Source organism: Lissotriton helveticus, chromosome 7 (genome assembly GCF_964261635.1).
Source record: "Lissotriton helveticus chromosome 7, aLisHel1.1, whole genome shotgun sequence".
Classification (NCBI taxonomy): domain Eukaryota; kingdom Metazoa; phylum Chordata; class Amphibia; order Caudata; family Salamandridae; genus Lissotriton; species Lissotriton helveticus.
In genome coordinates, this window is record NC_136068.1 from 1,314,729,139 (window position 1) to 1,314,873,317 (window position 144,179).

A 144,179-nucleotide genomic window follows, 5' to 3' on the forward strand; every position below is an offset into this window, starting at 1 on the left:
GAGCACCCCCCAACTTTTTGCTGACTGATACTGGTGGTAACTGACTCTGACTGACCCTGGGCTCTGCCTGACCAGGCACAGGGCCAGTGCTATGCTGAAAGAGACACATTAGAATACAGTTAAAACACTGACATACAATAGGGTACCCAATGGTATGGGGGTGTACCCCTGTGATTGGCATGACCTACCCTATAGGCCCCTAGTATATAATAGGTACAAAAGGGGGTGGTGATGGACGGAGCATCTGAGCCAATCAAACACTCACACCCAGTAAAAAGATCTGGGTTTGATCCATCACCGTTCTTTAGCCCACTCTGCCACCCCAGTTCAGACATGGCTATATGCAAATCAGTCTGACCTTGTGCCTCATGGGAACAGTCCAGCCCGAACTGCCAAGCCATGTCTTCCCTGGACCGGAAATAAGTTTCCGAGGACCGGTTTCTGGCATTCCAGCCGTCTTCAGCCCGGCTTGCTTGAATCCAGTGGCAAAGTGAGCAAGGGACTCACGTCTGAGCATACCCTGCCACACTTATGGCGGCCAAAGCGGTACAAAAGGGGGTGGTGATGGACGGAGCATCTGAGCCAATCAAACACTCACACCCAGTCAAAAGATCTGGGTTTGATCCATCACCGTTCTTTAGCCCACTCTGCCACCCCAGTTCAGACATGGCTATAGGCAAATCAGTCTGACCCTGTGCCTCATGGGAACAGTCCAGCCCAAACTGCCAAGCCATGTCTTCCCTGGACTGGAACCAAGCTTCCGAGGATCGGTTTCTGGCATTCCGGCCGTCTTCAGCCCGGCTTGCTTGAATCCAGTGGCAAAGTGAGCAAGGGACTCACGTCTGAGCATACCCTGCCACACTTATGGCGGCCAAAGCGGTACAAAAGGGGGTGGTGATGGACAGAGCATCTGAGCCAATCAAACACTTACACCCAGTCAAAAGATCTGGGTTTGATCCATCACCGTTCTTTAGCCCACTCTGCCACCCCAGTTCAGACATGGCTATAGGCAAATCAGTCTGACGATGTGCCTCATGGGAACAGTCCAGCCCGAACAGCCAAGCCATGTCTTCCCTGGACCGGAAACAAGCTTCCGAGGTCCGGTTTCTGGCAATCCAGCCGTCTTCAGCCCGGCTTGCTTGAATCCAGTGGCAAAGTGAGCAAGGGCCTCACGTCTGAGCATACCCTGCCACACTTATGGCGGCCAAAGCGGTACAAAAGGGGGTGGTGATGGACGGAGCATCTGAGCCAATCAAACACTCACACCCAGTCAAAAGATCTGGGTTTGATCCATCACCGTTCTTTAGCCCACTTTGCCACCCCAGTTCAGACATGGCTATATGCAAATCAGTCTGACCCTGTGCCTCATGGGAACAGTCCAGCCCAAACTGCCAAGCCATGTCTTCCCTGGACCGGAAACAAGCTTCCGAGGACCGGTTTCTGGCATTCCAGCCGTCTTCAGCCCGGCTTGCTTGAATCCAGTGGCAAAGTGAGCAAGGGACTCATGTCTGAGCATACCCTGCCACACTTATGGCGGCCAAAGCGGTACAAAAGGGGGTGGTGATGGACGGAGCATCTGAGCCAATCAAACACTCACACCCAGTCAAAAGATCTGGGTTTGATCCATCACTGTTCTTTAGCCCACTCTGCCACCCCAGTTCAGACATGGCTATATGCAAATCAGACTGACCCTGTGCCTCATGGGAACAGTCCAGTCCGAACTGCCAAGCCATGTCTTCCCTGGACCGGAAACAAGCTTCCGAGGTCCGGTTTCTAGCATTCCAGCCGTCTTCAGCCCGGCTTGCTTGAATCCAGTGGCAAAGTGAGCAAGGGACTCACGTCTGAGCATACCCTGCCACACTTATGGCGGCCAAAGCGGTACAAAAGGGGGTGGTGATAGACGGAGCATCTGAGCCAATCAAACACTCACACCCAGTCAAAAGATCTGGGTTTGATCCATCACCGTTCTTTAGCCCACTCTGCCACCCCAGTTCAGACATGGCTATATGCAAATCAGTCTGAACCTGTGCCTCATGGGAACAGTCCAGCCCGAACTGCCAAGCCATGTCTTCCCTGGACCGGAAACAAGCTTCCGAGGACTGGTTTCTGGCATTCCATCCACCTTCAGCCCGGCTTGCTTGAATCCAGTGGCAAAGTGAGCAAGGGACTCACGTCTGAGCATACCCTGCCACACTTATGGCGGCCAAAGCGGTACAAAAGGGAGTGGTGATGGACGGAGCATCTGAGCCAATCAAACACTCACACCCAGTCAAAAGATCTGGGTTTGATCCATCACCGTTCTTTAGCCCACTCTGCCACCCCAGTTCAGACATGGCTATATGCAAATCAGTCTGACCCTGTGCCTCATGGGAACAGTCCAGCCCGAACTGCCAAGCCATGTCTTCCCTGGACCGGAAACAAGCTTCCGAGGACCGGTTTCTGGCATTCCATCCACCTTCAGCCCGGCTTGCTTGAATCCAGTGGCAAAGTGAGCAAGGGACTCACGTCTGAGCATACCCTGCCACACTTATGGCGGCCAAAGCGGTCCAAAAGTGAGTGGTGATGGACGGAGCATCTGAGCCAATCAAACACTCACACCCAGTCAAAAGATCTGGGTTTGATCCATCACCGTTCTTTAGCCCACTCTGCCACCCCAGTTCAGACACGGCTATATGCAAATCAGTTTGACCCTTGCCTCATGGGAACAGTCCAGCCCGAACTGCCAAGCCATGTCTTCCCTGGACCGGAAACAAGCTTCCGAGGACCGGTTTCTGGCATTCCAGCCGTCTTCAGCCCGTCTTGCTTGAATCCAGTGGCAAAGTGAGCAAGGGACTCACGTCTGAGCATACCCTGCCACACTTATGGCGGCCAAAGCGGTACAAAATGGGGTGGTGATGGACGGAGCATCTGAGCCAATCAAACACTCACACCCAGTCAAAAGATCTGGGTTTGATCCATCACCGTTCTTTAGCCCACTCTGCCACCCCAGTTCAGACATGGCTATATGCAAATCAGTCTGACCCTGTGCCTCATGGGAACAGTCCAGCCTGAACTGCCAAGCCATGCCTTCCCTGGACCAGAAACAAGCTTCCGAGGACCGGTTTCTGGCATTCCAGCCGTCTTCAGCCCGGCTTGCTTGAAACCAGTGGCAAAGTGAGCAGGGGACTCACGTCTGAGCATACCCTGCCACACTTATGGCGGCCAAAAGCGGTACAAAAAAGGGTGGTGATGGACGGAGCATCAGAACCAATCAAACACTCACACCCAGTCAAAAGATCTGGGTTTGATCCATCACCGTTCTTTAGCCCACTCTGCCACCCCAGTTCAGACATGGCTATATGCAAATCAGTCTGACCCTGTACCTCATGGGAACAGTCCAGCCCGAACTGCCAAGCCATGCCTTCCCTGGACCAGAAACAAGCTTCCGAGGACCGGTTTCTGGCATTCCGGCCGTCTTCAGCCCGGCTTGCTTGAATCCAGTGGCAAAGTGAGCAAGGGACTCACGTCTGAGCATACCCTGTCACACTTATGGCGGCCAAAGCGGTACAAAAGGGGGTGGTGATGGACGGAGCATCTGAGCCAATCAAACACTCACACCCAGTCAAAATATCTGGGTTTGATCCACCACCGTTCTTTAGCCCACTCTGCCACCCCAGTTCAGACATGGCTATAGGCAAATCAGTCTGACCCTGTGCCTCATGGGAACAGTCCAGCCCGAACTGAAAAGCCATGTCTTCCCTGGACCGGAAACAAGCTTCCGAAGACCGGTTTCTGGCATTCCAGCCGTCTTCAGCCCAGCTTGCTTAAATCCAGTGGCAAAGTGAGCAAGGGACTCACGTCTGAGCACACCCTGCCACACTTATGGCGGCCAAAGCAGTACAAAAGGGGGTGGTGATGGACGGAGCATCTGAGCCAATCAAACACTCACACCCAGTCAAAAGATCTGGGTTTGATCCATCACCGTTCTTTAGCCCACTCTGCTACCCCAGTTCAGACATGGCTATATGCAAATCAGTCTGACCCTGTGCCTCATGGGAACAGTCCAGCCCGAACTGCCAAGCCATGTCTTCCCTGGACGGGAAACAAACTTCCGAGGACCGGTTTCTGGCATTCCAGCCGTCTTCAGCCCGGCTTGCTTGAATCCAGTGGCAAAGTGAGCAAGGGACTCACGTCTGAGCATACCCTGCCACACTTATGGCGGCCAAAGCGGTACAAAAGGGGGTGGTGATGGACGGAGCATCTGAGCCAATCAAACACTCACACCCAGTCAAAAGATCTGGGTTTGATCCATCACTGTTCTTTAGCCCACTCTGCCACCCCAGTTCAGACATGGCTATATGCAAATCAGACTGACCCTGTGCCTCATGGGAACAGTCCAGTCCGAACTGCCAAGCCATGTCTTCCCTGGACCGGAAACAAGCTTCCGAGGTCCGGTTTCTAGCATTCCAGCCGTCTTCAGCCCGGCTTGCTTGAATCCAGTGGCAAAGTGAGCAAGGGACTCACGTCTGAGCATTTCCTGCCACACTTATGGCGGCCAAAGTGGTACAAAAGGGGGTGGTGATGGACGGAGCATCTGAGCCAATCAAACACTCACACCCAGTCAAAAGATCTGGGTTTGATCCATCACCGTTCTTTAGCCCACTCTGCCACCCCAGTTCAGACATGGCTATATGCAAATCAGTCTGACCCTGTGCCTCATGGGAACAGTCCAGCCCGAACTGCCAAGCCATGTCTTCCCTGGACCGGAAACAAGCTTCCGAGGACTGGTTTCTGGCATTCCATCCACCTTCAGCCCGGCTTGCTTGAATCCAGTGGCAAAGTGAGCAAGGGACCCACGTCTGAGCATACCCTGCCACACTTATGGCGGCCAAAGCGGTACAAAAGGGAGTGGTGATGGACGGAGCATCTGAGCCAATCAAACACTCACACCCAGTCAAAAGATCTGGGTTTGATCCATCACCGTTCTTTAGCCCACTCTGCCACCCCAGTTCAGACATGGCTATATGCAAATCAGTCTGACCCTGTGCCTCATGGGAACAGTCCAGCCCGAACTGCCAAGCCATGTCTTCCCTGGACCGGAAACAAGCTTCCGAGGACCGGTTTCTGGCATTCCATCCACCTTCAGCCCGGCTTGCTTGAATCCAGTGGCAAAATGAGCAAGGGACTCACGTCTGAGCATACCCTGCCACACTTATGGCGGCCAAAGCGGTCCAAAAGTGAGTGGTGATGGACGGAGCATCTGAGCCAATCAAACTCTCACACCCAGTCAAAAGATCTGGGTTTGATCCATCACCGTTCTTTAGCCCACTCTGCCACCCCAGTTCAGACACGGCTATATGCAAATCAGTTTGACCCTTGCCTCATGGGAACAGTCCAGCCCGAACTGCCAAGCCATGTCTTCCCTGGACCGGAAACAAGCTTCCGAGGACCGGTTTCTGGCATTCCAGCCGTCTTCAGCCCGGCTTGCTTGAATCCAGTGGCAAAGTGAGCAAGGGACTCACGTCTGAGCATACCCTGCCACACTTATGGCGGCCAAAGCGGTACAAAATGGGGTGGTGATGGACGGAGCATCTGAGCCAATCAAACACTCAAACCCAGTCAAAAGATCTGGGTTTGATCCATCACCGTTCTTTAGCCCACTCTGCCACCCCAGTTCAGACATGGCTATATGCAAATCAGTCTGACCCTGTGCCTCATGGGAACAGTCACGCCCGAACTGCCAAGCCATGCCTTCCCTGGACCAGAAACAAGCTTCTGAGGACCGGTTTCTGGCATTCCAGCGGTCTTCAGCCCGGCTTGCTTGAATCCAGTGGCAAAGTGAGCAAGGGACTCACGTCTGAGCATACCCTGCCACACTTATGGCGGCCAAAAGCGGTACAAAAAAGGGTGGAGATGGACGGAGCATCAGAACCAATCAAACACTCACACCCAGTCAAAAGATCTGGGTTTGATCCATCACCGTTTTTTAGTCCACTCTGCCACCCCAGTTCAGACATGGCTATATGCAAATCAGTCTGACCTTGTACCTCACGGGAACAGTCCAGCCCGAACTGCCAAGCCATGCCTTCCCTGGACCAGAAACAAGCTTCCGAGGACCGGTTTCTGGCATTCCAGCCGTCTTCAGCCCGGCTTGCTTGAATCCAGTGGCAAAGTGAGCAAGGGACTCACGTCTGAGCATACCCTGCCACACTTATGGCGGCCAAACCGGTACAAAAGGGGGTGGTGATGGACGGAGCATCTGAGCCAATCAAACACTCACACCCAGTCAAAAGATCTGGGTTTGATCCATCACCGTTCTTTAGCCCACTCTGCCATCCCAGTTCAGACATGGCTATATGCAAATCAGTCTGACCCTGTGCCTCATGGGAACAGTCCAGCCCGAACTGCCAAGCCATGTCTTCCCTGGACCGGAAACAAGCTTCCGAGGACCGGTTTCTAGCATTCCAGCCGTCTTCAGGCCGGCTTGCTTGAATCCAGTGGCAAAGTGAGCAAGGGACTCACGTCTGAGCATACCCTGCCACACTTATGGCGGCCAAAGCGGTACAAAAGGGGGTGGTGATGGACGGAGCATCTGAGCCAATCAAACACTCACACCCAGTCAAAAGATCTGGGTTTGATCCATCACCGTTCTTTAGCCCACTCTGCCACCCCAGTTCAGACATGGCTATATGCAAATGAGTCTGACCCTGTGCCTCATGGGAACAGTCCAGCCCGAACTGCCAAGCCATGTCTTCCCTGGACCGGAAACAAACTTCCGAGGACCGGTTTCTGGCATTCTAGCCGTCATCAGCCCGGCTTGCTTGAATCCAGTGGCAAAGTGAGCAAGGGACTCACGTCTGAGCATACCCTGCCACACTTATGGCGGCCAAAGCAGTACAAAAGGCGGTGGTGATGGACGGAGCATCTGAGCAAATCAAACACTCACACCCAGTCAAAAGATCTGGGTTTGATCCATCACCGTTCTTTAGCCCACTCTGCCACCCCAGTTCAGACATGGCTATATGCAAATCAGTCTGACCCTGTGCCTCATGGGAACAGTCCAGCCTGAACTGCCAAGCCATGCCTTCCCTGGACCAGAAACAAGCTTCCGAGGCCCGGTTTCTGGCATTCCAGCCGTCTTCAGCCCGGCTTGCTTGAAACCAGTGGCAAAGTGAGCAGGGGACTCACGTCTGAGCATACCCTGCCACACTTATGGCGGCCAAAAGCAGTACAAAAGGGGGTGGTGATGGACGGAGCATCAGAACCAATCAAACACTCACACCCAGTCAAAAGATCTGGGTTTGATCCATCACCGTTCTTTAGCCCACTCTGCCACCCCAGTTCAGACATGGCTATATGCAAATCAGTCTGACCCTGTGCCTCATGGGAACAGTCCAGCCCGAACTGCCAAGCCATGCCTTCCCTGGAACAGAAACAAGCTTCCGAGGACCGGTTTCTGGCATTCCGGCGGTCTTCAGCCCGGCTTGCTTGAATCCAGTGGCAAAGTGAGCAAGGGACTCACGTCTGAGCATACCCTGCCACATTTATCGCGGCCAAAGCGGTACAAAAGGGGGTGTTGATGGACGGAGCATCTGAGCCAATCAAACACTCACACCCAGTCAAAAGATCTGGGTTTGATCCATCACCGTTCTTTAGCCTACTCTGCCACCCCAGTTCAGACATGGCTATATGCAAATCAGTCTGACCCTGTGCCTCATGGGAACAGTCCAGCCCGAACTGCCAAGCCATGACTTCCCTGGACCGGAAACAAGCTTCCGAGGACCGGTTTCTGGCATTCCAGCTGTCTTCAGCCCGACTTGCTTGAATCCAGTGGCAAAGTGAGCAAGGGACTCACGTCTGAGCATACCCTGTCACACTTATGGCAGCCAAAGCGGTACAAAAGGGGGTGGTGATGGACGGAGCATCTGAGCCAATCAAACACTCACACCCAGTCAAAAGATCTGGGTTTGATCCACCACCGTTCTTTAGCCCACTCTGCCACCCCAGTTCAGACATGGCTATAGGCAAATCAGTCTGACCCTGTGCCTCATGGGAACAGTCCAGCCCGAACTGAAAAGCCATGTCTTCCCTGGACCGGAAACAAGCTTCCGAAGACCGGTTTCTGGCATTCCAGCCGTCTTCAGCCCAGCTTGCTTAAATCCAGTGGCAAAGTGAGCAAGGGACTCATGTCTGAGCACACCCTGCCACACTTATGGCGGCCAAAGCGGTACAAAAGGGGGTGGTGATGGACGGAGCATCTGAGCCAATCAAACACTCACACCCAGTCAAAAGATCTGGGTTTGATCCATCACCGTTCTTTAGCCCACTCTGCCACCCCAGTTCAGACATGGCTATATGCAAATCAGTCTGACCCTGTGCCTCATGGGAACAGTCCGGCCCGAACTGCTAAGCCATGTCTTCCCTAAACCGGAAACAAGCTTCCGAGGACTGGTTTCAGGCATTCCACCCACCTTCAGCCCGGCTTGCTTGAATCCAGTGGCAAAGTGAGCAAGGGACTCACGTCTGAGCATACCCTGCCACACTTATGGCGGCCAAAGCGGTACAAAAGGGAGTGGTGATGGACGGAGCATCTGAGCCAATCAAACACTCACACCCAGTAAAAAGATCTGGGTTTGATCCATCACCGTTCTTTAGCCCACTCTGCCACCCCAGTTCAGACATGGCTATATGCAAATCAGTCTGACCCTGTGCCTCATGGGAACAGTCCAGCCCGAACTGCCAAGCCATGTCTTCCCTGGACCGGAAACAAGCTTCCGAGGACCGGTTTCTGGCATTCCATCCACCTTCAGCCCGGCTTGCTTGAATCCAGTGGCAAAGTGAGCAAGGGACTCACGTCTGAGCATACCCTGCCACATTTATGGCGGCCAAAGCGTTCCAAAAGTGAGTGGTGATGGACGGAGCATCTGAGCCAATCAAACACTCACACCCAGTCAAAAGATCTGGGTTTGATCCATCACCGTTCTTTAGCCCACTCTGCCACCCCAGTTCAGACATGGCTATATGCAAATCAGTTTGACCCTTGCCTCATGGGAACAGTCCAGCCCGAACTGCCAAGCCATGTCTTCCCTGGACCGGAAACAAGCTTCCGAGGACCGGTTTCTGGCATTCTAGCCGTCTTCAGCCCGGCTTGCTTGAATCCAGTGGCAAAGTTAGCAAGGGACTCACGTCTGAGCATACCCTGCCACACTTATGGCGGCCAAAGCGGTACAAAAGGGGGTGGTGATGGACAGAGCATCTGAGCCAATCAAACACTCACAACCAGTCAAAAGATCTGGGTTTGATCCATCACCGTTCTTTAGCCCACTCTGCCACCCCAGTTCAGACATGGCTATATGCAAATCAGTCTGACCCTGTGCCTCATGGGAACAGTCCAGCCCGAACTGCCAAGCCATGTCTTCCCTGGACCGGAAACAAGCTTCCGAGGACTGGTTTCTGGCATTCCATCCACCTTCAGCCCGGCTTGCTTGAATCCAGTGGCAAAGTGAGCAAGGGACTCACGTCTGAGCATACCCTGCCACACTTATGGCGGCCAAAGCGGTACAAAAGGGAGTGGTGATGGACGGAGCATCTGAGCCAATCAAACACTCACACCCAGTCAAAAGATCTGGGTTTGATCCATCACCGTTCTTTAGCCCACTCTGCCACCCCAGTTCAGACATGGCTATATGCAAATCAGTCTGACCCTGTGCCTCATGGGAACAGTCCAGCCCGAACTGCCAAGCCATGTCTTCCCTGGACCGGAAACAAGCTTCCGAGGACCGGTTTCTGGCATTCCATCCACCTTCAGCCCGGCTTGCTTGAATCCAGTGGCAAAGTGAGCAAGGGACTCACGTCTGAGCATACCCTGCCACACTTATGGCGGCCAAAGCGGTCCAAAAGTGAGTGGTGATGGACGGAGCATCTGAGCCAATCAAACACTCACACCCAGTCAAAAGATCTGGGTTTGATCCATCACCGTTCTTTAGCCCACTCTGCCACCCGAGTTCAGACACGGCTATATGCAAATCAGTTTGACCCTTGCCTCATGGGAACAGTCCAGCCCGAACTGCCAAGCCATGTCTTCCCTGGACCGGAAACAAGCTTCCGAGGACCGGTTTCTGGCATTCCAGCCGTCTTCAGCCCGGCTTGCTTGAATACAGTGGCAAAGTGAGCAAGGGACTCACGTCTGAGCATACCCTGCCACACTTATGGCGGCCAAAGCGGTACAAAATGGGGTGGTGATGGACGGAGCATCTGAGCCAATCAAACACTCAAACCCAGTCAAAAGATCTGGGTTTGATCCATCACCGTTCTTTAGCCCACTCTGCCACCCCAGTTCAGACATGGCTATATGCAAATCAGTCTGACCCTGTGCCTCATGGGAACAGTCACGCCCGAACTGCCAAGCCATGGCTTCCCTGGACCAGAAACAAGCTTCTGAGGACCGGTTTCTGGCATTCCAGCGGTCTTCAGCCCGGCTTGCTTGAATCCAGTGGCAAAGTGAGCAAGGGACTCACGTCTGAGCATACCCTGCCACACTTATGGCGGCCAAAAGCGGTACAAAAAAGGGTGGAGATGGACGGAGCATCAGAACCAATCAAACACTCACACCCAGTCAAAAGATCTGGGTTTGATCCATCACCGTTCTTTAGTCCACTCTGCCACCCCAGTTCAGACATGGCTATATGCAAATCAGTCTGACCTTGTACCTCACGGGAACAGTCCAGCCCGAACTGCCAAGCCATGCCTTCCCTGGACCAGAAACAAGCTTCCGAGGACCGGTTTCTGGCATTCCAGCCGTCTTCAGCCCGGCTTGCTTGAATCCAGTGGCAAAGTGAGCAAGGGACTCACGTCTGAGCATACCCTGCCACACTTATGGCGGCCAAACCGGTACAAAAGGGGGTGGTGATGGACGGAGCATCTGAGCCAATCAAACACTCACACCAAGTCAAAAGATCTGGGTTTGATCCATCACCGTTCTTTAGCCCACTCTGCCATCCCAGTTCAGACATGGCTATATGCAAATCAGTCTGACCCTGTGCCTCATGGGAACAGTCCAGCCCGAACTGCCAAGCCATGTCTTCCCTGGACCGGAAACAAGCTTCCGAGGACCGGTTTCTAGCATTCCAGCCGTCTTCAGGCCGGCTTGCTTGAATCCAGTGGCAAAGTGAGCAAGGGACTCACGTCTGAGCATACCCTGCCACACTTATGGCGGCCAAAACGGTACAAAAGGGGGTGGTGATGGACGGAGCATCTGAGCCAATCAAACACTCACACCCAGTCAAAAGATCTGGGTTTGATCCATCACCGTTCTTTAGCCCACTCTGCCACCCCAGTTCAGACATGGCTATATGCAAATCAGTCTGACCCTGTGCCTCATGGGAACAGTCCAGCCTGAACTGCCAAGCCATGCCTTCCCTGGACCAGAAACAAGCTTCCGAGGACCGGTTTCTGGCATTCCAGCCGTCTTCAGCCCGGCTTGCTTGAAACCAGTGGCAAAGTGAGCAGGGGACTCAGGTCTGAGCATACCCTGCCACACTTATGGCGGCCAAAAGCAGTACAAAAGGGGGTGGTGATGGACGGAGCATCAGAACCAATCAAACACACCCAGTCAAAAGATCTGGGTTTGATCCATCACCGTTCTTTAGCCCACTCTGCCACCCCAGTTCAGACATGGCTATATGCAAATCAGTCTGACCCTGTGCCTCATGGGAACAGTCCAGCCCGAACTGCCAAGCCATGCCTTCCCTGGAACAGAAACAAGCTTCCGAGGACCGGTTTCTGGCATTCCGGCGGTCTTCAGCCCGGCTTGCTTGAATCCAGTGGCAAAGTGAGCAAGGGACTCACGTCTGAGCATACCCTGCCACATTTATCGCGGCCAAAGCGGTACAAAAGGGGGTGTTGATGGACGGAGCATCTGAGCCAATCAAACACTCACACCCAGTCAAAAGATCTGGGTTTGATCCATCACCGTTCTTTAGCCTACTCTGCCACCCCAGTTCAGACATGGCTATATGCAAATCAGTCTGACCCTGTGCCTCATGGGAACAGTCCAGCCCGAACTGCCAAGCCATGACTTCCCTGGACCGGAAACAAGCTTCCGAGGACCGGTTTCTGGCATTCCAGCTGTCTTCAGCCCGACTTGCTTGAATCCAGTGGCAAAGTGAGCAAGGGACTCACGTCTGAGCATACCCTGTCACACTTATGGCGGCCAAAGCGGTACAAAAGGGGGTGGTGATGGACGGAGCATCTGAGCCAATCAAACACTCACACCCAGTCAAAAGATCTGGGTTTGATCCACCACCGTTCTTTAGCCCACTCTGCCACCCCAGTTCAGACATGGCTATAGGCAAATCAGTCTGACCCTGTGCCTCATGGGAACAGTCCAGCCCGAACTGAAAAGCCATGTCTTCCCTGGACCGGAAACAAGCTTCCGAAGACCGGTTTCTGGCATTCCAGCCGTCTTCAGCCCAGCTTGCTTAAATCCAGTGGCAAAGTGAGCAAGGGACTCACGTCTGAGCACACCCTGCCACACTTATGGCGGCCAAAGCGGTACAAAAGGGGGTGGTGATGGACGGAGCATCTGAGCCAATCAAACACTCACACCCAGTCAAAAGATCTGGGTTTGATCCATCACCGTTCTTTAGCCCACTCTGCCACCCCAGTTCAGACATGGCTATATGCAAATCAGTCTGACCCTGTGCCTCATGGGAACAGTCCAGCCCGAACTGCCAAGCCATGTCTTCCCTGGACGGGAAACAAACTTCCGAGGACCGGTTCTTGCATTCCAGCCGTCTTCAGCCCGGCTTGCTTGAATCCAGTGGCAAAGTGAGCAAGGGACTCACGTCTGAGCATACCCTGCCACACTTATGGCGGCCAAAGCGGTACAAAAGGAGGTGGTGATGGACGGAGCATCTGAGCCAATCAAACACTCACACCCAGTCAAAAGATCTGGGTTTGATCCATCACTGTTCTTTAGCCCACTCTGCCACCCCAGTTCAGACATGGCTATATGCAAATCAGACTGACCCTGTGCCTCATGGGAACAGTCCAGTCCGAACTGCCAAGCCATGTCTTCCCTGGACCGGAAACAAGCTTCCGAGGTCCGGTTTCTAGCATTCCAGCCGTCTTCAGCCCGGCTTGCTTGAATCCAGTGGCAAAGTGAGCAAGGGACTCACGTCTGAGCATACCCTGCCACACTTATGGCGGCCAAAGCGGTACAAAAGGGGGTGGTGATGGACAGAGCATCTGAGCCAATCAAACACTCACAACCAGTCAAAAGATCTGGGTTTGATCCATCACCGTTCTTTAGCCCACTCTGCCACCCCAGTTCAGACATGGCTATATGCAAATCAGTCTGACCCTGTGCCTCATGGGAACAGTCCAGCCCGAACTGCCAAGCCATGTCTTCCCTGGACCGGAAACAAGCTTCCGAGGACTGGTTTCTGGCATTCCATCCACCTTCAGCCCGGCTTGCTTGAATCCAGTGGCAAAGTGAGCAAGGGACTCACGTCTGAGCATACCCTGCCACACTTATGGCGGCCAAAGCGGTACAAAAGGGAGTGGTGATGGACGGAGCATCTGAGCCAATCAAACACTCACACCCAGTCAAAAGATCTGGGTTTGATCCATCACCGTTCTTTAGCCCACTCTGCCATCCCAGTTCAGACATGGCTATATGCAAATCAGTCTGACCCTGTGCCTCATGGGAACAGTCCAGCCCGAACTGCCAAGCCATGTCTTCCCTGGACCGGAAACAAGCTTCCGAGGACCGGTTTCTGGCATTCCATCCACCTTCAGCCCGGCTTGCTTGAATCCAGTGGCAAAGTGAGCAAGGGACTCACGTCTGAGCATACCCTGCCACACTTATGGCGGCCAAAGCGGTCCAAAAGTGAGTGGTGATGGACGGAGCATCTGAGCCAATCAAACACTCACACCCAGTCAAAAGATCTGGGTTTGATCCATCACCGTTCTTTAGCCCACTCTGCCACCCGAGTTCAGACACGGCTATATGCAAATCAGTTTGACCCTTGCCTCATGGGAACAGTCCAGCCCGAACTGCCAAGCCATGTCTTCCCTGGACCGGAAACAAGCTTCCGAGGACCGGTTTCTGGCATTCCAGCCGTCTTCAGCCCGGCTTGCTTGAATACAGTGGCAAAGTGAGCAAGGGACTCACGTCTGAGCATACCCTGCCACACTTATGGCGGCCAAAGCGGTACAAAATGGGGTGGTGATGGACGGAGCATCTGAGCCAATCAAACACTCAAACCCAGTCAAAAGATCTGGGTTTGATCCATCACCGTTCTTTAGCCCACTCTGCCACCCCAGTTCAGACATGGCTATATGCAAATCAGTCTGACCCTGTGCCTCATGGGAACAGTCACGCCCGAACTGCCAAGCCATGCCTTCCCTGGACCAGAAACAAGCTTCTGAGGACCGGTTTCTGGCATTCCAGCGGTCTTCAGCCCGGCTTGCTTGAATCCAGTGGCAAAGTGAGCAAGGGACTCACGTCTGAGCATACCCTGCCACACTTATGGCGGCCAAAAGCGGTACAAAAAAGGGTGGAGATGGACGGAGCATCAGAACCAATCAAACACTCACACCCAGTCAAAAGATCTGGGTTTGATCCATCACCGTTCTTTAGTCCACTCTGCCACCCCAGTTCAGACATGGCTATATGCAAATCAGTCTGACCTTGTACCTCACGGGAACAGTCCAGCCCGAACTGCCAAGCCATGCCTTCCCTGGACCAGAAACAAGCTTCCGAGGACCGGTTTCTGGCATTCCAGCCGTCTTCAGCCCGGCTTGCTTGAATCCAGTGGCAAAGTGAGCAAGGGACTCACGTCTGAGCATACCCTGCCACACTTATGGCGGCCAAAGCGGTACAAAAGGGGGTGGTGATGGACGGAGCATCTGAGCCAATCAAACACTCACACCCAGTCAAAAGATCTGGATTTGATCCATCACCGTTCTTTAGCCCACTCTGCCATCCCAGTTCAGACATGGCTATATGCAAATCAGTCTGACCCTGTGCCTCATGGGAACAGTCCAGCCCGAACTGCCAAGCCATGTCTTCCCTGGACCGGAAACAAACTTCCGAGGACCGGTTTCTGGCATTCTAGCCGTCATCAGCCCGGCTTGCTTGAATCCAGTGGCAAAGTGAGCAAGGGACTCACGTCTGAGCATACCCTGCCACACTTATGGCGGCCAAAGCAGTACAAAAGGCGGTGGTGATGGACGGAGCATCTGAGCAAATCAAACACTCACACCCAGTCAAAAGATCTGGGTTTGATCCATCACCGTTCTTTAGCCCACTCTGCCACCCCAGTTCAGACATGGCTATATGCAAATCAGTCTGACCCTGTGCCTCATGGGAACAGTCCAGCCTGAACTGCCAAGCCATGCCTTCCCTGGACCAGAAACAAGCTTCCGAGGACCGGTTTCTGGCATTCCAGCCGTCTTCAGCCCGGCTTGCTTGAAACCAGTGGCAAAGTGAGCAGGGGACTCACGTCTGAGCATACCCTGCCACACTTATGGTGGCCAAAAGCAGTACAAAAGGGGGTGGTGATGGACGGAGCATCAGAACCAATCAAACACTCACACCCAGTCAAAAGATCTGGGTTTGATCCATCACCGTTCTTTAGCCCACTCTGCCACCCCAGTTCAGACATGGCTATATGCAAATCAGTCTGACCCTGTGCCTCATGGGAACAGTCCAGCCCGAACTGCCAAGCCATGCCTTCCCTGGAACAGAAACAAGCTTCCGAGGACCGGTTTCTGGCATTCCGGCGGTCTTCAGCCCGGCTTGCTTGAATCCAGTGGCAAAGTGAGCAAGGGACTCACGTCTGAGCATACCCTGCCACATTTATCGCGGCCAAAGCGGTACAAAAGGGGGTGTTTTTGGACGGAGCATCTGAGCCAATCAAACACTCACACCCAGTCAAAAGATCTGGGTTTGATCCATCACCGTTCTTTAGCCTACTCTGCCACCCCAGTTCAGACATGGCTATATGCAAATCAGTCTGACCCTGTGCCTCATGGGAACAGTCCAGCCCGAACTGCCAAGCCATGACTTCCCTGGACCGGAAACAAGCTTCCGAGGACCGGTTTCTGGCATTCCAGCTGTCTTCAGCCCGACTTGCTTGAATCCAGTGGCAAAGTGAGCAAGGGACTCACGTCTGAGCATACCCTGTCACACTTATGGCGGCCAAAGCGGTACAAAAGGGGGTGGTGATGGACGGAGCATCTGAGCCAATCAAACACTCACACCCAGTCAAAAGATCTGGGTTTGATCCACCACCGTTCTTTAGCCCACTCTGCCACCCCAGTTCAGACATGGCTATAGGCAAATCAGTCTGACCCTGTGCCTCATGGGAACAGTCCAGCCCGAACTGAAAAGCCATGTCTTCCCTGGACCGGAAACAAGCTTCCGAAGACCGGTTTCTGGCATTCCAGCCGTCTTCAGCCCAGCTTGCTTAAATCCAGTGGCAAAGTGAGCAAGGGACTCACGTCTGAGCACACCCTGCCACACTTATGGCGGCCAAAGCGGTACAAAAGGGGGTGGTGATGGACGGAGCATCTGAGCCAATCAAACACTCACACCCAGTCAAAAGATCTGGGTTTGATCCATCACCGTTCTTTAGCCCACTCTGCCACCCCAGTTCAGACATGGCTATATGCAAATCAGTCTGACCCTGTGCCTCATGGGAACAGTCCAGTCCGAACTGCCAAGCCATGTCTTCCCTGGACCGGAAACAAGCTTCCGAGGTCCGGTTTCTAGCATTCCAGCCGTCTTCAGCCCGGCTTGCTTGAATCCAGGGGCAAAGTGAGCAAGGGACTCACGTCTGAGCATACCCTGCCACACTTATGGCGGCCAAAGCGGTACAAAAGGGGGTGGTGATGGACGGAGCATCTGAGCCAATCAAACACTCACACCCAGTCAAAAGATCTGGGTTTGATCCATCACCGTTCTTTAGCCCACTCTGCCATCCCAGTTCAGACATGGCTATATGCAAATCAGTCTGACCCTGTGCCTCATGGGAACAGTCCAGCCCGAACTGCCAAGCCATGTCTTCCCTGGACCGGAAACAAGCTTCCGAGGACCGGTTTCTAGCATTCCAGCCGTCTTCAGGCCGGCTTGCTTGAATCCAGTGGCAAAGTGAGCAAGGGACTCACGTCTGAGCATACCCTGCCACACTTATGGCGGCCAAAGCGGTACAAAAGGGGGTGGTGATGGACGGAGCATCTGAGCCAATCAAACACTCACACCCAGTCAAAAGATCTGGGTTTGATCCATCACCGTTCTTTAGCCCACTCTGCCACCCCAGTTCAGACATGGCTATATGCAAATGAGTCTGACCCTGTGCCTCATGGGAACAGTCCAGCCCGAACTGCCAAGCCATGTCTTCCCTGGACCGGAAACAAACTTCCGAGGACCGGTTTCTGGCATTCTAGCCGTCATCAGCCCGGCTTGCTTGAATCCAGTGGCAAAGTGAGCAAGGGACTCACGTCTGAGCATACCCTGCCACACTTATGGCGGCCAAAGCAGTACAAAAGGCGGTGGTGATGGACGGAGCATCTGAGCAAATCAAACACTCACACCCAGTCAAAAGATCTGGGTTTGATCCATCACCGTTCTTTAGCCCACTCTGCCACCCCAGTTCAGACATGGCTATATGCAAATCAGTCTGACCCTGTGCCTCATGGGAACAGTCCAGCCTGAACTGCCAAGCCATGCCTTCCCTGGACCAGAAACAAGCTTCCGAGGCCCGGTTTCTGGCATTCCAGCCGTCTTCAGCCCGGCTTGCTTGAAACCAGTGGCAAAGTGAGCAGGGGACTCACGTCTGAGCATACCCTGCCACACTTATGGCGGCCAAAAGCAGTACAAAAGGGGGTGGTGATGGACGGAGCATCAGAACCAATCAAACACTCACACCCAGTCAAAAGATCTGGGTTTGATCCATCACCGTTCTTTAGCCCACTCTGCCACCCCAGTTCAGACATGGCTATATGCAAATCAGTCTGACCCTGTGCCTCATGGGAACAGTCCAGCCCGAACTGCCAAGCCATGCCTTCCCTGGAACAGAAACAAGCTTCCGAGGACCGGTTTCTGGCATTCCGGCGGTCTTCAGCCCGGCTTGCTTGAATCCAGTGGCAAAGTGAGCAAGGGACTCACGTCTGAGCATACCCTGCCACATTTATCGCGGCCAAAGCGGTACAAAAGGGGGTGTTGATGGACGGAGCATCTGAGCCAATCAAACACTCACACCCAGTCAAAAGATCTGGGTTTGATCCATCACCGTTCTTTAGCCTACTCTGCCACCCCAGTTCAGACATGGCTATATGCAAATCAGTCTGACCCTGTGCCTCATGGGAACAGTCCAGCCCGAACTGCCAAGCCATGACTTCCCTGGACCGGAAACAAGCTTCCGAGGACCGGTTTCTGGCATTCCAGCTGTCTTCAGCCCGACTTGCTTGAATCCAGTGGCAAAGTGAGCAAGGGACTCACGTCTGAGCATACCCTGTCACACTTATGGCAGCCAAAGCGGTACAAAAGGGGGTGGTGATGGACGGAGCATCTGAGCCAATCAAACACTCACACCCAGTCAAAAGATCTGGGTTTGATCCACCACCGTTCTTTAGCCCACTCTGCCACCCCAGTTCAGACATGGCTATAGGCAAATCAGTCTGACCCTGTGCCTCATGGGAACAGTCCAGCCCGAACTGAAAAGCCATGTCTTCCCTGGACCGGAAACAAGCTTCCGAAGACCGGTTTCTGGCATTCCAGCCGTCTTCAGCCCAGCTTGCTTAAATCCAGTGGCAAAGTGAGCAAGGGACTCATGTCTGAGCACACCCTGCCACACTTATGGCGGCCAAAGCGGTACAAAAGGGGGTGGTGATGGACGGAGCATCTGAGCCAATCAAACACTCACACCCAGTCAAAAGATCTGGGTTTGATCCATCACCGTTCTTTAGCCCACTCTGCCACCCCAGTTCAGACATGGCTATATGCAAATCAGTCTGACCCTGTGCCTCATGGGAACAGTCCGGCCCGAACTGCTAAGCCATGTCTTCCCTAAACCGGAAACAAGCTTCCGAGGACTGGTTTCAGGCATTCCACCCACCTTCAGCCCGGCTTGCTTGAATCCAGTGGCAAAGTGAGCAAGGGACTCACGTCTGAGCATACCCTGCCACACTTATGGCGGCCAAAGCGGTACAAAAGGGAGTGGTGATGGACGGAGCATCTGAGCCAATCAAACACTCACACCCAGTAAAAAGATCTGGGTTTGATCCATCACCGTTCTTTAGCCCACTCTGCCACCCCAGTTCAGACATGGCTATATGCAAATCAGTCTGACCCTGTGCCTCATGGGAACAGTCCAGCCCGAACTGCCAAGCCATGTCTTCCCTGGACCGGAAACAAGCTTCCGAGGACCGGTTTCTGGCATTCCATCCACCTTCAGCCCGGCTTGCTTGAATCCAGTGGCAAAGTGAGCAAGGGACTCACGTCTGAGCATACCCTGCCACATTTATGGCGGCCAAAGCGTTCCAAAAGTGAGTGGTGATGGACGGAGCATCTGAGCCAATCAAACACTCACACCCAGTCAAAAGATCTGGGTTTGATCCATCACCGTTCTTTAGCCCACTCTGCCACCCCAGTTCAGACATGGCTATATGCAAATCAGTTTGACCCTTGCCTCATGGGAACAGTCCAGCCCGAACTGCCAAGCCATGTCTTCCCTGGACCGGAAACAAGCTTCCGAGGACCGGTTTCTGGCATTCTAGCCGTCTTCAGCCCGGCTTGCTTGAATCCAGTGGCAAAGTTAGCAAGGGACTCACGTCTGAGCATACCCTGCCACACTTATGGCGGCCAAAGCGGTACAAAAGGGGGTGGTGATGGACAGAGCATCTGAGCCAATCAAACACTCACAACCAGTCAAAAGATCTGGGTTTGATCCATCACCGTTCTTTAGCCCACTCTGCCACCCCAGTTCAGACATGGCTATATGCAAATCAGTCTGACCCTGTGCCTCATGGGAACAGTCCAGCCCGAACTGCCAAGCCATGTCTTCCCTGGACCGGAAACAAGCTTCCGAGGACTGGTTTCTGGCATTCCATCCACCTTCAGCCCGGCTTGCTTGAATCCAGTGGCAAAGTGAGCAAGGGACTCACGTCTGAGCATACCCTGCCACACTTATGGCGGCCAAAGCGGTACAAAAGGGAGTGGTGATGGACGGAGCATCTGAGCCAATCAAACACTCACACCCAGTCAAAAGATCTGGGTTTGATCCATCACCGTTCTTTAGCCCACTCTGCCACCCCAGTTCAGACATGGCTATATGCAAATCAGTCTGACCCTGTGCCTCATGGGAACAGTCCAGCCCGAACTGCCAAGCCATGTCTTCCCTGGACCGGAAACAAGCTTCCGAGGACCGGTTTCTGGCATTCCATCCACCTTCAGCCCGGCTTGCTTGAATCCAGTGGCAAAGTGAGCAAGGGACTCACGTCTGAGCATACCCTGCCACACTTATGGCGGCCAAAGCGGTCCAAAAGTGAGTGGTGATGGACGGAGCATCTGAGCCAATCAAACACTCACACCCAGTCAAAAGATCTGGGTTTGATCCATCACCGTTCTTTAGCCCACTCTGCCACCCGAGTTCAGACACGGCTATATGCAAATCAGTTTGACCCTTGCCTCATGGGAACAGTCCAGCCCGAACTGCCAAGCCATGTCTTCCCTGGACCGGAAACAAGCTTCCGAGGACCGGTTTCTGGCATTCCAGCCGTCTTCAGCCCGGCTTGCTTGAATACAGTGGCAAAGTGAGCAAGGGACTCACGTCTGAGCATACCCTGCCACACTTATGGCGGCCAAAGCGGTACAAAATGGGGTGGTGATGGACGGAGCATCTGAGCCAATCAAACACTCAAACCCAGTCAAAAGATCTGGGTTTGATCCATCACCGTTCTTTAGCCCACTCTGCCACCCCAGTTCAGACATGGCTATATGCAAATCAGTCTGACCCTGTGCCTCATGGGAACAGTCACGCCCGAACTGCCAAGCCATGGCTTCCCTGGACCAGAAACAAGCTTCTGAGGACCGGTTTCTGGCATTCCAGCGGTCTTCAGCCCGGCTTGCTTGAATCCAGTGGCAAAGTGAGCAAGGGACTCACGTCTGAGCATACCCTGCCACACTTATGGCGGCCAAAAGCGGTACAAAAAAGGGTGGAGATGGACGGAGCATCAGAACCAATCAAACACTCACACCCAGTCAAAAGATCTGGGTTTGATCCATCACCGTTCTTTAGTCCACTCTGCCACCCCAGTTCAGACATGGCTATATGCAAATCAGTCTGACCTTGTACCTCACGGGAACAGTCCAGCCCGAACTGCCAAGCCATGCCTTCCCTGGACCAGAAACAAGCTTCCGAGGACCGGTTTCTGGCATTCCAGCCGTCTTCAGCCCGGCTTGCTTGAATCCAGTGGCAAAGTGAGCAAGGGACTCACGTCTGAGCATACCCTGCCACACTTATGGCGGCCAAACCGGTACAAAAGGGGGTGGTGATGGACGGAGCATCTGAGCCAATCAAACACTCACACCAAGTCAAAAGATCTGGGTTTGATCCATCACCGTTCTTTAGCCCACTCTGCCATCCCAGTTCAGACATGGCTATATGCAAATCAGTCTGACCCTGTGCCTCATGGGAACAGTCCAGCCCGAACTGCCAAGCCATGTCTTCCCTGGACCGGAAACAAGCTTCCGAGGACCGGTTTCTAGCATTCCAGCCGTCTTCAGGCCGGCTTGCTTGAATCCAGTGGCAAAGTGAGCAAGGGACTCACGTCTGAGCATACCCTGCCACACTTATGGCGGCCAAAACGGTACAAAAGGGGGTGGTGATGGACGGAGCATCTGAGCCAATCAAACACTCACACCCAGTCAAAAGATCTGGGTTTGATCCATCACCGTTCTTTAGCCCACTCTGCCACCCCAGTTCAGACATGGCTATATGCAAATCAGTCTGACCCTGTGCCTCATGGGAACAGTCCAGCCTGAACTGCCAAGCCATGCCTTCCCTGGACCAGAAACAAGCTTCCGAGGACCGGTTTCTGGCATTCCAGCCGTCTTCAGCCCGGCTTGCTTGAAACCAGTGGCAAAGTGAGCAGGGGACTCAGGTCTGAGCATACCCTGCCACACTTATGGCGGCCAAAAGCAGTACAAAAGGGGGTGGTGATGGACGGAGCATCAGAACCAATCAAACACACCCAGTCAAAAGATCTGGGTTTGATCCATCACCGTTCTTTAGCCCACTCTGCCACCCCAGTTCAGACATGGCTATATGCAAATCAGTCTGACCCTGTGCCTCATGGGAACAGTCCAGCCCGAACTGCCAAGCCATGCCTTCCCTGGAACAGAAACAAGCTTCCGAGGACCGGTTTCTGGCATTCCGGCGGTCTTCAGCCCGGCTTGCTTGAATCCAGTGGCAAAGTGAGCAAGGGACTCACGTCTGAGCATACCCTGCCACATTTATCGCGGCCAAAGCGGTACAAAAGGGGGTGTTGATGGACGGAGCATCTGAGCCAATCAAACACTCACACCCAGTCAAAAGATCTGGGTTTGATCCATCACCGTTCTTTAGCCTACTCTGCCACCCCAGTTCAGACATGGCTATATGCAAATCAGTCTGACCCTGTGCCTCATGGGAACAGTCCAGCCCGAACTGCCAAGCCATGACTTCCCTGGACCGGAAACAAGCTTCCGAGGACCGGTTTCTGGCATTCCAGCTGTCTTCAGCCCGACTTGCTTGAATCCAGTGGCAAAGTGAGCAAGGGACTCACGTCTGAGCATACCCTGTCACACTTATGGCGGCCAAAGCGGTACAAAAGGGGGTGGTGATGGACGGAGCATCTGAGCCAATCAAACACTCACACCCAGTCAAAAGATCTGGGTTTGATCCACCACCGTTCTTTAGCCCACTCTGCCACCCCAGTTCAGACATGGCTATAGGCAAATCAGTCTGACCCTGTGCCTCATGGGAACAGTCCAGCCCGAACTGAAAAGCCATGTCTTCCCTGGACCGGAAACAAGCTTCCGAAGACCGGTTTCTGGCATTCCAGCCGTCTTCAGCCCAGCTTGCTTAAATCCAGTGGCAAAGTGAGCAAGGGACTCACGTCTGAGCACACCCTGCCACACTTATGGCGGCCAAAGCGGTACAAAAGGGGGTGGTGATGGACGGAGCATCTGAGCCAATCAAACACTCACACCCAGTCAAAAGATCTGGGTTTGATCCATCACCGTTCTTTAGCCCACTCTGCCACCCCAGTTCAGACATGGCTATATGCAAATCAGTCTGACCCTGTGCCTCATGGGAACAGTCCAGCCCGAACTGCCAAGCCATGTCTTCCCTGGACGGGAAACAAACTTCCGAGGACCGGTTCTTGCATTCCAGCCGTCTTCAGCCCGGCTTGCTTGAATCCAGTGGCAAAGTGAGCAAGGGACTCACGTCTGAGCATACCCTGCCACACTTATGGCGGCCAAAGCGGTACAAAAGGAGGTGGTGATGGACGGAGCATCTGAGCCAATCAAACACTCACACCCAGTCAAAAGATCTGGGTTTGATCCATCACTGTTCTTTAGCCCACTCTGCCACCCCAGTTCAGACATGGCTATATGCAAATCAGACTGACCCTGTGCCTCATGGGAACAGTCCAGTCCGAACTGCCAAGCCATGTCTTCCCTGGACCGGAAACAAGCTTCCGAGGTCCGGTTTCTAGCATTCCAGCCGTCTTCAGCCCGGCTTGCTTGAATCCAGTGGCAAAGTGAGCAAGGGACTCACGTCTGAGCATACCCTGCCACACTTATGGCGGCCAAAGCGGTACAAAAGGGGGTGGTGATGGACAGAGCATCTGAGCCAATCAAACACTCACAACCAGTCAAAAGATCTGGGTTTGATCCATCACCGTTCTTTAGCCCACTCTGCCACCCCAGTTCAGACATGGCTATATGCAAATCAGTCTGACCCTGTGCCTCATGGGAACAGTCCAGCCCGAACTGCCAAGCCATGTCTTCCCTGGACCGGAAACAGCTTCCGAGGACTGGTTTCTGGCATTCCATCCACCTTCAGCCCGGCTTGCTTGAATCCAGTGGCAAAGTGAGCAAGGGACTCACGTCTGAGCATACCCTGCCACACTTATGGCGGCCAAAGCGGTACAAAAGGGAGTGGTGATGGACGGAGCATCTGAGCCAATCAAACACTCACACCCAGTCAAAAGATCTGGGTTTGATCCATCACCGTTCTTTAGCCCACTCTGCCATCCCAGTTCAGACATGGCTTATATGCAAATCAGTCTGACCCTGTGCCTCATGGGAACAGTCCAGCCCGAACTGCCAAGCCATGTCTTCCCTGGACCGGAAACAAGCTTCCGAGGACCGGTTTCTGGCATTCCATCCACCTTCAGCCGGCTTGCTTGAATCCAGTGGCAAAGTGAGCAAGGGACTCACGTCTGAGCATACCCTGCCACACTTATGGCGGCCAAAGCGGTCCAAAAGTGAGTGGTGATGGACGGAGCATCTGAGGCCAATCAAACACTCACACCCAGTCAAAAGATCTGGGTTTGATCCATCACCGTTCTTTAGCCCACTCTGCCACCCGAGTTCAGACACGGCTATATGCAAATCAGTTTGACCCTTGCCTCATGGGAACAGTCCAGCCGAACTGCCAAGCCATGTCTTCCCTGGACCGGAAACAAGCTTCCGAGGACCGGTTTCTGGCATTCCAGCCGTCTTCAGCCCGGCTTGCTTGAATACAGTGGCAAAGTGAGCAAGGGACTCACGTCTGAGCATACCCTGCCACACTTATGGCGGCCAAAGCGGTACAAAATGGGGTGGTGATGGACGGAGCAATCTGAGCCAATCAAACACTCAAACCCAGTCAAAAGATCTGGGTTTGATCCATCACCGTTCTTTAGCCCACTCTGCCACCCCAGTTCAGACATGGCTATATGCAAATCAGTCTGACCCTGTGCCTCATGGGAACAGTCACGCCCGAACTGCCAAGCCATGCCTTCCCTGGACCAGAAACAAGCTTCTGAGGACCGGTTTCTGGCATTCCAGCGGTCTTCAGCCCGGCTTGCTTGAATCCAGTGGCAAAGTGAGCAAGGGACTCACGTCTGAGCATACCCTGCCACACTTATGGCGGCCAAAAGCGGTACAAAAAAGGGTGGAGATGGACGGAGCATCAGAACCAATCAAACACTCACACCCAGTCAAAAGATCTGGGTTTGATCCATCACCGTTCTTTAGTCCACTCTGCCACCCCAGTTCAGACATGGCTATATGCAAATCAGTCTGACCTTGTACCTCACGGGAACAGTCCAGCCCGAACTGCCAAGCCATGCCTTCCCTGGACCAGAAACAAGCTTCCGAGGACCGGTTTCTGGCATTCCAGCCGTCTTCAGCCCGGCTTGCTTGAATCCAGTGGCAAAGTGAGCAAGGGACTCACGTCTGAGCATACCCTGCCACACTTATGGCGGCCAAAGCGGTACAAAAGGGGGTGGTGATGGACGGAGCATCTGAGCCAATCAAACACTCACACCCAGTCAAAAGATCTGGATTTGATCCATCACCGTTCTTTAGCCCACTCTGCCATCCCAGTTCAGACATGGCTATATGCAAATCAGTCTGACCCTGTGCCTCATGGGAACAGTCCAGCCCGAACTGCCAAGCCATGTCTTCCCTGGACCGGAAACAAACTTCCGAGGACCGGTTTCTGGCATTCTAGCCGTCATCAGCCCGGCTTGCTTGAATCCAGTGGCAAAGTGAGCAAGGGACTCACGTCTGAGCATACCCTGCCACACTTATGGCGGCCAAAGCAGTACAAAAGGCGGTGGTGATGGACGGAGCATCTGAGCAAATCAAACACTCACACCCAGTCAAAAGATCTGGGTTTGATCCATCACCGTTCTTTAGCCCACTCTGCCACCCCAGTTCAGACATGGCTATATGCAAATCAGTCTGACCCTGTGCCTCATGGGAACAGTCCAGCCTGAACTGCCAAGCCATGCCTTCCCTGGACCAGAAACAAGCTTCCGAGGACCGGTTTCTGGCATTCCAGCCGTCTTCAGCCCGGCTTGCTTGAAACCAGTGGCAAAGTGAGCAGGGGACTCACGTCTGAGCATACCCTGCCACACTTATGGTGGCCAAAAGCAGTACAAAAGGGGGTGGTGATGGACGGAGCATCAGAACCAATCAAACACTCACACCCAGTCAAAAGATCTGGGTTTGATCCATCACCGTTCTTTAGCCCACTCTGCCACCCCAGTTCAGACATGGCTATATGCAAATCAGTCTGACCCTGTGCCTCATGGGAACAGTCCAGCCCGAACTGCCAAGCCATGCCTTCCCTGGAACAGAAACAAGCTTCCGAGGACCGGTTTCTGGCATTCCGGCGGTCTTCAGCCCGGCTTGCTTGAATCCAGTGGCAAAGTGAGCAAGGGACTCACGTCTGAGCATACCCTGCCACATTTATCGCGGCCAAAGCGGTACAAAAGGGGGTGTTTTTGGACGGAGCATCTGAGCCAATCAAACACTCACACCCAGTCAAAAGATCTGGGTTTGATCCATCACCGTTCTTTAGCCTACTCTGCCACCCCAGTTCAGACATGGCTATATGCAAATCAGTCTGACCCTGTGCCTCATGGGAACAGTCCAGCCCGAACTGCCAAGCCATGACTTCCCTGGACCGGAAACAAGCTTCCGAGGACCGGTTTCTGGCATTCCAGCTGTCTTCAGCCCGACTTGCTTGAATCCAGTGGCAAAGTGAGCAAGGGACTCACGTCTGAGCATACCCTGTCACACTTATGGCGGCCAAAGCGGTACAAAAGGGGGTGGTGATGGACGGAGCATCTGAGCCAATCAAACACTCACACCCAGTCAAAAGATCTGGGTTTGATCCACCACCGTTCTTTAGCCCACTCTGCCACCCCAGTTCAGACATGGCTATAGGCAAATCAGTCTGACCCTGTGCCTCATGGGAACAGTCCAGCCCGAACTGAAAAGCCATGTCTTCCCTGGACCGGAAACAAGCTTCCGAAGACCGGTTTCTGGCATTCCAGCCGTCTTCAGCCCAGCTTGCTTAAATCCAGTGGCAAAGTGAGCAAGGGACTCACGTCTGAGCACACCCTGCCACACTTATGGCGGCCAAAGCGGTACAAAAGGGGGTGGTGATGGACGGAGCATCTGAGCCAATCAAACACTCACACCCAGTCAAAAGATCTGGGTTTGATCCATCACCGTTCTTTAGCCCACTCTGCCACCCCAGTTCAGACATGGCTATATGCAAATCAGTCTGACCCTGTGCCTCATGGGAACAGTCCAGTCCGAACTGCCAAGCCATGTCTTCCCTGGACCGGAAACAAGCTTCCGAGGTCCGGTTTCTAGCATTCCAGCCGTCTTCAGCCCGGCTTGCTTGAATCCAGGGGCAAAGTGAGCAAGGGACTCACGTCTGAGCATACCCTGCCACACTTATGGCGGCCAAAGCGGTACAAAAGGGGGTGGTGATGGACGGAGCATCTGAGCCAATCAAACACTCACACCCAGTCAAAAGATCTGGGTTTGATCCATCACCGTTCTTTAGCCCACTCTGCCACCCCAGTTCAGACATGGCTATATGCAAATCAGTCTGACCCTGTGCCTCATGGGAACAGTCCAGCCCGAACTGCCAAGCCATGTCTTCCCTGGACCGGAAACAAGCTTCCGAGGACTGGTTTCTGGCATTCCATCCACCTTCAGCCCGGCTTGCTTGAATCCAGTGGCAAAGTGAGCAAGGGACTCACGTCTGAGCATACCCTGCCACACTTATGGCGGCCAAAGCGGTACAAAAGGGAGTGGTGATGGACGGAGCATCTGAGCCAATCAAACACTCACACCCAGTCAAAAGATCTGGGTTTGATCCATCACCGTTCTTTAGCCCACTCTGCCACCCCAGTTCAGACATGGCTATATGCAAATCAGTCTGACCCTGTGCCTCATGGGAACAGTCCAGCCCGAACTGCCAAGCCATGTCTTCCCTGGACCGGAAACAAGCTTCCGAGGACCGGTTTCTGGCATTCCATCCACCTTCAGCCCGGCTTGCTTGAATCCAGTGGCAAAGTGAGCAAGGGACTCACGTCTGAGCATACCCTGCCACACTTATGGCGGCCAAAGCGGTCCAAAAGTGAGTGGTGATGGACGGAGCATCTGAGCCAATCAAACACTCACACCCAGTCAAAAGATCTGGGTTTGATCCATCACCGTTCTTTAGCCCACTCTGCCACCCGAGTTCAGACACGGCTATATGCAAATCAGTTTGACCCTTGCCTCATGGGAACAGTCCAGCCCGAACTGCCAAGCCATGTCTTCCCTGGACCGGAAACAAGCTTCCGAGGACCGGTTTCTGGCATTCCAGCCGTCTTCAGCCCGGCTTGCTTGAATACAGTGGCAAAGTGAGCAAGGGACTCACGTTTGAGCATACCCTGCCACACTTATGGCGGCCAAAGCGGTACAAAATGGGGTGGTGATGGACGGAGCATCTGAGCCAATCAAACACTCAAACCCAGTCAAAAGATCTGGGTTTGATCCATCACCGTTCTTTAGCCCACTCTGCCACCCCAGTTCAGACATGGCTATATGCAAATCAGTCTGACCCTGTGCCTCATGGGAACAGTCACGCCCGAACTGCCAAGCCATGGCTTCCCTGGACCAGAAACAAGCTTCTGAGGACCGGTTTCTGGCATTCCAGCGGTCTTCAGCCCGGCTTGCTTGAATCCAGTGGCAAAGTGAGCAAGGGACTCACGTCTGAGCATACCCTGCCACACTTATGGCGGCCAAAAGCGGTACAAAAAAGGGTGGAGATGGACGGAGCATCAGAACCAATCAAACACTCACACCCAGTCAAAAGATCTGGGTTTGATCCATCACCGTTCTTTAGTCCACTCTGCCACCCCAGTTCAGACATGGCTATATGCAAATCAGTCTGACCTTGTACCTCACGGGAACAGTCCAGCCCGAACTGCCAAGCCATGCCTTCCCTGGACCAGAAACAAGCTTCCGAGGACCGGTTTCTGGCATTCCAGCCGTCTTCAGCCCGGCTTGCTTGAATCCAGTGGCAAAGTGAGCAAGGGACTCACGTCTGAGCATACCCTGCCACACTTATGGCGGCCAAACCGGTACAAAAGGGGGTGGTGATGGACGGAGCATCTGAGCCAATCAAACACTCACACCAAGTCAAAAGATCTGGGTTTGATCCATCACCGTTCTTTAGCCCACTCTGCCATCCCAGTTCAGACATGGCTATATGCAAATCAGTCTGACCCTGTGCCTCATGGGAACAGTCCAGCCCGAACTGCCAAGCCATGTCTTCCCTGGACCGGAAACAAGCTTCCGAGGACCGGTTTCTAGCATTCCAGCCGTCTTCAGGCCGGCTTGCTTGAATCCAGTGGCAAAGTGAGCAAGGGACTCACGTCTGAGCATACCCTGCCACACTTATGGCGGCAAAAACGGTACAAAAGGGGGTGGTGATGGACGGAGCATCTGAGCCAATCAAACACTCACACCCAGTCAAAAGATCTGGGTTTGATCCATCACCGTTCTTTAGCCCACTCTGCCACCCCAGTTCAGACATGGCTATATGCAAATGAGTCTGACCCTGTGCCTCATGGGAACAGTCCAGCCCGAACTGCCAAGCCATGTCTTCCCTGGACCGGAAACAAACTTCCGAGGACCGGTTTCTGGCATTCTAGCCGTCATCAGCCCGGCTTGCTTGAATCCAGTGGCAAAGTGAGCAAGGGACTCACGTCTGAGCATACCCTGCCACACTTATGGCGGCCAAAGCAGTACAAAAGGCGGTGGTGATGGACGGAGCATCTGAGCAAATCAAACACTCACACCCATTCAAAAGATCTGGGTTTGATCCATCACCGTTCTTTAGCCCACTCTGCCACCCCAGTTCAGACATGGCTATATGCAAATCAGTCTGACCCTGTGCCTCATGGGAACAGTCCAGCCTGAACTGCCAAGCCATGCCTTCCCTGGACCAGAAACAAGCTTCCGAGGACCGGTTTCTGGCATTCCAGCCGTCTTCAGCCCGGCTTGCTTGAAACCAGTGGCAAAGTGAGCAGGGGACTCAGGTCTGAGCATACCCTGCCACACTTATGGCGGCCAAAAGCAGTACAAAAGGGGGTGGTGATGGACGGAGCATCAGAACCAATCAAACACTCACACCCAGTCAAAAGATCTGGGTTTGATCCATCACCGTTCTTTAGCCCACTCTGCCACCCCAGTTCAGACATGGCTATATGCAAATCAGTCTGACCCTGTGCCTCATGGGAACAGTCCAGCCCGAACTGCCAAGCCATGCCTTCCCTGGAACAGAAACAAGCTTCCGAGGACCGGTTTCTGGCATTCCGGCGGTCTTCAGCCCGGCTTGCTTGAATCCAGTGGCAAAGTGAGCAAGGGACTCACGTCTGAGCATACCCTGCCACATTTATCGCGGCCAAAGCGGTACAAAAGGGGGTGTTGATGGACGGAGCATCTGAGCCAATCAAACACTCACACCCAGTCAAAAGATCTGGGTTTGATCCATCACCGTTCTTTAGCCTACTCTGCCACCCCAGTTCAGACATGGCTATATGCAAATCAGTCTGACCCTGTGCCTCATGGGAACAGTCCAGCCCGAACTGCCAAGCCATGACTTCCCTGGACCGGAAACAAGCTTCCGAGGACCGGTTTCTGGCATTCCAGCTGTCTTCAGCCCGACTTGCTTGAATCCAGTGGCAAAGTGAGCAAGGGACTCACGTCTGAGCATACCCTGTCACACTTATGGCGGCCAAAGCGGTACAAAAGGGGGTGGTGATGGACGGAGCATCTGAGCCAATCAAACACTCACACCCAGTCAAAAGATCTGGGTTTGATCCATCACCGTTCTTTAGCCCACTCTGCCACCCCAGTTCAAACATGGCTATATGCAAATCAGTCTGACCCTGTGCCTCATGGGAACAGTCCAGCCCGAACTGCCAAGCCATGTCTTCCCTGGACCGGAAACAAGCTTCCGAGGACTGGTTTCTGGCATTCCATCCACCTTCAGCCCGGCTTGCTTGAATCCAGTGGCAAAGTGAGCAAGGGACTCACGTCTGAGCATACCCTGCCACACTTATGGCGGCCAAAGCGGTACAAAAGGGAGTGGTGATGGACGGAGCATCTGAGCCAATCAAACACTCACACCCAGTCAAAAGATCTGGGTTTGATCCATCACCGTTCTTTAGCCCACTCTGCCACCCCAGTTCAGACATGGCTATATGCAAATCAGTCTGACCCTGTGCCTCATGGGAACAGTCCAGCCCGAACTGCCAAGCCATGTCTTCCCTGGACCGGAAACAAGCTTCCGAGGACCGGTTTCTGGCATTCCATCCACCTTCAGCCCGGCTTGCTTGAATCCAGTGGCAAAGTGAGCAAGGGACTCACGTCTGAGCATACCCTGCCACACTTATGGCGGCCAAAGCGGTCCAAAAGTGAGTGGTGATGGACGGAGCATCTGAGCCAATCAAACACTCACACCCAGTCAAAAGATCTGGGTTTGATCCATCACCGTTCTTTAGCCCACTCTGCCACCCGAGTTCAGACACGGCTATATGCAAATCAGTTTGACCCTTGCCTCATGGGAACAGTCCAGCCCGAACTGCCAAGCCATGTCTTCCCTGGACCGGAAACGAGCTTCCGAGGACCGGTTTCTGGCATTCCAGCCGTCTTCAGCCCGGCTTGCTTGAATACAGTGGCAAAGTGAGCAAGGGACTCACGTCTGAGCATACCCTGCCACACTTATGGCGGCCAAAGCGGTACAAAATGGGGTGGTGATGGACGGAGCATCTGAGCCAATCAAACACTCAAACCCAGTCAAAAGATCTGGGTTTGATCCATCACCGTTCTTTAGCCCACTCTGCCACCCCAGTTCAGACATGGCTATATGCAAATCAGTCTGACCCTGTGCCTCATGGGAACAGTCACGCCCGAACTGCCAAGCCATGCCTTCCCTGGACCAGAAACAAGCTTCTGAGGACCGGTTTCTGGCATTCCAGCGGTCTTCAGCCCGGCTTGCTTGAATCCAGTGGCAAAGTGAGCAAGGGACTCACGTCTGAGCATACCCTGCCACACTTATGGCGGCCAAAAGCGGTACAAAAAAGGGTGGAGATGGACGGAGCATCAGAACCAATCAAACACTCACACCCAGTCAAAAGATCTGGGTTTGATCCATCACCGTTCTTTAGTCCACTCTGCCACCCCAGTTCAGACATGGCTATATGCAAATCAGTCTGACCTTGTACCTCACGGGAACAGTCCAGCCCGAACTGCCAAGCCATGCCTTCCCTGGACCAGAAACAAGCTTCCGAGGACCGGTTTCTGGCATTCCAGCCGTCTTCAGCCCGGCTTGCTTGAATCCAGTGGCAAAGTGAGCAAGGGACTCACGTCTGAGCATACCCTGCCACACTTATGGCGGCCAAACCGGTACAAAAGGGGGTGGTGATGGACGGAGCATCTGAGCCAATCAAACACTCACACCAAGTCAAAAGATCTGGGTTTGATCCATCACCGTTCTTTAGCCCACTCTGCCATCCCAGTTCAGACATGGCTATATGCAAATCAGTCTGACCCTGTGCCTCATGGGAACAGTCCAGCCCGAACTGCCAAGCCATGTCTTCCCTGGACCGGAAACAAGCTTCCGAGGACCGGTTTCTAGCATTCCAGCCGTCTTCAGGCCGGCTTGCTTGAATCCAGTGGCAAAGTGAGCAAGGGACTCACGTCTGAGCATACCCTGCCACACTTATGGCGGCAAAAACGGTACAAAAGGGGGTGGTGATGGACGGAGCATCTGAGCCAATCAAACACTCACACCCAGTCAAAAGATCTGGGTTTGATCCATCACCGTTCTTTAGCCCACTCTGCCACCCCAGTTCAGACATGGCTATATGCAAATGAGTCTGACCCTGTGCCTCATGGGAACAGTCCAGCCCGAACTGCCAAGCCATGTCTTCCCTGGACCGGAAACAAACTTCCGAGGACCGGTTTCTGGCATTCTAGCCGTCATCAGCCCGGCTTGCTTGAATCCAGTGGCAAAGTGAGCAAGGGACTCACGTCTGAGCATACCCTGCCACACTTATGGCGGCCAAAGCAGTACAAAAGGCGGTGGTGATGGACGGAGCATCTGAGCAAATCAAACACTCACACCCATTCAAAAGATCTGGGTTTGATCCATCACCGTTCTTTAGCCCACTCTGCCACCCCAGTTCAGACATGGCTATATGCAAATCAGTCTGACCCTGTGCCTCATGGGAACAGTCCAGCCTGAACTGCCAAGCCATGCCTTCCCTGGACCAGAAACAAGCTTCCGAGGACCGGTTTCTGGCATTCCAGCCGTCTTCAGCCCGGCTTGCTTGAAACCAGTGGCAAAGTGAGCAGGGGACTCAGGTCTGAGCATACCCTGCCACACTTATGGCGGCCAAAAGCAGTACAAAAGGGGGTGGTGATGGACGGAGCATCAGAACCAATCAAACACTCACACCCAGTCAAAAGATCTGGGTTTGATCCATCACCGTTCTTTAGCCCACTCTGCCACCCCAGTTCAGACATGGCTATATGCAAATCAGTCTGACCCTGTGCCTCATGGGAACAGTCCAGCCCGAACTGCCAAGCCATGCCTTCCCTGGAACAGAAACAAGCTTCCGAGGACCGGTTTCTGGCATTCCGGCGGTCTTCAGCCCGGCTTGCTTGAATCCAGTGGCAAAGTGAGCAAGGGACTCACGTCTGAGCATACCCTGCCACATTTATCGCGGCCAAAGCGGTACAAAAGGGGGTGTTGATGGACGGAGCATCTGAGCCAATCAAACACTCACACCCAGTCAAAAGATCTGGGTTTGATCCATCACCGTTCTTTAGCCTACTCTGCCACCCCAGTTCAGACATGGCTATATGCAAATCAGTCTGACCCTGTGCCTCATGGGAACAGTCCAGCCCGAACTGCCAAGCCATGACTTCCCTGGACCGGAAACAAGCTTCCGAGGACCGGTTTCTGGCATTCCAGCTGTCTTCAGCCCGACTTGCTTGAATCCAGTGGCAAAGTGAGCAAGGGACTCACGTCTGAGCATACCCTGTCACACTTATGGCGGCCAAAGCGGTACAAAAGGGGGTGGTGATGGACGGAGCATCTGAGCCAATCAAACACTCACACCCAGTCAAAAGATCTGGGTTTGATCCATCACCGTTCTTTAGCCCACTCTGCCACCCCAGTTCAAACATGGCTATATGCAAATCAGTCTGACCCTGTGCCTCATGGGAACAGTCCAGCCCGAACTGCCAAGCCATGTCTTCCCTGGACCGGAAACAAGCTTCCGAGGACTGGTTTCTGGCATTCCATCCACCTTCAGCCCGGCTTGCTTGAATCCAGTGGCAAAGTGAGCAAGGGACTCACGTCTGAGCATACCCTGCCACACTTATGGCGGCCAAAGCGGTACAAAAGGGAGTGGTGATGGACGGAGCATCTGAGCCAATCAAACACTCACACCCAGTCAAAAGATCTGGGTTTGATCCATCACCGTTCTTTAGCCCACTCTGCCACCCCAGTTCAGACATGGCTATATGCAAATCAGTCTGACCCTGTGCCTCATGGGAACAGTCCAGCCCGAAAAGCCAAGCCATGTCTTCCCTGGACCGGAAACAAGCTTCCGAGGACCGGTTTCTGGCATTCCATCCACCTTCAGCCCGGCTTGCTTGAATCCAGTGGCAAAGTGAGCAAGGGACTCACGTCTGAGCATACCCTGCCACACTTATGGCGGCCAAAGCGGTCCAAAAGTGAGTGGTGATGGACGGAGCATCTGAGCCAATCAAACACTCACACCCAGTCAAAAGATCTGGGTTTGATCCATCACCGTTCTTTAGCCCACTCTGCCACCCGAGTTCAGACACGGCTATATGCAAATCAGTTTGACCCTTGCCTCATGGGAACAGTCCAGCCCGAACTGCCAAGCCATGTCTTCCCTGGACCGGAAACGAGCTTCCGAGGACCGGTTTCTGGCATTCCAGCCGTCTTCAGCCCGGCTTGCTTGAATACAGTGGCAAAGTGAGCAAGGGACTCACGTCTGAGCATACCCTGCCACACTTATGGCGGCCAAAGCGGTACAAAATGGGGTGGTGATGGACGGAGCATCTGAGCCAATCAAACACTCAAACCCAGTCAAAAGATCTGGGTTTGATCCATCACCGTTCTTTAGCCCACTCTGCCACCCCAGTTCAGACATGGCTATATGCAAATCAGTCTGACCCTGTGCCTCATGGGAACAGTCACGCCCGAACTGCCAAGCCATGCCTTCCCTGGACCAGAAACAAGCTTCTGAGGACCGGTTTCTGGCATTCCAGCGGTCTTCAGCCCGGCTTGCTTGAATCCAGTGGCAAAGTGAGCAAGGGACTCACGTCTGAGCATACCCTGCCACACTTATGGCGGCCAAAAGCGGTACAAAAAAGGGTGGAGATGGACGGAGCATCAGAACCAATCAAACACTCACACCCAGTCAAAAGATCTGGGTTTGATCCATCACCGTTCTTTAGTCCACTCTGCCACCCCAGTTCAGACATGGCTATATGCAAATCAGTCTGACCTTGTACCTCACGGGAACAGTCCAGCCCGAACTGCCAAGCCATGCCTTCCCTGGACCAGAAACAAGCTTCCGAGGACCGGTTTCTGGCATTCCAGCCGTCTTCAGCCCGGCTTGCTTGAATCCAGTGGCAAAGTGAGCAAGGGACTCACGTCTGAGCATACCCTGCCACACTTATGGCGGCCAAAGCGGTACAAAAGGGGGTGGTGATGGACGGAGCATCTGAGCCAATCAAACACTCACACCCAGTCAAAAGATCTGGATTTGATCCATCACCGTTCTTTAGCCCACTCTGCCATCCCAGTTCAGACATGGCTATATGCAAATCAGTCTGACCCTGTGCCTCATGGGAACAGTCCAGCCCGAACTGCCAAGCCATGTCTTCCCTGGACCGGAAACAAACTTCCGAGGACCGGTTTCTGGCATTCTAGCCGTCATCAGCCCGGCTTGCTTGAATCCAGTGGCAAAGTGAGCAAGGGACTCACGTCTGAGCATACCCTGCCACACTTATGGCGGCCAAAGCAGTACAAAAGGCGGTGGTGATGGACGGAGCATCTGAGCAAATCAAACACTCACACCCAGTCAAAAGATCTGGGTTTGATCCATCACCGTTCTTTAGCCCACTCTGCCACCCCAGTTCAGACATGGCTATATGCAAATCAGTCTGACCCTGTGCCTCATGGGAACAGTCCAGCCTGAACTGCCAAGCCATGCCTTCCCTGGACCAGAAACAAGCTTCCGAGGACCGGTTTCTGGCATTCCAGCCGTCTTCAGCCCGGCTTGCTTGAAACCAGTGGCAAAGTGAGCAGGGGACTCACGTCTGAGCATACCCTGCCACACTTATGGCGGCCAAAAGCAGTACAAAAGGGGGTGGTGATGGACGGAGCATCAGAACCAATCAAACACTCACACCCAGTCAAAAGATCTGGGTTTGATCCATCACCGTTCTTTAGCCCACTCTGCCACCCCAGTTCAGACATGGCTATATGCAAATCAGTCTGACCCTGTGCCTCATGGGAACAGTCCAGCCCGAACTGCCAAGCCATGCCTTCCCTGGAACAGAAACAAGCTTCCGAGGACCGGTTTCTGGCATTCCGGCGGTCTTCAGCCCGGCTTGCTTGAATCCAGTGGCAAAGTGAGCAAGGGACTCACGTCTGAGCATACCCTGCCACATTTATCGCGGCCAAAGCGGTACAAAAGGGGGTGTTTTTGGACGGAGCATCTGAGCCAATCAAACACTCACACCCAGTCAAAAGATCTGGGTTTGATCCATCACCGTTCTTTAGCCTACTCTGCCACCCCAGTTCAGACATGGCTATATGCAAATCAGTCTGACCCTGTGCCTCATGGGAACAGTCCAGCCCGAACTGCCAAGCCATGACTTCCCTGGACCGGAAACAAGCTTCCGAGGACCGGTTTCTGGCATTCCAGCTGTCTTCAGCCCGACTTGCTTGAATCCAGTGGCAAAGTGAGCAAGGGACTCACGTCTGAGCATACCCTGTCACACTTATGGCGGCCAAAGCGGTACAAAAGGGGGTGGCGATGGACGGAGCATCTGAGCCAATCAAACACTCACACCCAGTCAAAAGATCTGGGTTTGATCCACCACCGTTCTTTAGCCCACTCTGCCACCCCAGTTCAGACATGGCTATAGGCAAATCAGTCTGACCCTGTGCCTCATGGGAACAGTCCAGCCCGAACTGAAAAGCCATGTCTTCCCTGGACCGGAAACAAGCTTCCGAGGACCGGTTTCTGGCATTCCAGCCGTCTTCAGCCCAGCTTGCTTAAATCCAGTGGCAAAGTGAGCAAGGGACTCACGTCTGAGCACACCCTGCCACACTTCTGGCGGCCAAAGCGGTACAAAAGGGGGTGGTGATGGACGGAGCATCTGAGCCAATCAAACACTCACACCCAGTCAAAAGATCTGGGTTTGATCCATCACCGTTCTTTAGCCCACTCTGCCACCCCAGTTCAGACATGGCTATATGCAAATCAGTCTGACCCTGTGCCTCATGGGAACAGTCCAGTCCGAACTGCCAAGCCATGTCTTCCCTGGACCGGAAACAAGCTTCCTAGGTCCGGTTTCTAGCATTCCAGCCGTCTTCAGCCCGGCTTGCTTGAATCCAGGGGCAAAGTGAGCAAGGGACTCACGTCTGAGCATACCCTGCCACACTTATGGCAGCCAAAGCGGTACAAAAGGGGGTGGTGATGGACGGAGCATCTGAGCCAATCAAACACTCACACCCAGTCAAAAGATCTGGGTTTGATCCATCACCGTTCTTTAGCCCACTCTGCCACCCCAGTTCAGACATGGCTATATGCAAATCAGTCTGACCCTGTGCCTCATGGGAACAGTCCAGCCCGAACTGCCAAGCCATGTCTTCCCTGGACCGGAAACAAGCTTCCGAGGACCGGTTTCTGGCATTCCATCCACCTTCAGCCCGGCTTGCTTGAATCCAGTGGCAAAGTGAGCAAGGGACTCACGTCTGAGCATACCCTGCCACACTTATGGCGGCCAAAGCGGTCCAAAAGTGAGTGGTGATGGACGGAGCATCTGAGCCAATCAAACACTCACACCCAGTCAAAAGATCTTGGTTTGATCCATCACCGTTCTTTAGCCCACTCTGCCACCCCAGTTCAGACACGGCTATATGCAAATCAGTTTGACCCTTGCCTCATGGGAACAGTCCAGCCCGAACTGCCAAGCCATGTCTTCCCTGGACCGGAAACAAGCTTCCGAGGACCGGTTTCTGGCATTCCAGCCGTCTTCAGCCCGGCTTGCTTGAATCCAGTGGCAAAGTGAGCAAGGGACTCACGTCTGAGCATACCCTGCCACACTTATGGCGGCCAAAGCGGTACAAAAGGGAGTGGTGATGGACGGAGCATCTGAGCCAATCAAACACTCACACCCAGTCAAAAGATCTGGGTTTGATCCATCACCGTTCTTTAGCCCACTCTGCCACCCCAGTTCAGACATGGCTATATGCAAATCAGTCTGACCCTGTGCCTCATGGGAACAGTCCAGCCCGAACTGCCAAGCCATGTCTTCCCTGGACCGGAAACAAGCTTCCGAGGACCGGTTTCTGGCATTCCATCCACCTTCAGCCCGGCTTGCTTGAATCCAGTGGCAAAGTGAGCAAGGGACTCACGTCTGAGCATACCCTGCCACACTTATGGCGGCCAAAGCAGTACAAAAGGCGGTGGTGATGGACGGAGCATCTGAGCAAATCAAACACTCACACCCAGTCAAAAGATCTGGGTTTGATCCATCACCGTTCTTTAGCCCACTCTGCCACCCCAGTTCAGACATGGCTATATGCAAATCAGTCTGACCCTGTGCCTCATGGGAACAGTCCAGCCTGAACTGCCAAGCCATGCCTTCCCTGGACCAGAAACAAGCTTCCGAGGACCGGTTTCTGGCATTCCAGCCGTCTTCAGCCCAGCTTGCTTGAATCCAGTGGCAAAGTGAGCAAGGGACTCACGTCTGAGCATACCCTGCCACACTTATGGCGGCCAAAGCGGTACAAAATGGGGTGGTGATGGACGGAGCATCTGAGCCAATCAAACACTCAAACCCAGTCAAAAGATCTGGGTTTGATCCATCACCGTTCTTTAGCCCACTCTGCCACCCCAGTTCAGACATGGCTATATGCAAATCAGTCTGACCCTGTGCCTCATGGGAACAGTCACGCCCGAACTGCCAAGCCATGCCTTCCCTGGACCAGAAACAAGCTTCTGAGGACCGGTTTCTGGCATTCCAGCGGTCTTCAGCCCGGCTTGCTTGAATCCAGTGGCAAAGTGAGCAAGGGACTCACGTCTGAGCATACCCTGCCACACTTATGGCGGCCAAAAGCGGCACAAAAAAGGGTGGAGATGGACGGAGCATCAGAACCAATCAAACACTCACACCCAGTCAAAAGATCTGGGTTTGATCCATCACCGTTCTTTAGTCCACTCTGCCACCCCAGTTCAGACATGGCTATATGCAAATCAGTCTGACCTTGTACCTCACGGGAACAGTCCAGCCCGAACTGCCAAGCCATGCCTTCCCTGGACCAGAAACAAGCTTCCGAGGACCGGTTTCTGGCATTCCAGCCGTCTTCAGCCCGGCTTGCTTGAATCCAGTGGCAAAGTGAGCAAGGGACTCACGTCTGAGCATACCCTGCCACACTTATGGCGGCCAAAGCGGTACAAAAGGGGGTGGTGATGGACGGAGCATCTGAGCCAATCAAACACTCACACCCAGTCAAAAGATCTGGATTTGATCCATCACCGTTCTTTAGCCCACTCTGCCAACCCAGTTCAGACATGGCTATATGCAAATCAGTCTGACCCTGTGCCTCATGGGAACAGTCCAGCCCGAACTGCCAAGCCATGTCTTCCCTGGACCGGAAACAAACTTCCGAGGACCGGTTTCTGGCATTCTAGCCGTCATCAGCCCGGCTTGCTTGAATCCAGTGGCAAAGTGAGCAAGGGACTCACGTCTGAGCATACCCTGCCACACTTATGGCGGCCAAAGCAGTACAAAAGGCGGTGGTGATGGACGGAGCATCTGAGCAAATCAAACACTCACACCCAGTCAAAAGATCTGGGTTTGATCCATCACCGTTCTTTAGCCCACTCTGCCACCCCAGTTCAGACATGGCTATATGCAAATCAGTCTGACCCTGTGCCTCATGGGAACAGTCCAGCCTGAACTGCCAAGCCATGCCTTCCCTGGACCAGAAACAAGCTTCCGAGGACCGGTTTCTGGCATTCCAGCCGTCTTCAGCCCGGCTTGCTTGAAACCAGTGGCAAAGTGAGCAGGGGACTCACGTCTGAGCATACCCTGCCACACTTATGGCGGCCAAAAGCAGTACAAAAGGGGGTGGTGATGGACGGAGCATCAGAACCAATCAAACACTCACACCCAGTCAAAAGATCTGGGTTTGATCCATCACCGTTCTTTAGCCCACTCTGCCACCCCAGTTCAGACATGGCTATATGCAAATCAGTCTGACCCTGTGCCTCATGGGAACAGTCCAGCCCGAACTGCCAAGCCATGCCTTCCCTGGAACAGAAACAAGCTTCCGAGGACCGGTTTCTGGCATTCCGGCGGTCTTCAGCCCGGCTTGCTTGAATCCAGTGGCAAAGTGAGCAAGGGACTCACGTCTGAGCATACCCTGCCACATTTATCGCGGCCAAAGCGGTACAAAAGGGGGTGTTTTTGGACGGAGCATCTGAGCCAATCAAACACTCACACCCAGTCAAAAGATCTGGGTTTGATCCATCACCGTTCTTTAGCCTACTCTGCCACCCCAGTTCAGACATGGCTATATGCAAATCAGTCTGACCCTGTGCCTCATGGGAACAGTCCAGCCCGAACTGCCAAGCCATGACTTCCCTGGACCGGAAACAAGCTTCCGAGGACCGGTTTCTGGCATTCCAGCTGTCTTCAGCCCGACTTGCTTGAATCCAGTGGCAAAGTGAGCAAGGGACTCACGTCTGAGCATACCCTGTCACACTTATGGCGGCCAAAGCGGTACAAAAGGGGGTGGCGATGGACGGAGCATCTGAGCCAATCAAACACTCACACCCAGTCAAAAGATCTGGGTTTGATCCACCACCGTTCTTTAGCCCACTCTGCCACCCCAGTTCAGACATGGCTATAGGCAAATCAGTCTGACCCTGTGCCTCATGGGAACAGTCCAGCCCGAACTGAAAAGCCATGTCTTCCCTGGACCGGAAACAAGCTTCCGAGGACCGGTTTCTGGCATTCCAGCCGTCTTCAGCCCAGCTTGCTTAAATCCAGTGGCAAAGTGAGCAAGGGACTCACGTCTGAGCACACCCTGCCACACTTCTGGCGGCCAAAGCGGTACAAAAGGGGGTGGTGATGGACGGAGCATCTGAGCCAATCAAACACTCACACCCAGTCAAAAGATCTGGGTTTGATCCATCACCGTTCTTTAGCCCACTCTGCCACCCCAGTTCAGACATGGCTATATGCAAATCAGTCTGACCCTGTGCCTCATGGGAACAGTCCAGTCCGAACTGCCAAGCCATGTCTTCCCTGGACCGGAAACAAGCTTCCTAGGTCCGGTTTCTAGCATTCCAGCCGTCTTCAGCCCGGCTTGCTTGAATCCAGGGGCAAAGTGAGCAAGGGACTCACGTCTGAGCATACCCTGCCACACTTATGGCAGCCAAAGCGGTACAAAAGGGGGTGGTGATGGACGGAGCATCTGAGCCAATCAAACACTCACACCCAGTCAAAAGATCTGGGTTTGATCCATCACCGTTCTTTAGCCCACTCTGCCACCCCAGTTCAGACATGGCTATATGCAAATCAGTCTGACCCTGTGCCTCATGGGAACAGTCCAGCCCGAACTGCCAAGCCATGTCTTCCCTGGACCGGAAACAAGCTTCCGAGGACCGGTTTCTGGCATTCCATCCACCTTCAGCCCGGCTTGCTTGAATCCAGTGGCAAAGTGAGCAAGGGACTCACGTCTGAGCATACCCTGCCACACTTATGGCGGCCAAAGCGGTCCAAAAGTGAGTGGTGATGGACGGAGCATCTGAGCCAATCAAACACTCACACCCAGTCAAAAGATCTTGGTTTGATCCATCACCGTTCTTTAGCCCACTCTGCCACCCCAGTTCAGACACGGCTATATGCAAATCAGTTTGACCCTTGCCTCATGGGAACAGTCCAGCCCGAACTGCCAAGCCATGTCTTCCCTGGACCGGAAACAAGCTTCCGAGGACCGGTTTCTGGCATTCCAGCCGTCTTCAGCCCGGCTTGCTTGAATCCAGTGGCAAAGTGAGCAAGGGACTCACGTCTGAGCATACCCTGCCACACTTATGGCGGCCAAAGCGGTACAAAAGGGAGTGGTGATGGACGGAGCATCTGAGCCAATCAAACACTCACACCCAGTCAAAAGATCTGGGTTTGATCCATCACCGTTCTTTAGCCCACTCTGCCACCCCAGTTCAGACATGGCTATATGCAAATCAGTCTGACCCTGTGCCTCATGGGAACAGTCCAGCCCGAACTGCCAAGCCATGTCTTCCCTGGACCGGAAACAAGCTTCCGAGGACCGGTTTCTGGCATTCCATCCACCTTCAGCCCGGCTTGCTTGAATCCAGTGGCAAAGTGAGCAAGGGACTCACGTCTGAGCATACCCTGCCACACTTATGGCGGCCAAAGCAGTACAAAAGGCGGTGGTGATGGACGGAGCATCTGAGCAAATCAAACACTCACACCCAGTCAAAAGATCTGGGTTTGATCCACCACCGTTCTTTAGCCCACTCTGCCACCCCAGTTCAGACATGGCTATAGGCAAATCAGTCTGACCCTGTGCCTCATGGGAACAGTCCAGCCCGAACTGAAAAGCCATGTCTTCCCTGGACCGGAAACAAGCTTCCGAGGACCGGTTTCTGGCATTCCAGCCGTCTTCAGCCCAGCTTGCTTAAATCCAGTGGCAAAGTGAGCAAGGGACTCACGTCTGAGCACACCCTGCCACACTTCTGGCGGCCAAAGCGGTACAAAAGGGGGTGGTGATGGACGGAGCATCTGAGCCAATCAAACACTCACACCCAGTCAAAAGATCTGGGTTTGATCCATCACCGTTCTTTAGCCCACTCTGCCACCCCAGTTCAGACATGGCTATATGCAAATCAGTCTGACCCTGTGCCTCATGGGAACAGTCCAGTCCGAACTGCCAAGCCATGTCTTCCCTGGACCGGAAACAAGCTTCCTAGGTCCGGTTTCTAGCATTCCAGCCGTCTTCAGCCCGGCTTGCTTGAATCCAGGGGCAAAGTGAGCAAGGGACTCACGTCTGAGCATACCCTGCCACACTTATGGCAGCCAAAGCGGTACAAAAGGGGGTGGTGATGGACGGAGCATCTGAGCCAATCAAACACTCACACCCAGTCAAAAGATCTGGGTTTGATCCATCACCGTTCTTTAGCCCACTCTGCCACCCCAGTTCAGACATGGCTATATGCAAATCAGTCTGACCCTGTGCCTCATGGGAACAGTCCAGCCCGAACTGCCAAGCCATGTCTTCCCTGGACCGGAAACAAGCTTCCGAGGACCGGTTTCTGGCATTCCATCCACCTTCAGCCCGGCTTGCTTGAATCCAGTGGCAAAGTGAGCAAGGGACTCACGTCTGAGCATACCCTGCCACACTTATGGCGGCCAAAGCGGTCCAAAAGTGAGTGGTGATGGACGGAGCATCTGAGCCAATCAAACACTCACACCCAGTCAAAAGATCTTGGTTTGATCCATCACCGTTCTTTAGCCCACTCTGCCACCCCAGTTCAGACACGGCTATATGCAAATCAGTTTGACCCTTGCCTCATGGGAACAGTCCAGCCCGAACTGCCAAGCCATGTCTTCCCTGGACCGGAAACAAGCTTCCGAGGACCGGTTTCTGGCATTCCAGCCGTCTTCAGCCCGGCTTGCTTGAATCCAGTGGCAAAGTGAGCAAGGGACTCACGTCTGAGCATACCCTGCCACACTTATGGCGGCCAAAGCGGTACAAAAGGGAGTGGTGATGGACGGAGCATCTGAGCCAATCAAACACTCACACCCAGTCAAAAGATCTGGGTTTGATCCATCACCGTTCTTTAGCCCACTCTGCCACCCCAGTTCAGACATGGCTATATGCAAATCAGTCTGACCCTGTGCCTCATGGGAACAGTCCAGCCCGAACTGCCAAGCCATGTCTTCCCTGGACCGGAAACAAGCTTCCGAGGACCGGTTTCTGGCATTCCATCCACCTTCAGCCCGGCTTGCTTGAATCCAGTGGCAAAGTGAGCAAGGGACTCACGTCTGAGCATACCCTGCCACACTTATGGCGGCCAAAGCAGTACAAAAGGCGGTGGTGATGGACGGAGCATCTGAGCAAATCAAACACTCACACCCAGTCAAAAGATCTGGGTTTGATCCATCACCGTTCTTTAGCCCACTCTGCCACCCCAGTTCAGACATGGCTATATGCAAATCAGTCTGACCCTGTGCCTCATGGGAACAGTCCAGCCTGAACTGCCAAGCCATGCCTTCCCTGGACCAGAAACAAGCTTCCGAGGACCGGTTTCTGGCATTCCAGCCGTCTTCAGCCCAGCTTGCTTGAAACCAGTGGCAAAGTGAGCAGGGGACTCACGTCTGAGCATACCCTGCCACACTTATGGCGGCCAAAAGCAGTACAAAAGGGGGTGGTGATGGACGGAGCATCAGAACCAATCAAACACTCACACCCAGTCAAAAGATCTGGGTTTGATCCATCACCGTTCTTTAGCCCACTCTGCCACCCCAGTTCAGACATGGCTATATGCAAATCAGTCTGACCCTGTGCCTCATGGGAACAGTCCAGCCCGAACTGCCAAGCCATGCCTTCCCTGGAACAGAAACAAGCTTCCGAGGACCGGTTTCTGGCATTCCGGCGGTCTTCAGCCCGGCTTGCTTGAATCCAGTGGCAAAGTGAGCAAGGGACTCACGTCTGAGCATACCCTGCCACATTTATCGCGGCCAAAGCGGTACAAAAGGGGGTGTTTTTGGACGGAGCATCTGAGCCAATCAAACACTCACACCCAGTCAAAAGATCTGGGTTTGATCCATCACCGTTCTTTAGCCTACTCTGCCACCCCAGTTCAGACATGGCTATATGCAAATCAGTCTGACCCTGTGCCTCATGGGAACAGTCCAGCCCGAACTGCCAAGCCATGACTTCCCTGGACCGGAAACAAGCTTCCGAGGACCGGTTTCTGGCATTCCAGCTGTCTTCAGCCCGACTTGCTTGAATCCAGTGGCAAAGTGAGCAAGGGACTCACGTCTGAGCATACCCTGTCACACTTATGGCGGCCAAAGCGGTACAAAAGGGGGTGGCGATGGACGGAGCATCTGAGCCAATCAAACACTCACACCCAGTCAAAAGATCTGGGTTTGATCCACCACCGTTCTTTAGCCCACTCTGCCACCCCAGTTCAGACATGGCTATAGGCAAATCAGTCTGACCCTGTGCCTCATGGGAACAGTCCAGCCCGAACTGAAAAGCCATGTCTTCCCTGGACCGGAAACAAGCTTCCGAGGACCGGTTTCTGGCATTCCAGCCGTCTTCAGCCCAGCTTGCTTAAATCCAGTGGCAAAGTGAGCAAGGGACTCACGTCTGAGCACACCCTGCCACACTTATGGCGGCCAAAGCGGTACAAAAGGGGGTGGTGATGGACGGAGCATCTGAGCCAATCAAACACTCACACCCAGTCAAAAGATCTGGGTTTTATCCATCACCGTTCTTTAGCCCACTCTGCCACCCCAGTTCAGACATGGCTATATGCAAATCAGTCTGACCCTGTGCCTCATGGGAACAGTCCAGTCCGAACTGCCAAGCCATGTCTTCCCTGGACCGGAAACAAGCTTCCTAGGTCCGGTTTCTAGCATTCCAGCCGTCTTCAGCCCGGCTTGCTTGAATCCAGGGGCAAAGTGAGCAAGGGACTCACGTCTGAGCATACCCTGCCACACTTATGGCAGCCAAAGCGGTACAAAAGGGGGTGGTGATGGACGGAGCATCTGAGCCAATCAAACACTCACACCCAGTCAAAAGATCTGGGTTTGATCCATCACCGTTCTTTAGCCCACTCTGCCACCCCAGTTCAGACATGGCTATATGCAAATCAGTCTGACCCTGTGCCTCATGGGAACAGTCCAGCCCGAACTGCCAAGCCATGTCTTCCCTGGACCGGAAACAAGCTTCCGAGGACCGGTTTCTGGCATTCCATCCACCTTCAGCCCGGCTTGCTTGAATCCAGTGGCAAAGTGAGCAAGGGACTCACGTCTGAGCATACCCTGCCACACTTATGGCGGCCAAAGCGGTCCAAAAGTGAGTGGTGATGGACGGAGCATCTGAGCCAATCAAACACTCACACCCAGTCAAAAGATCTTGGTTTGATCCATCACCGTTCTTTAGCCCACTCTGCCACCCCAGTTCAGACACGGCTATATGCAAATCAGTTTGACCCTTGCCTCATGGGAACAGTCCAGCCCGAACTGCCAAGCCATGTCTTCCCTGGACCGGAAACAAGCTTCCGAGGACCGGTTTCTGGCATTCCAGCCGTCTTCAGCCCGGCTTGCTTGAATCCAGTGGCAAAGTGAGCAAGGGACTCACGTCTGAGCATACCCTGCCACACTTATGGCGGCCAAAGCAGTACAAAAGGGAGTGGTGATGGACGGAGCATCTGAGCCAATCAAACACTCACACCCAGTCAAAAGATCTGGGTTTGATCCATCACCGTTCTTTAGCCCACTCTGCCACCCCAGTTCAGACATGGCTATATGCAAATCAGTCTGACCCTGTGCCTCATGGGAACAGTCCAGCCCGAACTGCCAAGCCATGTCTTCCCTGGACCGGAAACAAGCTTCCGAGGACCGGTTTCTGGCATTCCATCCACCTTCAGCCCGGCTTGCTTGAATCCAGTGGCAAAGTGAGCAAGGGACTCACGTCTGAGCATACCCTGCCACACTTATGGCGGCCAAAGCGGTCCAAAAGTGAGTGGTGATGGACGGAGCATCTGAGCCAATCAAACACTCACACCCAGTCAAAAGATCTGGGTTTGATCCATCACCGTTCTTTAGCCCACTCTGCCACCCCAGTTCAGACACGGCTATATGCAAATCAGTTTGACCCTTGCCTCATGGGAACAGTCCAGCCCGAACTGCCAAGCCATGTCTTCCCTGGACCGGAAACAAGCTTCCGAGGACCGGTTTCTGGCATTCCAGCCGTCTTCAGCCCGGCTTGCTTGAATCCAGTGGCAAAGTGAGCAAGGGACTCACGTCTGAGCATACCCTGCCACACTTATGGCGGCCAAAGCGGTACAAAATGGGGTGGTGATGGACGGAGCATCTGAGCCAATCAAACACTCAAACCCAGTCAAAAGATCTGGGTTTGATCCATCACCGTTCTTTAGCCAACTCTGCCACCCCAGTTCAGACATGGCTATATGCAAATCAGTCTGACCCTGTGCCTCATGGGAACAGTCACGCCCGAACTGCCAAGCCATGCCTTCCCTGGACCAGAAACAAGCTTCTGAGGACCGGTTTCTGGCATTCCAGCGGTCTTCAGCCCGGCTTGCTTGAATCCAGTGGCAAAGTGAGCAAGGGACTCACGTCTGAGCATACCCTGCCACACTTATGGCGGCCAAAAGCGGTACAAAAAAGGGTGGAGATGGACGGAGCATCAGAACCAATCAAACACTCACACCCAGTCAAAAGATCTGGGTTTGATCCATCACCGTTCTTTAGTCCACTCTGCCACCCCAGTTCAGACATGGCTATATGCAAATCAGTCTGACCTTGTACCTCACGGGAACAGTCCAGCCCGAACTGCCAAGCCATGCCTTCCCTGGACCAGAAACAAGCTTCTGAGGACCGGTTTCTGGCATTCCAGCCGTCTTCAGCCCGGCTTGCTTGAATCCAGTGGCAAAGTGAGCAAGGGACTCACGTCTGAGCATACCCTGCAACACTTATGGCGGCCAAACCGGTACAAAAGGGGGTGGTGATGGACGGAGCATCTGAGCCAATCAAACACTCACACCCAGTCAAAAGATCTGGGTTTGATCCATCACCGTTCTTTAGCCCACTCTGCCACCCCAGTTCAGACACGGCTATATGCAAATCAGACTGACCCTGTGCCTCATGGGAACAGTCCAGTCCGAACTGCCAAGCCATGTCTTCCCTGGACCAGAAACAAGCTTCCGAGGACCGGTTTCTGGCATTCCAGCCGTCTTCAGCCCGGCTTGCTTGAATCCAGTGGCAAAGTGAGCAAGGGACTCACGTCTGAGCATACCCTGCCACACTTATGGCGGCCAAAGCGGTACAAAAGGGGGTGGTGATGGACGGAGCATCTGAGCCAATCAAACACTCACACCCAGTCAAAAGATCTGGATTTGATCCATCACCGTTCTTTAGCCCACTCTGCCATCCCAGTTCAGACATGGCTATATGCAAATCAGTCTGACCCTGTGCCTCATGGGAACAGTCCAGCCCGAACTGCCAAGCCATGTCTTCCCTGGACCGGAAACAAACTTCCGAGGACCGGTTTCTGGCATTCTAGCCGTCATCAGCCCGGCTTGCTTGAATCCAGTGGCAAAGTGAGCAAGGGACTCACGTCTGAGCATACCCTGCCACACTTATGGCGGCCAAAGCAGTACAAAAGGCGGTGGTGATGGACGGAGCATCTGAGCAAATCAAACACTCACACCCAGTCAAAAGATCTGGGTTTGATCCATCACCGTTCTTTAGCCCACTCTGCTACCCCAGTTCAGACATGGCTATATGCAAATCAGTCTGACCCTGTGCCTCATGGGAACAGTCCAGCCTGAACTGCCAAGCCATGCCTTCCCTGGACCAGAAACAAGCTTCCGAGGACCGGTTTCTGGCATTCCAGCCGTCTTCAGCCCGGCTTGCTTGAAACCAGTGGCAAAGTGAGCAGGGGACTCACGTCTGAGCATACCCTGCCACACTTATGGCGGCCAAAAGCAGTACAAAAGGGGGTGGTGATGGACGGAGCATCAGAACCAATCAAACACTTACACCCAGTCAAAAGATCTGGGTTTGATCCATCACCGTTCTTTAGCCCACTCTGCCACCCCAGTTCAGACATGGCTATATGCAAATCAGTCTGACCCTGTGCCTCATGGGAACAGTCCAGCCCGAACTGCCAAGCCATGCCTTCCCTGGAACAGAAACAAGCTTCCGAGGACCGGTTTCTGGCATTCCGGCGGTCTTCAGCCCGGCTTGCTTGAATCCAGTGGCAAAGTGAGCAAGGGACTCACGTCTGAGCATACCCTGCCACATTTATCGCGGCCAAAGCGGTACAAAAGGGGGTGTTTTTGGACGGAGCATCTGAGCCAATCAAACACTCACACCCAGTCAAAAGATCTGGGTTTGATCCATCACCGTTCTTTAGCCTACTCTGCCACCCCAGTTCAGACATGGCTATATGCAAATCAGTCTGACCCTGTGCCTCATGGGAACAGTCCAGCCCGAACTGAAAAGCCATGTCTTCCCTGGACCGGAAACAAGCTTCCGAGGACCGGTTTCTGGCATTCCAGCCGTCTTCAGCCCAGCTTGCTTAAATCCAGTGGCAAAGTGAGCAAGGGACTCACGTCTGAGCACACCCTGCCACACTTATGGCGGCCAAAGCGGTACAAAAGGGGGTGGTGATGGACGGAGCATCTGAGCCAATCAAACACTCACACCCAGTCAAAAGATCTGGGTTTGATCCATCACCGTTCTTTAGCCCACTCTGCCACCCCAGTTCAGACATGGCTATATGCAAATCAGTCTGACCCTGTGCCTCATGGGAACAGTCCAGTCCGAACTGCCAAGCCATGTCTTCCCTGGACCGGAAACAAGCTTCCTAGGTCCGGTTTCTAGCATTCCAGCCGTCTTCAGCCCGGCTTGCTTGAATCCAGGGGCAAAGTGAGCAAGGGACTCACGTCTGAGCATACCCTGCCACACTTATGGCAGCCAAAGCGGTACAAAAGGGGGTGGTGATGGACGGAGCATCTGAGCCAATCAAACACTCACACCCAGTCAAAAGATCTGGGTTTGATCCATCACCGTTCTTTAGCCCACTCTGCCACCCCAGTTCAGACATGGCTATATGCAAATCAGTCTGACCCTGTGCCTCATGGGAACAGTCCAGCCCGAACTGCCAAGCCATGTCTTCCCTGGACCGGAAACAAGCTTCCGAGGACCGGTTTCTGGCATTCCATCCACCTTCAGCCCGGCTTGCTTGAATCCAGTGGCAAAGTGAGCAAGGGACTCACGTCTGAGCATACCCTGCCACACTTATGGCGGCCAAAGCGGTCCAAAAGTGAGTGGTGATGGACGGAGCATCTGAGCCAATCAAACACTCACACCCAGTCAAAAGATCTTGGTTTGATCCATCACCGTTCTTTAGCCCACTCTGCCACCCCAGTTCAGACACGGCTATATGCAAATCAGTTTGACCCTTGCCTCATGGGAACAGTCCAGCCCGAACTGCCAAGCCATGTCTTCCCTGGACCGGAAACAAGCTTCCGAGGACCGGTTTCTGGCATTCCAGCCGTCTTCAGCCCGGCTTGCTTGAATCCAGTGGCAAAGTGAGCAAGGGACTCACGTCTGAGCATACCCTGCCACACTTATGGCGGCCAAAGCGGTACAAAAGGGAGTGGTGATGGACGGAGCATCTGAGCCAATCAAACACTCACACCCAGTCAAAAGATCTGGGTTTGATCCATCACCGTTCTTTAGCCCACTCTGCCACCCCAGTTCAGACATGGCTATATGCAAATCAGTCTGACCCTGTGCCTCATGGGAACAGTCCAGCCCGAACTGCCAAGCCATGTCTTCCCTGGACCGGAAACAAGCTTCCGAGGACCGGTTTCTGGCATTCCATCCACCTTCAGCCCGGCTTGCTTGAATCCAGTGGCAAAGTGAGCAAGGGACTCACGTCTGAGCATACCCTGCCACACTTATGGCGGCCAAAGCGGTCCAAAAGTGAGTGGTGATGGACGGAGCATCTGAGCCAATCAAACACTCACACCCAGTCAAAAGATCTGGGTTTGATCCATCACCGTTCTTTAGCCCACTCTGCCACCCCAGTTCAGACACGGCTATATGCAAATCAGTTTGACCCTTGCCTCATGGGAACAGTCCAGCCCGAACTGCCAAGCCATGTCTTCCCTGGACCGGAAACAAGCTTCCGAGGACCGGTTTCTGGCATTCCAGCCGTCTTCAGCCCGGCTTGCTTGAATCCAGTGGCAAAGTGAGCAAGGGACTCACGTCTGAGCATACCCTGCCACACTTATGGCGGCCAAAGCGGTACAAAATGGGGTGGTGATGGACGGAGCATCTGAGCCAATCAAACACTCAAACCCAGTCAAAAGATCTGGGTTTGATCCATCACCGTTCTTTAGCCAACTCTGCCACCCCAGTTCAGACATGGCTATATGCAAATCAGTCTGACCCTGTGCCTCATGGGAACAGTCACGCCCGAACTGCCAAGCCATGCCTTCCCTGGACCAGAAACAAGCTTCTGAGGACCGGTTTCTGGCATTCCAGCGGTCTTCAGCCCGGCTTGCTTGAATCCAGTGGCAAAGTGAGCAAGGGACTCACGTCTGAGCATACCCTGCCACACTTATGGCGGCCAAAAGCGGTACAAAAAAGGGTGGAGATGGACGGAGCATCAGAACCAATCAAACACTCACACCCAGTCAAAAGATCTGGGTTTGATCCATCACCGTTCTTTAGTCCACTCTGCCACCCCAGTTCAGACATGGCTATATGCAAATCAGTCTGACCTTGTACCTCACGGGAACAGTCCAGCCCGAACTGCCAAGCCATGCCTTCCCTGGACCAGAAACAAGCTTCTGAGGACCGGTTTCTGGCATTCCAGCCGTCTTCAGCCCGGCTTGCTTGAATCCAGTGGCAAAGTGAGCAAGGGACTCACGTCTGAGCATACCCTGCCACACTTATGGCGGCCAAACCGGTACAAAAGGGGGTGGTGATGGACGGAGCATCTGAGCCAATCAAACACTCACACCCAGTCAAAAGATCTGGGTTTGATCCATCACCGTTCTTTAGCCCACTCTGCCACCCCAGTTCAGACACGGCTATATGCAAATCAGACTGACCCTGTGCCTCATGGGAACAGTCCAGTCCGAACTGCCAAGCCATGTCTTCCCTGGACCAGAAACAAGCTTCCGAGGACCGGTTTCTGGCATTCCAGCCGTCTTCAGCCCGGCTTGCTTGAATCCAGTGGCAAAGTGAGCAAGGGACTCACGTCTGAGCATACCCTGCCACACTTATGGCGGCCAAAGCGGTACAAAAGGGGGTGGTGATGGACGGAGCATCTGAGCCAATCAAACACTCACACCCAGTCAAAAGATCTGGATTTGATCCATCACCGTTCTTTAGCCCACTCTGCCATCCCAGTTCAGACATGGCTATATGCAAATCAGTCTGACCCTGTGCCTCATGGGAACAGTCCAGCCCGAACTGCCAAGCCATGTCTTCCCTGGACCGGAAACAAACTTCCGAGGACCGGTTTCTGGCATTCTAGCCGTCATCAGCCCGGCTTGCTTGAATCCAGTGGCAAAGTGAGCAAGGGACTCACGTCTGAGCATACCCTGCCACACTTATGGCGGCCAAAGCAGTACAAAAGGCGGTGGTGATGGACGGAGCATCTGAGCAAATCAAACACTCACACCCAGTCAAAAGATCTGGGTTTGATCCATCACCGTTCTTTAGCCCACTCTGCTACCCCAGTTCAGACATGGCTATATGCAAATCAGTCTGACCCTGTGCCTCATGGGAACAGTCCAGCCTGAACTGCCAAGCCATGCCTTCCCTGGACCAGAAACAAGCTTCCGAGGACCGGTTTCTGGCATTCCAGCCGTCTTCAGCCCGGCTTGCTTGAAACCAGTGGCAAAGTGAGCAGGGGACTCACGTCTGAGCATACCCTGCCACACTTATGGCGGCCAAAAGCAGTACAAAAGGGGGTGGTGATGGACGGAGCATCAGAACCAATCAAACACTTACACCCAGTCAAAAGATCTGGGTTTGATCCATCACCGTTCTTTAGCCCACTCTGCCACCCCAGTTCAGACATGGCTATATGCAAATCAGTCTGACCCTGTGCCTCATGGGAACAGTCCAGCCCGAACTGCCAAGCCATGCCTTCCCTGGAACAGAAACAAGCTTCCGAGGACCGGTTTCTGGCATTCCGGCGGTCTTCAGCCCGGCTTGCTTGAATCCAGTGGCAAAGTGAGCAAGGGACTCACGTCTGAGCATACCCTGCCACATTTATCGCGGCCAAAGCGGTACAAAAGGGGGTGTTTTTGGACGGAGCATCTGAGCCAATCAAACACTCACACCCAGTCAAAAGATCTGGGTTTGATCCATCACCGTTCTTTAGCCTACTCTGCCACCCCAGTTCAGACATGGCTATATGCAAATCAGTCTGACCCTGTGCCTCATGGGAACAGTCCAGCCCGAACTGAAAAGCCATGTCTTCCCTGGACCGGAAACAAGCTTCCGAGGACCGGTTTCTGGCATTCCAGCCGTCTTCAGCCCAGCTTGCTTAAATCCAGTGGCAAAGTGAGCAAGGGACTCACGTCTGAGCACACCCTGCCACACTTATGGCGGCCAAAGCGGTACAAAAGGGGGTGGTGATGGACGGAGCATCTGAGCCAATCAAACACTCACACCCAGTCAAAAGATCTGGGTTTGATCCATCACCGTTCTTTAGCCCACTCTGCCACCCCAGTTCAGACATGGCTATATGCAAATCAGTCTGACCCTGTGCCTCATGGGAACAGTCCAGTCCGAACTGCCAAGCCATGTCTTCCCTGGACCGGAAACAAGCTTCCTAGGTCCGGTTTCTAGCATTCCAGCCGTCTTCAGCCCGGCTTGCTTGAATCCAGGGGCAAAGTGAGCAAGGGACTCACGTCTGAGCATACCCTGCCACACTTATGGCAGCCAAAGCGGTACAAAAGGGGGTGGTGATGGACGGAGCATCTGAGCCAATCAAACACTCACACCCAGTCAAAAGATCTGGGTTTGATCCATCACCGTTCTTTAGCCCACTCTGCCACCCCAGTTCAGACATGGCTATATGCAAATCAGTCTGACCCTGTGCCTCATGGGAACAGTCCAGCCCGAACTGCCAAGCCATGTCTTCCCTGGACCGGAAACAAGCTTCCGAGGACCGGTTTCTGGCATTCCATCCACCTTCAGCCCGGCTTGCTTGAATCCAGTGGCAAAGTGAGCAAGGGACTCACGTCTGAGCATACCCTGCCACACTTATGGCGGCCAAAGCGGTCCAAAAGTGAGTGGTGATGGACGGAGCATCTGAGCCAATCAAACACTCACACCCAGTCAAAAGATCTTGGTTTGATCCATCACCGTTCTTTAGCCCACTCTGCCACCCCAGTTCAGACACGGCTATATGCAAATCAGTTTGACCCTTGCCTCATGGGAACAGTCCAGCCCGAACTGCCAAGCCATGTCTTCCCTGGACCGGAAACAAGCTTCCGAGGACCGGTTTCTGGCATTCCAGCCGTCTTCAGCCCGGCTTGCTTGAATCCAGTGGCAAAGTGAGCAAGGGACTCACGTCTGAGCATACCCTGCCACACTTATGGCGGCCAAAGCGGTCCAAAAGTGAGTGGTGATGGACGGAGCATCTGAGCCAATCAAACACTCACACCCAGTCAAAAGATCTGGGTTTGATCCATCACCGTTCTTTAGCCCACTCTGCCACCCCAGTTCAGACACGGCTATATGCAAATCAGTTTGACCCTTGCCTCATGGGAACAGTCCAGCCCGAACTGCCAAGCCATGTCTTCCCTGGACCGGAAACAAGCTTCCGAGGACCGGTTTCTGGCATTCCAGCCGTCTTCAGCCCGGCTTGCTTGAATCCAGTGGCAAAGTGAGCAAGGGACTCACGTCTGAGCATACCCTGCCACACTTATGGCGGCCAAAGCGGTACAAAATGGGGTGGTGATGGACGGAGCATCTGAGCCAATCAAACACTCAAACCCAGTCAAAAGATCTGGGTTTGATCCATCACCGTTCTTTAGCCAACTCTGCCACCCCAGTTCAGACATGGCTATATGCAAATCAGTCTGACCCTGTGCCTCATGGGAACAGTCACGCCCGAACTGCCAAGCCATGCCTTCCCTGGACCAGAAACAAGCTTCTGAGGACCGGTTTCTGGCATTCCAGCGGTCTTCAGCCCGGCTTGCTTGAATCCAGTGGCAAAGTGAGCAAGGGACTCACGTCTGAGCATACCCTGCCACACTTATGGCGGCCAAAAGCGGTACAAAAAAGGGTGGAGATGGACGGAGCATCAGAACCAATCAAACACTCACACCCAGTCAAAAGATCTGGGTTTGATCCATCACCGTTCTTTAGTCCACTCTGCCACCCCAGTTCAGACATGGCTATATGCAAATCAGTCTGACCTTGTACCTCACGGGAACAGTCCAGCCCGAACTGCCAAGCCATGCCTTCCCTGGACCAGAAACAAGCTTCTGAGGACCGGTTTCTGGCATTCCAGCCGTCTTCAGCCCGGCTTGCTTGAATCCAGTGGCAAAGTGAGCAAGGGACTCACGTCTGAGCATACCCTGCCACACTTATGGCGGCCAAACCGGTACAAAAGGGGGTGGTGATGGACGGAGCATCTGAGCCAATCAAACACTCACACCCAGTCAAAAGATCTGGGTTTGATCCATCACCGTTCTTTAGCCCACTCTGCCATCCCAGTTCAGACATGGCTATATGCAAATCAGTCTGACCCTGTGCCTCATGGGAACAGTCCAGCCCGAACTGCCAAGCCATGTCTTCCCTGGACCGGAAACAAGCTTCCGAGGACCGGTTTCTAGCATTCCAGCCGTCTTCAGGCCGGCTTGCTTGAATCCAGTGGCAAAGTGAGCAAGGGACTCACGTCTGAGCATACCCTGCCACACTTATGGCGGCCAAAGCGGTACAAAAGGGGGTGGTGATGGACGGAGCATCTGAGCCAATCAAACACTCACACCCAGTCAAAAGATCTGGGTTTGATCCATCACCGTTCTTTAGCCCACTCTGCCACCCCAGTTCAGACATGGCTATATGCAAATGAGTCTGACCCTGTGCCTCATGGGAACAGTCCAGCCCGAACTGCCAAGCCATGTCTTCCCTGGACCGGAAACAAACTTCCGAGGACCGGTTTCTGGCATTCTAGCCGTCATCAGCCCGGCTTGCTTGAATCCAGTGGCAAAGTGAGCAAGGGACTCACGTCTGAGCATACCCTGCCACACTTATGGCGGCCAAAGCAGTACAAAAGGCGGTGGTGATGGACGGAGCATCTGAGCAAATCAAACACTCACACCCAGTCAAAAGATCTGGGTTTGATCCATCACCGTTCTTTAGCCCACTCTGCCACCCCAGGTCAGACATGGCTATATGCAAATCAGTCTGACCCTGTGCCTCATGGGAACAGTCCAGCCTGAACTGCCAAGCCATGCCTTCCCTGGACCAGAAACAAGCTTCCGAGGACCGGTTTCTGGCATTCCAGCCGTCTTCAGCCCGGCTTGCTTGAAACCAGTGGCAAAGTGAGCAGGGGACTCACGTCTGAGCATACCCTGCCACACTTATGGCGGCCAAAAGCAGTACAAAAGGGGGTGGTGATGGACGGAGCATCAGAACCAATCAAACACTCACACCCAGTCAAAAGATCTGGGTTTGATCCATCACCGTTCTTTAGCCCACTCTGCCACCCCAGTTCAGACATGGCTATATGCAAATCAGTCTGACCCTGTGCCTCATGGGAACAGTCCAGCCCGAACTGCCAAGCCATGCCTTCCCTGGAACAGAAACAAGCTTCCGAGGACCGGTTTCTGGCATTCCGGCAGTCTTCAGCCCGGCTTGCTTGAATCCAGTGGCAAAGTGAGCAAGGGACTCACGTCTGAGCATACCCTGCCACACTTATGGCGGCCAAAGCGGTACAAAAGGGGGTGGTGATGGACGGAGCATCTGAGCCAATCAAACACTCACACCCAGTCAAAAGATCTGGGTTTGATCCATCACCATTCTTTAGCCCACTCTGCCACCCCAGTTCAGACATGGCTATATGCAAATCAGTCTGACCCTGTGCCTCATGGGAACAGTCCAGCCCGAACTGCCAAGCCATGTCTTCCCTGGACTGGAAACAAGCTTCCGAGGACCGGTTTCTGGCATTCCATCCACCTTCAGCCCGGCTTGCTTGAATCCAGTGGCAAAGTGAGCAAGGGACTCACGTCTGAGCACACCCTGCCACACTTATGGCGGCCAAAGCGGTACAAAAGGGGGTGGTGATGGACGGAGCATCTGAGCCAATCAAACACTCACACCCAGTCAAATGATCTGGGTTTTATCCACCACCGTTCTTTAGCCCACTCTGCCACCCCAGTTCAGACATGGCTATAGGCAAATCAATCTGACCCTGTGCCTCATGGGAACAGTCCAGCCCGAACTGCCAAGCCATGCCTTCCCTGGACCAGAAACAAGCTTCCGAGGACCGGTTTCTGGCATTCCAGCCGTCTTCAGCCCGGCTTGCTTGAAACCAGTGGCAAAGTGAGCAGGGGACTCACGTCTGAGCATACCCTGCCACACTTATGGCGGCCAAAAGCAGTACAAAAGGGGGTGGTGATGGACGGAGCATCAGAACCAATCAAACACTCACACCCAGTCAAAAGATCTGGGTTTGATCCATCACCGTTCTTTAGCCCACTCTGCCACCCCAGTTCAGACATGGCTACATGCAAATCAGTCTGACCCTGTGCCTCATGGGAACAGTCCAGCCCGAACTGCCAAGCCATGCCTTCCCTGGAACAGAAACAAGCTTCCGAGGACCGGTTTCTGGCATTCCGGCGGTCTTCAGCCCGGCTTGCTTGAATCCAGTGGCAAAGTGAGCAAGGGACTCACGTCTGAGCATACCCTGCCACATTTATCGCGGCCAAAGCGGTACAAAAGGGGGTGTTGATGGACGGAGCATCTGAGCCAATCAAACACTCACACCCAGTCAAAAGATCTGGGTTTGATCCATCACCGTTCTTTAGCCTACTCTGCCACCCCAGTTCAGACATGGCTATATGCAAATCAGTCTGACCCTGTGCCTCATGGGAACAGTCCAGCCCAAACTGCCAAGCCATGACTTCCCTGGACCGGAAACAAGCTTCCGAGGACCGGTTTCTGGCATTCCAGCCGTCTTCAGCCCGACTTGCTTGAATCCAGTGGCAAAGTGAGCAAGGGACTCACGTCTAAGCATACCCTGCCACACTTATGGCGGCCAAAGCGGTACAAAAGGGGGTGGTGATGGACGGAGCATCTGAGCCAATCAAACACTCACACCCAGTCAAAAGATCTGGGTTTGATCCATCACTGTTCTTTAGCCCACTCTGCCTCCCCAGTTCAGACATGGCTATATGCAAATCAGACTGACCCTGTGCCTCATGGGAACAGTCCAGTCCGAACTGCCAAGCCATGTCTTCCCTGGACCGGAAACAAGCTTCCGAGGTCCAGTTTCTAGCATTCCAGCCGTCTTCAGCCCGGCTTGCTTGAATCCAGTGGCAAAGTGAGCAAGGGACTCACGTCTGAGCATACCCTGCCACACTTATGGCGGCCAAAGCGGTACAAAAGGGGGTGGTGATGGACGGAGCATCTGAGCCAATCAAACACTCACACCCAGTCAAAAGATCTGGGTTTGATCCATCACCGTTCTTTAGCCCACTCTGCCACCCCAGTTCAGACATGGCTATATGCAAATCAGTCTGACCCTGTGCCTCATGGGAACAGTCCAGCCCGAACTGCCAAGCCATGTCTTCCCTGGACCGGAAACAAGCTTCCGAGGACCGGTTTCTGGCATTCCATCCACCTTCAGCCCGGCTTGCTTGAATCCAGTGGCAAAGTGAGCAAGGGACTCACGTCTGAGCATACCCTGCCACACTTATGGCGGCCAAAGCGGTACAAAAGGGAGTGGTGATGGACGGAGCATCTGAGCCAATCAAACACTCACACCCAGTCAAAAGATCTGGGTTTGCTCCATCACCGTTCTTTAGCCCACTCTGCCACCCCAGTTCAGACATGGCTATATGCAAATCAGTCTGACCCTGTGCCTCATGGGAACAGTCCAGCCCGAACTGCCAAGCCATGTCTTCCCTGGACGGGAAACAAACTTCCCAGGACCGGTTTCTGGCATTCAAGCCGTCTTCAGCCCGGCTTGCTTGAATCCAGTGGCAAAGTGAGCAAGGGACTCACGTCTGAGCATACCCTGCCACACTTATGGCGGCCAAAAGCGGTACAAAAAAGGGTGGTGATGGACGGAGCATCAGAACCAATCAAACACTCACACCCAGTCAAAAGATCTGGGTTTGATCCATCACCGTTCTTTAGTCCACTCTGCCACCCCAGTTCAGACATGGCTATATGCAAATCAGTCTGACCTTGTACCTCACGGGAACAGTCCAGCCCGAACTGCCAAGCCATGCCTTCCCTGGACCAGAAACAAGCTTCCGAGGACCGGTTTCTGGCATTCCAGCTGTCTTCAGCCCGGCTTGCTTGAATCCAGTGGCAAAGTGAGCAAGGGACTCACGTCTGAGCATACCCTGCCACACTTATGGCGGCCAAAGCGGTACAAAAGGGGGTGGTGATGGACGGAGCATCTGAGCCAATCAAACACTCACACCCAGTCAAAAGATCTGGGTTTGATACATCACTGTTCTTTAGCCCACTCTGCCACCCCAGTTCAGACATGGCTATATGCAAATCAGACTGACCCTGTGCCTCATGGGAACAGTCCAGTCCGAACTGCCAAGCCATGTCTTCCCTGGACCGGAAACAAGCTTCCGAGGTCCGGTTTCTAGCATCCCAGCCGTCTTCAGCCCGGCTTGCTTGAATCCAGTGGCAAAGTGAGCAAGGGACTCACGTCTGAGCATACCCTGCCACACTTATGGCTGCCAAAGCGGTACAAAAGGGGGTGGTGATGGACGGAGCATCTGAGCCAATCAAACACTCACACCCAGTCAAAAGATCTGGGTTTGATCCATCACCGTTCTTTAGCCCACTCTGCCACCCCAGTTCAGACATGGCTATATGCAAATCAGTCTGACCCTGTGCCTCATGGGAACAGTCCAGCCCGAACTGCCAAGCCATGTCTTCCCTGGACCGGAAACAAGCTTCCGAGGACCGGTTTCTGGCATTCCATCCACCTTCAGCCCGGCTTGCTTGAATCCAGTGGCAAAGTGAGCAAGGGACTCACGTCTGAGCATACCCTGCCACACTTATGGCGGCCAAAGCGGTACAAAAGGGAGTGGTGATGGACGGAGCATCTGAGCCAATCAAACACTCACACCCAGTCAAAAGATCTGGGTTTGATCCATCACCGTTCTTTAGCCCACTCTGCCACCCCAGCTCAGACATGGCTATATGCAAATCAGTCTGACCCTGTGCCTCATGGGAACAGTCCAGCCCGAACTGCCAAGCCATGTCTTCCCTGGACGGGAAACAAACTTCCCAGGACCGGTTTCTGGCATTCCAGCCGTCTTCAGCCCGGCTTGCTTGAATCCAGTGGCAAAGTGAGCAAGGGACTCATGTCTGAGCATACCCTGCCACACTTATGGCGGCCAAAGCGGTACAAAAGGGGGTGGTGATGGACAGAGCATCTGAGCCAATCAAACACTCACACCCAGTCAAAAGATCTGGGTTTGATCCTTCACCGTTCTGTAGCCCACTCTGCCACCCCAGTTCAGACATTTCTATATGCAAATCAGTCTGACCCTGTGCCTCATGGGAACAGTCCAGCCCGAACTGCCGAGCCATGTCTTCCCTGGACCGGAAACAAGCTTCCGAGGACCGGTTTCCGGCATTCCAGCCGTCTTCAGCCCGGCTTGCTTGAATCCAGAGGCAAAGTGAGCAAGGGACTCACGTCTGAGCATACCCTGCCACACTTATGGCGGCCAAAGCGGTCCAAAAGTGAGTGGTGATGGACGGAGCATCTGAGCCAATCAAAAACTCACACCGAGTCAAAAGATCTGGGTTTGATCCATCACCGTTCTTTAGCCCACTCTGCCACCCCAGTTCAGACACGGCTATATGCAAATCAGTTTGACCCTTGCCTCATGGGAACAGTCCAGCCTGAACTGCCAAGCCATGTCTTCCTGGACGGGAAACAAACTTCCCAGGACCGGTTTCTGGCATTCCAGCCGTCTTCAGCCCGGCTTGCTTGAATCCAGTGACAAAGTGAGCAGGGGACTCACTTCTGAGCATACCCTGCCACACTTATGGCGGCCAAAGCGGTACTAAAGGGGGTGGTGATGGACGGAGCATCTGAGCCAATCAAACACTCAAACCCAGTCAAAAGATCCGGGTTTGAGCCATCACCGTTCTTTAGCCCACTCTGCCACCCCAGTTCAGACATGGCTATATGCAAATCAGTCTGACCCTGTGCCTCATGGGAACAGTCACGCCCGAACTGCCAAGCCATGCCTTCCCTGGACCAGAAACAAGCTTCTGAGGACCGGTTTCTGGCATTCCAGCCGTCTTCAGCCCGGCTTGCTTGAATCCAGTGGCAAAGTGAGCAAGGGACTCACGTCTGAGCATACCCTGCCACACTTATGGCGGCCAAACCGGTACAAAAGGGGGTGGTGATGGACGGAGCATCTGAGCCAATCAAACACTCACACCCAGTCAAAAGATCTGGGTTTGATCCATCACCGTTCTTTAGCCCACTCTGCCATCCCAGTTCAGACATGGCTATATGCAAATCAGTCTGACCCTGTGCCTCATGGGAACAGTCCAGCCCGAACTGCCAAGCCATGTCTTCCCTGGACCGGAAACAAGCTTCCGAGGACCGGTTTCTAGCATTCCAGCCGTCTTCAGCCCGGCTTGCTTGAATCCAGTGGCAAAGTGAGCAAGGGACTCACGTCTGAGCATACCCTGCCACACTTATGGCGGCCAAAGCGGTACAAAAGGGGGTGGTGATGGACGGAGCATCTGAGCCAATCAAACACTCACACCCAGTCAAAAGATCTGGGTTTGATCCATCACCGTTCTTTAGCCCACTCTGCCACCCCAGTTCAGACATGGCTATATGCAAATCAGTCTGACCCTGTGCCTCATGAGAACAGTCCAGCCCGAACTGCCAAGCCATGTCTTCCCTGGACCGGAAACAAACTTCCGAGGACCGGTTTCTGGCATTCCAGCCGTCATCAGCCCGGCTTGCTTGAATCCAGTGGCAAAGTGAGCAAGGGACTCACGTCTGAGCATACCCTGCCACACTTATGGCGGCCAAAAGCAGTACAAAAGGGGGTGGTGATGGACGGAGCATCTGAGCCAATCAAACACTCACACCCAGTCAAAAGATCTGGGTTTGATCCATCACCGTTCTTTAGCCCACTCTGCTACCCCAGTTCAGACATGGCTATATGCAAATCAGACTGACCCTGTGCCTCATGGGAACAGTCCAGTCCGAACTGCCAAGCCATGTTTTCCCTGGACCAGAAACAAGCTTCAGAGGTCCGGTTTCTAGCATTCCAGCCGTCTTCAGCCCGGCTTGCTTGAATCCAGTGGCAAAGTGAGCAAGGGACTCACGTCTGAGCATACCCTGCCACACTTATTCGCGGCCAAAGCGGTACAAAAGGGGGTGGTGATGGACGGAGCATCTGAGCCAATCAAACACTCACACCCAGTCAAAAGATCTGGGTTTGATCCATCACCATTCTTTAGCCCACTCTGCCACCCCAGTTCAGACATGGCTATATGCAAATCAGTCTGACCCTGTGCCTCATGGGAACAGTCCAGCCCGAACTGCCAAGCCATGTCTTCCCTGGACCGGAAACAAGCTTCCCAGGACCGGTTTCTGGCATTCCAGCCGTCTTCAGCCCGGCTTGCTTGAATCCAGTGGCAAAGTGAGCAAGGGACTCATGTCTGAGCATACCCTGCCACACTTATGGCGGCCAAAGCGGTACAAAAGGGGGTGGTGATGGACAGAGCATCTGAGCCAATCAAACACTCACACCCAGTCAAAAGATCTGGGTTTGATCCTTCACCGTTCTGTAGCCCACTCTGCCACCCCAGTTCAGACATTTCTATATGCAAATCAGTCTGACCCTGTGCCTCATGGGAACAGTCCAGCCCGAACTGCCGAGCCATGTCTTCCCTGGACCGGAAACAAGCTTCCGAGGACCGGTTTCCGGCATTCCAGCCGTCTTCAGCCCGGCTTGCTTGAATCCAGAGGCAAAGTGAGCAAGGGACTCACGTCTGAGCATACCCTGCCACACTTATGGCGGCCAAAGCGGTCCAAAAGTGAGTGGTGATGGACGGAGCATCTGAGCCAATCAAACACTCACACCGAGTCAAAAGATCTGGGTTTGATCCATCACCGTTCTTTAGCCCACTCTGCCACCCCAGTTCAGACACGGCTATATGCAAATCAGTTTGACCCTTGCCTCATGGGAACAGTCCAGCCTGAACTGCCAAGCCATGTCTTCCCTGGACCGGAAACAAGCTTCCGAGGACCGGTTTCTGGCATTCCAGCCGTCTTCAGCCCGGCTTGCTTGAATCCAGTGACAAAGTGAGCAGGGGACTCACTTCTGAGCATACCCTGCCACACTTATGGCGGCCAAAGCGGTACTAAAGGGGGTGGTGATGGACGGAGCATCTGAGCCAATCAAACACTCAAACCCAGTGAAAAGATCCGGGTTTGAGCCATCACCGTTCTTTAGCCCACTCTGCCACCCCAGTTCAGACATGGCTATATGCAAATCAGTCTGACCCTGTGCCTCATGGGAACAGTCACGCCCGAACTGCCAAGCCATGCCTTCCCTGGACCAGAAACAAGCTTCTGAGGACCGGTTTCTGGCATTCCAGCCGTCTTCAGCCCGGCTTGCTTGAATCCAGTGGCAAAGTGAGCAAGGGACTCACGTCTGAGCATACCCTGCCACACTTATGGCGGCCAAACCGGTACAAAAGGGGGTGGTGATGGACGGAGCATCTGAGCCAATCAAACACTCACACCCAGTCAAAAGATCTGGGTTTGATCCATCACCGTTCTTTAGCCCACTCTGCCATCCCAGTTCAGACATGGCTATATGCAAATCAGTCTGACCCTGTGCCTCATGGGAACAGTCCAGCCCGAACTGCCAAGCCATGTCTTCCCTGGACCGGAAACAAGCTTCCGAGGACCGGTTTCTAGCATTCCAGCCGTCTTCAGCCCGGCTTGCTTGAATCCAGTGGCAAAGTGAGCAAGGGACTCACGTCTGAGCATACCCTGCCACACTTATGGCGGCCAAAGCGGTACAAAAGGGGGTGGTGATGGACGGAGCATCTGAGCCAATCAAACACTCACACCCAGTCAAAAGATCTGGGTTTGATCCATCACCGTTCTTTAGCCCACTCTGCCACCCCAGTTCAGACATGGCTATATGCAAATCAGTCTGACCCTGTGCCTCATGAGAACAGTCCAGCCCGAACTGCCAAGCCATGTCTTCCCTGGACCGGAAACAAACTTCCGAGGACCGGTTTCTGGCATTCCAGCCGTCATCAGCCCGGCTTGCTTGAATCCAGTGGCAAAGTGAGCAAGGGACTCACGTCTGAGCATACCCTGCCACACTTATGGCGGCCAAAAGCAGTACAAAAGGGGGTGGTGATGGACGGAGCATCTGAGCCAATCAAACACTCACACCCAGTCAAAAGATCTGGGTTTGATCCATCACCGTTCTTTAGCCCACTCTGCTACCCCAGTTCAGACATGGCTATATGCAAATCAGACTGACCCTGTGCCTCATGGGAACAGTCCAGTCCGAACTGCCAAGCCATGTTTTCCCTGGACCAGAAACAAGCTTCAGAGGTCCGGTTTCTAGCATTCCAGCCGTCTTCAGCCCGGCTTGCTTGAATCCAGTGGCAAAGTGAGCAAGGGACTCACGTCTGAGCATACCCTGCCACACTTATGGCGGCCAAAGCGGTACAAAAGGGGGTGGTGATGGACGGAGCATCTGAGCCAATCAAACACTCACACCCAGTCAAAAGATCTGGGTTTGATCCATCACCATTCTTTAGCCCACTCTGCCACCCCAGTTCAGACATGGCTATATGCAAATCAGTCTGACCCTGTGCCTCATGGGAACAGTCCAGCCCGAACTGCCAAGCCATGTCTTCCCTGGACCGGAAACAAGCTTCCGAGGACCGGTTTCTGGCATTCCATCCACCTTCAGCTCGGCTTGCTTGAATCCAGTGGCAAAGTGAGCAAGGGACTCACGTCTGAGCACACCCTGCCACACTTATGGCGGCCAAAGCGGAACAAAAGGGGGTGGTGATGGACGGAGCATCTGAGCCAATCAAACACTCACACCCAGTCAAATGATCTGGGTTTGATCCACCACCGTTCTTTAGCCCACTCTGCCACCCCAGTTCAGACATGGCTATAGGCAAATCAGTCTGACCCTGTGCCTCATGGGAACAGTCCAGCCCGAACTGCCAAGCCATGTCTTCCCTGGACCGGAAACAAGCTTCCGAAGACCGGTTTCTGGCATTCCAGCCATCTTCAGCCCAGCTTGCTTGAATCCAGTGGAAAAGTGAGCAAGGGACTCACGTCTGAGCACACCCTGCCACACTTATGGCGGCCAAAGCGGTACAAAAGGGGGTGGTGATGGACGGAGCATCTGAGCCAATCAAACACTCACACCCAGTCAAAAGATCTGGGTTTGATCCATCACCGTTCTTTAGCCCACTCTGCCACCCCAGTTCAGACATGGCTATAGGCAAATCAATCTGACCCTGTGCCTCATGGGAACAGTCCAGCCCGACCTGCCAAGCCATGCCTTCCCTGGACCAGAAACAAGCTTCCGAGGACCGGTTTCTGGCATTCCAGCCGTCTTCAGCCCGGCTTGCTTGAAACCAGTGGCAAAGTGAGCAGGGGACTCACGTCTGAGCATACCCTGCCACACTTATGGCGGCCAAAAGCAGTACAAAAGGGGGTGGTGATGGACGGAGCATCTGAGCCAATCAAACACTCACACCCAGTCAAAAGATCTGGGTTTGATCCATCACCGTTCTTTAGCCCACTCTGCTACCCCAGTTCAGACATGGCTATATGCAAATCAGACTGACCCTGTGCCTCATGGGAACAGTCCAGTCCGAACTGCCAAGCCATGTTTTCCCTGGACCAGAAACAAGCTTCAGAGGTCCGGTTTCTAGCATTCCAGCCGTCTTCAGCCCGGCTTGCTTGAATACAGTGGCAAAGTGAGCAAGGGACTCACGTCTGAGCATACCCTGCCACACTTATGGCGGCCAAAGCGGTACAAAAGGGGGTGGTGATGGACGGAGCATCTGAGCCAATCAAACACTCACACCCAGTCAAAAGATCTGGGTTTGATCCATCACCATTCTTTAGCCCACTCTGCCACCCCAGTTCAGACATGGCTATATGCAAATCAGTCTGACCCTGTGCCTCATGGGAACAGTCCAGCCCGAACTGCCAAGCCATGTCTTCCCTGGACCGGAAACAAGCTTCCGAGGACCGGTTTCTGGCATTCCATCCACCTTCAGCTCGGCTTGCTTGAATCCAGTGGCAAAGTGAGCATGGGACTCACGTCTGAGCACACCCTGCCACACTTATGGCGGCCAAAGCGGTACAAAAGGGGGTGGTGATGGACGGAGCATCTGAGCCAATCAAACCCTCACACCCAGTCAAATGATCTGGGTTTGATCCACCACCGTTCTTTAGCCCACTCTGCCACCCCAGTTCAGACATGGCTATAGGCAAATCAGTCTGACCCTGTGCCTCATGGGAACAGTCCAGCCCGAACTGCCAAGCCATGTCTTCCCTGGACCGGAAACAAGCTTCCGAAGACCGGTTTCTGGCATTCCAGCCATCTTCAGCCCAGCTTGCTTGAATCCAGTGGCAAAGTGAGCAAGGGACTCACGTCTGAGCACACCCTGCCACACTTATGGCGGCCAAAGCGGTACAAAAGGGGGTGGTGATGGACGGAGCATCTGAGCCAATCAAACACTCACACCCAGTCAAAAGATCTGGGTTTGATCCATCACCGTTCTTTAGCCCACTCTGCCACCCCAGTTCAGACATGGCTATAGGCAAATCAATCTGACCCTGTGCCTCATGGGAACAGTCCAGCCAGACCTGCCAAGCCATGCCTTCCCTGGACCAGAAACAAGCTTCCGAGGACCGGTTTCTGGCATTCCAGCCGTCTTCAGCCCGGCTTGCTTGAAACCAGTGGCAAAGTGAGCAGGGGACTCACGTCTGAGCATACCCTGCCACACTTATGGCGGCCAAAAGCAGTACAGAAGGGGGTGGTGATGGACGGAGCATCAGAGCCAATCAAACACTCACACCCAGTCAAAAGATCTGGGTTTGATCCATCACCGTTCTTTAGCTCACTCTGCCACCCCAGTTCAGACATGGCTATATGCAAATCAGTCTGACCCTGTGCCTCATGGGAACAGTCCAGCTCGAACTGCCAAGCCATGCCTTCCCTGGAACAGAAACAAGCTTCCGAGGACCGGTTTCTGGCATACCGGCGGTCTTCAGCCCGGCTTGCTTGAATCCAGTGGCAAAGTGAGCAAGGGACTCACGTCTGAGCATACCCTGCCACATTTATCGCGGCCAAAGCGGTACAAAAGGGGGTGTTGATGGACGGAGCATCTGAGCCAATCAAACACTCACACCCAGTCAAAAGATCTGGGTTTGATCCATCACCGTTCTTTAGCCTACTCTGCCACCCCAGTTCAGACATGGCTATATGCAAATCAGTCTGACCCTGTGCCTCATGGGAACAGTCCAGCCCGAACTGCCAAGCCATGACTTCCCTGGACCGGAAACAAGCTTCCGAGGACCGGTTTCTGGCATTCCAGCCGTCTTCAGCCCGACTTGCTTGAATCCAGTGGCAAAGTGAGCAAGGGACTCACGTCTGAGCATACCCTGCCACACTTATGGCGGCCAAAGCGGTACAAAAGGGGGTGGTGATGGGCGGAGCATCTGAGCCAATCCAACACTCACACCCAGTCAAAAGATCTGGGTTTGATCCATCACCGTTCTTTAGCCCACTCTGCCACCCCAGTTCAGACATGGCTATATGCAAATCAGACTGACCCTGTGCCTCATGGGAACAGTCCAGTCCGAACTGCCAAGCCATGTCTTCCCTGGACCGGAAACAAGCTTCTGAGGTCCGGTTTCTAGCATTCCAGCCGTCTTCAGCCCGGCTTGCTTGAATCCAGTGGCAAAGTGAGCAAGGGGCTCACGTCTGAGCATACCCTGCCACACTTATGGCGGCCAAAGCGGTACAAAAGGGGGTGGTGATGGACAGAGCATCTGAGCCAATCAAACACTCACACCCAGTCAAAAGATCTGGGTTTGATCCATCACCGTTCTTTAGCCCACTCTGCCACCCCAGTTCAGACATGGCTATATGCAAATCAGACTGACCCTGTGCCTCATGGGAACAGTCCAGTCCGAACTGCCAAGCCATGTCTTCCCTGGACCGGAAACAAGCTTCCGAGGTCCAGTTTCTAGCATTCCAGCCGTCTTCAGCCCGGCTTGCTTGAATCCAGTGGCAAAGTGAGCAAGGGACTCACGTCTGAGCATACCCTGCCACACTTATGGCGGCCAAAGCGGTACAAAAGGGGGTGGTGATGGACGGAGCATCTGAACCAATCAAACACTCACACCCAGTCAAAAGATCGGGGTTTGATCCATCACCGTTCTTTAGCCCACTCTGCCACCCCAGTTCAGACATGGCTATATGCAAATCAGTCTGACCCTGTGCCTCATGGGAACAGTCCAGCCCGAACTGCCAAGCCATGTCTTCCCTGGACTGGAAACAAGCTTCCGAGGACCGGTTTCTGGCATTCCATCCACCTTCAGCCCGGCTTGCTTGAATCCAGTGGCAAAGTGAGCAAGGGACTCACGTCTGAGCATACCCTGCCACACTTATGGCGGCCAAAGCGGTACAAAAGGGAGTGGTGATGGACGGAGCATCTGAGCCAATCAAACACTCACACCCAGTCAAAAGATCTGGGTTTGCTCCATCACCGTTCTTTAGCCCACTCTGCCACCCCAGTTCAGACATGGCTATATGCAAATCAGTCTGACCCTGTGCCTCATGGGAACAGTCCAGCCCGAACTGCCAAGCCATGTCTTCCCTGGACGGGAAACAAACTTCCCAGGACCGGTTTCTGGCATTCAAGCCGTCTTCAGCCCGGCTTGCTTGAATCCAGTGGCAAAGTGAGCAAGGGACTCACGTCTGAGCATACCCTGCCACACTTATGGCGGCCAAAAGCGGTACAAAAAAGGGTGGTGATGGACGGAGCATCAGAACCAATCAAACACTCACACCCAGTCAAAAGATCTGGGTTTGATCCATCACCGTTCTTTAGTCCACTCTGCCACCCCAGTTCAGACATGGCTATATGCAAATCAGTCTGACCTTGTACCTCACGGGAACAGTCCAGCCCGAACTGCCAAGCCATGCCTTCCCTGGACCAGAAACAAGCTTCCGAGGACCGGTTTCTGGCATTCAAGCCGTCTTCAGCCCGGCTTGCTTGAATCCAGTGGCAAAGTGAGCAAGGGACTCACGTCTGAGCATACCCTGCCACACTTATGGCGGCCAAAAGCGGTACAAAAAAGGGTGGTGATGGACGGAGCATCAGAACCAATCAAACACTCACACCCAGTCAAAAGATCTGGGTTTGATCCATCACCGTTCTTTAGTCCACTCTGCCACCCCAGTTCAGACATGGCTATATGCAAATCAGTCTGACCTTGTACCTCACGGGAACAGTCCAGCCCGAACTGCCAAGCCATGCCTTCCCTGGACCAGAAACAAGCTTCCGAGGACCGGTTTCTGGCATTCCAGCCGTCTTTAGCCCGGCTTGCTTGAATCCAGTGGCAAAGTGAGCAAGGGACTCACGTCTGAGCATACCCTGCCACACTTATGGCGGCCAAAGCGGTACAAAAGGGGGTGGTGATGGACGGAGCATCTGAGCCAATCAAACACTCACACCCAGTCAAAAGATCTGGGTTTGATACATCACTGTTCTTTAGCCCACTCTGCCACCCCAGTTCAGACATGGCTATATGCAAATCAGACTGACCCTGTGCCTCATGGGAACAGTCCAGTCCGAACTGCCAAGCCATGTCTTCCCTGGACCGTAAACAAGCTTCCGAGGTCCGGTTTCTAGCATTCCAGCCGTCTTCAGCCCGGCTTGCTTGAATCCAGTGGCAAAGTGAGCAAGGGACTCACGTCTGAGCATACCCTGCCACACTTATGGCTGCCAAAGCGGTACAAAAGGGGGTGGTGATGGACGGAGCATCTGAGCCAATCAAACACTCACACCCAGTCAAAAGATCTGGGTTTGATCCATCACCGTTCTTTAGCCCACTCTGCCACCCCAGTTCAGACATGGCTATATGCAAATCAGTCTGACCCTGTGCCTCATGGGAACAGTCCAGCCCGAACTGCCAAGCCATGTCTTCCCTGGACGGGAAACAAACTTCCCAGGACCGGTTTCTGGCATTCAAGCCGTCTTCAGCCCGGCTTGCTTGAATCCAGGGGCAAAGTGAGCAAGGGACTCACGTCTGAGCATACCCTGCCACACTTATGGCGGCCAAAAGCAGTACAAAAAAGGGTGGTGATGGACGGAGCATCAGAACCAATCAAACACTCACACCCAGTCAAAAGATCTGGGTTTGATCCATCACCGTTCTTTAGTCCACTCTGCCACCCCAGTTCAGACATGGCTATATGCAAATCAGTCTGACCTTGTACCTCACGGGAACAGTCCAGCCCGAACTGCCAAGCCATGCCTTCCCTGGACCAGAAACAAGCTTCCGAGGACCGGTTTCTGGCATTCCAGCCGTCTTCAGCCCGGCTTGCTTGAATCCAGTGGCAAAGTGAGCAAGGGACTCACGTCTGAGCATACCCTGCCACACTTATGGCGGCCAAAGCGGTACAAAAGGGGGTGGTGATGGACGGAGCATCTGAGCCAATCAAACACTCACACCCAGTCAAAAGATCTGGGTTTGATCCATCACTGTTCTTTAGCCCACTCTGCCACCCCAGTTCAGACATGGCTATATGCAAATCAGACTGACCCTGTGCCTCATGGGAACAGTCCAGTCCGAACTGCCAAGCCATGTCTTCCCTGGACCGGAAACAAGCTTCCGAGGTCCGGTTTCTAGCATTCCAGCCGTCTTCAGCCCTGCTTGCTTGAATCCAGTGGCAAAGTGAGCAAGGGACTCACGTCTGAGCATACCCTGCCACACTTATGGCTGCCAAAGCGGTACAAAAGGGGGTGGTGATGGACGGAGCATCTGAGCCAATCAAACACTCACACCCAGTCAAAAGATCTGGGTTTGATCCATCACCGTTCTTTAGCCCACTCTGCCACCCCAGTTCAGACATGGCTATATGCAAATCAGTCTGACCCTGTGCCTCATGGGAACAGTCCAGCCCGAACTGCCAAGCCATGTCTTCCCTGGACCGGAAACAAGCTTCCGAGGACCGGTTTCTGGCATTCCATCCACCTTCAGCCCGGCTTGCTTGAATCCAGTGGCAAAGTGAGCAAGGGACTCACGTCTGAGCATACCCTGCCACACTTATGGCGGCCAAAGCGGTACAAAAGGGAGTGGTGATGGACGGAGCATCTGAGCCAATCAAACACTCACACCCAGTCAAAAGATCTGGGTTTGATCCATCACCGTTCTTTAGCCCACTCTGCCACCCCAGCTCAGACATGGCTATATGCAAATCAGTCTGACCCTGTGCCTCATGGGAACAGTCCAGCCCGAACTGCCAAGCCATGTCTTCCCTGGACGGGAAACAAACTTCCCAGGACCGGTTTCTGGCATTCCAGCCGTCTTCAGCCCGGCTTGCTTGAATCCAGTGGCAAAGTGAGCAAGGGACTCATGTCTGAGCATACCCTGCCACACTTATGGCGGCCAAAGCGGTACAAAAGGGGGTGGTGATGGACAGAGCATCTGAGCCAATCAAACACTCACACCCAGTCAAAAGATCTGGGTTTGATCCTTCACCGTTCTGTAGCCCACTCTGCCACCCCAGTTCAGACATTTCTATATGCAAATCAGTCTGACCCTGTGCCTCATGGGAACAGTCCAGCCCGAACTGCCGAGCCATGTCTTCCCTGGACCGGAAACAAGCTTCCGAGGACCGGTTTCCGGCATTCCAGCCGTCTTCAGCCCGGCTTGCTTGAATCCAGAGGCAAAGTGAGCAAGGGACTCACGTCTGAGCATACCCTGCCACACTTATGGCGGCCAAAGCGGTCCAAAAGTGAGTGGTGATGGACGGAGCATCTGAGCCAATCAAACACTCACACCGAGTCAAAAGATCTGGGTTTGATCCATCACCGTTCTTTAGCCCACTCTGCCACCCCAGTTCAGACACGGCTATATGCAAATCAGTTTGACCCTTGCCTCATGGGAACAGTCCAGCCTGAACTGCCAAGCCATGTCTTCCCTGGACCGGAAACAAGCTTCCGAGGACCGGTTTCTGGCATTCCAGCCGTCTTCAGCCCGGCTTGCTTGAATCCAGTGGCAAAGTGAGCAGGGGACTCACTTCTGAGCATACCCTGCCACACTTATGGCGGCCAAAGCGGTACTAAAGGGGGTGGTGATGGACGGAGCATCTGAGCCAATCAAACACTCAAACCCAGTCAAAAGATCCGGGTTTGAGCCATCACCGTTCTTTAGCCCACTCTGCCACCCCAGTTCAGACATGGCTATATGCAAATCAGTCTGACCCTGTGCCTCATGGGAACAGTCACGCCCGAACTGCCAAGCCATGCCTTCCCTGGACCAGAAACAAGCTTCTGAGGACCGGTTTCTGGCATTCCAGCCGTCTTCAGCCCGGCTTGCTTGAATCCAGTGGCAAAGTGAGCAAGGGACTCACGTCTGAGCATACCCTGCCACACTTATGGCGGCCAAACCGGTACAAAAGGGGGTGGTGATGGACGGAGCATCTGAGCCAATCAAACACTCACACCCAGTCAAAAGATCTGGGTTTGATCCATCACCGTTCTTTAGCCCACTCTGCCATCCCAGTTCAGACATGGCTATATGCAAATCAGTCTGACCCTGTGCCTCATGGGAACAGTCCAGCCCGAACTGCCAAGCCATGTCTTCCCTGGACCGGAAACAAGCTTCCGAGGACCGGTTTCTAGCATTCCAGCCGTCTTCAGCCCGGCTTGCTTGAATCCAGTGGCAAAGTGAGCAAGGGACTCACGTCTGAGCATACCCTGCCACACTTATGGGGCCAAAGCGGTACAAAAGGGGGTGGTGATGGACGGAGCATCTGAGCCAATCAAACACTCACACCCAGTCAAAAGATCTGGGTTTGATCCATCACCGTTCTTTAGCCCACTCTGCCACCCCAGTTCAGACATGGCTATATGCAAATCAGTCTGACCCTGTGCCTCATGAGAACAGTCCAGCCCGAACTGCCAAGCCATGTCTTCCCTGGACCGGAAACAAACTTCCGAGGACCGGTTTCTGGCATTCCAGCCGTCATCAGCCCGGCTTGCTTGAATCCAGTGGCAAAGTGAGCAAGGGACTCACGTCTGAGCATACCCTGCCACACTTATGGCGGCCAAAAGCAGTACAAAAGGGGGTGGTGATGGACGGAGCATCTGAGCCAATCAAACACTCACACCCAGTCAAAAGATCTGGGTTTGATCCATCACCGTTCTTTAGCCCACTCTGCTACCCCAGTTCAGACATGGCTATATGCAAATCAGACTGACCCTGTGCCTCATGGGAACAGTCCAGTCCGAACTGCCAAGCCATGTTTTCCCTGGACCAGAAACAAGCTTCAGAGGTCCGGTTTCTAGCATTCCAGCCGTCTTCAGCCCGGCTTGCTTGAATCCAGTGGCAAAGTGAGCAAGGGACTCACGTCTGAGCATACCCTGCCACCCTTATGGCGGCCAAAGCGGTACAAAAGGGGGTGGTGATGGACGGAGCATCTGAGCCAATCAAACACTCACACCCAGTCAAAAGATCTGGGTTTGATCCATCACCATTCTTTAGCCCACTCTGCCACCCCAGTTCAGACATGGCTATATGCAAATCAGTCTGACCCTGTGCCTCATGGGAACAGTCCAGCCCGAACTGCCAAGCCATGTCTTCCCTGGACCGGAAACAAGCTTCCGAGGACCGGTTTCTGGCATTCCATCCACCTTCAGCTCGGCTTGCTTGAATCCAGTGGCAAAGTGAGCAAGGGACTCACGTCTGAGCACACCCTGCCACACTTATGGCGGCCAAAGCGGTACAAAAGGGGGTGGTGATGGACGGAGCATCTGAGCCAATCAAACACTCACACCCAGTCAAATGATCTGGGTTTGATCCACCACCGTTCTTTAGCCCACTCTGCCACCCCAGTTCAGACATGGCTATAGGCAAATCAGTCTGACCCTGTGCCTCATGGGAACAGTCCAGCCCGAACTGCCAAGCCATGTCTTCCCTGGACCGGAAACAAGCTTCCGAAGACCGGTTTCTGGCATTCCAGCCATCTTCAGCCCAGCTTGCTTGAATCCAGTGGCAAAGTGAGCAAGGGACTCACGTCTGAGCACACCCTGCCACACTTATGGCGGCCAAAGCGGTACAAAAGGGGGTGGTGATGGACGGAGCATCTGAGCCAATCATACACTCACACCCAGTCAAAAGATCTGGGTTTGATCCATCACCGTTCTTTAGCCCACTCTGCCACCCCAGTTCAGACATGGCTATAGGCAAATCAATCTGACCCTGTGCCTCATGGGAACAGTCCAGCCCGACCTGCCAAGCCATGCCTTCCCTGGACCAGAAACAAGCTTCCGAGGACCGGTTTCTGGCATTCCAGCCGTCTTCAGCCCGGCTTGCTTGAAACCAGTGGCAAAGTGAGCAGGGGACTCACGTCTGAGCATACCCTGCCACACTTATGGCGGCCAAAAGCAGTACAAAAGGGGGTGGTGATGGACGGAGCATCTGAGCCAATCAAACACTCACACCCAGTCAAAAGATCTGGGTTTGATCCATCACCGTTCTTTAGCCCACTCTGCTACCCCAGTTCAGACATGGCTATATGCAAATCAGACTGACCCTGTGCCTCATGGGAACAGTCCAGTCCGAACTGCCAAGCCATGTTTTCCCTGGACCAGAAACAAGCTTCAGAGGTCCGGTTTCTAGCATTCCAGCCGTCTTCAGCCCGGCTTGCTTGAATCCAGTGGCAAAGTGAGCAAGGGACTCACGTCTGAGCATACCCTGCCACACTTATGGCGGCCAAAGCGGTACAAAAGGGGGTGGTGATGGACGGAGCATCTGAGCCAATCAAACACTCACACCCAGTCAAAAGATCTGGGTTTGATCCATCACCATTCTTTAGCCCACTCTGCCACCCCAGTTCAGACATGGCTATATGCAAATCAGTCTGACCCTGTGCCTCATGGGAACAGTCCAGCCCGAACTGCCAAGCCATGTCTTCCCTGGACCGGAAACAAGCTTCCGAGGACCGGTTTCTGGCATTCCATCCACCTTCAGCTCGGCTTGCTTGAATCCAGTGGCAAAGTGAGCATGGGACTCACGTCTGAGCACACCCTGCCACACTTATGGCGGCCAAAGCGGTACAAAAGGGGGTGGTGATGGACGGAGCATCTGAGCCAATCAAACCCTCACACCCAGTCAAATGATCTGGGTTTGATCCACCACCGTTCTTTAGCCCACTCTGCCACCCCAGTTCAGACATGGCTATAGGCAAATCAGTCTGACCCTGTGCCTCATGGGAACAGTCCAGCCCGAACTGCCAAGCCATGTCTTCCCTGGACCGGAAACAAGCTTCCGAAGACCGGTTTCTGGCATTCCAGCCATCTTCAGCCCAGCTTGCTTGAATCCAGTGGCAAAGTGAGCAAGGGACTCACGTCTGAGCACACCCTGCCACACTTATGGCGGCCAAAGCGGTACAAAAGGGGGTGGTGATGGACGGAGCATCTGAGCCAATCAAACACTCACACCCAGTCAAAAGATCTGGGTTTGATCCATCACCGTTCTTTAGCCCACTCTGCCACCCCAGTTCAGACATGGCTATAGGCAAATCAATCTGACCCTGTGCCTCATGGGAACAGTCCAGCCTGACCTGCCAAGCCATGCCTTCCCTGGACCAGAAACAAGCTTCCGAGGACCGGTTTCTGGCATTCCAGCCGTCTTCAGCCCGGCTTGCTTGAAACCAGTGGCAAAGTGAGCAGGGGACTCACGTCTGAGCATACCCTGCCACACTTATGGCGGCCAAAAGCAGTACAAAAGGGGGTGGTGATGGACGGAGCATCAGAGCCACTCAAACACTCACACCCAGTCAAAAGATCTGGGTTTGATCCATCACCGTTCTTTAGCTCACTCTGCCACCCCAGTTCAGACATGGCTATATGCAAATCAGTCTGACCCTGTGCCTCATGGGAACAGTCCAGCTCGAACTGCCAAGCCATGCCTTCCCTGGAACAGAAACAAGCTTCCGAGGACCGGTTTCTGGCATACCGGCGGTCTTCAGCCCGGCTTGCTTGAATCCAGTGGCAAAGTGAGCAAGGGACTCACGTCTGAGCATACCCTGCCACATTTATCGCGGCCAAAGCGGTACAAAAGGGGGTGTTGATGGACGGAGCATCTGAGCCAATCAAACACTCACACCCAGTCAAAAGATCTGGGTTTGATCCATCACCGTTCTTTAGCCTACTCTGCCACCCCAGTTCAGACATGGCTATATGCAAATCAGTCTGACCCTGTGCCTCATGGGAACAGTCCAGCCCGAACTGCCAAGCCATGACTTCCCTGGACCGGAAACAAGCTTCCGAGGACCGGTTTCTGGCATTCCAGCCGTCTTCAGCCCGACTTGCTTGAATCCAGTGGCAAAGTGAGCAAGGGACTCACGTCTGAGCATACCCTGCCACACTTATGGCGGCCAAAGCGGTACAAAAGGGGGTGGTGATGGGCGGAGCATCTGAGCCAATCCAACACTCACACCCAGTCAAAAGATCTGGGTTTGATCCATCACGTTCTTTAGCCCACTCTGCCACCCCAGTTCAGACATGGCTATATGCAAATCAGACTGACCCTGTGCCTCATGGGAACAGTCCAGTCCGAACTGCCAAGCCATGTCTTCCCTGGACCGGAAACAAGCTTCTGAGGTCCGGTTTCTAGCATTCCAGCCGTCTTCAGCCCGGCTTGCTTGAATCCAGTGGCAAAGTGAGCAAGGGGCTCCCGTCTGAGCATACCCTGCCACACTTATGGCGGCCAAAGCGGTACAAAAGGGGGTGGTGATGGACAGAGCATCTGAGCCAATCAAACACTCACACCCAGTCAAAAGATCTGGGTTTGATCCATCACCGTTCTTTAGCCCACTCTGCCACCCCAGTTCAGACATGGCTATATGCAAATCAGACTGACCCTGTGCCTCATGGGAACAGTCCAGTCCGAACTGCCAAGCCATGTCTTCCCTGGACCGGAAACAAGCTTCCGAGGTCCAGTTTCTAGCATTCCAGCCGTCTTCAGCCCGGCTTGCTTGAATCCAGTGGCAAAGTGAGCAAGGGACTCACGTCTGAGCATACCCTGCCACACTTATGGCGGCCAAAGCGGTACAAAAGGGGGTGGTGATGGACGGAGCATCTGAGCCAATCAAACACTCACACCCAGTCAAAAGATCGGGGTTTGATCCATCACCGTTCTTTAGCCCACTCTGCCACCCCAGTTCAGACATGGCTATATGCAAATCAGTCTGACCCTGTGCCTCATGGGAACAGTCCAGCCCGAACTGCCAAGCCATGTCTTCCCTGGACCGGAAACAAGCTTCCGAGGACCGGTTTCTGGCATTCCATCCACCTTCAGCCCGGCTTGCTTGAATCCAGTGGCAAAGTGAGCAAGGGACTCACGTCTGAGCATACCCTGCCACACTTATGGCGGCCAAAGCGGTACAAAAGGGAGTGGTGATGGACGGAGCATCTGAGCCAATCAAACACTCACACCCAGTCAAAAGATCTGGGTTTGCTCCATCACCGTTCTTTAGCCCACTCTGCCACCCCAGTTCAGACATGGCTATATGCAAATCAGTCTGACCCTGTGCCTCATGGGAACAGTCCAGCCCGAACTGCCAAGCCATGTCTTCCCTGGACGGGAAACAAACTTCCCAGGACCGGTTTCTGGCATTCAAGCCGTCTTCAGCCCGGCTTGCTTGAATCCAGTGGCAAAGTGAGCAAGGGACTCACGTCTGAGCATACCCTGCCACACTTATGGCGGCCAAAAGCGGTACAAAAAAGGGTGGTGATGGACGGAGCATCAGAACCAATCAAACACTCACACCCAGTCAAAAGATCTGGGTTTGATCCATCACCGTTCTTTAGTCCACTCTGCCACCCCAGTTCAGACATGGCTATATGCAAATCAGTCTGACCTTGTACCTCACGGGAACAGTCCAGCCCGAACTGCCAAGCCATGCCTTCCCTGGACCAGAAACAAGCTTCCGAGGACCGGTTTTTGGCATTCCAGCCGTCTTCAGCCCGGCTTGCTTGAATCCAGTGGCAAAGTGAGCAAGGGACTCACGTCTGAGCATACCCTGCCACACTTATGGCGGCCAAAGCGGTACAAAAGGGGGTGGTGATGGACGGAGCATCTGAGCCAATCAAACACTCACACCCAGTCAAAAGATCTGGGTTTGATCCATCACTGTTCTTTAGCCCACTCTGCCACCCCAGTTCAGACATGGCTATATGCAAATCAGACTGACCCTGTGCCTCATGGGAACAGTCCAGTCCGAACTGCCAAGCCATGTCTTCCCTGGACCGGAAACAAGCTTCCGAGGTCCGGTTTCTAGCATTCCAGCCGTCTTCAGCCCGGCTTGCTTGAATCCAGTGGCAAAGTGAGCAAGGGACTCACGTCTGAGCATACCCTGCCACACTTATGGCGGCCAAAGCAGTACAAAAGGGGGTGGTGATGGACGGAGCATCTGAGCCAATCAAACACTCACACCCAGTCAAAAGATCTGGGTTTGATCCATCACCGTTCTTTAGCCCACTCTGCCACCCCAGTTCAGACATGGCTATATGCAAATCAGTCTGACCCTGTGCCTCATGGGAACAGTCCAGCCCGAACTGCCAAGCCATGTCTTCCCTGGACCGGAAACAAGCTTCCGAGGACCGGTTTCTGGCATTCCATCCACCTTCAGCTCGGCTTGCTTGAATCCAGTGGCAAAGTGAGCAAGGGACTCACGTCTGAGCACACCCTGCCACACTTATGGCGGCCAAAGCGGTACAAAAGGGGGTGGTGATGGACGGAGCATCTGAGCCAATCAAACACTCACACCCAGTCAAATGATCTGGGTTTGATCCACCACCGTTCTTTAGCCCACTCTGCCACCCCAGTTCAGACATGGCTATAGGCAAATCAGTCTGACCCTGTGCCTCATGGGAACAGTCCAGCCCGAACTGCCAAGCCATGTCTTCCCTGGACCGGAAACAAGCTTCCGAAGACCGGTTTCTGGCATTCCAGCCATCTTCAGCCCAGCTTGCTTGAATCCAGTGGCAAAGTGAGCAAGGGACTCACGTCTGAGCACACCCTGCCACACTTATGGCGGCCAAAGCGGTACAAAAGGGGGTGGTGATGGACGGAGCATCTGAGCCAATCAAACACTCACACCCAGTCAAAAGATCTGGGTTTGATCCATCACCGTTCTTTAGCCCACTCTGCCACCCCAGTTCAGACATGGCTATAGGCAAATCAATCTGACACTGTGCCTCATGGGAACAGTCCAGCCCGACCTGCCAAGCCATGCCTTCCCTGGACCAGAAACAAGCTTCCGAGGACCGGTTTCTGGCATTCCAGCCGTCTTCAGCCCGGCTTGCTTGAAACCAGTGGCAAAGTGAGCAGGGGACTCACGTCTGAGCATACCCTGCCACACTTATGGCGGCCAAAAGCAGTACAAAAGGGGGTGGTGATGGACGGAGCATCAGAGCCAATCAAACACTTACACCCAGTCAAAAGATCTGGGTTTGATCCATCACCGTTCTTTAGCTCACTCTGCCACCCCAGTTCAGACATGGCTATATGCAAATCAGTCTGACCCTGTGCCTCATGGGAACAGTCCAGCTCGAACTGCCAAGCCATGCCTTCCCTGGAACAGAAACAAGCTTCCGAGGACCGGTTTCTGGCATACCGGCGGTCTTCAGCCCGGCTTGCTTGAATCCAGTGGCAAAGTGAGCAAGGGACTCACGTCTGAGCATACCCTGCCACATTTATCGCGGCCAAAGCGGTACAAAAGGGGGTGTTGATGGACGGAGCATCTGAGCCAATCAAACACTCACACCCAGTCAAAAGATCTGGGTTTGATCCATCACCGTTCTTTAGCCTACTCTGCCACCCCAGTTCAGACATGGCTATATGCAAATCAGTCTGACCCTGTGCCTCATGGGAACAGTCCAGCCCGAACTGCCAAGCCATGACTTCCCTGGACCGGAAACAAGCTTCCGAGGACCGGTTTCTGGCATTCCAGCCGTCTTCAGCCCGACTTGCTTGAATCCAGTGGCAAAGTGAGCAAGGGACTCACGTCTGAGCATACCCTGCCACACTTATGGCGGCCAAAGCGGTACAAAAGGGGGTGGTGATGGGCGGAGCATCTGAGCCAATCCAACACTCACACCCAGTCAAAAGATCTGGGTTTGATCCATCACCGTTCTTTAGCCCACTCTGCCACCCCAGTTCAGACATGGCTATATGCAAATCAGACTGACCCTGTGCCTCATGGGAACAGTCCAGTCCGAACTGCCAAGCCATGTCTTCCCTGGACCGGAAACAAGCTTCCGAGGTCCAGTTTCCAGCATTCCAGCCGTCTTCAGCCCGGCTTGCTTGAATCCAGTGGCAAAGTGAGCAAGGGACTCACGTCTGAGCATACCCTGCCACACTTATGGCGGCCAAAGCGGTACAAAAGGGGGTGGTGATGGACGGAGCATCTGAGCCAATCAAACACTCACACCCAGTCAAAAGATCGGGGTTTGATCCATCACAGTTCTTTAGCCCACTCTGCCACCCCAGTTCAGACATGGCTATATGCAAATCAGTCTGACCCTGTGCCTCATGGGAACAGTCCAGCCCGAACTGCCAAGCCATGTCTTCCCTGGACGGGAAACAAACTTCCCAGGACCGGTTTCTGGCATTCAAGCCGTCTTCAGCCCGGCTTGCTTGAATCCAGTGGCAAAGTGAGCAAGGGACTCACGTCTGAGCATACCCTGCCACACTTATGGCGGCCAAAAGCGGTACAAAAAAGGGTGGTGATGGACGGAGCATCAGAACCAATCAAACACTCACACCCAGTCAAAAGATCTGGGTTTGATCCATCACCATTCTTTAGCCCACTCTGCCACCCCAGTTCAGACATGGCTATATGCAAATCAGTCTGACCCTGTGCCTCATGGGAACAGTCCAGCCCGAACTGCCAAGCCATGTCTTCCCTGGACCGGAAACAAGCTTCCGAGGACCGGTTTCTGGCATTCCATCCACCTTCAGCTCGGCTTGCTTGAATCCAGTGGCAAAGTGAGCAAGGGACTCACGTCTGAGCACACCCTGCCACACTTATGGCGGCCAAAGCGGTACAAAAGGGGGTGGTGATGGACGGAGCATCTGAGCCAATCAAACACTCACACCCAGTCAAATGATCTGGGTTTGATCCACCACCGTTCTTTAGCCCACTCTGCCACCCCAGTTCAGACATGGCTATAGGCAAATCAGTCTGACCCTGTGCCTCATGGGAACAGTCCAGCCCGAACTGCCAAGCCATGTCTTCCCTGGACCGGAAACAAGCTTCCGAAGACCGGTTTCTGGCATTCCAGCCATCTTCAGCCCAGCTTGCTTGAATCCAGTGGCAAAGTGAGCAAGGGACTCACGTCTGAGCACACCCTGCCACACTTATGGCGGCCAAAGCGGTACAAAAGGGGGTGGTGATGGACGGAGCATCTGAGCCAATCATACACTCACACCCAGTCAAAAGATCTGGGTTTGATCCATCACCGTTCTTTAGCCCACTCTGCCACCCCAGTTCAGACATGGCTATAGGCAAATCAATCTGACCCTGTGCCTCATGGGAACAGTCCAGCCCGACCTGCCAAGCCATGCCTTCCCTGGACCAGAAACAAGCTTCCGAGGACCGGTTTCTGGCATTCCAGCCGTCTTCAGCCCGGCTTGCTTGAAACCAGTGGCAAAGTGAGCAGGGGACTCACGTCTGAGCATACCCTGCCACACTTATGGCGGCCAAAAGCAGTACAAAAGGGGGTGGTGATGGACGGAGCATCTGAGCCAATCAAACACTCACACCCAGTCAAAAGATCTGGGTTTGATCCATCACCGTTCTTTAGCCCACTCTGCTACCCCAGTTCAGACATGGCTATATGCAAATCAGACTGACCCTGTGCCTCATGGGAACAGTCCAGTCCGAACTGCCAAGCCATGTTTTCCCTGGACCAGAAACAAGCTTCAGAGGTCCGGTTTCTAGCATTCCAGCCGTCTTCAGCCCGGCTTGCTTGAATCCAGTGGCAAAGTGAGCAAGGGACTCACGTCTGAGCATACCCTGCCACACTTATGGCGGCCAAAGCGGTACAAAAGGGGGTGGTGATGGACGGAGCATCTGAGCCAATCAAACACTCACACCCAGTCAAAAGATCTGGGTTTGATCCATCACCATTCTTTAGCCCACTCTGCCACCCCAGTTCAGACATGGCTATATGCAAATCAGTCTGACCCTGTGCCTCATGGGAACAGTCCAGCCCGAACTGCCAAGCCATGTCTTCCCTGGACCGGAAACAAGCTTCCGAGGACCGGTTTCTGGCATTCCATCCACCTTCAGCTCGGCTTGCTTGAATCCAGTGGCAAAGTGAGCATGGGACTCACGTCTGAGCACACCCTGCCACACTTATGGCGGCCAAAGCGGTACAAAAGGGGGTGGTGATGGACGGAGCATCTGAGCCAATCAAACCCTCACACCCAGTCAAATGATCTGGGTTTGATCCACCACCGTTCTTTAGCCCACTCTGCCACCCCAGTTCAGACATGGCTATAGGCAAATCAGTCTGACCCTGTGCCTCATGGGAACAGTCCAGCCCGAACTGCCAAGCCATGTCTTCCCTGGACCGGAAACAAGCTTCCGAAGACCGGTTTCTGGCATTCCAGCCATCTTCAGCCCAGCTTGCTTGAATCCAGTGGCAAAGTGAGCAAGGGACTCACGTCTGAGCACACCCTGCCACACTTATGGCGGCCAAAGCGGTACAAAAGGGGGTGGTGATGGACGGAGCATCTGAGCCAATCAAACACTCACACCCAGTCAAAAGATCTGGGTTTGATCCATCACCGTTCTTTAGCCCACTCTGCCACCCCAGTTCAGACATGGCTATAGGCAAATCAATCTGACCCTGTGCCTCATGGGAACAGTCCAGCCTGACCTGCCAAGCCATGCCTTCCCTGGACCAGAAACAAGCTTCCGAGGACCGGTTTCTGGCATTCCAGCCGTCTTCAGCCCGGCTTGCTTGAAACCAGTGGCAAAGTGAGCAGGGGACTCACGTCTGAGCATACCCTGCCACACTTATGGCGGCCAAAAGCAGTACAAAAGGGGGTGGTGATGGACGGAGCATCAGAGCCAATCAAACACTCACACCCAGTCAAAAGATCTGGGTTTGATCCATCACCGTTCTTTAGCTCACTCTGCCACCCCAGTTCAGACATGGCTATATGCAAATCAGTCTGACCCTGTGCCTCATGGGAACAGTCCAGCTCGAACTGCCAAGCCATGCCTTCCCTGGAACAGAAACAAGCTTCCGAGGACCGGTTTCTGGCATACCGGCGGTCTTCAGCCCGGCTTGCTTGAATCCAGTGGCAAAGTGAGCAAGGGACTCACGTCTGAGCATACCCTGCCACATTTATCGCGGCCAAAGCGGTACAAAAGGGGGTGTTGATGGACGGAGCATCTGAGCCAATCAAACACTCACACCCAGTCAAAAGATCTGGGTTTGATCCATCACCGTTCTTTAGCCTACTCTGCCACCCCAGTTCAGACATGGCTATATGCAAATCAGTCTGACCCTGTGCCTCATGGGAACAGTCCAGCCCGAACTGCCAAGCCATGACTTCCCTGGACCGGAAACAAGCTTCCGAGGACCGGTTTCTGGCATTCCAGCCGTCTTCAGCCCGACTTGCTTGAATCCAGTGGCAAAGTGAGCAAGGGACTCACGTCTGAGCATACCCTGCCACACTTATGGCGGCCAAAGCGGTACAAAAGGGGGTGGTGATGGGCGGAGCATCTGAGCCAATCCAACACTCACACCCAGTCAAAAGATCTGGGTTTGATCCATCACGTTCTTTAGCCCACTCTGCCACCCCAGTTCAGACATGGCTATATGCAAATCAGACTGACCCTGTGCCTCATGGGAACAGTCCAGTCCGAACTGCCAAGCCATGTCTTCCCTGGACCGGAAACAAGCTTCTGAGGTCCGGTTTCTAGCATTCCAGCCGTCTTCAGCCCGGCTTGCTTGAATCCAGTGGCAAAGTGAGCAAGGGGCTCCCGTCTGAGCATACCCTGCCACACTTATGGCGGCCAAAGCGGTACAAAAGGGGGTGGTGATGGACAGAGCATCTGAGCCAATCAAACACTCACACCCAGTCAAAAGATCTGGGTTTGATCCATCACCGTTCTTTAGCCCACTCTGCCACCCCAGTTCAGACATGGCTATATGCAAATCAGACTGACCCTGTGCCTCATGGGAACAGTCCAGTCCGAACTGCCAAGCCATGTCTTCCCTGGACCGGAAACAAGCTTCCGAGGTCCAGTTTCTAGCATTCCAGCCGTCTTCAGCCCGGCTTGCTTGAATCCAGTGGCAAAGTGAGCAAGGGACTCACGTCTGAGCATACCCTGCCACACTTATGGCGGCCAAAGCGGTACAAAAGGGGGTGGTGATGGACGGAGCATCTGAGCCAATCAAACACTCACACCCAGTCAAAAGATCGGGGTTTGATCCATCACCGTTCTTTAGCCCACTCTGCCACCCCAGTTCAGACATGGCTATATGCAAATCAGTCTGACCCTGTGCCTCATGGGAACAGTCCAGCCCGAACTGCCAAGCCATGTCTTCCCTGGACCGGAAACAAGCTTCCGAGGACCGGTTTCTGGCATTCCATCCACCTTCAGCCCGGCTTGCTTGAATCCAGTGGCAAAGTGAGCAAGGGACTCACGTCTGAGCATACCCTGCCACACTTATGGCGGCCAAAGCGGTACAAAAGGGAGTGGTGATGGACGGAGCATCTGAGCCAATCAAACACTCACACCCAGTCAAAAGATCTGGGTTTGCTCCATCACCGTTCTTTAGCCCACTCTGCCACCCCAGTTCAGACATGGCTATATGCAAATCAGTCTGACCCTGTGCCTCATGGGAACAGTCCAGCCCGAACTGCCAAGCCATGTCTTCCCTGGACGGGAAACAAACTTCCCAGGACCGGTTTCTGGCATTCAAGCCGTCTTCAGCCCGGCTTGCTTGAATCCAGTGGCAAAGTGAGCAAGGGACTCACGTCTGAGCATACCCTGCCACACTTATGGCGGCCAAAAGCGGTACAAAAAAGGGTGGTGATGGACGGAGCATCAGAACCAATCAAACACTCACACCCAGTCAAAAGATCTGGGTTTGATCCATCACCGTTCTTTAGTCCACTCTGCCACCCCAGTTCAGACATGGCTATATGCAAATCAGTCTGACCTTGTACCTCACGGGAACAGTCCAGCCCGAACTGCCAAGCCATGCCTTCCCTGGACCAGAAACAAGCTTCCGAGGACCGGTTTTTGGCATTCCAGCCGTCTTCAGCCCGGCTTGCTTGAATCCAGTGGCAAAGTGAGCAAGGGACTCACGTCTGAGCATACCCTGCCACACTTATGGCGGCCAAAGCGGTACAAAAGGGGGTGGTGATGGACGGAGCATCTGAGCCAATCAAACACTCACACCCAGTCAAAAGATCTGGGTTTGATCCATCACTGTTCTTTAGCCCACTCTGCCACCCCAGTTCAGACATGGCTATATGCAAATCAGACTGACCCTGTGCCTCATGGGAACAGTCCAGTCCGAACTGCCAAGCCATGTCTTCCCTGGACCGGAAACAAGCTTCCGAGGTCCGGTTTCTAGCATTCCAGCCGTCTTCAGCCCGGCTTGCTTGAATCCAGTGGCAAAGTGAGCAAGGGACTCACGTCTGAGCATACCCTGCCACACTTATGGCGGCCAAAGCAGTACAAAAGGGGGTGGTGATGGACGGAGCATCTGAGCCAATCAAACACTCACACCCAGTCAAAAGATCTGGGTTTGATCCATCACCGTTCTTTAGCCCACTCTGCCACCCCAGTTCAGACATGGCTATATGCAAATCAGTCTGACCCTGTGCCTCATGGGAACAGTCCAGCCCGAACTGCCAAGCCATGTCTTCCCTGGACCGGAAACAAGCTTCCGAGGACCGGTTTCTGGCATTCCATCCACCTTCAGCTCGGCTTGCTTGAATCCAGTGGCAAAGTGAGCAAGGGACTCACGTCTGAGCACACCCTGCCACACTTATGGCGGCCAAAGCGGTACAAAAGGGGGTGGTGATGGACGGAGCATCTGAGCCAATCAAACACTCACACCCAGTCAAATGATCTGGGTTTGATCCACCACCGTTCTTTAGCCCACTCTGCCACCCCAGTTCAGACATGGCTATAGGCAAATCAGTCTGACCCTGTGCCTCATGGGAACAGTCCAGCCCGAACTGCCAAGCCATGTCTTCCCTGGACCGGAAACAAGCTTCCGAAGACCGGTTTCTGGCATTCCAGCCATCTTCAGCCCAGCTTGCTTGAATCCAGTGGCAAAGTGAGCAAGGGACTCACGTCTGAGCACACCCTGCCACACTTATGGCGGCCAAAGCGGTACAAAAGGGGGTGGTGATGGACGGAGCATCTGAGCCAATCAAACACTCACACCCAGTCAAAAGATCTGGGTTTGATCCATCACCGTTCTTTAGCCCACTCTGCCACCCCAGTTCAGACATGGCTATAGGCAAATCAATCTGACACTGTGCCTCATGGGAACAGTCCAGCCCGACCTGCCAAGCCATGCCTTCCCTGGACCAGAAACAAGCTTCCGAGGACCGGTTTCTGGCATTCCAGCCGTCTTCAGCCCGGCTTGCTTGAAACCAGTGGCAAAGTGAGCAGGGGACTCACGTCTGAGCATACCCTGCCACACTTATGGCGGCCAAAAGCAGTACAAAAGGGGGTGGTGATGGACGGAGCATCAGAGCCAATCAAACACTCACACCCAGTCAAAAGATCTGGGTTTGATCCATCACCGTTCTTTAGCTCACTCTGCCACCCCAGTTCAGACATGGCTATATGCAAATCAGTCTGACCCTGTGCCTCATGGGAACAGTCCAGCTCGAACTGCCAAGCCATGCCTTCCCTGGAACAGAAACAAGCTTCCGAGGACCGGTTTCTGGCATACCGGCGGTCTTCAGCCCGGCTTGCTTGAATCCAGTGGCAAAGTGAGCAAGGGACTCACGTCTGAGCATACCCTGCCACATTTATCGCGGCCAAAGCGGTACAAAAGGGGGTGTTGATGGACGGAGCATCTGAGCCAATCAAACACTCACACCCAGTCAAAAGATCTGGGTTTGATCCATCACCGTTCTTTAGCCTACTCTGCCACCCCAGTTCAGACATGGCTATATGCAAATCAGTCTGACCCTGTGCCTCATGGGAACAGTCCAGCCCGAACTGCCAAGCCATGACTTCCCTGGACCGGAAACAAGCTTCCGAGGACCGGTTTCTGGCATTCCAGCCGTCTTCAGCCCGACTTGCTTGAATCCAGTGGCAAAGTGAGCAAGGGACTCACGTCTGAGCATACCCTGCCACACTTATGGCGGCCAAAGCGGTACAAAAGGGGGTGGTGATGGGCGGAGCATCTGAGCCAATCCAACACTCACACCCAGTCAAAAGATCTGGGTTTGATCCATCACCGTTCTTTAGCCCACTCTGCCACCCCAGTTCAGACATGGCTATATGCAAATCAGACTGACCCTGTGCCTCATGGGAACAGTCCAGTCCGAACTGCCAAGCCATGTCTTCCCTGGACCGGAAACAAGCTTCCGAGGTCCAGTTTCCAGCATTCCAGCCGTCTTCAGCCCGGCTTGCTTGAATCCAGTGGCAAAGTGAGCAAGGGACTCACGTCTGAGCATACCCTGCCACACTTATGGCGGCCAAAGCGGTACAAAAGGGGGTGGTGATGGACGGAGCATCTGAGCCAATCAAACACTCACACCCAGTCAAAAGATCGGGGTTTGATCCATCACAGTTCTTTAGCCCACTCTGCCACCCCAGTTCAGACATGGCTATATGCAAATCAGTCTGACCCTGTGCCTCATGGGAACAGTCCAGCCCGAACTGCCAAGCCATGTCTTCCCTGGACGGGAAACAAACTTCCCAGGACCGGTTTCTGGCATTCAAGCCGTCTTCAGCCCGGCTTGCTTGAATCCAGTGGCAAAGTGAGCAAGGGACTCACGTCTGAGCATACCCTGCCACACTTATGGCGGCCAAAAGCGGTACAAAAAAGGGTGGTGATGGACGGAGCATCAGAACCAATCAAACACTCACACCCAGTCAAAAGATCTGGGTTTGATCCATCACCGTTCTTTAGTCCACTCTGCCACCCCAGTTCAGACATGGCTATATGCAAATCAGTCTGACCTTGTACCTCACGGGAACAGTCCAGCCCGAACTGCCAAGCCATGCCTTCCCTGGACCAGAAACAAGCTTCCGAGGACCGGTTTCTGGCATTCCAGCCGTCTTCAGCCCGGCTTGCTTGAATCCAGTGGCAAAGTGAGCAAGGGACTCACGTCTGAGCATACCCTGCCACACTTATGGCGGCCAAAGCGGTACAAAAGGGGGTGGTGATGGACGGAGCATCTGAGCCAATCAAACACTCACACCCAGTCAAAAGATCTGGGTTTGATCCATCACTGTTCTTTAGCCCACTCTGCCACCCCAGTTCAGACATGGCTATATGCAAATCAGACTGACCCTGTGCCTCATGGGAACAGTCCAGTCCGAACTGCCAAGCCATGTCTTCCCTGGACCAGAAACAAGCTTCCGAGGTCCGGTTTCTAGCATTCCAGCCGTCTTCAGCCCGGCTTGCTTGAATCCAGTGGCAAAGTGAGCAAGGGACTCACGTCTGAGCATACCCTGCCACACTTATGGCGGCCAAAGCGGTACAAAAGGGGGTGGTGATGGACGGAGCATCTGAGCCAATCAAACACTCACACCCAGTCAAAAGATCTGGGTTTGATCCATCACCGTTCTTTAGCCCACTCTGCCACCCCAGTTCAGACACGGCTATATGCAAATCAGTTTGACCCTTGCCTCATGGGAACAGTCCAGCCTGAACTGCCAAGCCATGTCTTCCCTGGACCGGAAACAAGCTTCCGAGGACCGGTTTCTGGCATTCCAGCCGTCTTCAGCCCGGCTTGCTTGAATCCAGTGGCAAAGTGAGCAGGAGACTCACGTCTGAGCATACCCTGCCACACTTATGGCGGCCAAAGCGGTACAAAAGGGGGTGGTGATGGACAGAGCATCTGAGCCAATCAAACACTCACACCCAGTCAAAAGATCTGGGTTTGATCCTTCACCGTTCTGTAGCCCACTCTGCCACCCCAGTTCAGACATTTCTATATGCAAATCAGTCTGACCCTGTGCCTCATGGGAACAGTCCAGCCCGAACTGCCGAGCCATGTCTTCCCTGGACCGGAAACAAGCTTCCGAGGACCGGTTTCCGGCATTCCAGCCGTCTTCAGCCCGGCTTGCTTGAATCCAGAGGCAAAGTGAGCAAGGGACTCACGTCTGAGCATACCCTGCCACACTTATGGCGGCCAAAGCGGTCCAAAAGTGAGTGGTGATGGACGGAGCATCTGAGCCAATCAAACACTCACACCCAGTCAAAAGATCTGGGTTTGATCCATCACCGTTCTTTAGCCCACTCTGCCACCCCAGTTCAGACACGGCTATATGCAAATCAGTTTGACCCTTGCCTCATGGGAACAGTCCAGCCCGAACTGCCAAGCCATGTCTTCCCTGGACCGGAAACAAGCTTCCGAAGACCGGTTTCTGGCATTCCAGCCATCTTCAGCCCAGCTTGCTTGAATCCAGTGGCAAAGTGAGCAAGGGACTCACGTCTGAGCACACCCTGCCACTCTTATGGCGGCCAAAGCGGTACAAAAGGGGGTGGTGATGGACGGAGCATCTGAGCCAATCAAACACTCACACCCAGTCAAAAGATCTGGGTTTGATCCATCACCGTTCTTTAGCCCACTCTGCCACCCCAGTTCAGACATGGCTATAGGCAAATCAATCTGACACTGTGCCTCATGGGAACAGTCCAGCCCGACCTGCCAAGCCATGCCTTCCCTGGACCAGAAACAAGCTTCCGAGGACCGGTTTCTGGCATTCCAGCCGTCTTCAGGCCGGCTTGCTTGAAACCAGTGGCAAAGTGAGCAGGGGACTCACGTCTGAGCATACCCTGCCACACTTATGGCGGCCAAAAGCAGTACAAAAGGGGGTGGTGATGGACGGAGCATCAGAGCCAATCAAACACTCACACCCAGTCAAAAGATCTGGGTTTGATCCATCACCGTTCTTTAGCTCACTCTGCCACCCCAGTTCAGACATGGCTATATGCAAATCAGTCTGACCCTGTGCCTCATGGGAACAGTCCAGCTCGAACTGCCAAGCCATGCCTTCCCTGGAACAGAAACAAGCTTCCGAGGACCGGTTTCTGGCATACCGGCGGTCTTCAGCCCGGCTTGCTTGAATCCAGTGGCAAAGTGAGCAAGGGACTCACGTCTGAGCATACCCAGCCACATTTATCGCGGCCGAAGCGGTACAAAAGGGGGTGTTGATGGACGGAGCATCTGAGCCAATCAAACACTCACACCCAGTCAAAAGATCTGGGTTTGATCCATCACCGTTCTTTAGCCTACTCTGCCACCCCAGTTCAGACATGGCTATATGCAAATCAGTCTGACCCTGTGCCTCATGGGAACAGTCCAGCCCGAACTGCCAAGCCATGACTTCCCTGGACCGGAAACAAGCTTCCGAGGACCGGTTTCTGGCATTCCAGCCGTCTTCAGCCCGACTTGCTTGAATCCAGTGGCAAAGTGAGCAAGGGACTCACGCCTGAGCATACCCTGCCACACTTATGGCGGCCAAAGCGGTACAAAAGGGGGTGGTGATGGGCGGAGCATCTGAGCCAATCCAACACTCACACCCAGTCAAAAGATCTGGGTTTGATCCATCACCGTTCTTTAGCCCACTCTGCCACCCCAGTTCAGACATGGCTATATGCAAATCAGACTGACCCTGTGCCTCATGGGAACAGTCCAGTCCGAACTGCCAAGCCATGTCTTCCCTGGACCGGAAACAAGCTTCCGAGGTCCAGTTTCCAGCATTCCAGCCGTCTTCAGCCCGGCTTGCTTGAATCCAGTGGCAAAGTGAGCAAGGGACTCACGTCTGAGCATACCCTGCCACACTTATGGCGGCCAACGCGGTACAAAAGGGGGTGGTGATGGACGGAGCATCTGAGCCAATCAAACACTCACACCCAGTCAAAAGATCGGGGTTTGATCCATCACCGTTCTTTAGCCCACTCTGCCACCCCAGTTCAGACATGGCTATATGCAAATCAGTCTGACCCTGTGCCTCATGGGAACAGTCCAGCCCGAACTGCCAAGCCATGTCTTCCCTGGACGGGAAACAAACTTCCCAGGACCGGTTTCTGGCATTCAAGCCGTCTTCAGCCCGGCTTGCTTGAATCCAGTGGCAAAGTGAGCAAGGGACTCACGTCTGAGCATACCCTGCCACACTTATGGCGGCCAAAAGCGGTACAAAAAAGGGTGGTGATGGACGGAGCATCAGAACCAATCAAACACTCACACCCAGTCAAAAGATCTGGGTTTGATCCATCACCGTTCTTTAGTCCACTCTGCCACCCCAGTTCAGACATGGCTATATGCAAATCAGTCTGACCTTGTACCTCACGGGAAAAGTCCAGCCCGAACTGCCAAGCCATGCCTTCCCTGGACCAGAAACAAGCTTCCGAGGACCGGTTTCTGGCATTCCAGCCGTCTTCAGCCCGGCTTGCTTGAATCCAGTGGCAAAGTGAGCAAGGGACTCACGTCTGAGCATACCCTGCCACACTTATGGCGGCCAAAGCGGTACAAAAGGGGGTGGTGATGGACGGAGCATCTGAGCCAATCAAACACTCACACCCAGTCAAAAGATCTGGGTTTGATCCATCACTGTTCTTTAGCCCACTCTGCCACCCCAGTTCAGACATGGCTATATGCAAATCAGACTGACCCTGTGCCTCATGGGAACAGTCCAGTCCGAACTGCCAAGCCATGTCTTCCCTGGACCGGAAACAAGCTTCCGAGGACCGGTTTCTGGCATTCCATCCACCTTCAGCCCGGCTTGCTTGAATCCAGTGGCAAAGTGAGCAAGGGACTCACGTCTGAGCATACCCTGCCACACTTATGGCGGCCAAAGCGGTACAAAAGGGAGTGGTGATGGACGGAGCATCTGAGCCAATCAAACACTCACACCCAGTCAAAAGATCTGGGTTTGATCCATCACCGTTCTTTAGCCCACTCTGCCACCCCAGTTCAGACATGGCTATATGCAAATCAGTCTGACCCTGTGCCTCATGGGAACAGTCCAGCCCGAACTGCCAAGCCATGTCTTCCCTGGACGGGAAACAAACTTCCCAGGACCGGTTTCTGGCATTCCAGCCGTCTTCAGCCCGGCTTGCTTGAATCCAGTGGCAAAGTGAGCAAGGGACTCACGTCTGAGCATACCCTGCCACACTTATGGCGGCCAAAGCGGTACAAAAAGGGGTGGTGATGGACAGAGCATCTGAGCCAATCAAACACTCACACCCAGTCAAAAGATCTGGGTTTGATCCTTCACCGTTCTGTAGCCCACTCTGCCACCCCAGTTCAGACATTTCTATATGCAAATCAGTCTGACCCTGTGCCTCATGGGAACAGTCCAGCCCGAACTGCCGAGCCATGTCTTCCCTGGACCGGAAACAAGCTTCCGAGGACCGGTTTCCGGCATTCCAGCCGTCTTCAGCCCGGCTTGCTTGAATCCAGAGGCAAAGTGAGCAAGGGACTCACGTCTGAGCATACCCTGCCACACTTATGGCGGCCAAAGCGGTCCAAAAGTGAGTGGTGATGGACGGAGCATCTGAGCCAATCAAACACTCACACCCAGTCAAAAGATCTGGGTTTGATCCATCACCGTTCTTTAGCCCACTCTGCCACCCCAGTTCAGACACGGCTATATGCAAATCAGTTTGACCCTTGCCTCATGGGAACAGTCCAGCCTGAACTGCCAAGCCATGTCTTCCCTGGACCGGAAACAAGCTTCCGAGGACCGGTTTCTGGCATTCCAGCCGTCTTCAGCCCGGCTTGCTTGAATCCAGTGGCAAAGTGAGCAGGAGACTCACGTCTGAGCATACCCTGCCACACTTATGGCAGCCAAAGCGGTACAAAAGGGGGTGGTGATGGACGGAGCATCTGAGCCAATCAAACACTCACACCCAGTCAAAAGATCTGGGTTTGATCCATCACCGTTCTTTAGCCCACTCTGCCACCCCAGTTCAGACACGGCTATATGCAAATCAGTTTGACCCTTGCCTCATGGGAACAGTCCAGCCTGAACTGCCAAGCCATGTCTTCCCTGGACCGGAAACAAGCTTCCGAGGACCGGTTTCTGGCATTCCAGCCGTCTTCAGCCCGGCTTGCTTGAATCCAGTGGCAAAGTGAGCAGGAGACTCACGTCTGAGCATACCCTGCCACACTTATGGCGGCCAAAGCGGTACAAAAGGGGGTGGTGATGGACGGAGCATCTGAGCCAATCAAACACTCACACCCAGTCAAATGATCTGGGTTTGATCCACCACCGTTCTTTAGCCCACTCTGCCACCCCAGTTCAGACATGGCTATAGGCAAATCAGTCTGACCCTGTGCCTCATGGGAACAGTCCAGCCCGAACTGCCAAGCCATGTCTTCCCTGGACCGGAAACAAGCTTCCGAAGACCGGTTTCTGGCATTCCAGCCATCTTCAGCCCAGCTTGCTTGAATCCAGTGGCAAAGTGAGCAAGGGACTCACGTCTGAGCACACCCTGCCACACTTATGGCGGCCAAAGCGGTACAAAAGGGGGTGGTGATGGACGGAGCATCTGAGCCAATCAAACACTCACACCCAGTCAAAAGATCTGGGTTTGATCCATCACCGTTCTTTAGCCCACTCTGCCACCCCAGTTCAGACATGGCTATAGGCAAATCAATCTGACACTGTGCCTCATGGGAACAGTCCAGCCCGACCTGCCAAGCCATGCCTTCCCTGGACCAGAAACAAGCTTCCGAGGACCGGTTTCTGGCATTCCAGCCGTCTTCAGCCCGGCTTGCTTGAAACCAGTGTCAAAGTGAGCAGGGGACTCACGTCTGAGCATACCCTGCCACACTTATGGCGGCCAAAAGCAGTACAAAAGGGGGTGGTGATGGACGGAGCATCAGAGCCAATCAAACACTCACACCCAGTCAAAAGATCTGGGTTTGATCCATCACCGTTCTTTAGCTCACTCTGCCATCCCAGTTCAGACATGGCTATATGCAAATCAGTCTGACCCTGTGCCTCATGGGAACAGTCCAGCTCGAACTGCCAAGCCATGCCTTCCCTGGAACAGAAACAAGCTTCCGAGGACCGGTTTCTGGCATACCGGCGGTCTTCAGCCCGGCTTGCTTGAATCCAGTGGCAAAGTGAGCAAGGGACTCACGTCTGAGCATACCCTGCCACATTTATCGCGGCCAAAGCGGTACAAAAGGGGGTGTTGATGGACGGAGCATCTGAGCCAATCAAACACTCACACCCAGTCAAAAGATCTGGGTTTGATCCATCACCGTTCTTTAGCCTACTCTGCCACCCCAGTTCAGACATGGCTATATGCAAATCAGTCTGACCCTGTGCCTCATGGGAACAGTCCAGCCCGAACTGCCAAGCCATGACTTCCCTGGACCGGAAACAAGCTTCCGAGGACCGGTTTCTGGCATTCCAGCCGTCTTCAGCCCGACTTGCTTGAATCCAGTGGCAAAGTGAGCAAGGGACTCACGTCTGAGCATACCCTGCCACACTTATGGCGGCCAAAGCGGTACAAAAGGGGGTGGTGATGGGCGGAGCATCTGAGCCAATCCAACACTCACACCCAGTCAAAAGATCTGGGTTTGATCCATCACCGTTCTTTAGCCCACTCTGCCACCCCAGTTCAGACATGGCTATATGCAAATCAGACTGACCCTGTGCCTCATGGGAACAGTCCAGTCCGAACTGCCAAGCCATGTCTTCCCTGGACCGGAAACAAGCTTCCGAGGTCCAGTTTCCAGCATTCCAGCCGTCTTCAGCCCGGCTTGCTTGAATCCAGTGGCAAAGTGAGCAAGGGACTCACGTCTGAGCATACCCTGCCACACTTATGGCGGCCAAAGCGGTACAAAAGGGGGTGGTGATGGACGGAGCATCTGAGCCAATCAAACACTCACACCCAGTCAAAAGATCGGGGTTTGATCCATCACAGTTCTTTAGCCTACTCTGCCACCCCAGTTCAGACATGGCTATATGCAAATCAGTCTGACCCTGTGCCTCATGGGAACAGTCCAGCCCGAACTGCCAAGCCATGTCTTCCCTGGACGGGAAACAAACTTCCCAGGACCGGTTTCTGGCATTCAAGCCGTCTTCAGCCCGGCTTGCTTGAATCCAGTGGCAAAGTGAGCAAGGGACTCACGTCTGAGCATACCCTGCCACACTTATGGCGGCCAAAAGCGGTACAAAAAAGGGTGGTGATGGACGGAGCATCAGAACCAATCAAACACTCACACCCAGTCAAAAGATCTGGGTTTGATCCATCACCGTTCTTTAGTCCACTCTGCCACCCCAGTTCAGACATGGCTATATGCAAATCAGTCTGACCTTGTACCTCACGGGAACAGTCCAGCCCGAACTGCCAAGCCATGCCTTCCCTGGACCAGAAACAAGCTTCCGAGGACCGGTTTCTGGCATTCCAGCCGTCTTCAGCCCGGCTTGCTTGAATCCAGTGGCAAAGTGAGCAAGGGACTCACGTCTGAGCATACCCTGCCACACTTATGGCGGCCAAAGCGGTACAAAAGGGGGTGGTGATGGACGGAGCATCTGAGCCAATCAAACACTCACACCCAGTCAAAAGATCTGGGTTTGATCCATCACTGTTCTTTAGCCCACTCTGCCACCCCAGTTCAGACATGGCTATATGCAAATCAGACTGACCCTGTGCCTCATGGGAACAGTCCAGTCCGAACTGCCAAGCCATGTCTTCCCTGGACCGGAAACAAGCTTCCGAGGTCCGGTTTCTAGCATTCCAGCCGTCTTCAGCCCGGCTTGCTTGAATCCAGTGGCAAAGTGAGCAAGGGACTCACGTCTGAGCATACCCTGCCACACTTATGGTGGCCAAAGCGGTACAAAAGGGGGTGGTGATGGACGGAGCATCTGAGCCAATCAAACACTCACACCCAGTCAAAAGATCTGGGTTTGATCCATCACCGTTCTTTAGCCCACTCTGCCACCCCAGTTCAGACATGGCTATATGCAAATCAGTCTGACCCTGTGCCTCATGGGAACAGTCCAGCCCGAACTGCCAAGCCATGTCTTCCCTGGACCGGAAACAAGCTTCCGAGGACCGGTTTCTGGCATTCCATCCACCTTCAGCCCGGCTTGCTTGAATCCAGTGGCAAAGTGAGCAAGGGACTCACGTCTGAGCATACCCTGCCACACTTATGGCGGCCAAAGCGGTACAAAAGGGAGTGGTGATGGACGGAGCATCTGAGCCAATCAAACACTCACACCCAGTCAAAAGATCTGGGTTTGATCCATCACCGTTCTTTAGCCCACTCTGCCACCCCAGTTCAGACATGGCTATATGCAAATCAGTCTGACCCTGTGCCTCATGGGAACAGTCCAGCCCGAACTGCCAAGCCATGTCTTCCCTGGACGGTAAACAAACTTCCCAGGACCGGTTTCTGGCATTCCAGCCGTCTTCAGCCCGGCTTGCTTGAATCCAGTGGCAAAGTGAGCAAGGGACTCACGTCTGAGCATACCCTGCCACACTTATGGCGGCCAAAGCGGTACAAAAGGGGGTGGTGATGGACAGAGCATCTGAGCCAATCAAACACTCACACCCAGTCAAAAGATCTGGGTTTGATCCTTCACCGTTCTGTAGCCCACTCTGCCACCCCAGTTCAGACATTTCTATATGCAAATCAGTCTGACCCTGTGCCTCATGGGAACAGTCCAGCCCGAACTGCCGAGCCATGTCTTCCCTGGACCGGAAACAAGCTTCCGAGGACCGGTTTCCGGCATTCCAGCCGTCTTCAGCCCGGCTTGCTTGAATCCAGAGGCAAAGTAAGCAAGGGACTCACGTCTGAGCATACCCTGCCACACTTATGGCTGCCAAAGCGGTCCAAAAGTGAGTGGTGATGGACGGAGCATCTGAGCCAATCAAACACTCACACCCAGTCAAAAGATCTGGGTTTGATCCATCACCGTTCTTTAGCCCACTCTGCCACCCCAGTTCAGACACGGCTATATGCAAATCAGTTTGACCCTTGCCTCATGGGAACAGTCCAGCCCGAACTGCCAAGCCATGTCTTCCCTGGACCGGAAACAAGCTTCCGAAGACCGGTTTCTGGCATTCCAGCCATCTTCAGCCCAGCTTGCTTGAATCCAGTGGCAAAGTGAGCAAGGGACTCACGTCTGAGCACACCCTGCCACTCTTATGGCGGCCAAAGCGGTACAAAAGGGGGTGGTGATGGACGGAGCATCTGAGCCAATCAAACACTCACACCCAGTCAAAAGATCTGGGTTTGATCCATCACCGTTCTTTAGCCCACTCTGCCACCCCAGTTCAGACATGGCTATAGGCAAATCAATCTAACACTGTGCCTCATGGGAACAGTCCAGCCCGACCTGCCAAGCCATGCCTTCCCTGGACCAGAAACAAGCTTCCGAGGACCGGTTTCTGGCATTCCAGCCGTCTTCAGGCCGGCTTGCTTGAAACCAGTGGCAAAGTGAGCAGGGGACTCACGTCTGAGCATACCCTGCCACACTTATGGCGGCCAAAAGCAGTACAAAAGGGGGTGGTGATGGACGGAGCATCAGAGCCAATCAAACACTCACACCCAGTCAAAAGATCTGGGTTTGATCCATCACCGTTCTTTAGCTCACTCTGCCACCCCAGTTCAGACATGGCTATATGCAAATCAGTCTGACCCTGTGCCTCATGGGAACAGTCCAGCTCGAACTGCCAAGCCATGCCTTCCCTGGAACAGAAACAAGCTTCCGAGGACCGGTTTCTGGCATACCGGCGGTCTTCAGCCCGGCTTGCTTGAATCCAGGGGCAAAGTGAGCAAGGGACTCACGTCTGAGCATACCCAGCCACATTTATCGCGGCCAAAGCGGTACAAAAGGGGGTGTTGATGGACGGAGCATCTGAGCCAATCAAACACTCACACCCAGTCAAAAGATCTGGGTTTGATCCATCACCGTTCTTTAGCCCACTCTGCCACCCCAGTTCAGACATGGCTATATGCAAATCAGACTGACCCTGTGCCTCATGGGAACAGTCCAGTCCGAACTGCCAAGCCATGTCTTCCCTGGACCGGAAACAAGCTTCCGAGGTCCAGTTTCCAGCATTCCAGCCGTCTTCAGCCCGGCTTGCTTGAATCCAGTGGCAAAGTGAGCAAGGGACTCACGTCTGAGCATACCCTGCCACACTTATGGCGGCCAAAGCGGTACAAAAGGGGGTGGTGATGGACGGAGCATCTGAGCCAATCAAACACTCACACCCAGTCAAAAGATCGGGGTTTGATCCATCACCGTTCTTTAGCCCACTCTGCCACCCCAGTTCAGACATGGCTATATGCAAATCAGTCTGACCCTGTGCCTCATGGGAACAGTCCAGCCCGAACTGCCAAGCCATGTCTTCCCTGGACGGGAAACAAACTTCCCAGGACCGGTTTCTGGCATTCAAGCCGTCTTCAGCCCGGCTTGCTTGAATCCAGTGGCAAAGTGAGCAAGGGACTCACGTCTGAGCATACCCTGCCACACTTATGGCGGCCAAAAGCGGTACAAAAAAGGGTGGTGATGGACGGAGCATCAGAACCAATCAAACACTCACACCCAGTCAAAAGATCTGGGTTTGATCCATCACCGTTCTTTAGTCCACTCTGCCACCCCAGTTCAGACATGGCTATATGCAAATCAGTCTGACCTTGTACCTCACGGGAACAGTCCAGCCCGAACTGCCAAGCCATGCCTTCCCTGGACCAGAAACAAGCTTCCGAGGACCGGTTTCTGGCATTCCAGCCGTCTTCAGCCCGGCTTGCTTGAATCCAGTGGCAAAGTGAGCAAGGGACTCACGTCTGAGCATACCCTGCCACACTTATGGCGGCCAAAGCGGTACAAAAGGGGGTGGTGATGGACGGAGCATCTGAGCCAATCAAACACTCACACCCAGTCAAAAGATCTGGGTTTGATCCATCACTGTTCTTTAGCCCACTCTGCCACCCCAGTTCAGACATGGCTATATGCAAATCAGACTGACCCTGTGCCTCATGGGAACAGTCCAGTCCGAACTGCCAAGCCATGTCTTCCCTGGACCGGAAACAAGCTTCCGAGGTCCGGTTTCTAGCATTCCAGCCGTCTTCAGCCCGGCTTGCTTGAATCCAGTGGCAAAGTGAGCAAGGGACTCACGTCTGAGCATACCCTGCCACACTTATGGCGGCCAAAGCGGTACAAAAGGGGGTGGTGATGGACGGAACATCTGAGCCAATCAAACACTCACACCCAGTCAAAAGATCTGGGTTTGATCCATCACCGTTCTTTAGCCCACTCTGCCACCCCAGTTCAGACATGGCTATATGCAAATCAGTCTGACCCTGTGCCTCATGGGAACAGTCCAGCCCGAACTGCCAAGCCATGTCTTCCCTGGACCGGAAACAAGCTTCCGAGGACCGGTTTCTGGCATTCCATCCACCTTCAGCCCGGCTTGCTTGAATCCAGTGGCAAAGTGAGCAAGGGACTCACGTCTGAGCATACCCTGCCACACTTATGGCGGCCAAAGCGGTACAAAAGGGAGTGGTGATGGACGGAGCATCTGAGCCAATCAAACACTCACACCCAGTCAAAAGATCTGGGTTTGATCCATCACCGTTCTTTAGCCCACTCTGCCACCCCAGTTCAGACATGGCTATATGCAAATCAGTCTGACCCTGTGCCTCATGGGAACAGTCCAGCCCGAACTGCCAAGCCATGTCTTCCCTGGACGGGAAACAAACTTCCCAGGACCGGTTTCTGGCATTCCAGCCGTCTTCAGCCCGGCTTGCTTGAATCCAGTGGCAAAGTGAGCAAGGGACTCACGTCTGAGCATACCCTGCCACACTTATGGCGGCCAAAGCGGTACAAAAGGGGGTGGTGATGGACAGAGCATCTGAGCCAATCAAACACTCACACCCAGTCAAAAGATCTGGGTTTGATCCTTCACCGTTCTGTAGCCCACTCTGCCACCCCAGTTCAGACATTTCTATATGCAAATCAGTCTGACCCTGTGCCTCATGGGAACAGTCCAGCCCGAACTGCCGAGCCATGTCTTCCCTGGACCGGAAACAAGCTTCCGAGGACCGGTTTCCGGCATTCCAGCCGTCTTCAGCCCGGCTTGCTTGAATCCAGAGGCAAAGTGAGCAAGGGACTCACGTCTGAGCATACCCTGCCACACTTATGGCGGCCAAAGCGGTCCAAAAGTGAGTGGTGATGGACGGAGCATCTGAGCCAATCAAACACTCACACCCAGTCAAAAGATCTGGGTTTGATCCATCACCGTTCTTTAGCCCACTCTGCCACCCCAGTTCAGACATGGCTATATGCAAATCAGTCTGACCCTGTGCCTCATGGGAACAGTCCAGCCCGAACTGCCAAGCCATGTCTTCCCTGGACGGGAAACAAACTTCCCAGGACCGGTTTCTGGCATTCCAGCCGTCTTCAGCCCGGCTTGCTTGAATCCAGTGGCAAAGTGAGCAAGGGACTCACGTCTGAGCATACCCTGCCACACTTATGGCGGCCAAAGCGGTACAAAAGGGGGTGGTGATGGACAGAGCATCTGAGCCAATCAAACACTCACACCCAGTCAAAAGATCTGGGTTTGATCCTTCACCGTTCTGTAGCCCACTCTGCCACCCCAGTTCAGACATTTCTATATGCAAATCAGTCTGACCCTGTGCCTCATGGGAACAGTCCAGCCCGAACTGCCGAGCCATGTCTTCCCTGGACCGGAAACAAGCTTCCGAGGACCGGTTTCCGGCATTCCAGCCGTCTTCAGCCCGGCTTGCTTGAATCCAGAGGCAAAGTGAGCAAGGGACTCACGTCTGAGCATACCCTGCCACACTTATGGCGGCCAAAGCGGTCCAAAAGTGAGTGGTGATGGACGGAGCATCTGAGCCAATCAAACACTCACACCCAGTCAAAAGATCTGGGTTTGATCCATCACCGTTCTTTAGCCCACTCTGCCACCCCAGTTCAGACACTGCTATATGCAAATCAGTTTGACCCTTGCCTCATGGGAACAGTCCAGCCTGAACTGCCAAGCCATGTCTTCCCTGGACCGGAAACAAGCTTCCGAGGACCGGTTTCTGGCATTCCAGCCGTCTTCAGCCCGGCTTGCTTGAATCCAGTGGCAAAGTGAGCAGGAGACTCACGTCTGAGCATACCCTGCCACACTTATGGCAGCCAAAGCGGTACAAAAGGGGGTGGTGATGGACGGAGCATCTGAGCCAATCAAACACTCACACCCAGTCAAAAGATCTGGGTTTGATCCATCACCTTTCTTTAGCCCAATCTGCCACCCCAGTTCAGACATGGCTATATGCAAATCAGTCTGACCCTGTGCCTCATGGGAACAGTCCAGCCCGAACTGCCAAGCCATGTCTTCCCTGGACGGGAAACAAACTTCCCAGGACCGGTTTCTGGCATTCCAGCCGTCTTCAGCCCGGCTTGCTTGAATCCAGTGGCAAAGTGAGCAAGGGACTCACGTCTGAGCATACCCTGCCACACTTATGGCGGCCAAAGCGGTACAAAAGGGGGTGGTGATGGACAGAGCATCTGAGCCAATCAAACACTCACACCCAGTCAAAAGATCTGGGTTTGATCCTTCACCGTTCTGTAGCCCACTCTGCCACCCCAGTTCAGACATTTCTATATGCAAATCAGTCTGACCCTGTGCCTCATGGGAACAGTCCAGCCCGAACTGCCGAGCCATGTCTTCCCTGGACCGGAAACAAGCTTCCGAGGACCGGTTTCCGGCATTCCAGCCGTCTTCAGCCCGGCTTGCTTGAATCCAGAGGCAAAGTGAGCAAGGGACTCACGTCTGAGCATACCCTGCCACACTTATGGCGGCCAAAGCGGTCCAAAAGTGAGTGGTGATGGACGGAGCATCTGAGCCAATCAAACACTCACACCCAGTCAAAAGATCTGGGTTTGATCCATCACCGTTCTTTAGCCCACTCTGCCACCCCAGTTCAGACACTGCTATATGCAAATCAGTTTGACCCTTGCCTCATGGGAACAGTCCAGCCTGAACTGCCAAGCCATGTCTTCCCTGGACCGGAAACAAGCTTCCGAGGACCGGTTTCTGGCATTCCAGCCGTCTTCAGCCCGGCTTGCTTGAATCCAGTGGCAAAGTGAGCAAGGGACTCACGTCTGAGCATACCCTGCCACACTTATGGCGGCCAAACCGGTACAAAAGGGGGTGGTGATGGACGGAGCATCTGAGCCAATCAAACACTCACACCCAGTCAAAAGATCTGGGTTTGATCCATCACCGTTCTTTAGCCCACTCTGCCATCCCAGTTCAGACATGGCTATATGCAAATCAGTCCGACCCTGTGCCTCATGGGAACAGTCCAGCCCGAACTGCCAAGCCATGTCTTCCCTGGACCGGAAACAAGCTTCCGAGGACCGGTTTCTAGCATTCCAGCCGTCTTCAGCCCGGCTTGCTTGAATCCAGTGGCAAAGTGAGCAAGGGACTCACGTCTGAGCATACCCTGCCACACTTATGGCGGCCAAAGCAGTACAAAAGGCGGTGGTGATGGACGGAGCATCTGAGCAAATCAAACACTCACACCCAGTCAAAAGATCTGGGTTTGATCCATCACCGTTCTTTAGCCCACTCTGCCACCCCAGTTCAGACATGGCTATATGCAAATCAGTCTGACCCTGTGCATCATGGGAACAGTCCAGCCCGAACTGCCAAGCCATGCCTTCCCTGGACCAGAAACAAGCTTCCGAGGACCGGTTTCTGGCATTCTAGCCGTCTTCAGCCCGGCTTGCTTGAAACCAGTGGCAAAGTGAGCAGGGGACTCACGTCTGAGCATACCCTGCCACACTTATGGCGGCCAAAAGCAGTACAAAAGGGGGTGGTGATGGACGGAGCATCTGAGCCAATCAAACACTCACACCCAGTCAAAAGATCTGGGTTTGATCCATCACCGTTCTTTAGCCCACTCTGCTACCCCAGTTCAGACATGGCCATATGCAAATCAGACTGACCCTGTGCCTCATGGGAACAGTCCAGTCCGAACTGCCAAGCCATGTCTTCCCTGGACCGGAAACATGCTTCAGAGGTCCGGTTTCTAGCATTCCAGCCGTCTTCAGCCCGGCTTGCTTGAATCCAGTGGCAAAGTGAGCAAGGGACTCACGTCTGAGCATACCCTGCCACACTTATGGCGGCCAAAAGCAGTACAAAAGGGGGTGGTGATGGACGGAGCATCTGAGCCAATCAAACACTCACACCCAGTCAAAAGATCTGGGTTTGATCCATCACCGTTCTTTAGCCCACTCTGCCACCCCAGTTCAGACATGGCTATATGCAAATCAGTCTGACCCTGTGCCTCATGGGAACAGTCCAGCCCGAACTGCCAAGCCATGTCTTCCCTGGACCGGAAACAAACTTCCGAGGACCGGTTTCTGGCATTCCAGCCGTCATCAGCCCGGCTTGCTTGAATCCAGTGGCAAAGTGAGCAAGGGACTCACGTCTGAGCATACCCTGCCACACTTATGGCGGCCAAAGCAGTACAAAAGGCGGTGGTGATGGACGGAGCATCTGAGCAAATCAAACACTCACACCCAGTCAAAAGATCTGGGTTTGATCCATCACCGTTCTTTAGCCCACTCTGCCACCCCAGTTCAGACATGGCTATATGCAAATCAGTCTGACCCTGTGCCTCATGGGAACAGTCCAGCCCGAACTGCCAAGCCATGTCTTCCCTGGACCGGAAACAAGCTTCCGAGGACCGTTTTCTGGCATTCCAGCCGTGTTCAGCCCGGCTTGCTTGAATCCAGTGGCAAAGTGAGCAAGGGACTCACGTCTGAGCATACCCTGCCACACTTATGGCGGCCAAACCGGTACAAAAGGGGGTGGTGATGGACGGAGCATCTGAGCCAATCAAACACTCACACCCAGTCAAAAGATCTGGGTTTGATCCATCACTTAAGATCACGTACTGTGTAACAACTGAAGTAAAAGGGCCAATCGCCATGGGAGGTTACAGAAGAAGACAAGGCGGTAGTAAGGAGGGACTAAGGAGCCTCTTTATGAATCAGACGCCAGCATTTATGAAGGACACTGACACAAGCTAATGAGAAACATGGGCGTAGAGTGGGCGGGGCTTGTCTTCCATAGTCCACTACAGCAGTCTCGCAGACTCAGGCTCGACCTAAAAAATAACAGGTGAGCCAAGTCATGAGTGTGGCTTTGCTCTAAGAGCTGGTGAATAAACGAAAACATGGAAATGTTTGGCAAGTAAATCGTGCAACTAATCTCCTGTAAAAATACAATTAAACCTCTTCACAGTTCAAAAACGAGAATTTCCTGAACAAGCTGAAGCGTTTCAGGTCAGTACATCAGATTATATCAGTGCATTGAGAGATATTTATATAAAAGTGATCATTTTTAAATTTGAGTTTAATAACATTTAACTTCTCTACACTCACTACAATGTAATTAGTGAACTAAACAGCTGATTTAGAGTTTGGTGAAGAAAGGCATACCTTAAGTATGTCAGTGATGGAGACGACTCTGTCTCCCTCGTTGACATACTTTGGTGATATGAACACCCTAATGAATTTAGAGTAGGCGTTGGAATAGTCAGTTTTCACTGTCTCTTACAGGCAACGGAAACCTGGCTGTAAGGGGCCGTGAAAACTGTAAAATGACGCCCCAACTTTGTGAGACAACTCCCATGGTGTAAGAATATACAAATATGTGTTAATTAGCTGAGTGGGTTGAACATGTAGTGCAGAGATATGTATATACATTTAAAGTGATTGGCGTGCATAACAGAAGTGTTCTCTCAGCCTTTCCTCCCCAGAGGTTAATGAACTGAGCTCCCTTGAGCTGATCATAAAAACATTTTGTTTGCGCTCCGAGAGGCATCCAGTCTGTGGTGAGCCGTGTTAGACCAGTCATCCTTGGTGTGACCTTCCCCAAACTATTGCCTTCCCTGTTACTACTACCAATTTGACCTGGTAAAATAAATCTATTGACAGGCCTAAACCTCCCTTTTCCATATATATCAGCCATCTCTAAGGTAGGGCCTAAGCAGTCCTTAGGGCAGGATGCATTTTATTTAAAAGGAAGGGCACATATTTGTAGGTTTTACTATCCTGGTAGTGAAAAAGTCAGACAATAGTTTTTTACTACTGTGAGGCCTATCTCTCCCATAGGTTAACATTGGGTTAACTTATTACATGTAGGGCCAGATGTAGGAAGGCAAATACCGGTCGGTAACAGACGATTTCGGCCATTACCGACCGGTATTTGGAGTTTGGGATGAAAGGGGATGTTAAAATACAGATTCGGTAATTTTACCGAATCGGTAAAATACCGAATCGGTAAAATTACAGAATTTGTATTTTGACATGTAGGTAGCACTGTAATCAGTGCTACAGGGGTTTAAGAATTCGTTATTTACCACCAACTAGAAGTTGGTGGTAAATAATGAAAACCCTTTAAAAAGCATTTCTTTTGCTTTTTAAACAGTGCCATGTTGCAGACATACATGCCCTAAGGGCATGTATGTCTGCAACATGTGCACCCATGCACAATTGAGGGGTGTAACAGGGTGTCAAAGTGACACCCTGCCACCCTTCAATGTTTCCCCCAATTACCGAATCGATATTTACCGATTCGGTAATTGACATTCATTCCTATGGGCCTCCAGGCCCATCGGAAGGAATGGCAATTACCGAATCGGTAAATAACGATTCGGTAATTACCAAATCATACCGATTCGGTAATTAAATCGGTAAAATTACCTACATCCCGATTGCCAGTTCTTAAATACCGAATCGGTATGATTCGGTATTTAAGAATCGGTAATCTGGGATTACCTACATCTGGCCCTTAATGTGCTAATTTTTGATTGGGAACAGGCAGAAATATAATTTTTGGTCTCAAATGAATTGTAACTTAAACATCCTCTTTCATGGTAACATTGGATTTTAAGTAACAATCGTGAAACTACCACTTTTAGAAAGTGGGAATTTTGTGTCCTAACAATTTGGTGTCTGCAGCCTGTTTCTCTCTGAGTCACATGACTGTGAATAGATTGGCACTTGGCCTTTGTATATTCTTCCTGGACAGTGAGACAAAGGAGACTAAGTGTTAGAAGGATGGGCCATCCTGCCAGGATGGGTTGGGCGGAGCTGTTTTCTGACCTACTTACATTTCAAACAGCAGCCTCCAGCACACTCACAAATGAACTTGACACCAGCCTACTGTAACCCCAAACTACTTGGAGCCTTTGCAGGGAAAGGGAAAATGTTTACATGGCCTGATGTAGGGGTAGCCAGGATGCCACCCCAATTTCAAAGCGATGAATATTGATCCTCCTGAACCCCCTTTTCAGTACACTCCCGAACTTCTGGTAGATTCAGAATGACTGCCTGCTGCTGGAAGGACTACTGTCCTGCCGTGTTGCCCTGCTACCTTGCTCCTGCAAGGACTACCTTGCTGCCCTGTAGACTAAAGGAGGACTGTACCTGATCCTTGAACCCTGGACCACCAGTGTGACTAGAAGGGCTACTTCGCTGGCCTCTTGTGATAGCTCTACGGACATATAAAGCTCCTGAGACCGTGAATCTGCATTGAGTCCCTACTCTTCCCATGTCTAAAAAATGAATGTGTCCATGGGTAGTGCTAATCCGGTCCTTGACCCTTGGTTATCGTGTTGAAGGTGCTGCTCCTGACTGACCCTAAAAGTTGGGACTTAGAAATTATTTCACCAAAAAGTGGCTTTAGAACTGACAGAAAACCAAGAACTACCTGCCTGCTGATCCAACCAAGGTGCATCGCCGGTTGGCCTGACGTCTCAGTAGCTTCTGCTACATTCTTCTTCACAGCACCAAATTCAGTTCAGTGGGACCTTCAAGCAATGGTATCTGGCCTAGTGGAGCTCTCTTGGCTACATCCTGCAGTCTCGTCTCGCTGGAGATATTCGACTTCCAAAAAAATGACAAAGTCCAAACGCAGAAATTTTCAACGCAACCCTGTCTAGCAGTTTCCCTACGATGACACCTCTTCCTCAGCATTGCCGGCTGCCTTGCCCTGCTGTACTTTACCTTCTCAGGAACTTTCGTGTAGCCAAACAACACATTGAGGTTGACCTTAACTTTTGACTTTGCCTGGTCTCAAGCATCCACATAACCGCAGTTGGTGCTTTGATCTTTTAGTCACTATTTTACACTTAAAACTTTACAAATTCATAACTCGATTTCTTATGATTGGATTTAATTCATTATGTTGTCATTGAATTTATGAACATTTATTATAGTTTACTAAATTAGTTTGAGATTTTTCTTGTGTTGTCTCTTTATTACTTGTGTGCCTCAAAAATACTTTACACAGTGCCTCTAAGTTAAGTCTGACAGCATTTGTACCAAGCTTCCAGAGTGTTAAGCACAGGATAGTGTAGTGACGTGTGTGGTTCACCCTAACAATTATTGTAATTGCTGCTTGAGAAGGATCCTCACCCCTCCACCCTGAATCAAAAGCCCAATTTCTTACAATCACTATATGCTTGCTCAACATTATGTTTTCAGCAGGAAAAAGAGAAATACAGTAAAGTACCAAAACCTTTAAAATATATATGAAGGTACTTGACAAAAAGAGGTAAGTGCATGTAAGGGACAACTTTTAAGGATTTTAGCATCAATAACAGATTTCAAAACGAATTTGGAAATACATGCAGGGTTGTTAGACCTGGCACCTTGGCGTGAGTTTCCCTTCCACTTTTTGCTGTTGTGCCTCAAATGTTTTGCTGGTGTCCGCTACTCAGGGCACTGCGCCACGGCCAACCCGTGCCGCAGTGCAAGTGCTCCCTACTGTAAAGTGTACATGTGATTGATGTCCATGATTGGTTCCTTGGATTTACTGTTAGTCCCTAGTAAAGTGCACCAGGAGTGCCAGGGCGGGTGAATGCCAATACTGCTAGTGGGCCTGCAGCGCTGGTTGCGCCACCCACAGAAGCAGCCTTAAAATGTGTCTAGGGTCTGCCATTGCAGAACCTGCGTGCAGTCTGGTACTGTCATGCTGGCTGGGCAAGTGCACACACTTGCCAGCCCCTAAAACCCTCCCTTAACTTCATATTAGTCACCCCTATGGTAGGCCTGAGGGCAGGGTGCATTGTAAGTATAAGGTAGAACATGCCCTGATGTGTGTGGCATGTCCTAATAGTGAATTACTGCCAAATTCGATTTTTCACTATTGTAAGGCTACCTGTTCCCTTCTAGGCCAGATGGGCTGCTGGAATTATTACACTCTATAATCCCAGCAGGCTCAGGGAACATGGTAGAAATTAATGTTTAGTATGCCTGAACTCAGAATAATAAAATACTTCTTTTAGTAAAGTTTATTTTAATATCCTGGGTTTGCAAATGCTACTTTTAGAAAGTTAGCATTTGCTGGCCTAACCATTTCAGCCCGCCTCTGCTTGGATGTGGATCTGACTGTCTGGTGTGTGTGAGTGACAGGGCTGGGAGTTGACAGGTAGTGAATAGCAGGATGACACCTTAGTGGGTAGTGGGAGTTTCCCCTGAATGATGCATCAGGCTGTACTCTGCCTCCACAATGCTGGCTCCGCCCTCCTGGGGAGCGACTGATGACTCAGCCTGCACCTGGCCCAGGAAGGACCGAAGCTTGTCAACAAAGTGCTCAAGCTGCCCCTGTCTTCACAATGCCGGCTCCGCCCCCCTGGGGAGCGGCTGATGTGCCTGCCCTCACACTGCATGCAGAAGCCAGAAGTACCCACAACAAGTGCTCAGAGACTGGAGCAGTTATGCAGAGGCCCCCCTGGCCTGCTAGAACAAAAGAAACTGGGTATAAAAGTAGGAGCCCTGCTCCTTGTAAATTAGATCCTGTTTGCGCTACAGAAGAAACTCTGCCCGAAGAGAAGGACCTGGAGGAAAAAGAAGAGACTACAAGAGACTTTTGCTTTTATTTTGAACTTTGTACCAAACTCTGCTGAAAGATCTCCAAGGGCTTGCTGTTGAACTTGCCCCCTGACCAGCGCCCCAGGAACAGTGGGCGCTACCCCCTGACAGAGGAACCGCTGTGAGAAGCTGCTTCCCCTCTGCAAGCCTCTCCAGGAAAAGCGGAGCGCGCTGCGACCATCGCGCTCTTCAGCAACGCTCTGGGAGCTGCCCTCCCTCTGAACGTGACTGCCGCCTGCCTGGCCCCGAGCATCGTGAAGATTAGCCCAGCTGATCTGAGCACCGTGACTGGCCCCGAGCCGCAGCTCGCAACGTGAAGAAAGGTTGTGCCCGGTGCCTGCTTGCACCCGTCGTGTCTTGTGCCCCTGAAACACGCCGGCCGCTGTCTGAGACACAGCTGCTGCGGGTAGTGCAAGAACGCCGCCTGGATCGAAAGAGGCCTGCGCCGAGGACCGCTGCCCTCTACGTGTGTCCCCCTTTGTAGGAAAAGTTCGAGGCGCCCTGCTAGCGCGACCCGGCCCGCGCCGCAACGCCAACCTCCGAGCCAGAGCCGAGCCGCCGCTCGCTCCAACCCCGGGAGGAAGACACCGCGACACGGACCACCGAGCCGACCTGCGCCCGGACTATCTCAGCAAGAAAAGGTACTGTTGAATTGCCCCGCGGTGCGAGCCTTTGCCAGCCTCGCTCGCACCGCCCTCTGCCTCGCCCAGCCCTCGGAGCCACGTGTGGAGCGCTCCCAGGGCCCCCGCTCTCTCCCCCGCCAGCCGCGCACAGCCGTGCAGCTCGCAGAGAGGGGCGGAACTGACCTGACTTGCCGCCGCTCCCGCAAGAAGCGTGAGCCCGGGCCGGTCGGGCCCAGTCTGATCCCCGAAGGCGCACTGAGGCTTCAACAGGCGCCCCGCCTTCCTGAGGATATTAAACAAGACAGCCCCAGATCATATTGAACTGGGGGAATAAGAGAACTAAACTGAAATTGAACAAGAACTGTGACATTTATAAAGAGTAACTGGAACTTCGCATTTGAAAGTAACTGAAACTGTATTTACAAGCCTGCTTTTCAAAAGATATATAAAGAGATATATTTTTACTACATACAGTTTGGTGTCATTGTGTGGTGGGTTGGTTGTGATGGTATAATGCTGCAAATGTTTAACCCTATGTGCCCCAGAGATTAGCCTAGACTGCTTGCGCCACACTACCTAGAGGGTAAGCAGAGGTTGTTCTTGAAGGTAACCCTCAGCCCTGACAGGGAAGAGAGAGTCCCTGCTTGTCGCCAGTGCTGCACTGCGCCAACTAGAGACTCCCCCTTCCTACAAGGGTTATGGTAGTGCATGAACAAAGACAAAACTAGAGGCTTAGGGCCAGATGTAGGTAGGCCAATACCGGTTGGTAACGGCCGAATTTACAGATTTTCGGCCGTTACCGACTGGTATTGTGCATTTGGGATGTAGGGGACCCCAAAACATCCGAATCTGTAAATTTACAGAATCGGTAAAGTTACCGACTCGGTAAAGTTACCGAATCGGAAAATATACCGAATCAGTAAATTTACCGATTCAGTAAATTTACCGAATCGGAAAATATGAAATGGTAAAAATTAGTATTTGAGATGTAGGTAACCTCAGAAATACCGAATTTGTATGAAATTCGGTATTTAAGAGTTAGTATTTACCATGGATTCAAATCAGGTGGTAAACAGGTGCAGTGCATAAAAAAGGCCCCAAAATGCAACATTTTCACCAGAATGGCGGCATTCTATGTCATTGCGAGGCGGCTACGGCTACAGGCAGAAGGAGAGAGGGTGTGGATGAGGGAGGAGCAGGTGTACAGGCAGAGGATCACTCTATTCCAGCTAACTGAGCCAGGGATCCTTCAAAGGTACAGGCTGGCTCCCCAAACTATCCTGGACCTAATCAGGGACCTTCACCCACTATTGGAACATCCAACCACAAGGGCACACGCCATCCCACCCCATGTGCAGGTGCTGTGCAGCCTACACCTGCTTGCATCTGGGAGTTACCAGAGTGTGGTTGCTGCGGTAGGTGGGGTGTCCCAGAGCTGTCTGTCACGTTTCTTTAAAAAATTCCTTGATGCCATGTTGCAGAGAATGCATTTCTACATCAGCTTCCCTGCAACGCATGCTGAACTGCTAAGGACAAAGACAGACTTTTATCAGATGGCGCATTTCCCAAACATAATTGGCTGAATTTATGGTACCCACATACCAATATGCTCACCGGCTGCCACAGAGTACATTTATCGGAACCGGAAGTCCACCCACACCATAAATGTACAGGTGATCTGTGATTCCAAGTACATGATCACTGACCTAGTAGCCAAATTCCCCGGGAGAACCCATGACTCATACATCTTCCAAAACAGTGGGATCTACGCACGCCTGACAGCTTGGGACGTTGGCGAAGGATACTTGCTAGGTAACACACTGTGTGAAACTCCCTTGATACGTATTACAGGTGGATGTGTGTGTGTGCATGTGAATAATTATTTTTCTCTTACTAATAGGGGACAGTGCATATGCCCTCCGGGCCTTCATCCTCACTCCCTACCTCAACCCTCCAACACCAAGCCAGAGGAGATACAACAGGGCACACACGAAACATTGTGGAGCGCACCTTTGGCATGACACTCAAATCCTCGTCACCATCAGCCAAAACCACGATGACGTCAAAAATAGGTTCAAAAACGGTATGACTAATATACAAGAATGGATGACTAGAAATTACCTGATGATGAATGCAGGGAAGACCGAAGTCATGCTCTTCGGCAAAGCTGACCAGATCTGGTCATCGGACTGGTGGCCGGATTCCCTTGGCACCTGCCCCATCCCTAAGCCATATGTCAGGAACCTGGGAGTAGTTCTAGACAACAAGCTCACCATGTCAGAACACATAAAAAAAACAGTGGGAAGCAGCTATGGCCAGATGCGTAGCCTGAGGAAGATCTTTAAATGGATCCCACTCTCAGCACGCATGCCCCTAGTCCAGGGACTTGTCATCAACAGGATGGACTATGGGAACGCCCTGTTCTCGGCCATCAACCAAACATTATTGAATCGATTACAGGTCCTTCAAAACACTGCCGCAAGGCTCGTACTAGACCTACCGCCACGCACACCCTCAGCAGCATGTCTTAGATCATTGCACTGGCTCCCCATACGAAAACGTATAAAGTTCAAGCTATGCTGCCTAGTCCATAAGGTAGTACATGGACATGGCCCTGCTTATCTTGAACAGAAACTCAAAGCTCACATTCCAAACAGGATATTACGTTCCTCCAGCAAAGCCTTTCTCTCCATCCCCAGAGTCCGAACAGTGAGAAACGGAGACAGAGCTTTCAGCAAAACCGCTCCAGAAGCATGGAATTCCCTCCCCACTCCACTGAGAGAAGAGCCAGATCATGCTAAATTCCGAAAACTACTAAAAACCTGCCTTTTCAATCTCTAGCCTATCAAGCCCCCTACCCCTGAATCTCCTGAATTTTTAGGACCCTTGTCAGCCGCCAGCGCTCTGAGACCTTCGGGTGATTTATGCGCTTTACAAATGAAATAAAATGGAAAATGGAAAAAATGTGGAAGAGCAGGTTTCGCTGCCTCCATAAGAGTGGAGGTGCCCGCCAGTACACACCAATCACCTGCTGCAAGATGATTGCAGCCTGTGCAATGCTGCACAACCTTGCGGTCAAGAAGGGCACAGCAGTGGAACTCTCAGATTATGAGGACCATGATGATGAGGAAGCAGTGCCTGAACCACACGCATCTGGAGTTGCAACACCAACTGATGGCAGACACAGACGGGATGAGATCACACGCAACTACTTTTAAGTAAGTAAAGAGACACAGACAGGTAGAGTATGCACCAAATGTAGTTTAATTTGGTAACAAGGTAGCTTATTAAAGGATGTATGACATTACAACGCATGCTTTTACATCGCATGCCTTTACAACGCGGTTTTTACATCGCATACCTTTACAACGCATAGCGCTTTGGGGTGCTGGATAGTGAATAGTTTAATTTACTATTCCAACTCCAGTCCCTGTGGACACTAGGGAAGGTGTTGGACAGTAAATTAAACTTATTCCCTATCCTAGAGCGCCCCCCAGCACAATGCTTGTAATGGTTTGCGTTGTAAAAGTTGCGTCGTAAAGGCACTGCGTGGTAAAAGTTGCGTTGTAAAGGATGTTTCCCCTTATGAAAGCACAACTGTGCAACAAAAAGTATTTAACTGCAATGATGTCAGTCCTGGTTCACCTCTCCATGAACTGTAAAAGTCATTTCCTTCCTAGCTTCCCTGTAACACCTGTAGGTTGCTCACCCTGCTCACTGTCTTGCTGGCCTGTGGCCTCAGCGTGGCGCCTGCTCCTCCTTGTTTCAGGGACAAGGGTGCTTCCTATGCTGCTCCTGCTAGTGCTCTCCTCACTTACAGGCACATCCAGAGCAGCTGTATGTGCAGTTTGGGCATTCAACAGCGCCTCAAGAGCACTGGTCATCCTGCCCATGCCCCTAGTGACCTCATTGGTGTTTTGGGTCATAGCCTCCTGCATGTTACTGCTTCTCCTGCATAACAGGGACGTGGCAGTGGCCAGGCGGTTGATGGCTTTATTTTGGCCATGAGTACGCTGCCTTTCCTTGCGCCTTGCCTCGAAATCAGTGTCTAGTTTGGTGCATAGCAGCTGCACCGAGTTGCCAATTCCGCGCATCCCTGCTGCCATCTCTCTGTTGACTTGTACCAGCTCACTGATGCCCGTTCCTATTTCTCCTATGTTGCTGTTCAGGGACCTCATTTGTTGTTGGCATGACTGGATGGCTCTTCCCTGCATCCTCATTATCTTCACCATGCTCCCCTCCAGACCACGGAACACACTCGAACCCTCAACTGTTGCATCTGCTGGCCTCTCTTGGACTCTGCGGCGTCTTGCACCACTATGGGCCACCCCTGCACTGGAGTGCGCTGTACCAGAGCTGACATCTGCAGGCAAGTTGTGTGTTTCGTCCCCCTCAATGTCAGCTGCTGCTGACTCCATTTCTAGGAGTGGGGCCACAACCTGCCTCCTGCTTGGTTGTGATGCAGGTGTGGTATCATGCTGTGATGCTGGCATTTCTGGGGATGACAGCAGCAGAGGGGATTGAGATCTGCCAGGGGACGCCAGGAAATCTTGAGGCATTTCTGATTCTGGTGCAGGAGGATGGCTACATGATGCACCTGTGTCCTGTGGTACGGTGTGGGTAGTTGAACCTGCTTCCTGACTCTCCTCCCTCCCAGGTGGTGTGCCTTCAGTCTCCTGCGAACGCCTGCGAGACGTTTCACCTGTGGACATATGAGCGTACATTAGCTAAGCGCTACTGTCTCACAGTCACTACCATTAAATATGTATCACTTTGGCTATATTCTCTATGCAGTCATTTCCTTCACTAGTTGGTTGTTGTGCTGTATGACATGCTATTACATTTCCTGACTACATATCGCATCATGCATTGGCCCTGTATAGTGCTAGCAGTACTGGACTGGGGTTCCCTTGGCCACTAAGGGTACAGATAAGGATGATGGTATGGGGGCGAATGCTGTGCATTTGTCTTACCTTTTTTGCTTGCAGCTCTGGCTGAGCTGTCCACTTCTCCCAGTCCGCAGACGCTGTCTGGTTCAATGGTTGAGGCCACCATCTCCTCCAGGTCAGTAAGGGGGGTGCTGGGTTCTTGCCTCCACCAGTTTTTGATGCCTGCTTGTGATGTTCAGCCAATTTCTTTTTGGTTTGGCTCCTGAGGTCATAAAATCGTTTTTTAAGGTCCTCTGTGTCTCTGGTGGTCACCCCAACTGCATTTACTTTGTCCAAAATTTCCAGCCAGATTTTTCTTTTGGCAGATTCTGCCACAGTGAGGGACTGCCTGCCAAAGAGTTTGGGGTGCACCTTCACCACCTCCTCAAAAAGGACCTGCAACTCCATGCTGCTGAATTTGAGTTTCCTCCTCCTCCCAGGCTGCTCTTTTTCCTTACTGCTTGCCATTTTACACTTTTAAAAGTACACCAAACCCTTTCTACTGCTCAGTGACTCGGCTCAGCTCCAACTGCCTTTCCAGAAGCTTCTAATTAGTTGCAGCTGCCTGTGTAGCCACTTCCTGGGAGGGAGGGGGAGGGTGGTAGCACCTGATTGGCTGCCTACTTAAGTTTCACTTTTGTTAGCTTTCCGAATCGGTATTTACCGATTCGGTATTTACCGAATCGGTATTTACCAATTCGGTATTCCCCATGCATTCCTATGGGCCAAAAAGCCCATAGGAATACATGGAGAATACCGAATCGGTAAATACAGAATCGGTAAATACCGAGTCGGTATTTTCCGATTGTCCGATACCGATTTTTACCGGATCGGTATTTTTTACCGATTTTTTTTCTACATGCCATTTACCGATTCTAAAATACCGATTCGGTAAAATTCGGTACTTTAGAATCAGTAAAATCGGATTACCTACATCCGGCCCTAAAAGTAGAACAAAATGTTTTGCCACTGCAGGGAATTGCTAGTGGTAAGAGGATGTGGGATCTCCTGTCTCCCATCAGATTTTGGATATTGGAAGGAGCGATGTGGATGCGATGGTCATTCAGTGCCCGCTTGTTCTGTGGCTGCCGGGGGAGGCTGACTCTACATTATTTTGTCTTAAAATCCAAGAAGGTTCTGAACATTTCTATAGTTATGATCCATCAGCAATGCCTCAGTGGATAACAAAACCTCTTCCACACAGCAGAACAAGCATTTGCAATGCAATAGGTCTCGCATTAGGAAAGTTTGAGCTATTGGTATTGTAAATGCCAATTTTTTTATTTATGTGTTGGTTTTGAAAATAGTGGAATTAATAGCTTTGTCATTTACAATGCCAATAGTTTTAACTTTAGCAAATGTGACACCTATAGCATTTGTAAAAGTGTTGTATTTACGTGGCTTAGATGTATTGATCTTACAAATAACAATGGCTTTTAATTTTTTTTAAATATTAATACTTAAATAAAACTTATTGTAATTTATAATGGCAATAGCTTAAACTTTTGTAAATAACTTTTGTGAAGATTATGTTCAGTGTATTTTATTGTGATGAAAATCCAAGAACAGAAGTGAAATAATAACATCTTTTTGTGACATTTGTATTAAAGCTTGAAACATTGAGAGAACATATTTGAACCAGTTGTTGTTGAATGGTTGCACATATTGATGCTGTGGTGGCGCTGAGTGATGTTGTGGTGGCGGCGAGTGATGCAGTGGCGATCAGTGATGCTGTGGTAGCGCAGATGTTGTGGTGCCAATGAGTGATGCTGTGGTGGTGCTGAGTGATGTTGTGGTGATGCGATAGATAGATAGATAGATAGATAGATAGATAGATAGATAGATAGATAGATAGATAGATAGATAGATAGAGTGAGGGAGATAGATAGAGTGAGGGAGATAGATAGATAGATAGGATGGGAGAGGTGTGGCGCCGCGGCCAGGGCGACTGACGCTGGAATCTGGGGATCAGGGTTCGATCCCCGGCTCCGCCGGCAGGTTAGCCCAGCACCATGTGACTCTGGGCAATAGCTTGCTTAATCTTCCCGACGGCCCCCAGCGCCTAGAGACCCTTACGGGTGATTGTGCGCTTTACAAAAAAAAAATATGGAATGTGGATAGATAGATAGACAGATAGATAGATAGATAGATAGATAGATAGATAGATAGATACATAGATAGATAGATAGATAGAGTGAGAGCGATAGATAGATAGACAGATAGATAGAGTGAGGGTGATAGATAGATAGAGTAATGGCGATAGATAGAGTGAGTGTGATAGATAGACAGAGTGAGGATGATAGATAGATAGACAGATAGATAGAGTGAGGGCGATAGATAGATAGAGGGCGATAGATAGAGTGAGGGCGATAGATAGAGTGAGGGCGATAGATAGATTTATTTATTTATAATTTATTTATGAGATTTATAGAGCGCGAACAAATGCCCGAGGGCGTCTTGGCGCTAAAAATTCGCTTCATGACTCTCCTGATGTTGGGTCCCGGCATAGTTATTGGTTAAACAACCAGGTCTTTAGACTCTTCCTGAAGGACAGAAGAGTGTGACTCATCCTGATTGACAGAGGAAGAGAGTTCCAGAGTCTGGTTGCGGCAACTGTAAACCGTCTGTCTCCCCAGGAAACTGTTCTGGTACGAGGGACATTTAGATGGTGCAGAGTGATTGATCTGAATTGTCTTAGCGGACGGTACGGGGTTATCTGGTTCCTGAGAAATTTCGGGCCTAAATTATGGAGTGCTTTAAAAACAAGGCACAAAGACTCAAATTTTATTCGGTTTTTAATTGTCAATCAATGAAGATTCCGAATAGTTTGGGCGATTGGTTTGAATTTAGGAGTTCTTGTTAGCACTCTTGCCGCCGCATTCTGTACTGATTGCATTTTATTAACAACCCTGGTTTGTGTGTTGGCAAACAATCCATTGCAGTAATCAAGTGACGATAGTACAAGTGTACTTACCAGGGTTTTACCTGCGGTGTCGGGTAGAAATGGAATAATTGTTTTAATGAGTTTCAACTTATGAAAAGCTGTAGCCGCAATTTGGTTGGCATGAGCAGAAAAATTAAGATTTTCGTCAAATACCACTCCTAAATTCCTGACCCTTGGGACAGGGGTTGGCAGGGTTCCAAAAGCTGAAGGCCACCAGACAGGAGACCAGCAGGGATAAAGTTTCCCAAAAATTACAACCTCAGTCTTTTGAGAGTTTAGTTTAAGGGAACTGGCGGACATCCAATCCCCAATCGCCAGCATACCCTCCTGAAAACGTTCCGCCACATCTTCTCCGTCATTGTTGATGGCTAGAATTAGCTGGGTGTCATCTGCATAGGAAGTAAGGCCCATCCCGTGTTGCTTGATGACTTTAGCTAGGTCCGACACATAGATATTAAAAAGTGTCGGCTTTAGGGATGAGCCTTGAGGCACCCCACAAGGTAGAGAAAGCTCACTTGATTTGAAAGGGCCCAGGGTAACTGCCTGGGTCCTTTCCGATAGAAAAGAAGTAAGAAGGTTCTTTGCTCCCTGTTGGATTCCCATCTTTCCGACACGGTCGATCATGATGTAATGATCGACCGCGTCGAAGGCGGCAGATAGGTCCGGCAGTACAAGCACTGCCGTTCCTCCCTGATCTTTGATGGTTCTGATGTCATCAGCGGCTTTGATTAAAGCCGTTATTGTGCCATGACATTTGCGGAACCCAAACTGGGTATTATCCAGCAGGGCATGTTCTTCAATATACTCCGACAGCTGGTGATTCATAGCTTTCTCTATCACCTTAGCCAAAAATGACTAGGCTATAGGTCGATAATTTTTTAAATCATCGTTTGCCAGGTGTGGTTTTTTTAGGAGAGGCTTTAAAAGCGTATTTTTCAGAGTGTTGGGAAAGATTGCTGATTTAAAAATTACGTTACATATTTGCGTGATAACAGGAGTTAATAGGTCCAAGACCGGTGGAAAAACTTTTGGAGGACATGGATCTAAAGCAGATCCTGATTTTATGGAGTTGATAATGTCCAAAATGTGTTGCTCTGTCATTTCTTTAAAGTGAGTTAGGGAGCATTCAGTAGATGTCGTACAGGTTGGATGGGAAACATCTCTGGGCCTGGAAGAGAAGGCCAGATAGATATCATTGACCTTTGTATAGAAAAAGTTGGCCAGTGCGTCGCAGAAAAATTGCGAAGGAGGGGGAGCCAGATCTGGAGTTTTCCCTACTAATTCCTTCACGACTTCATAAAGCTGTTTGCTAGAATTCTTGGCCTTTTCTATTTGATCACTAAAGAACAGTTTTTTAGCAGTAATAATCATTTTTTTTATAGTTAGCAAGCGTTTCCTTATAACGGAGTTTACTTTCTTGGTCATAATTTTTTCACCAAAGTCTCTCGGCATTCCTACAGGTCTGTTTTTGTTTCCTAAGGTCTTCAGAGAACCACGGTGCAGAGGGGGCTGTCCTGTTCCTGGATATAATTTTATGGGGTACCAGAGCATTAACAGCCTCACCCAACAACTCTGCGTATTGATTCATGGCTATATTTGGGTCTGATGAAATCACCGGGCAAGTGCTGTTAAGCAATGCTCTAAAATATACAGTGTTAAGGTCCTTCCATGCTTTAAAAGGTGTGCGACAAGCATCAAGTGGTCTGTCTAATGGAGCGTCATTAATAGAGATAGAGCAAAAAATGGCGTAATGATCAGACCAGGGAAGCGGGAGGACGTCTTGTACAGATATCCCATTGTAGTTGGAGAAAATGCCGCCCAGAGTATGGCCGGCCTCATGAGTGGGAGAAGCAACTAACTGGGAAAGTCCTAGTGTTTCCATATCTGACAATAGTGCAAAAGTTTCATTATTGTCATGTTCATCTAGGTGAAAGTTGAAGTCACCTAAAACTGTGTAGGAATCCTCAATTGCCAAAGCACTCCTTTGAAATTGTGCGAAGGCGTCAGTAAAATGGTGAAGAGAATTGATTCGCAGGTTGGTGACAAGATGGGAGACATTGTCACTGTAAAGTTGTTACAGACAATTATTGCCAGACCACCACCTTTCTTTCTCTGTCTGTCCTGTCGATAGACCTTATATCCTGTAGGAATTGCAACCAGACAGATAGGTAGAGTGAGGGCGATAGATAGATAGAGGGCGATAGATTGATAGATAGAGTGAGGGCGATGGATAGATAGATAGATAGATAGATAGATAGATAGATAGATAGATAGATAGATAGATAGATAGATAGATAGATAGATAGATAGATAGATAGATAGATAGATAGAGGGCAATAGATAGATAGAGGGCAACAGATAGATAGATAGAGTGAGGGCGATAGATAGAGTGAGGTAGATAGATAGATAGATAGATAGATAGATAGATAGATAGATAGATAGATAGATAGATAGATAGATAGATAGATAGATAGATAGATAGATAGATAGATAGATAGATAGATAGATAGATAGATAGATAGATAGATAGATAGAGGGCGATAGATAGAGTGAGGGCAATAGATAGATAGAGTGAGGGCGATAGATAGATGGAGTGAGGGCGATAGATAGATAGATAGAGTGAGTGAGGGTGATGGATAGATAGAGTGAGGGTGATGGATAGATAGAGTGAGGGTGATGGATAGATAGAGTGAGGGAGAGTGAGGGCGATAGATAGATAGAGTGAGGGCGATAGATAGATAGATAGAGTGAGTGAGGGTGATGGATAGATAGAGTGAGGGTGATGGATAGATAGAGTGAGGGTGATGGATAGATAGAGTGAGGGCGATGGATAGATAGAGTGAGGGCGATGGATAGATAGAGTGAGGGTGATAGATAGCTAGATAGATAGATAGATAGATAGATAGATAGATAGATAGAGACATAGATAGATAGATAGATAGATAGATAGATAGATAGATAGATAGATAGATAGATAGATAGATAGATAGATAGATAGATAGATAGATAGATAGATAGATAGATAGATAGATAGATAGATAGATAGATAGATAGATAGATAGATAGATAGATAGATAGATAGATAGATAGATAGATAGATAGATAGATAGATAGATAGATAGATAGATAGAGGGCAATAGATAGATAGAGGGCAACAGATAGATAGATAGAGTGAGGGCGATAGATAGAGTGAGGTAGATAGATAGATAGATAGATAGATAGATAGATAGATAGATAGATAGATAGATAGATAGATAGATAGAGACATAGATAGATAGAGACATAGATAGATAGATAGATAGATAGATAGATAGCTAGATAGATAGATAGATAGATAGATAGATAGATAGCTAGATAGATAGATAGATAGATAGATAGATAGATAGATAGATAGATAGATAGATAGATAGATAGATAGATAGATAGATAGATAGATAGATAGATAGATAGATAGATAGATAGATAGATAGAGGGCAATAGATAGATAGAGGGCAACAGATAGATAGATAGAGTGAGGGCGATAGATAGAGTGAGGTAGATAGATAGATAGATAGATAGATAGATAGATAGATAGATAGATAGATAGATAGATAGATAGAGACATAGATAGATAGAGACATAGATAGATAGATAGATAGATAGATAGATAGCTAGATAGATAGATAGATAGATAGATAGATAGATAGCTAGATAGATAGATAGATAGATAGATAGATAGATAGATAGATAGATAGATAGATAGATAGATAGATAGATAGATAGATAGATAGATAGATAGATAGATAGATAGATAGATAGATAGATAGATAGATAGATAGAGTGAGGGCGATAGATAGATAGAGTGAGGTTGCCAGATAGATAGAATGAGGGCGAAAGATAGAGTGAGGGCGATAGATAGAGTGAGGGCGATAGATAGAGTGAGGGAGATATATAGATAGAATGAGGGCAAAAGATAGAGTAAGGGCAATATATAGATAGAGGTTTATTGTAGGGAAATCCAAGGCAATTAAGTAATTAAGTAAGGAGTTATCTACTTACATTTGAATACTATTTGTTCCGGAGCGCCTTGATCCAGTTTGCAGGACCAGCAAGCATCTCTAACTGAAAGATGTAATTTAAAGAGTTTTTCTGGGGCCCAATAAAGGAATATTAATGCAAAGAGTTTTGTTTATGCCCAAGAAGGCATGAGTTTATTTTGTAGGAGATGAGCACATATGTTATTCCATGATTGTGAGTTGTGAGGTTCTCTATACCAGGTTTGGAAGTATGGGGTCCATTTAGACTGAACAGGAGGGGGGAATGTTTATGGATTTGTGTATTCATTTATAAATCTTAGAAGCAGAATGACCCAATTCAGGCATTGTCACAAGAAGGCAGGAATAGGTGGCAGAAGAGGGCCCAATTTGGAGATTTTTGCTTTAATTTTCAGGAACTTATAAAAGTCTAGATCTGAAAGGAAGAACTTGTGTTGAAGAGATGCAAATGGTAGAGGGTACTTTTAAGAAAAGATATTGCTAATCAAGTTGACACCTTTACACACCTAAATAGGACCAATCCTAGCGAAGAATGGGCTATCTGTTTTTCATTATTCCACAAAGACATATGACAAGATTTAGAGAAGTTACCATTGAGAAGTTTATCCTCAACTTTTAAGGCTTTCAGTTACAGCATATCTAGAATGATACAATTTGAGTGTGTTAGAGACAACGTTGTCATAGAAAGAGAAGCCACTAGAGTGTAAGGATAGCAATATTGGCACATAATGCAATGAACCCTCAGAAGGATATGGATAAAGGATGGTGTTCAGTGAGAGCAAAAACAGAATATCCTGCTACTTCAAGGGCAGTAAAAAGAAGTGTAAAGACAGGCACCACTTCAAAGTCACTCCCGTAGGGTATGCTTAACACGGTAATGGAACAAAGTAAGTCAAAATACAAGTGCGGGCAGTGTTATTGGAGTCAGCAGCACAGCAGCAAGAAAACGCAAGCCGGCGGGTACTGCAGTGCCGGCAGAATGGTAGAGCACTACACTAGCCGGTGTCGGGATGAGCACACTGAGAAGCCGGCAGGCAGCAAAGGTAATAAAGTGGATGACTTACAGCATTGCTTTCTCGAACAGAGCAGCCTATGAAGATAAAGACTTCACTCAGCCGTGTCCTGGCTTCTTAGCGACGTCCAGTGCCGAGAGGGGAAGGTAAGCTCATGCTCCGTCAGCGAGGCGCAAGTCAAAACCTAGCTAAGCACCGAGGTATTTTATGCACCAAATGTCCTTTACAGAAGTGTAGTGTTATTCGAAAGAAAACTGTAGTGCAAAAGCGACTCTAATGACAGATCCAATATAGGCTGAAGTGCGGCCGCGAAATGCAATAAAAAAGAATCCATATGGCAACTAAATACAATGTTTACTCTCCCACGAAGAGATAAAAATCAGACGAGCCAATGTTCAAGCAAATGAGGAAATGCACCCCTTGCGATATTATGTACTGACCGGGCAGAATGTTGCCACGCATATGTAACCTATGTTGAAAATAGTCACAAAAGCATGATCGCAAAACCTAAAAAAGTCAACAAACCAATATCTGAGCAAAAAACAACGTGCTGTCATCTGGTGTGGAGTGCAAAAAAACGATGGATTTAGGCCCAGATCCTTGTACTGGGATGAATCTATGACATTGTTCTACATTCTGTCCATCAACTGTGTTTTTTGCAATTTTCACCCCAAGTGGGCTGGGTATGCTCAGACGTGAGTCCGAGGCTCTCCACACCACTGGAGTCAAGCTATCCAGGCTGATGAAGGCTGATAGCCAGAAACCGGTCCTTGGATGCTTGATTCCGGTCTGGGAAAGACATGGCTTGGTAGTTCGGACTGGACTGTTCCCATGAGGCACAGGGTCAGAGCTGATTTGCATATAGCCAGTGTCTAACCCAGGGTGGTGTGGAGTGCAAAAAAAGATGGATTTAGGCCCAGATCCTTGTACTTGGATGAATGTATGACATTGTTCTACATTCTGTCCATCAACTGTGTTTTTTGCAGTCATCTGCATTGCAACATTGGGATCGGTGACATCACCAACACCGGAGCAGCGGCCAATAGCGCGCTATCAGGGCGGAGCCCTGGAGGCGACCGAAGGGCAGGGGCTACGAATCCTGCGCAACCGCCGTCCTGCCCCGCCCGTGCACCGCAGCCGCCATTCACGCAGCACACCGCAGGTCCTGTCGGAGCAGCAGAAAGTTAGCAGGCTGGAAGTTGTCAGCCTGTCCCTGGTCTGGAGCCCCTGGCCGCGTCGCCCCCGCCCGCCCATCCATCGGGAGCCAAGGACCCGGCGCTCCATGAAGGATTGTCCCCAACAGCAGCGGTGAGGAGCATGTGTTTGTGCCTGCGCGCGTGTGTGTGTGCCTGCGTGCGCGTGTGTGTGTGCATGCATGCGTGAGTGTGGCTGTTGCGTGCACGTGCGTGTGTGTGTGTGTGTGTGCATGCGTGAGTGTGGCTGTGTGTGTGTATGTGTTATTCACTTGCTGAGAATGTGGGATAGGAGATGTGCACGGCGCCAGGCTGCGCATGCGCGCCCACGAAGTGAAATCGCCGAGGGCTTGCACGTGCATATCCCCTGTCTCAGATTCCCAGGAAGTGGCCAACAATAGATACTTTGCTGGACGCAATGCTTTGCATTGCTACACCAGCTCACCCTAAAAAGTCAGAAATCTTTTAAAGTGGTTATCTGCAAGTTGACTTTAAAAAACTGCCTTAATTTAGCAGGGCCACTGCCTTCTTAGATTTAGAAACTTCTGGCTCATAGTGTTTGTTAATATGGAGCAGTGGAGGACAGAGAATGTGGGCCTGTGGCCTGGGCTGCTGACTTTGTAACTCATGAACCAGGTTTGAGCCCCCACTTCAGCTAAGAATTCGGTGATTCTGGGCACATCACGTATTTTCCCCATTACTAAAAAATGAATGTAACCATGGGTAGTATAACTGGTGCTCAATATCAAGTGCACCAAACACTGCTAAATATAAAAACAAGCATTTGCAATGCATTACTTCTCGCATTTGCGAGAGTTTAGGCTATTGGCATTATAAATGAGAATGCCTTTTATTTATATTTGAAAAACCAACACGTAAATAAAAGGCAATGCCAATAGCTTAAACTTGCGTAAATGCGAGACCTATTGCATTGCAAATGTTTGTTTTCTTTGCATTCTGAGACTAATAGTTCTGCTGACAACTATTTTTAAATCAGAAGTCCAATATTCCAAAGAAAAAAAAATCTCGACAGGATTAGGTGCTCACCCATGGTTCCGTGTGTGCTCGGACGCGCGACGGAGTTACTCTAGATCTGACACGGGAAAGGTAGAATATGATTATACCCTCAGGAGAAACATATACTATACGCAGGAGTTGCTAGATGAAATAGACGTGATATGAACATTACTGTCAGAAAAAAGATCTTCTTCACGGCTCCTTAACTACTTCCGTCACTTGGAGCCTGCCAGAAGAAGACGCTTACTCAAATTATCAATTGCCTTTCTTTATCAAATAGCATTGGGAGATACAGTCAGGACATTCCCTTATAATGGAACATCAACTCTGTTAGGGATTAACGCTCCTTCATGTGGACGTGGGTTTTCCGTTCATTCTCAATTCATCTTAAGTTACTTCAGGACCATCGTTTCTTAAATATATTGCCCTTGATGGGGTACTACGACCAGTAAGATATCACACGCCCTACTGAAAACAATTGGATGGGCCTTTCCCACTTTATTCTCATGCCCTGAAGAAGTCCTGTATATGGTCGAAACGCGTCGGCTGTCCGTTGTGTTGATTGCACTGTTTCCTCCGGAACAATAACAAGGAAAAAAAGAAATAAAAGAAACTCCAAAGAATTGTTGAATACGGACATTTGATTTATCTTTGCTGGTAGAACCCCTTGGTGGTGCATCTTTGCTTTGTTTTGAAAATTGACTGTGGTCCCATTTGGGATCTAGTACTGTGGTGGTGGGTACTATACAGTGTGCACTCCTTCCCCACCAGAAATAGTGGGTAATTATCAATAGAGTAGACAATCCGGGTAAGGTGGTGTCAGAAAAGAGGTTTCACTGTTTGTTCTGTTTTCTCTCAATTACCGAATCGGTATTTACCGATTCCGTAATTCACATTCATTCCTATGGGCCTGTATCGGTAAATACCGATTCGGTAAAATAGGGAAAGATTCAAGGGTGGCAGGGTGTCACATTGACACCCTGTTGCACCCCTGAATAGTGCTTGTGTGCATATGCGGCACACATACATGCCTTAAAGGCACAGTTGAGAATGCACAGAGTTGGTTGGTGGTAAATAATGATTCCTTAAAGCACATGAGCACTCTTTAAAGTGCTTCCTACACGTCATTTACCAATTCGGTAAATACCGAATCGGTAAATGATGATTCGGTAAATACCGAATCGGTAAATACCGATTTGTTATTTACCGAATCCTCCCCTACATCACAATTGGCTCAATACCGGTCGGTAAACCTGAAAGTTACCGAATTTCGGGTTTACCAACTGGTAATAGGCCACCTACATCTGGCCCTTAGTCTCCTTTTTGAATCATGGAGCTGGGTGATTCTTCTGATATTCGGTGGGAGCGAATTCCAAATACTTGGTGCAGCTCCTGTGAACGCTCAACCGTAAGTTCTTTTTTTACGACGGTTTCAGTAGAAAATCCTCGGATCCCCTCGAGGGTCTACTGCTTCTGGGCAGTGTAATTTTATGGGCCGGGTAATGAGGGGTTTTGTGGTATATTGCCTTGTGTGTAATACATGCAATTTTTAGCTCCATTCTTGCCTCATATGGTAGCCAGTTGAGTGCTTTCAGATGTGGAGTGATGTGGATGTATTTTGTTGGTTCCCTTTATAAGTCTAATTGTTGCATTGAGACAAGCTTTTAGGGGAGCTGTTGAGATCTTAGGAAGTCCTGATAGAGTTGCGCATCCATATTCAATGCTTGATATGACCAGATCACCGGGATTGATGAATGGCTTCAGTTTTCTGAGGTAACTCAGATAAAAACACGCTTTTTTGCCATTGTGTTGATGTGGGCTTTCATGTTTAGTTCTTTATCTAGCATGATATCAAGGGATTGCCGTGATCAACTTGGTCCATTCTTTAATCTTGGCTGAACTTTTAGGAGGGGAGATCAGAAGGAATTTGTTTTTTTGAGAGTTGAGCTTAATAGGATTGTCAGCAAGACATTCAATGGTTCTCTTAAGTGCTTGGTTCATAGTATTGATCTCTTCCGGTGATGATATCTTTATATACAGCTGGGTGTCGTCTGCATACATGTGAATGGAAATGTTGGCTTTATGCAATACTTCAGTTAATGGTTCGATGTAAAGATTGAGCAGGGCATAGAGTTGATCCTTGTTGAGCCCCTATTTGAATCGGAGATGATGGGGATAGTTTGTTATCCACCAGGAATCTTTGAGATCTGTTCGCTAGGAAAGAATAGAACCATTTCTGGACTGTTCCCGATAAGCTCATCCTATTCTCCAGGCATTCTAATAATGTGGGATGGTTTACTGTGACATATGCAGGCGATAGGTCAAGAAGGATCAGTAGACAGGTTTCATTATGGTCGAGGGCCAGCAGAGCATCATCTACTATGTGTAGGATTGCTGTTTTCATACTGTGATTTGATCTGAACCCTGATTGGCAGTCATTTAGTTGTTCAAATTCAGTGATGTGTTTACTTCATTGATTGTGAGCACATTTTTCTAGTACTTTGGCTAGTAGGGGAATGGTTGTTACCGGACGGAAGTTGTTTGGGTCCAATGGGTTCTCTGTAGGTTTCTTTAGGAGAGGGATGACCTGGCCGGTTTTTATGCAGTCGGGAATTGATCCTTGGACAAGCGATTCATTAATTATCTTAGTTCAGTAGGGGATGACCATGTGGTTGCAAGAGGGCCAGCATTTTTCCGGCAGAGGGTAATGATTATTTGGTTATTTGGTTTCAGAGATAATAATATTTTGGCAATGTCATGCTGAATATATAATTTGAAGGTTGACCAATGGGCATTCTTTTTGGGCATTACTTGTGTTGATAGGGCAGGGATCCTCACTTGTTTTCTCCTTAGGTTTGAGGCTTTTACAGCGTTATTCCTGAGTTCTCTCTCCAATGCGCTGGCTTTATCAGTAAAGAATGTTGAAAAATCTTCGCAGTTCAGTTCTGATTTAGATGTTAATAGGGGAGATTTGGCTAATTTGTTCGATTGTTCTTTTAGTAGATTGAAGAGTTATCTCGGTCTGTTCTTTGCGTTTTCAAGTTCATTTCTAAAAAAAGGATGCCATTGATGGGGGCTTAGAATGCAAAAGCTGGCATCGGGGATGCATTGCGCAGCTGTTCCGATGCGGAGTTCTGTGAGGCAATGCGCTGCACTGTATTCCCAATTCATAGTTTTGGAATGCGATGCATCGCGCTGCTTATGTTCTGCTGAGACCACAGCTGGGCTAGCATAGCACCTTCAGGCCCACTTCCAAGGGTCCAGGACTGGGTAGGAACCCCTTGGGAGAACAGGACTTACAGCAGACAGAGTCCTGGTTCTGGGTTCAAACTGGTTGGAGCCTTCTGTCCCTAATGCTCTGGTCTGGAGGTCAGCCAACTAGCCCTTGGAGCCACTCTGGTGGTCCTGGGTTCAAGAGGCAGGCCCAGTCCTTCTCACTCAGGCAGGAGGGCAGCAGGGCAGCACAGCAGGGCAACTAGGTGACAGTGCTTCTTGCAACAAGGCAGCACAGTAGTCCTTCTTCTGAGGCTACCACAGGTACAGATGTGATTTGAAGAGCTTGGTCTGATTGTCCAATTTTGAATCCTGATTCCATTTTAAAGTAGAAAAGTTTCTGGAGGGTTCCATCCCCCAGAGATGTGTGGAATGTCCTGCCTCCATGCCCTGGCCCCAGATTACCTGGGGTCACAATAGACTAGTGTCAAAGCCTTTGTGAATGTGCTCAGGCAGAGCATTTGTGATCTGCATGGGTGGTTGATGATAGCTCCTCCCCCTCATCAAGTGTGAGTGGGTGCATCAGCGATTCCATGGGTGATGTCATCAGTGATGCCATTAGTAATGTCATTTGAGATGTCATCAGTGATGTCACTGACCATGTCCTGGGTGATTTAATATGTAAGCAGTGCGTTGCTGTGGCACGAGTTATAGTTATCTCACTAACTGTAACAACTGAATTTCACTGGCTTTGTACAAGTGAAACCTGAGCCTAACTATAAGACCCCTTTAACCTTTGGTGTTTCCATTGAATTTCAAAGTTTTTTTTTAAAATTCCATCTTCTAACTATAAGGTCCATGTAACCTTTGTTTTTTTCAGTGAATTTTTAAGATTTTTCAACTGTTTTAAATGCTAATTTCTAACTATAACATCCCTGTAACCTTTGGTGAAAAAATTCCACAACTAGAAGAAATGCTCATGCAGAGCATTAATTTGGGGTATATTGATTTAATGTGCAAACAAAACGTGCATTTCAGCCATGAAACGACCTTGATCACCTGACCACATATCAGAAACCCACAGAACCTAAAGTGTAACAAAACAAAAGAAGAACTTATGTTGAAGAGAAATCAGACAGGTACAATCTTAGAATGTATGTGGTACAGAGAAACCCAAATAAACATGAATATGAATCGTATACAAATCAAGAAAGAGTTCACATTCTATGAAAAGCATTGTCCAATGGTGTTGTAATGCTGCGCGGCCTATGTTTCAAAGTCAAAATTTCACTAACCTTGACTTTATCCCCAAGCTGAAGTGTGTACACTCTGTTGGAAGTGTACCTTGTACTATAACAGCAGCATGTGTTGTCAGGAATCAGCCCAATCAGATATGTGTGTGTTTCTAATATCCCAACTTAGAATGAGGTACACTGTGAAGTCACATTCATATTCGTAATTTCTCCCAGTATGGTATACGTTAGGGAAAATAATGTCATTTCCAAAGTGAAACAGGTGGGGTGAGACAGGAAGGCATGAAAAAGTCTAAAGTGAACGCCATCCTCTAGAAGTATATATGGTGTATGTAAATGGTATACAACTAAGGCTAGAGGCTTGTAAGAGGTACACAAAAACGGTGTTCTCTATACCATCACAGAAGGCATTCATTATGGACAATGTGACCAAGTGGGTATCCAAGGAAAAATTGCAGATATAATTGTAATAAAAAACCTGTAAATATCCTTTTATAAAACAAAATTGAAAATACAATGACCCATAATAAACTGTGTAAGCCCAAGTGGGCTCTAATAACTGTGTTGTGTTACATCTTAATCAGACAGGTAAATATTCTTCTCAAGACAAGGGTCCCAGGTCCCTCTAAAATATATACAGCAATCAATGAAGGCACCAAAACTCTTATCTGTATATCAAAGGGCAGCACACCCTCAAGGTAGAGGAATCCTGAAGGATGATCCACTCATCGTTAGGGACTCCCCTTCCTTTCCTCCTGCAATAACAAAGAAGAAACATATATACATGTTAAAAATAGAGTCTACAAAATGAGAAACTGCAGAGTATACAGAAGCAGGAAGCAAATTTGCTGCTAAAGAATGATTAGTCTTCTTCTAAGTGTACTCTCAGTTCTTTCTCTGTTTTCAAACCTCTGGGAACATTGGTGCCTTAGTCTATTATGTGCCTTGATTTGTTTCTCCACAACAACATCTTTAAGCATAGGATAAGCATAGTAGATGATATTTCAACAATCAAAAGCTGTAATACTGTGCCTGGAGTGGTAAAAAGCTTTTGTCATTTTACAGCTCTGCGTGGATGGCACTGTGCTAAACCTAGGCTGAAAGGCTTTGCTAAGGAAATGACTAAAGACTTTGGGCCAGATGTAGGAAGGCAAATACCGGTCCGGACGATTTCGGCCGTTACCGACCGGTATTTGGAGTTTGGGATGTAGGGGCATGTTAAAATACAGATTCGGTAATTTTACAGAATCGGTAAAATAAAGAATCGGTATAATTACCGAATCTGTATTTTGACATGTAGGTAGCACTGTAATCAGTGCTACAGGGGTTTAAGAATTCTTAATTTACCACCAACTAGAAGTTGGTGGTAAATTATGAAAACCCTTTAAAAAGCATTTCTTTTGTTTTTGAAACATTGCCATGTTGCAGACATACATGCACAATTGAGGGGTGCAACAGGGTGTCAAAATGCCACCCTGCCACCCTTCAATGTTTCCCCCAATTACCGAATCGGTATTTACCGATTCTGTAATTGACATTCATTCCTATGGGCCTCCATTCATTCCTTTGGGCCTCCAGGCCCATAGGAATGAATGGCAATTACGGTAATTACCGAATCATACCGATTCAGTAATTAAATCGGTAAAGTTACCAACATCCCGATTGCCAGTTCTTAAATACTGAATCGGTATGATTCGGTATTTAAGAATCGGTAATCTGGGATTACCTACATCTGGCCCTAAGTCCCTTTCTAGCTCAGGGTGGATGGCTATCCTATGTTTAAAAACTTTGCTAGAAAAACAGATATTTGAGGTAAGCAAATTCAGAGTGTGGGTGGTGTTGTAGGGTGCTTGGTACAGGACCTGCTCTCCATCTAAACTCTGGGAGCCACCCAGAGTTCTCTGTTTCTTTTTTGCATAAGATATGCAGCACTCTAAGCCTGCAATATATATATGTGTGAAAGAAGCATTCATTTGAAACAGCATAATGTAAGGTTGGAAGCGATGGTGAAGATGTGCCTAACAGAGAACATCTTTCTTTTTGGTGAAGAAATGTTCAGACAAAAGTGCGGAACAGCGATGGGATTTTCCTTCAGTCCAAATTATGCATGCCTACTAATGGGATCGTGGGAACAAGAAGTTGCTCGGAATGTCAAAAATCAGAGTTTGTGGGCAAAATAGTCAGTTGGATGAGATTCATTGACGACTTGCTAATTATATGGAATGGCACCAAAGAGGAATACCAAGAATACTTTGACATCTTAAATGAAAGCTTGAACAACATAAGATTTACTTTTGTATCAGTAATCTTGGACACTGAAATTTATAAAATGAAAACAAAATACAAACAACACTCCACAGAAAAATCACAGTCACAAATGCAACATTAGAGGCAAGCAGTTTCCACCAGAAGTCCCTAATAGTATGGGGAATTTCTCAGGTTACGAAGAATTTGAAGCAAAGAATCTGAATGGATGAAACATAGTAACATCGCAAAAGAAAGATTTAAACAGAGAAAATACAATATGAATGTGATTAAGAAAGGATGGGCGCGTGCAAATGGGAAGACAAGAGAGGAATGCCTAAGATCACAATCTCCCCCAACAAATAATACCGAAAAAGACGACGGAAAGATCAGATTAATGACAGATTTCACGCAGGAATCTAAAGCAGTCATATCAATACTAAGAAAGAATTGGAACATTCTGAAATTGGATAACACTTAGTCAAAAATTGCGGGTATCCATCCCGTTGTGACTTATCATAGAGCACAAAATCTTAAGGATCAGCTTATGCACAGCCACCTGAAAGGGAAAAATCAGAAAGAAAGTTGGCTACAGAAAAAAGGCTTTGCTAAGTGTTTTAATTGCAAGGTGTGCCAAATCGCTAAACCAACTACAGATCTCCAAATGGCAAACAAAAAATATTGGAAAATACGAGAACTGATCACATGTAAGAGCAAATTTGTGATCTATATAATCGAATGTCCATGTGCAATGTGATATATCGGGAGCAGGACATGCAAACTTAAAAAGCGGATTCATGAGCACATACGTGCAACCACAAATAAGGATAAAAGCAAAGCAGTAGCGAGGCACATGGAGGTCGCACATGAAAATGTGACTGGAAAAGTCTCAAGTTTTATGGTATTGAAACTGTACCACAAAATGCAAGAGGGGGAAACAGAGAGAAAATCCTCGGAAGAAAAGAGTCGTAACACATTATAAATAAGCGGAGCATGATCCCATTCGGATTGAACCAATCAGAGGAACTCTATATTCATTTGTGAATGAGAAATAGTACAACACCCACGAGTGAAATAAACAGACAAATAGATCATATGATCAAAACATTGGCTGCAAGGTCTAAATTACATTGGTGGAAAGAGGAAATAAATATGATTGCAATTTTGTGGGTACGAAATATAAGAGACTGCATAAAATGAATCAGCTGGTAACACAGCACGAAAATTGCAATTATAACAACTCAATATGGAATTGGAAAGTGTTTGCATTCAAAACAAGCAGCAGCAACCTCAAAACTGCATTGGAATAGAATAGTTAAAATCAATTTTGTACAAATAAACCTCAGCATGTATTAACATGTGACATGTGACAAAAGAGATGTTAATATTATCTGATTGGTAACAGTAAGGCTTGCAAAGAGTATGTATACTGTTATTTAGAAGAAAATTTACGCAGATCATGGTTGAATAAAACTAACATATTGTATCAAGAACTACAGGTGCCACAATGCCTAGGGCATAGAGGACGTGTAGAGGAAGTGATGTAACTTTGGTAAAGTTTTTTAAAAAGTAAAAAAAAATGAGCCCACTTACCTTGAACAAGGCATTTGCAATGCCGAAACTTGTTGGACTTTCTGTCGTTCATTTCACTGCCTAAGAACTGATGCGTATGGAAGAAACTGTTCAATAAACGAGAAACTTCATGTAAATTATGAGGAGTGCGGCCCGTCTTTCCCGGGAGACTGGGTACCTTGAGATATATATATTACCTACTGGCGGTCGCCAGTAGGTATATATAGTTAGGATTTTTTCTCTATGGGTTTTTTGAAAATTCTATGTCTAATAACTTTGGCGTTTGTGGACGGAATTGGCTGAAATTTTCAGGAAAATTGCACATTTTGTTTCTGAGCAGCCCTTGAAAATTTGGGGGGGGTTCGTCAAGGGGGGGCCGAGAAAAAAGGGGGGTCCCAAAACGCGTTTTTCCCATGTTAATTTCCATAGGGCGGTTGGCCTCACTTTTAGCCCGAACGGCTGAATGGATTTGCACGAAACTTGGCAAAATTGTAGGGACTGGTAGCCCGATGTGCCTTTTGTAGGTCTCAATATATGTGCTCCAGTGGATTTTGAGAAATTAACGTTTAAAAAAAGATATATATCTGTAACAGCGGACCGGGCAGCGCTCTGGTTCGCGAACTTTTCGCGCAACGGAGCTTTGTGAAGCGAAGCTGATTGGTTCTCCGGCGTCTGTCAACATTCCAAACAGTCCGTAGCGGCCGCCATCTTGTCTCTCGGTAGGATCGAGAGACAAGAGGAGGCCAAAGCGAAGGGGCAAATGACCATAAGGGGGCATAGTACATTGTCGCTCACCCCCTAGGTTTGATGTGGAGGTTTTAAAAGGGCCCCGCGGGGCAAAAAAAAATAAAAATAATAATAATCGAACAGCTGAATGGATTTGCACGAAACTTGGCAAAATTGTAGGGACTGGTAGCCCGATGTGCCTTTGCTAGATCTCAATATATGTGCTCCAGTGGATTTTGAGAAATTAACGTTCAAAAAAAGGTATTTATCTGTAACAGCGCACCGCTTCGCGTACTTTTCGCGTTACGGAGCTTTGCGAAGCGAAGCTGATTGGCTCTCCGGTGTCTGTAAACATTCCAAACAGTCCATAGCGGCCGCCATCTTGTCTCTCGGTAGGATCGAACAGCTGAATGGATTTGCACGAAACTTGGCAAAATTGTAGGGACTGGTAGCCCGATGTGCCTTTGCTAGGTCTCAATATATGTGCTTCAGTGCATTTTGAGAAATTAACGTTCAGAAACAAGATATATATCTGTAACAGCGCTCCGCTTCGCGGAGATAAAATTATATGTGTATTACCTAGCTGTTGCTAACACCAGTTAGCGACGGCTAGTAGAAGATAGCGACCATCTTGGGCCCCACTTTGCATGTGAGTGATATTTATCACTAATGACATGCAAAGTGGGCATGCCAAGATGTTAGCGACTGGAAACAGTCGCTAACATCGCTATCTCCTATTATCAACTTTTGGAAATATTCGAGATAAGGGCGAATATCTCTAAAAGCTACCACCTGCCCTGAGCAGTTCTTAGCCATGTTATGCAATGGGAGGTGGATAACATGGCTAAGAGCATTAGCTTGGTAATGCATGAATATCGCTGAGTTTTCAGCGATATTAATGCATTGCGGTCGTTTTTTATCGTATTTCCGATAAACCTTGATAATAGCAAGGTTTATCTGCGATAATTTCTGACGGTAAAAAAATCGTTGCTAAGCATCGTTAGGGATAAATATCGCTTAACTTTGGTAATATGCCCCAACGTCTGTTAACGTTCGATTCGAAGGAAATCAGGAAGTGTTGAAAAACATTGTCTGCGCCATCTTGTCTTTTTTCAAATGCCACACTTTTGTCGTGCACGGCAGCCATTTTAGATGCCTTGACCAGACCCACTCTGTGCACGCTGTCGATCCTTAGCATGGCTCCCCACCCTCGCAAGCATCTCCCCCAGGCAGTGGTCACCCCCGCTCTCTGTCTTATGCATGGGTAATAAACCTCCCCCATCTGCGCTGCTGTTCCCTGAGAATCACACCCTGTGCCCGCCCGACACCTCCCTTTCGCCCTATTCACTACCGCACCCTCTGACACTCCTTTTCCTCTGTGTCCGATTGTCCAGGCTGGTCCTAGGGTATCAGCTAGCCCTGCAGATGTAGTTTATGGCCACAGCTGTAAAGAATCACCCCTCTTCAAAGGAGTTATAGTAGATCAAGGCTCACACTCGATGAGATCCGTCACAGCAGAAGCGTTGCTATTATCTGAAAACCATCCTGTATTGTGATTGGGGAGGGGACCGAGCCTGAAGCGGAAGATTCCAGGGATGACTCTTTGTACATCAAAGTTTTTACAATTATGTGTCACATTAAAAATATATAGCACTCCGACAAAGTAATAAGATTATAAAACTTTAATAATTTATAAATATATACAAGAAAACAAAAATAGTAATAACATATAAACATTTTTAGGGAAAAACAACGAAGTAGCGGTCGGCTGTGCGAATAGTCCCAACGCAGCACAACGTCCAGATTTCCGGCGTGGGGCGTCGCGGGGGGTGGGTCATCAGTAGCAAACTGTTGTGCGAATAGTTCCAAGGCAGCAGAACGCGCCGAAATCTAGACGACACGAAAGTGATGTCTAGTAAGTTGCCACCCAGCAAATAACGGCATGGGGCGTCGCGGGGGGTGGGTCATCAGTAGCAAACTGTTGCGCGAATAGTTTCAAGGCAGCAGAACGATGGCACCAAGGTGATGTCCAGTAAGTTGCCGCACTGGTTTTGGTATCCTACAATGCTGCTCCGAATAACGGCGTGGAGCGCCCCGGGGGAGGCGGCGTGAACGGGCCTCTCCAGGTGGAGTCTCGTCTGTTGTAGTGGGGCGCCCATTTACCGTTTCAGTTGCCATTCCGTCCGTTTTTGGTCCACTGTGTCAAAAGCCGCAATTCAGCTGAGTTGCGCCCACTCTTGCGGTGCAGCGATAGGCGGCTGTCACAGGACTCTCAAAATGGCGGCAGGCTGTTTCCTTTTTGGGCCTGGTCCACTGAAATGGCCCTGGGACACCTTGGAAATCGGACGCTTGTCTGCTAGGTCTTGGACCTCATTCTCGAAAGCGTCCCCTCCGCCTTGAGAATTCATCAAAAGTTTTGGGGGCTCCGACTCCTGCAGGCTTCTGGTGGGGAGCGGCTGCCATGATTGCTCGCGGAATGACTATGGGAATGCTCTCTACCTAGGAGCACCGGCTTCGGTACTGCAGAGGCTTCAGGTCACACAAAACAGTGCGGCCCGCCTACTGTTCAATCTCTCCCGTCGGCAGTCGGCGAGGAAGGCTCTGAAAGACCTCCACTGGCTCCCAATGGCTGCCAGAGTGCAGTTTAAAGCTTTGTGCATTATGCACAAATCCTTTCACCGTGTAGGCCCAGCGATTCTGCACCCTTTGGTCACGCCTTATGTCCCAGCACGCCCCCTTCGGTCTGGTACCTTGCAGCTGGCCACCTCCTCTAAAATTAACAAAGCCCGTTGGGGTGGCTGCTCTTTTTCCCATTCGGCGACCAGACTTTGGAATGCCCTCCCCTTTGCCATCCGAGGAAATAGCAACCTCCTCTCATTCAGAAAGGCCTTGAAAACGCATTTGTTTGCTAAATCCTGCTGATCTGCCCCGAGCCTGCGCTAAACCATTTTATCTTCAAGCGCTGCGAGGCCCTAGGGCAGTTATGCGCTATACAAATGCAATTTTTCATTTCATTTCATTTCATTTCATGACCACGACTGAGCTACGAGATGGTGGTGCTTTCATGCTGACGCCAGCTTCAGTCTGAAACATCCAGAAACAAGGTGGGGCTTTCATCGTTTGGGGAAAAAAAAAAGTTTTCATCCTATGAAAAGTGTTGTTTTTAGGTCACATGATCAAGCCTTCCATCATTAGGAAACCAAAAGTAAAATGAACCAATGAAAAGTTTTATAAACAAGTCACATGACCTGTTATGCGGCATAGGGTGTAAAATTAGGAGAAAATACGTTGGCACGTGAGGCGGCGTCAGTAGCGGACCGATGTGCGAATAGGCCGAAGGCAACACAACGCGCCAAGATCCGGATGGCACCGAGGTGGTGTCCAGCAAGTTGCAGCACTGGTGTGGCCATCCTACAATGCTGAAAGTCGGCGTGGGGCGCCCCGTTGGCTTGTGAGTTTGCGTCAGTAGCGGACCGATGTGCGAATAGGCCGAAGGCAGCACAACGCGCCAAGATCCGGATGGCACCGAGGTGGTGTCTAGTAAGTTGCCGCACTGGTGTGGCTATCCAACAATGCTGAAAGTCGGCGTGGGGCGCCCCGTTGGCCTGTGAGTTTGCGTCAGTAGCGGACCGATGTGCGAATAGGCCGAAGGCAGCACAACGCGCCAAGATCCGGATGGCACCGAGGTGGTGTCTAGTAAGTTGCCGCACTGGTGTGGCCATCCAACAATGCTGAAAGTCGGCGTGGGGCGCCCCGTTGGCCTGTGAGTTTGCGTCAGTAGCGGACCGATGTGCGAATAGGCCGAAGGCAGCACAACGCGCCAAGATCCGGATGGCACCGAGGTGGTGTCTAGTAAGTTGCCGCACTGGTGTGGCCATCCTACAATGCTGAAAGTCGGCGTGGGGCGCCCCGTTGGCCTGTGAGTTTGCGTCAGTAGCGGACCGATGTGCGAATAGGCCGAAGGCAGCACAACGCGCCAAGATCCGGATGGCACCGAGGTGGTGTCTAGTAAGTTGCCGCACTGGTGTGGCCATCCTACAATGCTGAAAGTCGGCGTGGGGCGCCCCGTTGGCCTGTGAGATGGCGTCAGTAGCGGACCGATGTGCGAATGGGGCCAAAGGCAGCGCAACAATATTTTCTGATTTGAAGACACCACAAGGCGCTGAGATGCCAAGATCCGGATGGCACCGAGGTGGTGTCTAGCAAGTTGTGGCACTGGTGTGGCCATCGTACAATGGTAAAAGTCGGCGTGGGGCGCCCTGTTGGCCTGTGAGATGGTGTCAGTAGCGGACTGATGTGTGAATGGGGCCAAAGGCAGCGCAACAATATTTTCTACTATATTTTCGGAGTAGAAGACACCACAAGGCGCTGAGATGCCAAGATCCGGATGGCACCGAGGTGATGTGTAAGTTGCGGACCGATGTGCGAATGGGGCCAAAGGCAGCTCAACAATATTTTCTGAAGAGAATACACCACAAGGCGCTGAGATGCCAAGATCCGGATGGCACCGAGGTGATGTCTAAGTTGCGGACCGATGTGCGAATGGGGCCAAAGGTAGCGTAACAAGATTTTCTGTATGGAAGATACCACTAGGCGTTGAGATGCCAAGATTCGGATGGCACCAAGGTGATGTCTAGCAAGTTGTGCCACTGGTGTGGCCATCGTACAATGGTAAAAGTCGGCGTGGGGCGCCCTATTGGCCTGTGAGATGGTGTCAGTAGCGGACTGATGTGCGAATGGGGCCAAAGGCAGCGCAACAATATTTTCTGACTGACACCACAAGGCGCTGAGATGCCAAGATCCGGATGGCATCGAGGTGATGTCTAAGTTGCGGACTGATGTGCGAATGGGGCCAAAGGCAGCGTAACAATATTTTCTGTATGGAAGATACCACTAGGCGTTGAGATGCCAAGATTCGGATGGCACCGAGGTGATGTCTAGCAAGTTGGTGTGGTCATCCTACAATGCTGAAACTCGGCGTGGGTCACCCCATTAGCCTGTGAGATGGCGTCAGTAGCGGACCGATGTGCGAATAGGCCGAAGGCAGCACAACGCGCCAAGATCCGGATGTCACCGTGGTGGTTTCATAGTTGAGAGGCACTTCATCTGCAGTGGGGCGCCGAGATCCGGATGGCACCGAGGTGATGTCTAGCAAGTTGCTGTACTGGTGTGGTCATCCTACAATGCTGAAATGTAGTGGGGCGCCCCTTTACCGTTTCAGTTGCCATTCAGCTGAGTTTCGGCCGCTCTTGATGCTACAGCGACAGGCGGCTGCAAGAGGACTCTCAAAATGGCGGCCTGTTCTTTGGATTTGGGCCTGGTCCACTAAAATGGCCCTGGGACACCTTAGAACTCGGACGCTCGATTTTTTTTTCCTTTCCTGTACATGCAAAAAAAGGTAAATGCCCGGTATGTTACACGCTTCATCTGCCACGATGAACTCTCCAGAGGAACCGAAAAAAAATATAGTTGTGGTAACTATACCATGCATCGTCATATGGAGAGGTGGCACCAATTAATTATAGTGCTGCATAAAAGAGAGATTTGGAGGAGAACCCCTGACCTGCTAGTACATTCATCAAAGAAGTGGCACTGAGAGCTTCAGAGGCAAGGGAAACGGTCCCAAATATTTAGAAGAACTTTGGAAAGATTAAAATGACATGTTTAGATTGTGGTAAATTAATTTCATGTGGGCAGATGAGTGTTACTCTAATAAATACAGCATATGAACATCATCATAGTCGATGGTTGGTAGAGACATTTTGACTATATCCTGGACCTGCCCGTCCTCGCCCAAAATGGCGCCGGAATAAATGGGACTCGTAACTCCTTGTTGTGTACTGGTTGCAGAACCTTGAAATCACGAGATACGTATGCAGTTTTGAAGCACATGGCGGGCGGGGACGAGAATTGATTGAATATTTCGACATCCCTATTGATATTAAGTTCTGATGTGTTATTGATTACTGTACTGTTGAAAATTCGAATTAACGTCACCCATGGTACTTGCCCGCAAATGTATATCTAGATAATTTTATTGTAACTGGCCCTGTCATATTTTAATTATAAAATGTACGTCCACCGATTCCGTAACTGTTAGACACCTTAGTTTTTGCAACCTAATGGCCCGCCCGTTACGTTCCTCTACAGTGTAAATGTCTATTCATCATATACGATTACAGTTTGCTCCGTGGCAGGCCCACGTGGTTATAGGCTCGTATTTGTATAATGAAATTTTCCCAATAAAGGTTTTTAAAAGAAAACATGGTAGTAGTGTATACATTGGTAAAGTTTTTAATAATAGTCACTGTTTTAGAATCATTAAAAGGCAAGTGAAATAAAGCAGACCAATTACATGAAGGGTAAAAGGATAAATAGAAGGAACGCAGTAAAGATAAATGGTCAAGGGCTGTTGTGTTTTCTATTCCTGCAACATAAAGTGATCGATAAGAATCTCATATTCAGGCGTATCGGCGACTAAGACAGCAGGTCGACCCTCTTTTGCTCAACGGCTCCGTCATGGGACGAAGAAACGCTCTTTTTCTCGAAAAAAGAATATATTTTACTTGCAGGACAGTTGTAAAATTTCCGGGAAAGTACATTAGCCTGGAACATTATAACATATATTTAAGAGAAAATAATGTTCGGAAGTAATTAAAAGCGTAATTTTTAGGTGATATGACCAAGGCTTTCATCATTAGAATAAGAAAAGTAAAATGAACCAATGAAAAGTTTTATTAACAAGTCACATGACTTGTTATGCTTACGTTACGCGCTGCGCGCCCCGGATGACTTCCGGATGCGCTAACGCGGCGCGTCATATGACGCATTACGCGACAACGCAGGTCCAGAATATAGTCAAAATGTCTCCACCAACCAGCGGTCGAAACACAACCCCTTTCAGCAGGCTAAATAGTTCTGTTAAATGACAACAGAAGGGACAGGCAACAAGAACCATCAGTCAAAGAGGGGAGGGCTAGTTCTTCTCTACCGGGTTACATTGGGGCGCTACCGGAACTGATCGAATTGGTAGTCTACAGTGTTTCTGGATGTTTCAGACCGAAGCTGGGGTTAGCATGAGAGCAGCACCATTTCGTAGCTCCGTTGTGGCCATTCCGCAACCAATCATGGCAGCCGCTCTTTATCGTTATTTTGGGCGGGGTGGGTGGCGGAGCCGAGCTGTTTTGCAGCCATCATTGTGTGGAGTTCAGTTCATCTCACTAGTTTTGTATTTGTCATGAGGGGTTGTTCCTAATGTTTCTATTTTAGCGAGGTCAAAAAGAGATCCCATTAGTGGCCTACTGATTTTGCTCGATTCCTTTTCTTTTTTTTTACAAGATTTTTCGTTATCTGCAAAGACTAAACAGAGTATTGCGACTCTGTGTTTGTTTGTAAATAGAGAATGAACCAAAGAGAACTAATTCTAAAACAGTAAATACTTGGATAACAATCAATCAAATGGAGAGAGAAGCAGGCACGACGGATTACAACGGGGGCAAAGGCCTGCGTTAACTACCTTTCACTATCTGCAAAGAGAGAGTACTCCTAATAGAAATGAGGGGGGGGGGGCACCATTCAAAGCAGATCAGTGTGCATAAACACGAAAATGTTTTCACTTACCACGTACTTGACATTCGACAGCTTATGATATTTGCTATTAAAAAACCATTGAAATTCACTGAAAAAACCATAGGTTATAGACCATATATAGTTAGGAATTAGCATTTACAAAACCTTGAAAATTCACTGAAAAAACCATAGGTTATAGACCATATATAGTTAGGAATTAGCATTTAAAAAACCTTATTTTACTCACACAAAACCATTGAAATTCCATATATAGTTAGTTGCACTAACTATATATCGCGCACCCGCAATCCACTGCTGATCATGTCACATATTACATCATTCATGACATGGTCAGTGACATCACTGATGACATCACTGATGACATCTCAAATGACATCACTGATGACATCACTGATGACATCTCATTTGACATCAATGACCACATCACTGATGATATCATTCATGTGACAATACAATGCATCTCCTCACATTTTAATATAACCTCTGTTTCACCCAGTGTTAAATACAGAGTATAATTTTTGAAACCATTGACACACCAATACTAGTTACTACATACGTACTCACTGATTCCTACGTCTACACACACATTCACTCAGTCACCCATACAATCATTCATACATACAATCACTCATCTTTACAACACTATCATATGCACTCATACACCTATACAGACACTCACACTCTGCCACTCATCCATGGAGTTACTCACACACCTAGTCAGTCCTGTAAAGAATCAATCACACTTCCATTTTCTTGTCTATACAGTTAAACATAGAGCACCTTACATTTTCAAACATATAGTAACACATACTTACTTTCTTATACAATCATTGATACAAGTACACATTGATCTGCACAGAGTCACACACCTCCCAGCCAGCCACACACACACTCAGTCTCCCATACAAATACTTGGACAATCAATCAATAACCCATATAGTTAATCATATAGCTACTGATCAACACATGCAGTAGTTTACAGAACAACAGACATAATGATGCACAAATTAAGACAGTTTAGTCACTAACCCATGCACTCAGTGAGACACATTTAATCACTCACTCATACATTCAGTCATGCACCTACTAAATCCTTCGTCCAGACACTTATACATCCACTAATTCTTCAATATGTAAGACATATTTTAACTTTACAGACTTATACAGTCACTGGATGTAGTCATCAGTGATGTCATTTGAGATGTCATCAGTGATGTCATCAGTGATGTCATTTGAGATGTCATCAGTGATGTCATCAGTGATGTCACTGACCATGTCATGAATGATGTAATATGTGACATGATCAGCAGTGGATTGCGGGTGCGCGATATATAGTTAGTGCAACTAACTATATATGGAATTTCAATGGTTTTGTGTGAGTAAAATAAGGTTTTTTAAATGCTAATTCCTAACTATATATGGTCTATAACCTATGGTTTTTTCAGTGAATATATATATATATATATATGAAACAATCTCAGTTTTCTCTCGCCTGGAGCCCAGTCACGGATACCGGCGGCGCAGAAATAGAGAGGAGACCCAAGTGCAGGTGAGCAAGTTTATTCAGTCGTGGAGAAGGCGCACCTCGGCATAACGTTTCGGCCTTCACAGAGGCCTTGGTCACATGACGCATGCAAGAGAGGAAGCAACATTTAAAGTGCTAGTGCAAATAATCTTGTTATGCCATTGGTTGAATATGGACACATGAGGTTGTCATCAATGATAGACATAGAAGCCAGATTTAAGCATGAATGCCTCGCATCTCGGGATAATCCCTTGAGTGCAAATAGGCAATGTGCAAAATAGCAATGTGCAAAATACAACGAATAAAAGATTAGTACAAATCATGGTATCGACATATTATTAAAATCAGAGTACATAAACATAATAAATATACACTAATAATTAATATATTTACACAATCCTAAAATGTCGATATATACACAGGTTACAATTA